This window comes from Serinus canaria, chromosome 1A (assembly GCF_022539315.1).
Source record: "Serinus canaria isolate serCan28SL12 chromosome 1A, serCan2020, whole genome shotgun sequence".
Taxonomy (NCBI): domain Eukaryota; kingdom Metazoa; phylum Chordata; class Aves; order Passeriformes; family Fringillidae; genus Serinus; species Serinus canaria.
In genome coordinates this window covers 41,401,617-41,545,795 of record NC_066314.1, presented here as the reverse complement: position 1 = coordinate 41,545,795, position 144,179 = coordinate 41,401,617, and the positions used below count along the sequence as shown (strand labels likewise).

General features: G+C 38.6%; 1 long non-coding RNA gene across 5 annotated transcripts; it reads right to left on the bottom strand.

Annotated features, from left to right (window-relative positions):
- Positions 1-26,919: 26,919 nt before the first annotated feature.
- Positions 26,920-122,268, bottom strand: LOC127060470 (uncharacterized). Of its 5 annotated transcripts, XR_007779631.1 has the most exons (8): positions 122,070-122,261; positions 121,009-121,122; positions 110,842-110,899; positions 78,234-78,319; positions 78,063-78,139; positions 34,058-34,156; positions 27,649-27,819; positions 26,920-27,370 (listed from the first exon to the last, which is right to left on the bottom strand). It is a non-coding gene; the product is annotated as an uncharacterized LOC127060470 (long non-coding RNA). The 5 variants fall into 5 exon arrangements; XR_007779627.1 differs by having other exon boundaries at positions 26,920-27,819; XR_007779629.1 differs by having other exon boundaries at positions 26,920-27,819; positions 122,152-122,261.
- Between the last annotated feature and the right edge of the window lie 21,911 nt (positions 122,269-144,179).

The window sequence follows — 144,179 nt, the reverse complement described above, 5'->3', positions numbered from 1 at the left end:
TTTTTAGCTTTCTGAATAAAAGTTGGATAGCTCAGCAGATATGCAATGCTTAATGGGCTAAAATGTGAGGGTAATCAGGGCCATAAAGAACCTGGTACCCGGAGTCTCAGCAGACCATGAAGCAGAAAGTAATCAGCTCAGCCTCCTCCAGTGACTGTCACTGCAACTTCTGCATGTGGCTTCAAGGTGCCTAAATAAATTTAAAGGGAAAAGTAGAGCAGAAATGTTATTCAACCCATAATATCCTGGTTCTTACAGGAGCTGTTATTTGGAAATGCCTTTATGAACAGCATGTTGATGACTGAGCTGTTTGTGCTTCTGTGGAGGTTAACATATGAAACATGCTCATTCTGTAGACTCAGAATGGTGATTATCCATTCTCTTCTGGTCAGGCTGCTGAAGAGGATGTGATGCCCTCTGCGCTGTCCTGAGGAATAATCCTAAACCAACATCTGTTCCACAAGACTTGCAACCTGAGATTTAGATAGTAGACAGTGAATTAATAAAGGCACACCTGCTGAGGTACAAAGACAAACTAATATGTTAGAGCTGTTTTAATAGCCAGTAGTTCTCACCAGCTCAATCCTTCAAAGAACGGTGCCTTGTAGACTTTGCCATTTCCAATACTCACCTTTATGCACTATATGGAAATCAGAAATTCTATTTTACATCACAGGTTGGTGTAGACTGTCTAATTTGCCCATGAAGAACAGGAGCATGTCCTTTGTGAGAAGAGAATTATTGTCTGTTTTTACATTTCAGCCATGTCTGGCTTCTGGCTTCTTCCCTCTTGTGTAAAAAACCAGTGGATTTGCATTCAGTTAACCTGGAGACAACTTCTCAGACATCCATATTAAAAAGAGCAGAGGGTCAGAACAGAGGGAGGGGTTCACTGATGAGGTTTCAGAAAAGTGAATGAAAGAAATAAAAATGAAACAGAAAAGACTGCACTGGCCCACAGTGAGACTGTCTGGCAGATCACTGCCTGCCAAACAGTGATTTAGTGAAATCACATGCTCTGGGTTCACTTCTTGGTGCTGATGCACACTTTAGGTTCTTTTGCCTTGTGTCCTGTTCTGAAAAATGAATACAATTAAAAAACTCCCGCTTCTTTGTAACTTATGGTTCTGAGGTGTATGATGAGGACTGAAATCCTGCCCAGTTGTTCCCATGCTGGAACGATCCAGCCTCACACTTACCCACAGAGCTGATTATCACTGCTTTACTCTAACAGTTAATAATTGCCTTAGTGTCAAGTAACACAATGAAAGACACTGAGAGCTGATTGTGGTTCCACTGTTCTGCCTCAGGCAAAGAGAGAACATTAGTCTCTTTGATCAGGTAGATATGTAAAACCAGTGTATCAACCCCTCAGGTAAATGTTTTTTTCACAAATGTTGTTTAATCAGGAAGAGGTTACATTCCATGCTCTAACTCTAGGTCAGTACCCAGCTGCATAGAAAAGTAGCCAGGCTGGGTAAAAAACATAGACCAGGAAAAGACCTACTGCCTTTACTGTGGAATTTGCCACTTTATACGAGATAATTCTGAATTAAACATATAAATTATGTGGAGCAAGCTTTTGCATTGTGTCCTGGACAAGTGGTAAAGTATAATGGATTTTAATGCTTGGAATGTGCAATCAGAGCCCAGAGAAGTTTATAGAAAGTGTGTAGGGTTATAAATCTTGAGTCCAAGTGAGACAAGTCAAATCCCATGGTCATGGGTGCACTACAAAGCATATCTTCCTCCTACCTCATCCCCATCTGCATCTGGTTTACTACGTCCCTCGATTTGCTTCATTGTGTATGAGTGTGAGATCTCTTTCAGAGAGGGAGGGTCATTTATTGACTTCAATGGAAGGCTGCTTTTCCAACACAACATCAGGATGAAACTCCCCTAAGTAAAAATGAAACAGTCACAGTTTTAGCATGCAACTTTCCTTTAATTACTTGGACAAAATCTGACTCGAAATTCTTAAGTACAGAGAAACCAAGTACCACTACCAAAGTATTTCAGATTTTGGGGTGTTTGATTCTTTTGAGAAGCAATCAATATTTTTCTGAGCCAGCCAACCACTCTACAGAAATTATGGCTCAGTGAAAAATTCACTTTTCCTTTAAAAATAATTCTCAGTCAGACATGTCAGTAAATCCATATCATGGCAATGCCTATATTGTCTGCAATGCAATTTCCTTTCTTATAAACTGTTAAGGTCAGCAATAGACTGCTACCTGGAACAATGGCCACAGAGAATAAATAAATAGTGAAAATAGTGAAAATAGTGAAAATTCTTATAATTAAAATGCTTCAGAGCTTAAAAGACGGCAGAAAAATGTAATCCAATTTTACTGCTTTTTTGTTAGTGCAATATGTTACATATATTGTAAAGTAAAGAAGAAGAAATTCAAAGAACACAATTCAGATTTCCTTAAAAATCTGCTAAAAAAGAAGTAAGGCAAATAATTTGAATAGGTATTTTTAAAGTCCTGCTGTTTCCAGGTACTTCAAAATATAGCAGAGAATTTCAAAACATTATTCTTTATTGTGAATATGTACTTTTTAATATGGTTGTCCTTTGATGAGCTAGAAAAGAGAACGATAATGGAAGATAAACCAAAGTTCCTTTTTTCAGAACAAAAATTAAAAAAACAAAACAGACAAAATAATCTGCTAACTTCAAAAGAATTTCAAAGCATGAAATTCCTTCAGCTTGAGACATTATTTAATGACTAATGTTTAAGTGTACAGTGTAGAGCTTTGAAATCTTGAGAAAATGGGCAAAAACGAGTTGTCTTTTTCTGTGACTAATGAAAATATGTCCACAAAGGATTTTTAATTGTGATACCCCAGATGTTTGGGAGGTATGAACATGTAACATCTAGAAAACTTCTTCTCTTTCATTTACTCTTTTTCCTCTGGATGTACATGAAAAAAAAAAAAAAACCAACATTTTCAAAGGCTAGCTTCCTCAACAGCTCAGAAGTCTATTTAGAAATGAGGAAAAAGAAGTCCCTTGTTCTCCCCAAAAGGGGAGGAGGCACCCCTGCTGCATAACCCTTCTGTTTCACCCAGTGTGTCTGCACTCTGAATTTTGGTAGTTGTGAGAGCTACCCTGAGCTGTGTATTTGTTGATATTTACTTGCATTGACCTTGTAATTTCACTATAAAGAGAAATTAGCTCGTGCCAGAAGACTAAGGAATCACACAGGCAGTGTCACATAGTGCTTTCATTCCATGTAAGCTTACTGTCACTCCCCTGTTGAAGTGGGGACAATATTACAATGATTAGCCTACACTATCACCTCTCTCCTATTTGCATAAAGTTGAGTGAGGTCAATTCCCTATGCTATGAATTTACAAGACTCAAGCACACATTACTGCCCATCTTCGGCTCTTACCAGACCTTCATTCTTTATAGCTCCTTAAAAATTGCATAAGTCAAAGGCTTTTCCTTGGTCTGTGATATTCTATGTTTTTGTTTCCCAATATCCTATGTTTTTTATTTCCTGTTAGGTGCTGAAATTAGCAAAAAAGTATTGATAACAGAAAATCTGCTGCAGAAAATCTATGGATGTTATTTGTCCTTGGATGTTATTTGTCCTCTTCTAGGAGTCCTGGTGAAGGTTTAAAAGGCTCTATTTTTATAGGCATACTTGTGGCAAGGCATGAGTATATAAAGAGCTGAAATCTTGTAAATGCAAGCCTCTTCTCATGGATGCCAAGAAAAGACAACATTTTGTCAGGGATGCTATGGATCGCAGCCATTTCTTACAGACATATGTGCTCACTTCCATGGGCAGCACCCTGTACAGATGAATTTAGGTAGCCCTGTTTCTTTAAAATAAGAACAAAGCTTGAAAAAGGAACTCTCTAGCTTAGTGTGTTTGCTGAACAAACACTGAAAGGCAGCAGGGAGGTAAATCATTCTTGCATGCTGAAGGGAAGTGTAGCATTACTTATGAATGACTGCATGCATGGCTGCCTGACTCAATGAATGAATCACCCAGAATAAGACTGTGCAGCTCGAATGAGCAAAGAAACTGCTCTGATTTTCATTTACAAAGCTTAATCATAAATATTGTATATTCTGCAAGGCAAGGAAGGAAGCACAGTCAGACCTAGTTAATGTGTTTTATTTCCAGGGGTGGGTACGTTGGGTCACGGTGGTAATCAGCCCTCTGAGATCACCTGTGGGCACACAGTCCCTGAAGTTCCAGCAGTGCAAACATTTCAAGCCAAGCTGGGATTCAGCAACCTGATGGGTTGCATCACATACACATTCATTAAAAACAGCAGTGCCACGGGAAAAAATTATACCATGAACTATCTCTTATGCTGCAGACCTTAAAAACCCAGGCATATTTTTAAAAATTTAAATATTTCCATGCTGGTTTCCATTACTAAATAAAAATAAACAGAGCCTTACAGGCCAACATTAATAAAATTAACAGTGCTGCAAATGCCTCATGTCAGGCTATCTAAAATGTCACCAGTGTATCACATTTTTGAGCTTTGAAAGATTTTGTAGGAAACAGATTTGAAATTATGAAATATTGTCTACACTGAGGGGCTGTGTCTGTGCTATGACTGTTTTAACTCAGTAAGCTACATAATGTAGAATCAAAAATCTCTATTTTTTTTTTATTTCAAAAAAGAAATAAAAAAGCAGCACATTTTGCCCTCTTTAACCACTGCTTCAAAAATAGTCTGCTGATTAACAAAGTTCACTATACTATCAGAAATCACTCTATTTCTCCAATAAAAATAAACTTTCATTAATGACAAATAATTTTATAATTCCACTCAAATGCTTTTAATATGATTTTAATATATTTTAGAAGCACCAAAATATTTTAGGACTTTGAGTTCCATTGCAAACTGTCTGATTAGAAATTGATTTGTAGTGATAGTGAGGTGCAGAACAGGGCAACTGTGCCCTGCCCTGCTTATGGAGCTGGGGGCTGAAGCAAGAGAGACAAGGTAGGAAATTAAGTATCCTGAAAAGCCTCAGGAAAATGGTTATGATATGTTAACCTACAGTGTTATCCACATCTAAAAACTACTCAAAGAATTTTCTTCCCTGGAATTAGAAATCTGTACAAACTGCAAATAATGCAGATACCCAGACCTGGAGTCTGTACATTGCCAGGTTTCTGCTTGACTCTTAGGTTCTGGGATTTAGATTTGATAGAGGCAAAAATCAGGGGAAGTACTGGGAAATGCAGGTCTGCACCAGGAGGCAAATTTTCCCTTTCCCCTCTGAGCCTGTGTGGTAGAATAAACAGCAGCTTCTTCACAGATACTTCCAATTTTAAGTTTAGAGATGTTTCTGACCTTGGCTATTTTAGAAACTGAGTTTCCAGGCCGGGTTTTGAATGGATTTTGAATGCACATTTTTGTATTTGCTTTCTTTCCCTTGACTTTCTCTGGCAGATCATATAGTGCAATACCAATGCCTACAAGTAATCACACAAGAATCAGTGTTTATACTTTCCTTTTTTTTTGTTTCACTCCCTCAGTTAAAAGCCTTGGATCTGTTTAGCAGCAACTGTACCTCAGCAAAGAGTCCTTTCAGTAAGGGAGCCAGTCCTTTTAAAAAATGATCACTTCTAAATAACTGAATGGGGTGAGTCATGTAGCAGGAAAAAGTTCAGAATCACAAACACTGACCCCAGCAATACATTGCTTCTACTAGCAGCCATTTCTTTATGACCTTAAGACTTCCGTAGCAGCATAAATATTTTAAATGGTTGAAGCAATTGGAATAATCTTAGTTAGCTCAGGCATTAAAAATGCAGCAGTGAAGGAAGGGAAGCTTGCTGACAGCATGCAGGTTTAGATTTATAGTCACATTCCTGACTGTGTCACTGCATGGTCATAAATTTCCAGGTGGATTTACAGCACAGCAATCACCTGGTAGGCAAAATGAAGAGAACCACAGCTGGGAGCTCCAGAACCAAAATCATAAGCCACAGTTTGAATTGTAATGCTGTAAATATTTGGAACGAATCTTGCCAGGAGTTACAGCAGCATTCAGATATTCCTCAAAAAGAGAGTTGCTAAGTTATTATAAATAATGCAGATTTAGTGCTTATGAGTGTGCTAGTCACTCTTTGGTAAGCACTCAATTTCCAAATAGAGGGTAGAGAAATTTGGACTGTATCTGTAATGCTGACTAAAATAGGGTTGTTCTGGTGGAGTTCCTGAGAGTAGGGAGGGGCAAATATCTGGAAAATAATATCAAAGAAAAATAATTGTTTTATTTGGGGGCTTTTTCAGTTGAAAAAGTAAAATAACATGGGGACTGGCCTGGAGGCTGTCAGAGGGGTGTTTTTGTGAGATGTAGTTGGAGCTATATGTGGCACAGATGCATAGGAATCAGAAAGAGTTGAGACTTTTATGTAATGAATTTTAAAATACAAAAATAAACATAGCCCTACTGAAGATCATGCAAGCTTTCTTCCAGATTGCTTTGCTTTTCTTTCTGTTTTGATATATTTATTTTCTATCTTATTTGAATTTGATGCTATGAGTGTAAGAGCACATAAGAGATGTCATTATTATGGACAATTGAGTAACAAACAGTGCTAAAGGTGAGTTTGTTTGCAGGCTGTGTGTGGAAAAAACACTTCATATGCAGATCAAATGTGGATTTGCTACATGAGCTAGACGTTGTTGGCCTGACTAGCCTTATGTCTTGGCTCAAGCACAGGCTTGGACATGGCCTCTCAGAGGAAGGTGGAAAGAAATGCTTTGACTATCATGGGTTCCACAGCTTTGTGATTTATATGCCAGGACTTAGTGAGAAATGCCCTTTTGTATCTGTTGTGATGGCCCTGACCCTCTGACTACATCATGGTCAATATCTGTTCAATGAAAGTAATTCATTGAAATATTATGGGTACAGTATTCCACAGAGATCTTGCTCAAGCAGTACTGGAAGATTAGAATGCACTTTTGTAAAGAAAATTACATTTTACTCTGTACATACTAGTCTGTTTCATTTCAATCTTTTCCCACACAGAAAAGACACTTGAGCAATGAAGAAGAGGCTGTAACTCACTCTTACTGCAGGCTGACAACAAAGTTTGTTTACTCTAGTTTTCTAAATATTTAGAAGACTATTTGTATAACCCATCCATCCTTTTCTTCAAGCTATTTCTATGTAGACTTTTGCTAGGGTCACTTTGAAACATTTTATTTTCAGAGGGAAAAACTACCATTGTCTCTAATCTTTCTCATATATTAGCATAATCAAATCTTTTTTTTTTTTTTTTCTCTTTTGGCTGATAATGCTTTATTTCCAATGTAAGAATGTTACTGTCTAGATTATTTCAGTTATACTCCCAGTCAGTGTCATTGCTAGACTCAGGGCTGCCCAGAATAGACCCTGAGACAGGGCTGTTCCTTCTTTTCCTTCACACACAGTCTGACCTGAACTTTATGTAGGCCTGTTCACATAAAAATATAGTTGACAAGGTGAATCAGGGTGGAAAAATCTGGCCTAAATCTTAACTGAGAGACATATCAGATTAATTCTCCAGAGATAAATGAACAATGTTATCATTTTATTAAGACAAATACTACTTTGGTCTGTAGAATAAACAAACTTCCTCTCAGTCATGTCATATGATATTCATGCTGGAATTCACTTGAAGAAGAGTGCATTCATTTCATAATAAATAACTGGTGGTTATACAACACCTTTGACCACAAAGCCTTCCAAAGGCTGTGCTGTGTTCCTTTCACAGTTACAAAAATACTCCCCCTGAAATCCAGAAAAGAGTGAGGCATAAGTTTAATAGTGTGAGCAAACTGAAAACAGATGATAGGTTTTTCATAAATGAAAGACCAACTTTATCAGAGATGCTATTTTTTTTTTACCTATTAATTGCTTGAAACAAACAAACATTCTTGGTGTGTCACTCCAACAGTCACAGAAAATAATTGGCCAACAGTCACAGAAAAATTTTTTATTGGAGCTGGTTTTAAAATTCAGGAGCTTCTGTCTTTCAGTTCTTTGTTCACAAACCTCCTTTCCTGTGAAACTTCATGAAAAAACCCAACAGTTTTGCCTAATTTTGCAAAATTTTTTTTACTCAGGGACAAAATCGAACCCCCCCCTCCAAAAAAAAACAAAAAACGCCAAAAACCAAATAGCAGACAAACAACAACAACAACAAAAAAACAAACCCAGGGAGAAATGCAGCACTTATATGTTTTGTAACTGTTGAAATTCACTTCTGCCTATTGAAAAGGGCTTGAAGCTTAGGAAACTCTTGACCTGAATCTGTTTCTCAGAATCTGCAGAACAAGTTTGTTCTTCTGGTTATTGAATTTATTGTTTGGAAGAGAAGAAGAATATTCATGGAAAACATAAGTAAATAATGAAATTCTTTTGGTAGCTACCATGAATAGTCGTTCATCTGAAACTTTTTTTGGTAAGTAGGTTCATCATTCATTAATTCAGCACTGCCATTGCACAACCAGATAGTACAAAGTAAACCATGAGCCCTAAATGACATGTTGCTTACCACTAACAGCACACAGTGATTAATGCTGAAGTGCTCTCCTGGCAGATCGTCTGCAAAATGGGATATATCCATCGAAATCATGCAGTGAACCTCCAGAACTACAGGCAGAGAGGGAAGGTCCTGAATGACTGGCAAACAGGAAAAAAACCTAATAATCACAGGGGGAATGATGCATGATATGTTATGTGACATCCTTTGCTCTTTCATCTGCATGTTTTTATCTAGATGTGAGCAAACAGCCCATATTCCTCATAAAATAGTTATATTTTTGGAGCATGAAAGTCATTAGGCTAATACAGGTCGAACAGCTCTGGAACAGTCTATGGGTAGAGCTGGATCAAACAGAATTTTTAAAGAGTTTGGATGTAGCATGGTTGAAGCTGAATCTTTCCAGGTGTGTTTAGAAAGCTGTAGACACCATTAAAATCTGTGTATTTGTGCACTCATGGAGGTTAGAGCTTGGACAATACTGCACTCTGCTCACTTACACTAAGCTCAGTATGAATTTCCTGTACAAGGTGGCTTCTTCATGAATCTGTTCAGGCTTATCATAACTCAGCCATGTTTTTTACCACTTTAGTCCTCTTACAATCACTTTGGCAATATATGATTGAAATATCTGCTCATCACATCCTAACAGTTCCATATATTTTCTCTGCTCACAAAAACTTGAAGGCCTAATCTCAGAGATGTGTTCCACATGTAGACCATGCATGGGTCTTGAGGAACTTGAAGTGCAGATGCATTTACAATCCTGACAGATTCAGCCTGTGCCTTAACATATGTAATCCAAAATTCTACCCTCTAATTGAAGAGACTTCTAAAAATGCGTGTTCCTTTTTCTGAAGCCAATATTTTGCAAACATCTATTTTCTTGCCTTTTCCAACAGTATCCTTTCCACTTTGGTTGGCAAATCTATAGTAGCAGTATTTCTGGAGGAAAAAATAAACTGTTTATTTTGCACTGTTTAAATCTGAGGGGAGCTGTAATGGTGCTAGTGTTGGTGCTTATTTCAGGCATATCTGCAGAGGCAAACCTCCCAGCTGGACCTGTGTATTCCTTTCCACAACAGATTTGTGCTGTAATGCTTTGAGATTAGTTCCTTCCTCTTTTTACCTCCTCAACTGCAGCTTTTGCATTTCCTTGTCCCTTAAATAATTATCAGGAAGAGGTTTGTCCTTTTAGGGTCCCTGTCACTGATACTTTCCTATGAGAAGATCTTAGAAATTGACCTTTTTTAGAACACACTGACATCATTTAAATTCATTATATTTTTGTGGCAGTGTTAACATAGCAACTGCAGAAGTCACAGACACCTGAGTAAATGGTATTCCTCCCAGGTGAACTTGTCTTCTGAAATAACCCTGTTTTGTTGGACTGCCATTGTTCTTGTGTCCATCTCAGGAAAAAAGAAAAATTAGTTTGTCTTCTCTTTCAGGTCTTGAGACTTTTTATATCTAGGGTCTCATTAAATAAGCCTTAGATTTTCTTTCCAAAAATTGAGCATATTCTGGACTCTGAAGGCTTGAATGTCTTTTAATTTATCGAAAATTTGCACTTTACTTCAACAACCTTTGATTTATTCTCTATATCCCTTCAACTCCTGCGTTGTTGGAGATGGCAAATTTTAGTCAGTTTTGTGATTTTTTTTTTTTATAAGGCTTTTTTGTATGCCAGTCACCTCAACCATAATGGATCTGCATCCCTCCCACTGGAAAAAAAAAGGCAGCCTAGATATGTGGCCAGCCATTCAAAATCAATACCAGATTTTACCTTACATGTGGACATTGGGGCATTGAGTTTGGGGGAGGAGGTGTGACAGTGTTTATAACCAGGTGGGTTTGTGTTTCACTGAGACACATGTTGTTATTCACCCAAGGAGTAAGGGAAAGGAGGGGAAGTTTGGCCCATATGAGAGGGTAAGGGGAAATGGGAGAACTGAAATAAATTTAGTCAGTAGCATTGTATGGCAGTTTATAACCTGAATCCAAAGAACAGAGCAAGCATTCAGTTACTTGATTTGGCTGAGAGTCAGTAAAAGGGATGTTACTTGGAGTTTTGAAGAACTTGGCAACAAAACAACTAACACGTGAATGATGTTGCAAGGGAGGATAAAGTACTAGGACAAAGATTTCATACAGATAATATTTGGCTCAAGACTTGCAAGATTGGGATAACTTCAATAGAAACATGAAGGCATTAACAGGAAAGATCAAACACACTCCATGAATTTTTATAACCTTATAAACGTTGAGAAAAGCTGTCTAACCAGCTGTGCTGGTCATGTCTTTCTTGGTACATAGGAAGTAAAAAACCAAAATCTGAATTTTTTCATCTTGAAAAATTCCACCTTAAAGCACTTCTCTGAAATCTAGTATCAACACTATTTTTTTCCAGTTTCCAGCTGCTGCAGATCATTTACCACATCCTTGAGCACTGCTGCAGACTCATTGCTGTCTGAGCCTGATTTCCCATTGAGCTGTGACTAAACTGCTCCCCTTGAGCCCTGCCTCCAGCAGCTCAAGGGAACACATGCACTCACTGGGACTCTATAATTTTAGTGAAATCAGTTTGCTATAGTATTAACCTAACCTAGTATTACTTAGGATTTTGGTGTAAGAGTTTCCCAAAGGACATTTATGTCTTCTACCTCCTCAGAACAAGGGGCACATGTACAAACTGATGAAGACTGGACGTGGCACTCAGTGCCATGGTTGAGTTGATAAGGTGGTGTTAGGTCATAGGTTGGACTTGATGATCTCAAAGGTCTCTTCCAATCTAGTTAATTCTGTGATTCTGTGATGCACTGTCCATGCATCTGTAAAGAAACAACTGCATTCTTCTTACTGTTTAAGGAAAATATGATCAGACTTCAACTTCACTTTGGCCAAATCAATTTTCTCACAGTTCAACTCCCCATCTGGAAAATGAGGCATATTTCCTTCCTCTTACACATTGGCAACCCTGTCAGTTTTTGTACTAAATGCTTAACTTTTACATGCTGCCCATGAACAACATGGGGATGTCCTGCTCTATGCAAATGAAGGCAGTGAGAACTTCCTCAAAGGCAAAGTGTAAGAGTCAATAATAATAATACAGATCTCATCTTCAAAGCAAAACACCATACTAACAACAGAAAAGACCTAAACACACTTGCAGAGTCTACCAAAAACAAGTATTATGTGTCTGGTTTTTTGCAAGCTGCTGGAGATAAAGGATAAGAAAAATCACTGTTTTTTGTAAGAAATTTTGAAATTTAGGCAAATTTCAGCATTTTCAGCATGTATTTGTTGTGATCCTGATGTGTTCAGTTATGGTAAATGTGGTGGAGGTGTTGCATGTGCCAGATTGGCAGTGATATCATGGAGAGGAATGATACAGAGGCTGCCACTATTGCCTCAGATTCTTCTTGTCTGAGCTGGACTTTGCAACAACTCCTGCTCATTTTTCTCCCACAGGTGGAGCAAGAGGAGGGGAGTAACTTCTTAAACAAAGTGTCCTGTGAACAATAATCACCTTCTTTCTAGAGTTGTGAAGCCTCTTTAAAAAGAGGCTTAGGATATCATGTTGCCCACGTTCTGAAAGGCAAAATAGAACTAAAATGTCTCAATAGTCTAAAGAACAGTTTGAAAACCAGAAAAATATGATCCAGAAAAATCCTTTTCAAGCATTGCCACCCCATTCCTCTACACTTGCATGTCAGGTACACTTTTTGCTTGTACATGAGCAGGGACCCCAGAGCAGTGCCATACTTTCACGGGTAATTTATTAAAGGTTTTCTAAGTTACACACTGGCATTTTTGGAGATGCTTTGTTCATGATTCCCTGTGTTTTGCATGAGTTGAAAGCAGGTGTACCACAGAGAGACTGGCCACATGGGGTGGATGCTCTTAAGTCTGCTTTCATTCAGGAGCAAAAGACAGGCTGAAGTTAGGAGGGAGGAAATATATATTGCATCTGTGCCAAATATCTAATGCATAACATTAACACTGGCAGAAGAGGAAAGGCAATTTAAATGTGGGGAGGCATCTCTAGGGAGAAGGGACATTAAAGAGAATAAGAGGAACCCCAGATGGGTCTGTTTTTGATTTGAAGGCCCACAGCACAGCAGCCTGCTGAGAGGAACTGAAAGAGTCTCTTTTGTAACAACAGGGGCTTTGAGTGTTGCACAACCAACTGAGAAGCATCCTGGGACATCCACGAGACTTCTGTGGATAAATATAGCAGAGGTGGAGGCAGCTGTTGAACCGCTCACAGCTTACAGACAGGACGAAAGGTTTTGGTGCTTAGGCTATTAGCCTGATGAAAAGAACTATTTTCTGGCACCTGGAAACTCATGACAGGGGTGGGGAGAGGGACTACATCTTTCTCTGATACTGGGTTTTATCCTAACAACACCTGCTCTTCATCTCATTACCTCACAGGGGAACAGAAGGGACTTGAGGTGGGATGTGCAGGTACAAGTCCTGTGTGAGGGTCCTGCATTGCATGTTCTGAATACTCCTGTCTGTTATGAAGGTAGAAGTGAAACTTTCCTCAAAATTTTTCTATTTTATTTCTGTAAAATATTTGCATTAGGAAAAATGAAATAAGAAAGAAAAAAATGCAGCCAATCTGGAAGGAAAAATCCATGTACACACATACACATGCACACACGGAGTTAAAAATATTTGCTTTGTCAAATAGTCATACAAAATTATCTACATTGCCTTAATGACCAATGGTAATCCCGATGCCCCTCAGTGGCTGGATGTCTTGAATAAGGCATTAATATTTCTGGTTTTATTCAGTTTAGGGAGTAGAATTACAAGGCCAAATTCTGCCCTCATTCAATTTCATAAAGCCTTACTGAAGCTGTTGAGAAGTACTGCAGTCTAACAGAGAAATTAGTGTCACTGATGTCTTGCAGTACTGATTCCATATATCATCATCTAAGATGGGCTGATTCTGCTATACTTCATAGGCAGCAAACATGTTGCAAGGATTCCTACTGGGATTACCTCCTGCATTCCCAAGAGTTTTCCAAGGTTCACAGCCCAGGGAGAATTTTGAGATGACTTTACTGAATGGATTTTCCAACTGTTCCCATGGAGATATGTAGGCTGGAGTCTATGCAGAGAGTGCAGTGAGCTGGCATTACAGCCTCTTACAATTAGGACTATCTTGGCAGTGAAATTTTCTATCCTAAGGCTTGAGAAGTGATACAAATGATTATTTTACTGTAAATTTCCTGGAATACTGTAAATTGAGCCTTGTGATAGGTAGCAGCAAGCTATTTATGCTCATTTGTGACAATGAGGGATTGTTGATGTCAGTGGCAGCAGAGCAAAATTCAGAAATGCTGGAAGTTGTTGGGCAGCACAACCTTGGAGTATTCAGCCCACAGAGCTCATTGATTAGATTTGGTTCATATAGAAACAGAACAAATTACTGCATATTTTCTATTTTGGGAAGAAAAGATGGCTCTATAACCTTTCAGGCTATGTCTAATTGGCCTCAGGGCTGATTACTGGTCCTGGGACTGTCACAAGGACTGGCTCATGTCCTGCCCCTTCTATAGCAGCATTGTCTTGAAGAAAACTGGCAGAAGAGGGCAAATAATGAAGCAGTCTGGACAATCAGAGCTCCAGTGTTCAAGCATCCTCCCAGGCTTTCTGTTACTTAGCACTGAAGACATATCCTCAAAGTTCATTGCAGAACTCTTTTCTGCAGTTTTATGAAAGTGATCATTTATTATCAAGAGTTGCTAAAAGAAATGGACAGGCTTATTAGAGTAAATCTCTTTCAATGAATATGTGGTAAGAGGGGTGAGGGAGGCCAAGCGTTTTCATATTTAGGCACTGACTGAGAGAAAAAAATATTCAAACTTTTGGTTAACAAGATTTTAAGGTCTTCCAGCTCCTTATTCTATTGACTCAGACCAACGGCATGCCACATTTGAAAGTTTCAACAGTCTACATAAAATAGCCTGTGTTGTTATGGACTGGTGCCCATCCCATAGGGCCCAGAGGGACAATCAAAAAAACTATAGCTTTGCTCACATGGAAAGATTCCAAAGCCCAAATGGCTTTGCAATCCAAGGACCCTAAAAAGTGTTTATTGAGGAATGATAATTCAGCAGCTTGTAATGCTGATGTCTATGTATATCCCTAGTGCCTGTCTCAAGAGGTCTGCTCTATATCTGACTGAGCATATGAAGACAGGTAGTTAAATTGGAAATTGTCACTCACGGGCTTTGTGATACTGTCATAGGAGCAGAGTGAAGAAGAAAAACAGAAATATGAACACTGTGCACATTTCCTTTTCACAGAGAGACTTTTGTATATGAATTACAAGCAGAGTGTAGTGAGTGAAACATAGAGATAAGAAACATGGTCTAGTTGCATAAACATCAGAGGTTTCCCTTGATTGAGCACTGTGAAACACTGGGGTCATTTAAAGGAAATTAACAACATGAAAGAGCTATCCTATACTTATATCAGGTCTATCCTGGTGAAAAGACAAATCATTAAAATAAATTATTTTCTAAAGCCTTTTCTCCTGCTCCAGAGGAAAAAAGTCAAGGGAGTTGCTGCTTGACTTTTAGAAGGCTTGTTTTTAAGAATACTACTTGTTGTAATTCTAAATATTTTTCATTTCTGCGCAGAGTTAAGATAAACTTTTGTAAAATGGAATGTTTGATCCTTCCTCATGGTAAAACCCCTTCACTTTGATATAAATTATCTTCTTGCTTATATAATGTACTAAAACCTTATTCCAGGCAGCTTTCTGAAGTAATTAGCTAGTACTTCATCACTTTGTCAACTCTATTCTTACCCCAGACAACCACAGAATTTAAACTCATGATCTAAAGGGGGCATACTGCTACTGAGATCTTTCTATCTTTACTTCCAGAGCAGTTTTATTTTCCTCTTCAGAAACATTCCTCACCCAACCTGGAAAAAACAACTGCATTGATTATGGACTATTATTACTCAGTGACTACTAATTAATGAGTAATTACTCATGACAAAACTGATTTGACTTAATCACATCTTATAATTTGATGAACTGAATACACAAACCTGTGATTTCCAAGAGGAGCAGCAGAAGAACTGGGTAACATTGCAGCACAATGTCTGGGCCACCTCAAACTCTTCATGTGCAGCACCAAGTCAAGCCCCTATTCTCAAGCCCCTTGCTTTGGAATTCCAGTGGCAGAAGATTATTGCTGTGACTATGGAGTTTATGACAAAATCAGTCCTTCAATTCCTTGCTTGGAAGTTTTTCTCCTCACTGCTCTTAGACAAAAAGTGGTGAAAAATGTAGTAAAGTTTTTTCAGCTCCGCATACACATAAAAGCATTATTTGAAAAGTTAAATTTGCCAATTATTTTAAGGGTTTTTTGCTCTTAGTCAGTAAATTATTTGACCGATTTGAAAGACATTAAAAAAAATAAAATGAAGATGCTGTACAGGAAGATCACTGAATCACAGAATACATTGAGTTGGATGAGACACTCAAGGATCCTGGAGTCCAGCTCATGGTCCTGCACAGGACAGCTCCAAGAGTCACACCATGTGCTCCCAGGCAATGTGCAAATACTTCTTGAACTCTGTCAGTCTTGGTGCTGTGACTGCTTCCCTGGGGAGCCTGTTCCAGTGTCCAACCACCCTCTGTGGGTGAAGAGCCTTTGCCTAATACCCGAACTAAACCTCCCCTGACACAACTTCAGGCCATTGCCTTCAGTCCTATCACTGATCACCACAGAGAAGAGATCAGTGTGTGCCCCTCCTTGGCCCCTCATGAGAAAGTTGTAAGCACAATGAGGTCTCCCCTCAGTCTCCTCTTCTCCAGGCTGAATAGACCGAGTGACTTCAGCTGCTTCTCATACAGCCTCCCCTCAAGGCCCTTCACTGGCTTCATTGACCTCCTTTGGATGCTCTCTAATAGTTTAATATCTTTCTGATGCAGTGGCATCCAAAACTACACACAAGATTCAAGATGAGTCTGCACCAGCGCAGAGCAGAGAGGGACAAGATCTTTTAAAACATGTGGGTGTTATTAATTTTGCTTCTGAATATTTTTTATCTCCTTTGAGACCAAAACATTTGGTATGCCTTTGACAATTGAAGAGATGGGGCTGTGAAGTAGCATTGGTAATGTGCTTTGAGAAAGTCAGTAGAATAACTTTTCAGGAGCAAAGGAGGAAAGGAAGAGAAGGCAGATCTGATAAGACTGCAGTGCATACCAGTGACAACCAGACCTGCTCTGCATCAAGATGAGAGAGAAATAGCTGCACTGATAAAAAGGAAATATTTGGTCACTGTCAGCTTCCCCAGAGCATCCACTAGCACAACAGACCTAATGAGTAAATCCACATTGGCACCGTGAGTCATTTCTCTCAGCTGCCTGAACAGAGCTTAAAAGACTATGCCTAGGCACCCCAGCCTCTCCTATTTCGAAGCAGCAGAGAATATTTTAAAGAAGCTGAATGGAATAATTATCTGACTGTGAAATAATACTCAAGAGGCTGGTATCTACTGGGGTAAATTATAAATCGACTCCAGATAACCCATGCAGAGAGGATGTTTGAATAAGAGCCATGCAGCCTTTGGAAAAGAAGCCAGGAGATCAGCTGGCCTCTATTCTGGCTGTGGCTCAGCTTCTGAGATGCCTTGTGCAGGCAGTTGCAACTGTCCTTGTGGTAGCGAGACTTTGGAACAGAACTTAAAGAACCCTGAATTGTAATAGCAAATGAAGGTTGGTCTGGTCATGGAAAACATGGCAGACCTCCAACTAAACACAAAAATTACATAAAAAAGAGAACTAGCCACACAGAATTAAGATACCTCTTAGATGTTTTACAAGGATGGCATTGCAAGGTAAAGACCATATTTTTCTTTTTTCCACTCTCTCATTTTATTTGTTTCTGAGAAAGTGTTTGACAGCTTAGTTGAATCTACTAGCAAAACCACCTACCCAACACTTGGGGGGATTGCAGGACCATATTTTGACATCTCTCAGAAAGATAGAAATGCTGAAAAAACGCTGGAGTAGGAATTGGCTTTATCTGACTTCATGGTATCTGGGGCCTGGCTTGGCCGAGTTTGAAAATGACACTAGAGCTACCATTTTTTTTTAGTTTTGTTTATGTGTTTGCTTGTTTAAGTAAAACAGTGTTTGGAATAGTTGGCAAGGAATGTGGAAAACTCTAGTATTAATCCACACAGGAGATGACTCAGAAAAGCATCTGCTATTGGGGAAAGCTACATGCAGGTGAAAGAAAAGAACTTGAGATTGCTCATGTTTTTTCAGGCATATGCTGGACCATGCTATACCTGAATCAGGATACCTAAAGTAAATGGATCTTGCTCATAATGTCTGAGACACTGTTTTCATGTCTTACATTAGTACTAACTTTAGCAAAACTGCTCCATGTACCAGGTTCTACCAACACAAACAGTTTTTTCCTGATGGAGGCTGATCTTTAGGCAACCATCTTTATGTGATCACATATTTTCACAAATATTTTCACAGACCTGCTCCTTATTGATGAAACTGTTTAAAAATGGAAGGGTCCTAGATTTAAGATGCTTAATTCTACCTACTAATAGAAAATCTTATGATATGAGACACAGAAAAACAGTTTTGGAGTCAGACTTAAAAAATGAAAGGTGTTTTTTGCAAGCTTAGTTCATGGTTTGAACATGTCCTTTTTTTCCTTAAATATGCAATTGGATCTATCCAGGTGAGACTCTTATGAATCTGGTGGGCTCCATTAATTTCACCAAAGCAGAAATTCAGCATGGGTTGAGCTTTAGCACAATATTTTAAAGGAGATTTTTATGGAAAGTACTTGATCCAGTTTAGTAACCCATAAGACAAGAAGAACCATAGCCTTCTCTCTAACAGATCCTTTACTACTGTATAATCTCATTCAGAAACCTAAATTATTTTGAGTGACAATGATTAGAGAACATTTCACATAAGCCCCATGTGGCACACGTTAGCGTGCTGTAAAATAATGCAAAAATAATTAGCAGGAAGCAACTAGATACTTAGGAGAATTGTAGGAAATAGATCAGAAAAAATTATGAGGCTAAATTCATCCCCAGTGTAATTTCACTGACTTAATTCTGTACAAAGACTCGAAATAAGCACCTCAACATATTGTGCACATACTGGGAAGTGCCACTTTTAAGATGACCTGTTATGCCATGACCCACTCCTGGGCTCTGTGCTGAGCTAGATCCTGCTGTCTTCTGTCAGGTTTATTCAGATTAGTGACATTTTGGATGTGTGTGGCCTTACCCATGAACAAAAAGATATTACTTTCTTATTATCAGAGAATGGAGGAAATTTTACCAGGGTGTTATGCAGCCTCTTTGGATTTCTGGGAGCCTTTAGTAAGCAATAGCAATGTGTGTGTGTATCTGTGTGTGCATCTCAAGGTATATTTAGACATTAAATCTGAGAGCATTTCCTCTCATTGAATTGATTAATTTATTGACTCAAGTGGTCTGCCTAGCAGTATTTATCTGGTTTATCTAAGGAAATGCACTTAATGAAAACATTTTCCTGGAAAAAAACCAAAAAACAAGGCCCTTAAAGCAAGTATCTCATATATCTAGTATTTAGTTAATGTTAGTTAATAATTTGTTTAAGCTGCCTCAAAGAATCACCAGCAATTTTCTTTTTTGCATCATTCTGTTAGGGCACAGTAGGACTGGATCCTAATGTGCACTATCAGCACATCATGGAGTCTGTGATCAAGTTCTGAAATACTCCATTGAAAAGCAGACACAGGAAATGTGTCTGTTGAGAGCCTGGGCAGGGGGGTTAGGGGTGGTCTGAGGAAAATGCTGGGCTCTGGGAAAAGCATAGATTGATAGAAAAGCACTAAATCATCCTTTTTTATATGCATGTACATTTCAGCCAATTTTTTTTTCTTCTCATTCAGTGAAATGAGCTTTTCTCTTATTTTCCAATACATGACAGTGAGCAGTAGTGATCAGTAAACCTGGATCAGAGGGGCTCATGCAGAAGAGGTGATCTGTAAGTTTCTCTCCCCTCTTTTCTACTTGACCTTCTACCACTCAATCCAAGCCAATTTTCCAGATTTCTAATGAGGTTATTAATATCACATCCTAATTGCTGCTGATAATAGAATAAAGAAAAAAAAATATTGGTTATGATGATGTTTTAACCTTCTACTTTGAGACTCCTTTCCCTGGCTTGTGCTGAGCCCTGAGCCCCTGCTCCTCCAGCCACCCCAGCCATTGTCCACGCTGGCCTTGCATGAACCATGGCCCAGCCTAGGCTGGGGCAGGCCATAGTGAATCATAAAGATGTCTCACTTTATTATGAGCACACATATATAGTGAACATGTGTATTATGTCCTAAAATGCATCCTAACTGGCTTATTCATTATACATATCAACATCACCCAAAACACTACCATGTTAGTTTAGGGATTTACTTGCCATCATTATGGTAATAGTTTATGGGGTTTTTTCCCCTCATATTTGAACATGGTACATACTGTGGATGTGAGATTACATTCCTGCAACTGGCTAGCTGTGCTCCAAGATTAGAAGCACCTTCAAATGACACACAGGTCCTTCTTTTAGTTTGCCCTATATGTCTTCTTTCTTGTCTCCCCCACAGAAAAACAACCCAAAAATTTTCATCCTGCTGCTTAGAAATAAAACCAATTTGTTTAGCTGCTAAAGACTTGAAAATAAAAGGGCATGTGTCCCATCTGAAGATCTCTGTATTATGTGTGAGCAGGAAAAAAGATATCTTTCACAAGCAGCCATAGCTGCGTCTCTGACATTTGATAAGGAAGAGAGAGATCTGTTTGTGTGCAGAATTCTAAAGCCATTTAATGATCAAAGAGCAATCCTGATTTTATCTTCCAGTACTTCCTCAGTGGTGATAAGATTAATTCTTTGAATGTTGCATTAGACGGCTCTACCCATAAATAGATGTGTAAAATTACAAACATGCAAGACTTGAAATGGAACGAGGAGAATTACTTCGGCAGGCAAAAGCAGAACCCATTCAAAATATGTATAAATTTTTTTCCTCTAATTTTGAATCCTCATTACGTTTTTAAAATAAAAACATGTAAAATGACAAAATTATTGTTTGCATACAAGCCAAGAGCTGCTTGATTTTTTTTCTTTCCGTATCTTCCTTCTCTTTCATCATGGAATGCCATGAGGATTTCAGGGTTTTCTGGTATATATTCTCTATCCTATTGCTAATTCTGTCTGCCTTCTGCATGATAGATGGGATGTTGGATGTGAGCCCTTCCCTGCAGGAACTCACTTGGCACTTAAAAGGTGGCTGTCCCCAGCAGACATTAATTCTGGAATTTTGCAGGGGATCCCCTTCCAGAAGTCAAGTGTGATTCTGGAAATGCTAGTAGCTATTAATACTGTCTGTATCTTTATGATGAAAAGTTGAGAGGTTCAAAACTTTAAGACCCATTCTGACCCAAAGTGTGATTGTGGATGTTGGCATGACACCAAGTTGGTGACTTGAATCTAGCAAAACTAACCCTGTTAGATTTAGTAGACATAGTGAGACATGAAACTGATGTTCTACTTAGACATAGTAAGACATACTAACTCAAGTCTGATGTATTAAACCCTTGAGGAATATTAACTTTGTTCATGGTGCATGGACTTCATAGTGCATGGACTGTGTAAAACACAAAATCTTTATTCTGTCTCATATAGGCAAAAGTTAAAATCTGTAACCCTTATGATCTCAGTAACCTTCCTGTAGGTTTACATGACTGAGTTATTTACAAGGTAGGTTTACGTGTCTTTTCTTGAAATAAATTTGGATTTTGCATGTATAATAATACAGCTGTAGAAGTGAAACATTATTTACAAATCATTGGTATGCACAGTGTAAGATCTGAAAATCTGAAAATTGGTATGCTGGTCTGCTTTTCAGCAGAGTTATTTTGGCAGCTGCATGAAGTGCCTGTTCTAGAAAGCACAACATTTAACTTGCACTCTAATGATTCTTACATTCCTGCCATTTTTGTCCCCACAGTATCATATCAAAGATGCTGGTGGCATTTTGGGTGTCAGGGTGAATACAATATTTACTAACTAGAGCTATTCCTAGAGACATGTAGCCAGGGGGTAGGCAATTATGGGCCTGTTCTATACTTGGATGGGAGAGCATGAGGAAAAGTGGATATAGGATGAATATTTATCCATAGGAATTAGGCAGACACATTGCACCTAATTTCATTGTCACTGCTGATCTGAGAGAATAGGAAAAAGACGAAAGTAATGCCTAGAGATTACAAGTGGGTTCAGGGCTCTTTATTGAAAGATATGATGACTTTCAAGTCCCGGTTTTACAGAGGTAGATAAATGTGGGAGAGAATGATATTGAGGAAACTGAAATGCACTATGATTACGTGACTTTTGGAAGGAGAAGAACAGCCAGAGCTGGGCTTATAGTCAAAATCTTCACACGTCTGGGTGAACAACAATTTCATTAGCTTGTTTTGCCACTTCACCAAGTACATCCAATGCACTTCATCAGCTAACTCCCTGTTAGCAGCCATAGGATGGGGGCTGATTGTGGCAATTCCACTTTGTAATACTACTTGTTCTTTAGCTTAAAACCAGAGAAATAAGGAGGCAGATCTGTGTCAGAAACCATTCAGTTCCACCAGCTTTAAAAATTATAATCAGCTCTAAGACATTGCTATTTTCTTGGTTTTGTTGCAAGTCCTTCTGGACTCCTGCCCCTCAGTGTCCACTACTACCAGCCCTTGTTGCTCCCTTCCTTAAGAGCCATGTGGATCACCCTCTAATTTTAGAGGGCTTCTTTTCCTTTTTTTTCTCCTCTCTTCTGTCCTAGGCACAGGACAGAAGAGAGGTGCTCTGAGTCTCCACTCCTGGGAAAGGACAAAGGTATCAGCGAGGCAAAGGAAAGCAACAAGTTATTCCAGATGAGCGACCTGTGCAACCCTTTGGCCAATGTTTGATGCATCAAAGACCTGTCATGGTCTAACCTTTTCATAAATCTCCTTGGTCAAAACAGAGGCCAGTGAGCTGACAGCAGTTTAAAAATGAGCCAGCCACTTTGGAAGAGGGTGCAGTAACCACTCAGAGCTAGAAGAGTTGAGTTGCAGTGAGGATGAGGAAGGACAAATCAAAGTTTACTAAAAAAGGAGATTAAGACATGTCTCAGTTACTGACTACCAGAACCACCATGGAAGAATTGTTTGGAATACTATTGTTGAACTTACTAGATAAAAATGTAACATGAATAGCTGTTCAGCTCAAGCTGAACAAATTCAACTCAGAAAAGAGAGCACTTGTTTTAAACCATGAGCATGAAGTCAACCTTCAAAAGAAGTTTCCAGGAGAAGCAATAAGTTAAACAAGTTACATACTCTGGATGTCTTTCTGGAAGATCAAATTTTAATCAAGCCCAAATCATTGACATAGGTACAGGTAAAATATAATGGCCTGTGCTATGTGACCCTGAAGTTCTGCCTAGCACCAGATCCATGATTAAAAACATTGTCTGAGTCTGTGATTATGTGATGTATTCCTGGGACCAACAAGTTAATCGGTGAGGCAGCATCTTGGCTGTATATCCTGATAGATGGCTTTGGGAGCTGGACCTGGCCTTGTTCCTCTCTGTGTCTTTTACATTAGCAGGTCCTGGGGACAGAGAAGTCCAGAAGACAGATCCTAACTACATGTAAACTGTGGCTGCTAGATCTCACAGACAAGATCCTCTTTATATGTTTTTCTAGTAATTCCCCATGTTGCACAGGGCTCTTCATCCTGAAGGGAGGGACATGTCATCCTTGTCCTCTGGGTAGTACGTAGCATAGTAGCCTTAAGATTCAGAGGCAAGTACAGATGTCTGAGTGCTGGGTTTAGGCAAAGCTTCACAGCAAGTCCCTGGTTCCCTGAATGACTATACTGGCCAATAAGTAATTATGTACAAATGGATATTGCCATTAGCATTTTTTCTTGTTAATTAAATGGTGAGTTCCAGATTGAGATTGAAGTACCTGCCTCTATGGTCTCTTTATGATCAGGGTACATCTAATCAGCACTGTCTCACTGGAGCTGAGAGTGATATTCAGCTTACCAGCCATTAGGGATGCAATTCAATTGCCCACACAAAGCCATTTAGGATGCTCAGAGCACCTGAATATCTGCAGAAGGTTGGTAGAAAGGACCTATGACTTATGGGACATACTCAACTCCTGGGCAACCCAGTCGATCCCAGGGTGTCCCTGTCCTGCCTGATGAGTGTGGTGGAAGTTTTGACACATAAGTAGGCACCCACATTTCGGGGTCTTAATGTGAAGCTGAGTGTTACTCAGGCTAACAATAGTCCTGGTGGTCCATGTTGTGGTCACTGCTTTAAGTCCATGCAGCATGTACCTCCTCAGGGGTCACAGGTTTTGCCTAGATGCTAGACTGAATGCCAGGCTTATCATGTATGTGTAACTGCACCCAGGGACCCCGTGGTCCTGAGAGCCCCAAAGATCCAACTGGAGTTCCCTATGAGTTGTAAACATGACTGATGTAAGCCAGTGCCATCAGGAGGACTTTCCAGAACTACTCTTTAGGGTCAATATGCCAAACTATTCTGCCATCTTAGCATGGATCATTTTAACCTTGTCCTAAACATCTTATTTATCACTTTGACATTATAGAAAAATATATGTATGGCGTGGCTTAACTGCAAATATACATATAATCGGCAACAAACCAGTATTAAGACCACCATCTATGATGAGGAGAAAACTATTTCTTCCACTTATGTAGAAGAGAGATTTTTAAAGCCTGTAAGGCAAAGGAAAGTTTTTTTAATCACTGTCCTACTCTTAAAAATGCCTAAGAGTATCTTTAATGAGAATTACTTTTGAATGTCTGTAGCAACTGTGGAGTCCTTTTCATCATGATACTAAGGTGAAAGAATAGAATTGAAAGTTTGTAACAAGAGTCTTTACTTTAGTCAAGGAAAGATCACTGAGGCAGCTAAACTGGGTAAGGAACAATTACTGACACTAACTTTCTCACAACAATAAAAACAGAAGAGTGTGCATCCTCCACTGCAGACAGTTTTATTGGATATAATATCTATGACACAGTGACTGATGAAGTTAACAGAGAAAGCAATTGTCACAAAGCCAACTGGGAAGAGAGCTAGCAGAAAACAAGAAGGAAAAACGGTAATAATTTTAAGCCAGAAAATTCACATTTCTTATATCCTACCTGCTAACTCCTTCCTTTTCTACCTTCGTTGGCACAGTTGATCCTACTCTCCTAAAATTCTTTGTGAAATACATATCCCAGCTCTATTTGTTCTATCCACATTGAGAGCCCCAATGAAGAAAAACACTGTTCAAAAAAATGTAACAAAAGTAGATTTATTTAGCCCATGCTACAATGAGGAAGAGGAGTCCTTGGTTTGTTGCCCTACCCCTCTTGCCATATTGCTGCAGTGCAGGTTGTCCCTGTGCAGGCATGGCCAGTGGAGCACAGGCAGAGCCCCATGTGCCTCCCACATTGCTGCAACCTTATCCTGCAGCAGCAGAGCTGCAGTGCTTGCATCACATGCAGCAGCACCACATGGCTTCGTCCACATTAACTCCTTCAGGGCAGCTTTGTTGAGGTTTTGTCCTGGATGTATTAGTGGAGGAACGAACACAGCAGGACCTGACTAAATGGTGTGATGTGGTTAGTGGATCCAAACCCATTTCCTGCTTTACTTACCTGCAGTGATTTCTTGTCTCTTGCCAGCAAAAAACCCTTGCCAAGGAAGCAAGGTCTCAGCCCCAGGCATAAACATATCTTGTGTCTCAAGGAGATTCTCCCCATTTTTTCTGGGCTGTTTAGAGGACAAATGCCTCCCAGATAGGATTCATTTTTATTTCCATGATGTGGCTTTGAGAAAGGTGTAGCGGGGCACTGCAGTAGGAGAGCTGGACAACACACTCTTTGTTTCTAAAACAATGCAGCCTTTTTCTGACTTGAGCAAACACTTTACCCAGCAATACTATCCTTGGCAGTACTACAGAGTTCCAGCTCCCATTGCCTAGGAAGGTAGATTAAGTTTCTCACCTGATTAATCACTCCAGTGGCCCTTGTCTAACCCAGGTGTCTCTGCAGAATAAAATACCATCACTGATGTTCTTTCCTGCTGCAAACTTTTTGAGAGTTTTGATAAAACCCTTTTTGTTTGATGCTCATTTCCCAGTCACTGCTATACCACTTAGCTGAATCTATTTGTTCTCCAGATCAGTCTCACTGCTGCAGATCTCTGTTGTTCCTACCAATCAACCCAATTTTGTCATGCTGAAGAACTGTGTGCTGTAGTTTTGTTTCATTTCTTGTCCTCCCACTGGCCTACCAACAAGTCCAGAATCACCTTGGCCGTTCCCATCCTGATTTTGGAGTGTTGTCTCCAACTGTTGTCTCAAATGATGTTCAAGTTGCTACAAACAAATTGGCTTTGTCCATCAGCATTTCATGCTTTCGACCTTCCCTGAGTGGAGATGGTCTGTTGGATATTTTCTTCAGACATGGCTCAGCTTGGTGGGAACTCTTCCTGTGCCAAGCCAGTGGCATGGGCTTCTGCTGAGCTGCATGAAAGGGATCTAACTCTGTTTTGAAGGCATAATTGGAGGAGAAAATAATGATTAAGATTCATAAAGCAGTGTGGGAAGGTGAATTTGAGAATTTTTAGAATTTGAGGCAGTAAACAGCCCATTGAAAAACAGGACTCACAAAAAGTGAAAGAGGAACACATTTTTAGTAATCTGCAAGGAGAGGCCATACAAAGTTTCCCACAAATTTCTATTCTCATATGTTTCAGTGAATTGTCCCTGGAGAGGAAGCATGTATTGTACGGGTAACTTTAAACCCTGTTTTCAAACTGAAAATCATTTGCACTTAAAAATCTTAGCCCCAGCTTGGCACACCCTGCTTCAGAGCAGTAAAGGGGTACCAGAGGAGCCCCAGATCCAAACCACCCCTCTCTAAGCATTTCTTCTTCCTACCACATCAGAGGAAATCTTTCTGGATTTTTGCTCCTGACTGTATTTTTTGATGGGTGTGGCCCATCTGTTCTTGTCCTCCCAGTGGTGGAGGCCACATCAGATGTCCTTTCTCTCAGGCATGGAGTTAGTTCTAGGGAAGGCATGTCCAGGGAGGAGTTAGTTACAGAGAAAGCTTGTCCAGCTTTTCTATTTCTTGGTTGGAGCTAACTGGAAAAGGTCAAAGCAGTACCATTAATCACCCTGCCATGTGATGGATGGTGATATCCACTCCTTTCAGTGATTTCTGTTGAAACTCCCTCCTTATAGCAAATCAAAAGCAACCAAAACATAATGTCAGACAGTAATTTATTGAGAACTGCAAGACAATTCACTCTGTTAATAAAGCACAGTGGTTGACATGATGAGGATGAGGCCATAATAAACAAATGAAGTTTACTGACAGTAGAATGGATGAGGTTGATTTCACTGGACATCTATCAGCAGCTCTCTTCCTGAACCTCACTTCCCTTCATCACAGAGTTCCTTACTCCTTCCCAGGAGTTTCCTTTCAGCTTCTGCCTGTTTGCTGCTGGAGCAAATCCTCCATTTCCAGCCTGCTGTTCTGGTGTATCTCACTGCCTTTGGCAGAGTGGGCAGCAGTACTTCTGTCAGTATGGAAAGGCTGTCAAGAGCCTTCCTGAGCTCTTGGAAACACAGAAATTGCAGGCGCCTGTTCTGTTGCTCCAGCATCTTCTTCTTCTCCCGTGGGATGAGGGAAAAGGGCTGGCTGTGACGTAGAGCTGCAGAGTGAAAGGAACAAGTGTGGGATCCCCCATTTGCTTCACAGCATATGACATTTAACCAAAGAGGGGAGCATTACTCCCCTCTTCAGCTAAAGAAGTCTATTGTAGAAGCAAACATTAAGGCTTTGAGAATGCCCACGACCAGCTGCACCGGGGGGCTCGGTGACACCCTCTGAAAGCACTGCTCTGGGTTTAGGAAGCAGTGTCTGCTGTGGGAGGGTTTATCTGAGGCGTAGCGTTTCTTAGCGTGACTACAAAGAGGAACTTGTGCGCACCGGATGGCTCGGGCTCTCTCCCCACCATCCATCGGCTCGCTGGAGAGGCTCTGTGAAAGTGATTCTTATCTGCAGCGTGGCAGCTCTGTCTGGGTCTTTGTGCAGCTCCACAACCCACTGGCCTGTAGACACTGTCGGAGTCCTTTCCTCTGGGTGATGTATCTGTTGGTCCTGAAAGAAGGTCTTCCTTAATGCTGCTTGGAATCAATTTTATTGCATAACAGCCTAACAACACATTTGTTTAAAAGTGTAAATTTTTAAGATTGGTGTAGTACTTCTGAAAGACCATCCTTTAGCACTTCTCTTTCTTTCCAGTTCATATTTCACCTTAAAATTATCATTAAAACTGGCAAGAGAATATGGGGCAGGAGGTCACTGGCAAACAGATAACAGCAAAGTTTGCTACTTTACCTACCTTGGGGTATATCTTGTAGCTGCACTGAAATATTATAGAATAAATTCTTTTTTAGTAGCCAAAACAAGGATTCTCCCCATCAAATTTCTTTGGCAGAAATACAGAAATAGTTGCAAGCTTCCCTGCCAAAATACTAATTACTTCCTAGGGAACCATCCAGTTATGAAGAAACATGGGTCTGTTTATGTCCTCTGTATAATACATATAACATAACTAAGGCACCTTTTCTGTTTCTTGCACATGAGATCTGTATATCTGAGTTAATATTATGGAAGCTGCACTTCCAGAAGTTGCAGAAAAAAGAAAGAAATTAACTCTCATTACAGGAATGCAGAGACATCACCATGGATTTCAAATTACAAAAATTTGCTTGCCTTCTCTGTATAGCAGTTACATACATATTTCTGTTTTTACCAGCTGTGAGATTCTTAAGGGATTGCTGTGTAAGTCCAACATGGGCTCACCACCTCCTCAGAAACAGGCAGAATGGATGATGGGGTGAAGAGATGCTCCTCTTTCCCTCCTCGTTAAAGGTAATTTGAGGGAATGGGAGTTTCTGTGTGGGAGAATATGTGATGCAAGAACAATCTAAAAATATTTCTTTTTGCTTCCATAGCAACTCCCATGCTGGCATGTCTTTGAATTCGTTAATTCATTCTTTCAGCTCTCTTTGTGGGCTTTGTCCAGTTTGCAGAGTTGAAAAATGATCTTTCCACCTGTGTTTACAGATGTGTGCCTGCAGTCTGTTCTGGCAGCAGGGTACATCCTGAATCTCCAGGGAGACCTCCCTGCAGCCTGCCAGTACTTCAAGGGGGTTTATGAAAAAGAGAGAGAGACTTCTTACATGGATAGATAGTGACAGGACAAGGGGGAATGGCTTTAAACTAAAATGGCTAGATGTTAAGTTTTGTTTTTTTTTTTTTTTTTTTTAACTCCCAGGGCAGTGAGACACCAGAACAGATTGCCCAGAGAAGCTGGAGATGCTTCATCCCTGGCAGTGTTCAAGGCCAGGCTGGACATGCATTCCACTTCTAGTGAAAGGCATCCCTGTCCATAGCAGGGGTATTGAACTAGGTGATCTTTAAGGTCGATTCCAACCAAAACCATTCTGTGGTTCTGTTATTCTCTGCTGGAAACAGCACTTGACAGGGGAAAGGCTGATGGCCCTTATCACACACAAGTCAAAGGACAGCAATTGTCCTCTGTAAACTGCTCTCTTTGCATTCTGACTCATGCTCTGGCTGACCCAAAAACATCAGAAGGAAGGCCCTGACAACCTCGTCTCATGGTACACTGTTGCAAAAGCTGTCTTGTCCACATTTTATCTCTATCTCTTCTGTGATATAAAGGTGAGATTATGAAATTTATGCTTGCAAATGCTTCTGCCTTGTGTCTGATGGCAGCAAGGATATAGTACATTTCCTTCTTTATAAGTTATAAGCAGAGACTTGAGTGAAAATTGATGTAGCAGGAAAGGTTTTGTTGCTTTCCATAATTTTTTCATATTTTCAGAGTAATGTTATTATTTTAGAGGAAGTGTGAGTGTTCATGGAAATTCATTGAGGATCAATAACAATTTCATCCCTACAAGAACACTTGTAATACTTCTCTATTGACAGGTGAAGCAATGCTGGGTGAGCAATTGGTCTTGTTAGCACATACTGTGCTTCTCTGGGAGATGGAGGGCTCAAACAGCCCCAGCATGCCCACCTTTCCAAAGGCTATGGAGAACAAATGATTTAGGCTTGATTTGGATTTGTGTGAGGAGCAGTTCTCCTGCCCAGTGACAACTACAAGGTGAAAACCAACCTCTGGCAGTTCTGGTGGTGGGACGGCACTGCCAGTGAAAGGTCCACAGTAGTCCATGTGAGGAGCTCTGAGACAAGGGTCCCATTGAGCTGGGGGGCCATGCCCCACTCAGGCCCTGGAAGCAGGAGGAATCATTCTCTATTTCTTGAAGCATCTTCTAATCCCAAACTTCTGACATCAAAGCTCTGAACGTTCCTTTTAGAGAATTGCCCAAAATCTTTTAGTTTCACAATTCTGTAACTTCTCTCAGACCCCAGGCTTTTATATCCTTCTTTAGCAAAACAGAGTTTTAGCTGATGTGGCCAAAGGGCTGATAGACTGTCCTTTCTGTTCCCCTTTCTCAATCTTTTGTCACCCTTAGGCTAGATGATAAAATTAATTTTGGTTCTCTTATTCTTTTGACTTCTGTCTTCAACCAAGAAACTCATTAAAATCCAAAGCCAGTGTGGATATCTAAGTCAACACAGTTCCAAACTGCGATATCATAAAGCAAAGTAACAACAAAGCTCTCAGGAAGATGCCATTTTAGCAAATTCAAAGCAGCTGCTCTGCCATCTAGTGTCATTAAATAATGTCTGCTAAGCCCCAACTTTCACCATAGCTGCTGAAACAGCTCTACCATGTGCTTTTCCTTCAGTAGGACTTTCTGGTCAGGAGCATGCCTCTCTCTGACACAGAGAGGGGTGAAAGTCAGCAGCTGTATCCATTAGAAGCTCTCTAATGGCATTAAGGTGAATTTGTCTCTCACATGAAAGGACTGTTCCTTACCTGGAAAGGTAAGCTACAAAGCCAGACACATCTGAAGAGCTGCTGACCTTCCCTCAATGATTTGTTAGCTCCATTTAGAGTGTTATCCACGTTCTTTATTTTAGGCAGGAAAATAGCAAGCCTGTGAGGAAAATGCAATCTTTTCAAGTCTACCAGATGTTCATTTTGCCCCAGGTATTTTCTGCTTCATAGTATGAAGTCATCCTCAGAAGTGAAAAATTGCCTAAATTAGGCCATAGAAGTCTGAATGCTAGGGGTCCTCTCTGGGTGAAAATGAATTTTGGTTTCTTTTTTTGTTTTGGGTTTTGGGTTGTTTGTTTGTTTGTTTGGGGTTTTTATTTCTTTGGTATTTTCATAGCCTCTTTGTATCAATGATATCTCCCCCAAATGAGCTTCTATTCATTAAGATCAGAGAAATGGGTGTTTTTTTTTAAAAAAGTTGAAACATGTAAATGATAAATATTTTTGTCTAGTTTAAGGCTGTAGGTATGCACTTAGAAATAATTTAGACATATCTTTCTTTTCCTTCAGGGCCAAATACAGTTCTTGTCTGTAGAATCAGATATGTGGCAATTAGGAATTATTCACATATTCTCTTTGTTTCTTACCTAGTTAAATGTTGTCATGATAAATCTTTGGAAACTGACTTAATTTGCCAGAATAACTCCAAATTAAGATCAGTGCTCACTACTTCAATTGATAACAGATGTTTGGCTCCAGTGAAAGCAGTATGACTTTACACATCTTTTGAAATGTCACAGCTCTTTGTATTCACAACTAGAAGCCATGCCAGAGCAAACCAATGCTGTCAATAGCAGAGCTGAAAGAAAACACACAAAACACAAGAGAGTGCATTCCAGAAACAGTACAAGTGTGGTTTGGAAAAGCTCAAATTTGAAGCCACTAAACCATGATATAAATCCTGCAGTGCAGTCATGGTCTACTTAATTTAGGAACTGATGAGAAATACTGCCTTAAATGTTTCTTTCTCAATTAATCACACAAGATTGCCACTTTGTGGGGACAGAAGTGTGATGTGGCTGATGTCAGCTACTTTTACCAAAAGGTTTATTTGAGTTTTTGAATTCCTATCCCAAATAGATGTTCACCCTAAAATAAGGAGAGAAAAAAATAAAAAAAAAAAAAAAAAAAAAGAAAAAGGAAATCCTTCAGGACTATAGGCACTGATTTTATCTTGCCATAACATGCCTAAAAGAAACATCCCTACAGACACCTGTTTTTCTGGCAGGGTCTCTAATTCCACATTTGTTCCAAAAGTACCCTAGTCTGAAGTGCTTTGCAGAAGACTCTGGAGCCTCATGGAGTGGCTTTGTGAACATCCAGAATTCTATCGTTCTGTAGATGAATGAAGAGATACAGATTTTCTTCATTACAGATTTCTAATCAAAGCTGACCAAAAGACAACTAGGTTTTCAGGTGTAAAATGACAGCCAGAGATCAGCAAGCTTAGTGCATGGGTGTTGTTTACTCTGATGTGCTCCAGTTCTCAAAACATATAAATTATCCCCCCTCACAGAAATAGAGTCACGTTTTGTTTTCATCACAATAGTCCCAGCTGTTTCAAATAGCTGGCACTAATAATCTGTGCTTTAGAACTGATTAGCATCCTATATCCCTTCATTTCTAAAATGGAATTTTAATCAGATTGTAATTCCTTGAAACCTCCACGTCAGTGAGTACTTCCCTAACCATTAATCAATTGAATTTTGCCCTCAATTAAGCTGCTTAAATCCCTTCATATTACTGATTGATAACTTTCATTGCCTCCAGCACATCACTGACACACTGTTAGAGTGTTTTTTTTAACATCAGGGCCATGACACTATTATAAAACTGAGAAAAAGAACAGACGTTTGCATTGCTGGTGTTGTGGCTTTTCAGCTTTCTCATTTTAAATCCCTGTTTTCTTCAGGGATTTGAAAGTGGGTCATAAATTCATTCCAAAGAGAAATCACTTTCATTGGTCTAATCATGCAAGTACTCAATGTCTCTTCTGGGAGGCCAGTTCTTAGTGTGGAAGTAGCTTAGCTCCTTCTGCTCAACCCCCCTGCATTCTTTTTTGTGGCCTTCATGCTTTTTTTTTGTTGTTTTTGTTTGGCTCGTTGCTTCTGGTGCTACTGTGCTGAAGCATAAATAATGTTTTCATAGGGAAGTTGGTAAGTTGTGACTCTGCAATACAGAAGGATAATAACTGAAATAAAATTAAGTTCTTTGGCTTGAGCTGAAATGCTTCCTATAATGCATTTCAAACTGGAAATGTCAAGAAACTAAGTTAATTCCTCAGATAATCAATAGCTTTAATGATTCTTTAGGAAAACAACATGCAACCTAAGGGAACAGTTCTGCAATCCTCATTCAAAGTATGGAGATTTAAGTCTCTGGGACTGGGTCATGTGTCAGCTGGCAATAAATAAAAACCAGAAAACATGCTGCTCAGAACAGAAGGTTTTTTGGGTTAACTAAGCATTCATGTTGGAGACACACATGCATATCCTTTTGTAGGTGCCACTTCTTAAACATTTTCTTTCCCTGAGCAAAATGTGTGCTTTGTACGTTACTTTAGGGCAGCACATGCCTTGTGTCTCAGTTTTAACCTGGTAGCATTTTCCAGATTTGATACAGCCATGCATTCAAGTAATTATCTGGAAGGCGGAGTCAGGGACAGTAACACAGTCTGGAATTTAACCACCAGAATACACCAGAGGAAGACAACTCCTCAGAGCCCCAAGGTAGCACAAAAATCACCTTGAAAGAATAAGCTGAGCTCTCCTCATGTCTTGCTATCGATGTAAAACAGAAAAAAAGAAAAAAAAAACCCAGACCCCAAAATCCAAGCCTTTCCATTATGATTACTACTGCTAAACCTAATTAACTCTCAGTATGTGCCAGACATAGCAGACCTGATTAAAGTCCTCTGTTCTGGTGATAAAAGATAATCCAAGGCCTTTAAGCTTTTATTCAGATGCCTATGATTTTGTAAGAAGACCTGCTGTACAGCATATGCTAATTAGAATTTTTGAATTAAAATGGTTTACATCAGGAAGGAAGTGGTGGAAGGAAGGAAGGAAGGAAGGAAGGAAGGAAGGAAGGAAGGAAGGAAGGAAGGAAGGAAGGAAGGAAGGAGAAGGAAGGAAGGAAGGAAGGAAGGAAGGAAGGAGGAAGGAAGGAAGGAAGGAAGGAAGGAAGGAAGGAAGGAAGGAGGAAGGAAGGAAGGAAGGAAGGAAGGAAGGAAGGAAGGAAGGAAGGAAGGAAGGAAGGAAGGAGCCAGTGACATCTCCTGGAGTGGCATTCCTCTACTCTCTGCAAGAACTTGGGATATTTCTTTCTTAGTCACCTCTGTTGGACATTAAGCTCATCTTTGTTTCACTTCTACCTTATTGAAGTTAGGTTTCTTACCTTTCTAGGTGTCATTCAGGCTGCTGGAAGTCTGAATTTTGAGGCTAAAGGTGTATTTTGGCTGCAGTTGGGAGCTGGTTTTGTTGCTGCAGTGGAGTTCTTCAAAGTTCAGAGGGAAAAAAAAAAAAAGTAATTTTTTTTTTTTCTGAGACGTGCCACATTGCACTAGAGCACACCCAGAACAACAGTCATGACCTTGGTGTATCACAGCCCGTGGTTTTGACAGGAGAATCAGTAGCACAAGATGTGTAGTAGGAAGTGATTCTATGCTGAGTTAATCAAAATATGACACATAAGCTGGGTTTGATTATAACTCATGTCTCAAAGACTTTATTGTTGGGATGAGGAAGGGCAGCTTGCTTGCTTGCTTTTATTTTAAAGTAGTTCTATAATTTATGATAGATTTGTAGGTTGGTTATTAGAAAAAGGCATTTAGTACTTTTTGGTATTGTCTTGTTTGCTAGAGCTCATCAAGCCTCCCAATGTTTGCCTAGAAAGATTTACCTAATGCAATCCTTTAATAAGTGGCATGTGTCTTCATCTGTTTCAGGGAAGTCTTTTCCACTCCTTCTGACACTAAAGTCTGCTGTGAGCACTGAATAAGGAGGTGGAGAATCAGGGGTCCCATTTATAACTTTCTAAGTCCATAGAAATAATCCCAGGGGAATGTTGAAAGAGATGTTTAACTACCTAACACTTCTCCTGGAAAGTAATCTTCTGTCAAAGCCAGCTGCTCAATGGCACAGCCAGTTACCTCGTGCTTTCTTCCACTTTTTAAAGATACAACAAAGCAACTGTATGTATTTGTTATTGCCAAGAGTATTTTTTGAGATACTGAGTTCTGATTTAGAAGTTTCCTGGGCCTATTCAGATGGCCATTTTTTCATCACAGAAAATTCTTACAGATATGTGTGGGAGGTCCTTCAGAAGTGCAACACGATTTTTCTTCAGGCACCGTGAATATTTCAGGTTGACACTGTGTTAGAAAAGTACAGAAACTGTTTTTCCTTGACATTTGGATTATTTTAATGGCAACAAGAAATATTGGCACAAACTGCAACCTTTTGTAAAGGGAAATCCTGCTGTATTAAATCTTGAATGTAACCCTGTAATCCTAAACTGAGAGAAGACTTCAAGGGGCTGCGTTTTACTCCTGCTCTCACATCAGGCTATCAGTAATGCACAAGTATTTGCGTATGTGAAAAGCTGGCACAACTGATATAGTGATAACAAAGAAAGGTTATAGAATTTTCACTGTTGTCGACACCCAAAGTTCCCTATAATGAAAAAAAAATCCTTTCCAGGTTTTTTCATTTGCTTGATAGATTTTGATGCCTTGTCATTTGCATTTTCAGATTTTTTTTGCAGCGGCAGCTGTGATAGACATCAATATAAGAAGAGAAGTCTATGATTTCCAACTATTAATTTTGTATAGCTGTTAGTCAAAGCAGGTCTCCATTTCCCTTCTGTAAAGATAATTGTTACAACTGAATTTCTTCTTCTGAGACTAAAAAAGAAAAACTGCAGAAAGATTTGTGGGATAATCTTTCTTTTAATCACTACTTTTACTTAGGTCTTTATCTTTCTCTCTGTCCCTTGCTTGTTCTGTGCATATTTGCCTTTACTTCTTTTTCTGCTTGTCATTCTTGGTCCTTACTATTTTCTCAGTATTTGCTTTTCTCATCCATGCTTTTAATGTACCTTTGCTTTTCTTAAATTTTTCTGTGTGCTTGTGTTCTCTGAAAGTGCGGGGTTATGTTTGGCAATCAGTAACTCAGGGATTGAGTGACGGATCACACTGAATTAATGCTGCATCTCCAGTATCCTCCCATCACCTTTCTCAGCCTGCTTCTTTCTGGCACTCCAAGGGTTTGTTGCACTACTGTGCCAGCAGAGAGAAAATAGCAGAAGCTTGTCCTGAGATAGTTGCTCTCTCTGCTGTGGTCTAATTTGCTCCTTCCCAACTTTGCATATTTCATTGCTTTGCCAGGAGCTGTAATATCCTCCCTGCTTTGTCTGCAAATGAGCCCATACATTTTTGGTGAAGCCCTGTCCTTATTCTCCACAGTGAGCCAAGGGGAATGTGCTGGTCGTGACTCTGCTGGAGGATTCATTTTGTGCTAATGCCATCGGCCTGGAGCAGACTATTACCCTAATATATGGTATGTGGCACCATACTTCTGCTGGGATCCAACATCTCAGCCTCCTTACTACAATTTTTCTTACCATTCTGTGGGACTCAGAACCTCATGTGGGTATTATTTACAAAGCTAAGATCTTTACCCTTGCTGTTATTAATTTTGTCTAGGAACATTTGGCTTATATTAGTAGGAAAGGCGTGCTGTGCTGCTGTGCCTGAGAGGCTATGGCATACAGTAAAATTTGCTGGACAGCCTTGTTCATTCCCATGGATACCTCAGTTCCCATTTACACATTGTTGACCAATATTGCCTCCATCACCTGCAGGAAATGGCTGGACAAGTAACCAAGCTGTCAGTTTGGATCAGAGAATGAAAATAGACATAACTGCACATCTTTGCATCTTGTAAAGGTCAGTGGTGCAATGTTCCCTTGGAAAGAGTAATTGCTTTTTTCCCCTGTTTCTAAAGCAAAACTTCAAGTCTTAAAAAGGAGCAACACAAAATATTTATGACTCTGGAAATCCTTTCATAAAATGAAGATTCCATTTAAAGGTTTTCCATGTAAAACTATAAATATTTTAGAAAGGTAATAGATACATGGTGATGGAATAAAAAATTATGATCAAGGACTGAATGGCCTTAAGTCAGTTTCCTGATTCTTTTCCTCGGGTTTAATAAGCTGTTGAATGCTCTGATCAGTTTGCAGTATCAAGTACAGCTCCAGTTCTCTCTCTTCCTAGCCAGTCTTCCTGGCTCCTGGAAGTCCTGGACAATTGGTCAGTGTTTGCATGGGAAATCCAGGTTTCTGCTGCTTGGTCAGGTAATGGTGAAGGTCATATGCAATAGCTACTGCAAAGCTCCAGTGTATCAGACACTGCACAGTCCACACTCATGGTTTCCCTTTACAGCACAAAGAATCCAAAGGATCCTTAGGACAGGAATGAGGACTTTTTATTCTGACCAACAGTCCAGTGAGCACTGAATTTTATTGGAGAATCTGGAAAGCACCAGCTGAGATCTATCTGCAGAAGAACTACCATGAATGAATAGGAAAGCAAGACAGTGGAAAATGCAGTATCCAGCACAGTAGGAAAGAAAGACCAGAAGTGTGACTGGGAGTTGTCTATTCTACAAGGCAGGAAACACTGGAACTTCCTAAAATTAAAAAGTTCAACAAAGAAGGTAGATAAGTAAGTTTTTCAACAGAAAAACTATCAACTATCACTTAGTTTAACAAAAATCTTAAAGCATATTTAATTTCAAAATCTGTCTACTTCAGATCCTGATAAACTCCATTTATACTTAGAATGTGTAAGCAGTCAAATAGGAAGTAGCTTCCGGGAATGAAGTAATTTTATTTGTATTTACAAATGCATGCACATAAACATCCTCACCCATTTATTTCTGTACACACAAGCCCACAATGTATGGATATTTATATTACTGTGATGTGGAGGATGTAACTCTGGAGTGCTTGGCTGAGCACCATGGTCCTGACCTGTCAGCAAAGAAGGTTTAAAGCAGGCCTGGGGTTTGGAGAGTTTCCATCTGCAGACTGTCTTGCATGGCTGGCTGTGCACAGGAGAGCTGAAGTGAGACTGAAGAGGCAGTTGTAGGGCTGGGGCAATGATTTTTAAAACCATCCACTTTGTCAAATGCAATATTTTAAGACTCTTCCTCCGAATGCCTTGTTTCCTCCAAAATGTCACCAAGGAAATTCTCCCTCTAATGAGGCTGACAGTTGTAGGAAGTCTCACTGCTCACAGAAGGGACTGGGTGATTCAGACAGGCAGTGATGATCAATGAAGAGAGCTGCATATAGCATGTCACAAATGGAGCAAAAAGGTTAGGGACATCTGAATGAGGGAGTTGAGCTGTCACCATCAGCCTTGCCTCCAGCTTTCATTCTGAAAATTGCAAGGAAGTTGCGCTCTTCCTCCCTCGAGATTTGCATAGGACATTTGCTGCATCAAGAATTCCTTCTGACATTTCTAGTGGAAGCAGCTAGAAGAAAGAGAGAAGTCAGATAGCAGAGCGTCTCTGTGCGCTGTGCTGTTGCCAAGCAGATTATGTGCTGTAATCTGTAAGCACTGAACTGTGTTTGAATTACGAGGAGCTTCTCCCTGGCTTTTGTTTTAGCCCCCTGGGAGAGGCGATATTTCCGGACTGCTAATGTCACGGCGTGACCTGTTCATAACCTGCGAGAGCCTTCCTCCGTCCCGCTGCCTCCCTCTCCCCCAGGAGCCGGCAGCTGCCGTCCCACGGATCGAATGCCTGCCTTCTATGCGCTTCATTGAGAAAAATTCAAGCATGTGGCCTGAGGTTCCCCTGATGACTGTCTGGGGATGATGATTTCTACCATCTGTTCTGGCTGCCTGCGGCTCCCGGAAACACCGAGGTGTATGTTGCTTCTGGCCATACGTGGGATTCCTGATGAAACCTCAGCTGCTGTCCAACTGTTTGTGAATATCAGATGGGTTTGAATTATCTTCCGCCAAGAGGGGAGGGAGAAGCACTTTGTTTAACTCTTTAATCTGAACCACTAGACGGCACATGCATAATCACAGGGTACAAAGCCGCTGAATTATTAGCATCTGCATCGCGGCGGCAGCTGTGGCGTGTGCACGTGTGCTGGCTCTGTCTGATTCAAGATGCCCGGGCTGGTTGTTTCCAGGCTAAATATAAAGCCTCGAGTGAAATTCATCTTACTTTAGCTCGCTTGGAAGCCTTGTAATTATACCAGAGATTTATTTGATCCCTTCACTTCTGATTTGTGTTAAAGGAGCATTTCAGACATATCAATTTTATATCGGTATATGAAAAAGGCTGCTTATCACATGTTTTATAGGCAGCTGAGGAATTACTGCATTTCCCAAAGTTATTTACTGAGATAGAAGAAATCAGGGCAAAATGATATTAATTTTGGTATACAAAAGAGATTTTTGTGCCAAAAAATCCTAGATAATGAATAAATACATATTTCTCTTTCAGGATTTGACATCCTGTCTGTTATTTTCCTTGTAATCTATCATCTAGAATCCTTTTCTTGATGTTTGCTGAATATCAGGTTTTAGTGGATGTTGAGGGTCACTATATCACCAGGACCACATCTAAATAGAAAGGATTTGATCCTCTTTCTCGTTAGAATTGTCTAGACTTCATCCTTTGATATTCACACTTTCTCCATTGATATAAATACTATTTTCTTTGAATGGATGCTCTCAGTAAAAAATACAAGGAGTTTTATGGGGTTGGAAAAATTGTTTACACAGTTAGCCTTGGAGCAGAGAAGTTATTACAGAGATGCTGAATGGATCAGCAGTAACTGCTTACAGTTCTTGCAGTCACTGTTCAGGAAGAGATATGCAGAATAGAAGGCTTGTAAGAGACCTCAGAGGGAAAAGGAAAAGGAAAAGGAAAAGGAAAAGGAAAAGGAAAGGAAAAGGAAAAGGAAAAGGAAAGGAAAAGGAAAAGGAAAAGGAAAAGGAAAAGGAAAAGGAAAAGGAAAAGGAAAAGGAAAAGGAAAAGGAAGGAGATACTTAGTAGTAAGCAGCAGTTACAGCCTTAGGTTATTAAACAGTAAGGGAAGAGTATCAGTGCAAGGTACTGGATGCTTCACATTTTCAGATTCAAGTGAAACTCCTCTGTAGCATGACCTCATGCAAGTATTTTTTAGAGGGCTTTTTTCTACTAATTTTGTGGATGCTAATGAAAGAATGTGAAAACACTTCTTAGCAATGGCTTACCAAAGGGTGTTTGATTGTTTTTTGCTTTTGGAGCTTTTTTGTTATGCCATGAGACATAACAGCAGTCTGCAAATGCATTCAGCAGCCAGTGCACAGGCATGGGGTGGGAGTCAGGGTTCCCACCACTGCTGGAATTCCTTTCTCTTGCTGACTGACTCATGCAGAGAAGTGCACATGTCTCTTGCATATGCACGCTGTCAGAAATCAGTATCAGGATAGAAGGTTTGAAAGCAGGCAGCACCAGAAATCAGTATCAGGATAGAAGGTTTGAAAGCAGGCAGCACCAGAAATCAGTATCAGGATAGAAGGTTTGAAAGCAGGCAGCACCAGAAAATTCAATAAAGCTTGGAAAATATTTCTATTTCTAATTTATTGATCCTTTAAAGAAAAAAACCCAAACAGTCAAATACACAGGAGCTATAGACAGAAACATTTAGTGTATTTTTTTTCTCCAACATGGTATGACCCAGTAGCTACCTCTGCCTTCATCTTTAAAGCAGATTTTCTTTTAGCAAGGGATGCAAGGCTGCTGGTTTTTAGCAAACATGAGTGAGCTAAGAAGGACACACAAATACAGGAGAGGTGATTTGCCTATAATGTAAAGCTTCTCTGGCAGCATTTCTCTTTTTGTGTCTGGATACAGGAAATTTATCTGTACTACCAGTGTCTGTTAAAAAAACAAACTAACAAAAGCCCACCAACAGAAAAAATCCCCAACCCCAAACCAAACCCCTTATAAGTCCCTTAGTTTGAAAAATAGTTAGCTTTCAGCCCAGAGCTTTTCAAGGGAAATCTGGTGTTTCTTTCTTCTCTCTGCAAAGACTTCTGCATCACTGAAGAGAGATTGACAGGTGGAGACAGCTTGTAACAATGTACTTGAAGCTCAGAAAGACTAAAATGAGTAATCAAAACCATACAAAAAAGGATTTTTTTCATGAATCTGTCTAAAAATATATGTCACAGAGAATTTCTTTCCCCCTTTTTCCACTCCTCTTTTTTTGTTTGAAGTAAGGTGAGTATTTATACTTAGCTGCATGACATTATGTGTGATTTCCCTTTTCTGTTAGTCACATCAGGTCTTGGCTTGCAGTCACAAGTGACGTAAGATATTTTAAAATGTCACTGATAAATATGTTAAGAGACAGCAAACTAGAAATAAAACATGGAGATTCCAGTGTGAATCTCAAGTTCTTCTACCATAGTCCACTTTTGTTGAAATTTAGATTATGATGAAACATTTGTAGGAACTATTCTGAAATGGAGAAATATACTCTGCAATTTCTAGGTCTCAGATGATGACTGTAAGGGGCAGAACATGAAAGCTTCCCTCCTTCTGTCTCTTGAAATATTTCCTTTAGGCTTAGAGGGCTATTAGAGGGATTTGAGTATGCATGCCTGTGGGAACACTTGGTCTGAAGGGATTCTTTTTGGGCTTCTCTTGAGAGCTGACTATGGCACTGAATGCCCAGTCATCTATGCCACAAACCCTAACTGGATTAGAGGGAATGTTGGAGAGAACTTCACAGATGATGGAGGGAGAAATGGCTGCCAGAGCAATTTGGTTGCCAGCACAAGGGAAGAAAGTCTGACATTTCCAAGCACACTTAGACATATTCCCTATTCCAGGTTATGTGCTTACAGCCTGATGTACTGCAAGAGTCTGGCTTACGCAGGTGCCGAGCATTTACCTTTATGGTTGTGGTGGTGATAGCTTGCAGCCCTGAAAAAGAAATCTATGATTGCTCAGCACAGGCATCCACTTATGCATGCAGGCAGCAAAAGTTTCTGAATGGCTAAAGCTTTAGTACACCTAATCAGGGTTTGTGTGTGATTAGTGCAATTAGTGTGATCAGGGTTTGTGTGTGATTAGTGTGCTTAGTCACTGAGTGTTAACTATCTATAAATGAAGGAAATTTCAGTGCTGAGGGACTCTTTTCTCAATAACCATAGAAGAATCTGGCCTTTCCATGTAATTCAGACCATAAAGAGAATCCTAAACTTTCAGAGCCCTCCTAGGCAGTCTTGTTATATAGAGAGGAGGATTAAATTTTATATGGAGTAAATAAACAGAAGTACCTTTCTAATAAAGGGACTATACCAGGCAGGGGAGTATTTTCCTCTGGAATATTAGCAGGTGCTGTCATTTAAGATGCTTATAAGACTGACTGAAACTCTAGAAATATGCAGGTAAGATTAATTCTATGCTAAAATAAAGTTCTAATGTGACTCCCCACTTCTAAAGGAATGGTGACATTCCTTTGCTGTGGCAAACTCAGAGCAAAGAATAGTAAGCACTGAGTAAGAGTGTCATTTGCCAAATAAATATCCCATTTTCAGAGTAACCTTTTGACTGCCTTAGGTTTTCCTGTCTGACTGCTGTTCCAAGGAATTGATACAGTACCTGGCAGCCAGCAAGGAGCAAGTGCATACACAAATAGTCAGAAGCTGCTGGGCTTCCTAGAAGGGTATTTTAAATTACCTCACAAGATCTTAGGAATCTTAAATCATGTGAACTGGTCATCAAACAGAGAAAGCCCAGACTTTTGCAAGTGTGTAAGTAACTTCATGGGGCTTTGTTTTCTGAAACACACAGGCAGACATCAAAAGATGCAGTAGATAATTACTGTAAAATAAATTTATATGATTAAGCCATTGTTTTGTCACTTTTTTGAGTTAAATCACATCCCAAATGCTTATAATAGACAACATGGATTTCAGCAAATGACAGACAAAGTCTGAACTGGTGTGATTGCTTGGTAGCCTTTGTTCCTGACAGGCAGCTGATGCAGAGCAGTGTTCCATCATCTTATTTTAATCAGAGATTAGGCCAAATTCTGTTATAGTCATAAGTTTTACCTCCTCGTTTATCTATGAGGTTAATGAGACTATTGTAGGAATATGACATTTAATTAAGGTCATTGAGTATGTGATTTTGTGTCTTTGCTGTATGCTGTTTCCTTATTTTTCTTTCATGTTTTAATTGTCTTTATCTTCTCATTCGAGAGTGTTTCTCAGTAAAACTGCTGCATTACAAAAAATACTGTCAATAACAAAAAGGATAATAAAGGATGTGATATCAGAAATGAGTGCAGGAATGACCTTATTATGAAAATTTTTGTGATAGAGACTTTTTTTTTGTCAGCAACTAAGAACAGAGAGTATTGTTTTGCATCTTATGTACCTTTTGTATTTCCAGGAACTAAAAAAAAAATAAATTAATTTTCACAGCTGAGGAGAGAGGAACAACATCCCAAAAGGCTGGATAACTTTCTCCTACCAGGTTCTCCTCAGAGACACTTGCCCATTAAGGGAGGACACAGTCTCAGTTTCAATGAATGCAGTTCTTATTTATTCTGGGTACAGTTGACAGGGTGAGTCACTGTTTTGCTAATGAAAATTTGGTGTTTTGCCTTTAAAAAATTACATTCAAGCAAAACAGATTTTACTTACTACTTTTGTTCTGCTATTTTAAGGACAGGATTAGAGGGCAATGCTAATAGGTAGAATTAAAGAGACAGGTTTGTCCTTGCATGAGCATGAAATGAAAGCACACAACTGAAATCCCAATGAGCTAGAAAGAAAGGTGTCCAGTGAGTCACAGTAGGTGTACAGGTCTTTATATTTTGCACAAGGTGTAATGTGATCACAATCTCTGCCTTCCTGTGCACTGGGAATAAGAACACGACACAAAGGAAGAAAATCAGGCCACATCCTCCCTTAGTGTAAAATGTCACAGCTCTGCTGAAGTAAATGGGACTCTCTTTAATCACCTTAGGTAAGGATTTCATCCTTTCAGCTGGAACCTTTCCAGACTTCCACGTAGGTGTCACTCCACCCCACCTGCCTGATCTGCAGCTTTCATTCACTTAGGTAGACAGCAGCAATGCTCTTCCCTGTAACCTGGATCCTGAGGCTATGCCTCATGGGAGGAAAGCTCTGATTGCACTCCTGCAAGCAGCAGTGTTGGCTGCCCTGGGTCTCAGGGACACCTTTCCTTGAGCCACTACTCCATAATCTCACTTCTCAAGGACGTGTGTGCAGGTGTACACACACACACACATTTTACATGAGATTAAACAATTAAAAATTTTTGTTTTACTAACATGGAAAATAAGCAGACCTAGGGGGGAAATAATGTGCTGAAACCCAGAAGTATTTTTTCTTCTATTTTCTCTTAGCAGAATTTTGCTTGGGTTTTGGATCTCTGTGTCCCTGTTCCTTATCTTTCTGCCAAGTCATGAAGCACCTCTTCCTCTCTGCTGCCTACTGACCTGTTCGTTCATTTCTCATAGCCAAATTGAACACAATCCTCCAGCTGCTGTAAAAATGTGCTCCCCTCTCCCCACCCTGCCTACTGAATAATTCTGTGACGTTTCTTGATCTATACCTCCTCTGTGTTCTTAAATGACACAATTACCTAGCATTTTCTACTTTCACATTAAGCAGTAAAGAAAGCCCAATTTTCTTCCAGCTTTATCCAATTGATTTCCCAGTACAGGTTCACCTGAAAAGACTGACTGTTAGGTTTGGCTACAGTTTGCTTTTCTTTGTCTTTGAGAGATATTACTTAGCTTTTGCCAGTAAATGTGTCTATAGTAATTATAGTCTAGAATACTGGTTCTTCTTTACTAAAAATTTTGTAAAATCTTTATTTTCATGAGCTTTATCTAGTTTTCATCACAGATAGATTGTCTTACTAAATCCCAAGAGAATTTTTATAGTTTAATAACTTCAAAGACAACTTTTAAAGACACAGATTATCACAGAATCACAGAATCTTTGGGGCTGGAAGTGAGCCCTGGAGATCATCTAGTCCAATCCTCTTTCCCCGTCAAAGCAGGTTTACCTAGAGCAGACTACACAGGAAAAAAAATCTGGTCAGGTTTTAAATATCTCCAGAGAAGGAGAGTCTACAGGCTCTCTGGGCAGACTGTCAGTGTTCTCCACAGTAAAGGAATTCTTCCTTAAGTGGAACTTCCAGTGCATTAATTTCTGCCTTGTCCTGTTGCTGGGAACCACTGAAAAGAGTCTGGTGTCATTCTTTTGACACCTGCTGCTGAGGTATTTGTGTGCATTGATGGTGTCCCCTCTCACTCATCTCTTCTTTAGACTAAAGAGGCTCAGCTCCCTTGGCCTATCCTCGTTAGAGAGATGCTCCAGTCCCCTCATCATAGCCTTCCCCTGGACCCTCTCCAGCAGTTCCTTATCTCTCTTGTCCTGAGAAGCCCAGAAGTGGACACAGCACCCCAGATCAGCCTCACTGGGGCTGAGTAGAGGGGCAGGATCACCTCCCATGGCCTGCTGGCAATGCTCTTCCTAATATACCCCAGGACTCTGTTGGCTTTCTTGGCCACCAGGGCACTGGTGGCTCATGGACAGCTTGTTGCCCACCAGGACCCCCAGGTCCTTCTCTGCAGAGCTGCTTTCCAGCAGATTGACTCTCAGCCTGTGCTGGTGCCTGGGGTTATTTCTCCCCAGGTGAAGGACCCTGCATCTGCCTCTGTTGAACTCCATTAAGTTCCTTTCCCCTCAAGTCCCCAATGTGTCCAGATCTCTCTGAATAGCAGCTTAGCCTTCTGGTGTATCAGCCACTGCTCCCAGTTTTGTATCATCAGCAAACCTACACTCTGGCCCTTCATCCACTTCATTGATGAATGAGTTAAACAAGACAGAAGCCACTATCCCTGGGGAGCATCACTAGACTACATCCAGCTCCCTGTAGAAGACCTCATTGATTTTTCCTACCTGTCCAGGTGGCCTCTACTGAACAACTGCATCACCATATTACCCAGCCCCTTATTTCTTACCCACAAACTCTCAGCACATTCTTCATCCAGCCCTAAGTAGAGCACCACACATTCCAGCTGCTCTCCCTCACATAAACAGCAGCTCTACCACCTTGATTTGCTGCCTGTCTTTCCTAAAGAGTACACAGCCATCCATGACAACATTCCAGTCATGTGGGCTATCCCACCGTGTCTCTGTAATCCCAGTGAGATCATGGTCCACACACAGATCTCTATTACTCCTGTTTATTCCCCATGCCATGTGTGCTGTACAGGCAGTTCAGGGGAACATTAAAGCATTCAGGATTTCCAGGAGGGGTGTAAGAGGATCCCCCAGAGCCATAGACACCCTTGAGGTGGTTGGCCTTCTGGTTTTGCTTCAACCAAAGAACATTCATCACTTATTGAAATTTTTCTGAGAGTTCTAAAGCAACTCAAACCCGGTGGCTTGAATCTACTGACTGCTTTGGAGAACTTATTTCCTAAATGCTTTACATCTTAGGCTGCAGCAAAATGAAGGAGACAGTTCTTATCATAATTTGGTTGAAAAGAGGAAAATAATGGATATTTTGTTCCTAATTCCTTTATAATAAAATAGAGAAGATTAGATAACTGCCAAAGCCAGACCTTTTAAGAAGAAATCCTGTCCCACTAAAGACAATGAAATTATTTCCTTGACTTGAATTGTGCTCATGTGCATTTTTACTGTTTCTTTGGAGTGTGTGATACCAAACAGGTCCTTTTTCATATGCAGAGGTTTTCTGGGTCAGGTGGCAAAACATAAAAGATATGGACAGGTGGCTTCAGCACTTGCTGTAAATCTTGGATATCCCTTATAATTTGAGGTAGAGAAGGCGTATCATGTGTCTATGAGAGGAGACAGAGGAAGGGTAAGTGATAATTTGGAGAGCAGACTTAAACCCTGTGCTACTGGAATAATATTAGAGAGTAATGACCTACCAAGATGTGGTGACATATTACCACTTGTAAAGTAAAATAAATTCTGATCTGCAATATATATATATATATATATATAAACTCCAGAAAGGTTAAGTTTTACATTTCTTGAGTGTCTTAAGAGCACTTTTATCTTCTACACAAGATGAAGAAGGGAAACAAAGTTTTTCCTTTTTCTAGTTGTTCAATCCATTCTGCAGATTGCACTGCAGCATTCCAGCCCTGGAGTTTGAAATTACCTACTAATGACACAGGAAGCACCAGGCAAGAAAGGTCTGTTCCAGCTGCCCAACAGCACCAGCTAATGTGCTCAGATACATTTTCAGGGGTGAGGAAGCAGGTTGTTTGCTCTATTCATTCTGTGCCAGGGTTGCCAGGATGTTGAACAAAGTTGTATTTACACAAGAAGCTCTTTGCTGATAGGAGAATACTGCTGTACTCCCTTGGCAAAAGGTTTTCCTGCAGTTGCAGACTACAATGGCAGAACTGTGGAACAGCACCCCTTACCAGTGAGGCAGTGAAAGTAGAACTTTTCTGGCTTAACCCTTGTTGAATTAGAGAGCTCTGAGAGTGCAGCTATGTTGGGGCAGAGGTAAAAGGAACTGAAAACTACAAAATACTTCAATATTACTGTGTGCAGAGTGTATTATAACTTGTATTACAAGTTCCTGAGTAAATACATGGGTGAGAAAAAGAAGTGGAAGGGTGGTAGCAATAAGAGAACAATTAAAGTTGTCCTTTAGGAGTTCTTGGAGATCTGAAATTTACTTCATGTGAATTATGGCCAATATATATTTTTGTATGGGGACAGAATTGTATCATCCCATGGAATAATCTAGGAGGGAAGAATCAGGAAGGAGTGAGTCAATGATACCCCATATATTAACAGAAACACAAGAACAACTAAGTAAAAATTTGGCACAAACAAATTTAGTATGAAAAACACAGAAACATTGCTAACCAGTAGAGGACTACCATTCTGTAATTGCTTCCCAGTAGAGAAATTGTAGAGGCAAGAACTGTCAGATATTGAGACACTGACAGTAGGGTACTGTTCACCAATGCACTTGATGACCCAGGAGGACCCTTCTAAGTTCCTAAAATCACTTTAGGAAGTTACAATAGAAGACAGCAAATATTTAGGAAGACAGAAGTACTCTTTCCTGGATATCAAATACAAAGGAGTTTCAGCTCCAAAAGATGTCTAGGTGAAAAATGCTACTTCATATTGTTATTGCTCGTTACAGGTTTTTGAGCCCTTGATGTTGTGTAAGGACAATGTAAGAAATTAGCTGGCAATTGCTTGGATAAAGTTATTTTTTAAGGGAAAGCCCGTGGCAGTTTGCAAAGACTAGAAGGAGCAGTGCCCAGCTGTTCTTTGTCAGCAGCACATCCCTTTGTGGATCACATCCACTGATGGACTTCTCAGGAAAAAGAAATAAAAGCAACTGCAGGTGTGCAGAGTTTCTTCCTTGTCCCCACTGCTGAGCTGTAGTTCTTGCATCCCAAGCAACTGGTCTTCCTAAGTTGCATGTAAACTTATTACTGATGGAGGGGAAGATATCTGCAGGAGTAGGAACGACCCAAGTTTTATCAGGTAACTCAGGAAAAAAATTTTCCCCTCTGCCTGTCATTGCTAGTTCTTACAGTCAGTTTTCTCTAATTCAAAATTTTGTCCCACTAGTGTTGCTGGATATTGTGGACATGGTGAATAAATGATTTGAGCCTGCCTTGAAAGACTGTTGTCCTCTGGTTTAGAGTTATAGATCCTTTTAAAACACTGCTGCCCTTACACAGAAAGTTACACACGTACTGCTAATCAGATTAATTACATGACAACTCAAGTGTCACCACAGTGCCTTATACAGTGGAAATGCCACCATCTGGTGGTTGCATCTCTGCTGGCAGACTTTCGTGGTGGTATTGGGGATTGAGATGCCTCTGCTCAGTGAGGAAACCCTGTTTTAGATTTAGAAATTAAGGCTCCTTGGAAGTCATTTGTGCTGGACAGCTTTTCACTTTACAGGCATACCAGAGAGGCCCAGCAATGTGCAGTAGGAGACACCAGAATAAATGCTGTTTCCATCTGTTTCCCTTTTTTTTTTCTTTTTTTCTTTTTTGTGATGGGATTTTATTACTGAGAAGCTTGTGATGTTAAGACACTTCTAACACAAGCTTTGATTGTAATTCCTTTTTTTGGGAGGGCTTGCTAGGAGAGAATCACAAGATGACTCTATGAGAAACTCATACAGAGTCCATCTGCACACTTGAACATGCAGCTTCTCCTTCTTTCTGTTGAAATGATTCCTATGGTCTTGAAACCAGCAGGAGCTTATTGTCTCCCTATAAGATACTCTTTAGAAAATCTTACCTTTCTCTTGGAATTTTTATCTTGTTATCAATGTCACCTTGTTCTGGAGAGATTTTAGTTAGGCTGTAATTTTATATGCATCCTTCTGAGGTAGCTTAATGAGTTTTGTTATGATTGTCACCATGCTCTAGGCTAAGTAAAAATATTCTTGAAATGAAAAAAAAAAATCTATTCCTCATTCCAGGAAGGCATAAGACTTTCTGCTTGTGTTTACAAAGTAAGAAATGAGTGATAAACTTTGAGCAAGCCAGAAGCTTTGATGTCATTTGACAGATAAATTATGACTGTACCTCATTTTTGGAAATCAGATTTGTGATTAGATTTCTGACCTATTCTGCGCTGTTGTTAAGACCTGAAGTTCACAGCAAAATGAATTCGTGCTCTCAAGCAAAACTCTCTTCAGGATGGCTCAACAGAGCTGCAGAGTGAGATACTCTGTATAATTTGTGAAAAATTTAAAATGAGGTTTTGATGCATTTCAGCAATATGTTATGTGAAGCAGCTCACCTATGTGACCTGCAGAATGTCAGGCTTTTCTGTCCTCTTCCAACCACCTTGTATTATTTTGAATTACATTTATAAGTCTTGAATACAGGGCCCTCTTCTCCTCACAGGCTGTTATGGTGCCTAATCCATGGGACATCAGTCTCTGCTGGGATCCCTTGGCAGCATAACTATGGGAGACAGATTCTCTTATCTTGCAAAAATTACTTTGACACTACAGCAACCTTCCTTGGTTCTCCCTCGGTTCTGCATCCAAGAAGTACTCTTTCCTGAGTACTTCTTGGATGCAGACAGGGGAATGTGGGTAGGAAATACATCTACTCACAATAAATGAGGTAAAATAGCTAACATGCATGGACGGTAGGGTCTGTTGCTTCAGGAAGAACTGGGGACACAGCAGGGTGCATGCAGGACACCCTGCTCCATCATGTTACACATCCAGCCAGGAAAGTTTGTTATCAAGGTCTAAAAAATCATTGAAAATGGAGCAATTAATAGATATATTTTTTTAAGTCCTCCTGCTTTTAATAGATTTTTTTTAAATCCTCCTGCTTTACTCACCCTGTGAAGCACTGTTGTTAATGCGTGTCATAGTTTTTCAACTGGCCACTCAGCTGCTTCCTGCACCTCAGATCTCCCCGTTCCTCTGTCTGATGTGTGTGACATAGCCAGTGAGAAAGGCAGGAGCTATGTGACTGAAACACAACAAAGAGCTTTGCAATTGATTTTTCCTCTGTGTTGTTAGAAAACATCAGATTGCTTAAAAGATCTCACTGGGAATTGCAACCGTCTTCCCCACTGGCTTTTTATTACTTGTTGATTAAACATCCTAGCCTGGGTTTTTGTAGTGGCTTAAAACAAGGACTGACATGGAAATATTTTCTCAAGGGATAACTTTCTCATTCCAGGCATTTTTAACCTCACACTGACAGTGATTTCAGCTGCAGTGGGTTCTTGGAATCCCTGAGCTTCCCGCTGGTGACATTCATTGCCAATGATGCCAATGGCAAGCCCTGTCTGTCCATGTCTGCTCCTCCCAACAAACCCAGGGTTCAGTGACACATGCTAATGGATAAATGGAGAAAAAAGGCCCAGAGAGCAGGTATTTCCACTTGCTAGGTGTAGAGCCATCTGTCTGCTACCTGGCAGCTAAATGTTTACTGGCTAGCATGTGTGCCTGGTTGAAGACTTAATTGTCTGCCACTATTATTAGCTACCTGTTATTGAGTGCCAACAATGTGTTCTCCTGCCCTACAGTAGGAGACACAGCTTTCTCATCTTCAAACAGCCCTCAGGAAAGAAGACAAGTAATAAACACTCCTAAGTTACGTGGCTGGGCTTAATTCTTACAGATGGATTTACTCCCCTGCTTTTCCAACAGATGTTTGTCTTTCAGTAGATTCCCCAAAAATGCATTTATTCCACTTTATTCCCTGAAAAAAATTGATTCATACAGGTTTTTATAATGTGCTATCCTGTTTTATTTGCTTCTAAGCAGTGTCTGGGATTACTGCATTGTCTAAATATGCATAAGTTGAGTTTTAAAGCCACAGAGAATTTCAGGCTCTCTTGTACCTAATTCTTCTATTTACACTATCCAATTAGTGCTGATCCTATCAAGACTTTCAGACACCTCAGAGAAAAAAAAATTACTCCAGGGCCACAGGGAGCGAAACAATCTAAGTCCTCTAAACACAGGAGATAAACTCCCCTGATTGCTCCTCACACCTGAAGCTTCTGGAAAAAAGATAACTACAAAAAAGGATTTCTGAAGTGATTTTTAGATGCATGACAAGCTTCATATTGCATTGGTTCTAAGTGTCAGATTAGCCTTAATAGAAGTATGTTATTAAATAATTCAATAATCACATGAATTTCAGATTCTGTTTGACTGAAGATTATATGAAAGAGAATAGATAGCATAAGCATCAAGAAAAACACTTTTATATACACTAAATAACTTAGTCACTACTTTGGCAAAGTAAGCTTTATTCCTAGACTACCTAAAAACATCAGTAAGCAAAAAGAAAATTTAAAAATTCCTATGTGTTGGGAACCTTCCATCATTTTCTAGCTGAATCTCTAGGGCTTTATATGTTTATATCAATTAACTTAATGCCCGAATGAGGTGATAAAAATAGGTAAGCTGCATGTGGCCTAAAGTCCTTTGGAAAAACAGGACTTATGCCCTTCATACATTTTGGAAAATTACAATCCAGTTTTAATATTCTGAAGCATAATAGGATGGTTGGCCTGAAATGGGTCATTAAACAAAAACTGCTGTCAGGTTGCTCCAACAGCTACAGTTTCAGTCTTTAATTTTCCACTGGCCTGAACTTCTTTGTCAGGCATCCACTTCATGTACAAATGTAAGAAATACAGTTGTTAGGTCTGATTCCTACACCACCTTCCGAGGCAGCAGTCTGGCAAAGGACACCTCAGATGGTGGGCAGCCTGGGCTCCTACTTGTAGGTTACAATGAGAACTAGACTGAAAAATAGTCCAAGCAGTGGTCTTCTTCCAGGTATTTAGTGTGAGCACTGGGGAGCAAGACCTCTCCATCTTTTCCCCTTCACTGTGCATGGCCCTGGATCAGATTAAACACTCAGCTGAGGAGTTTTTAAGACTGCATCTTAAAAATGGGGGATTGATGAAGTTTGTCAGTCATCTTGATACAAATTTGAAGAATGGTATTTAATTTAAAAAGTAATTTTTGAAGGTAAATTGATTAAAAAGCTGGGGAAGAGGAGGCTTCAAAGCATCTCAACAGCAATCACCCAAAAGGTGTGAGGAGGTTGCTGAGCAGATATAGTCAGGCTTTTCTGAAAATGGTCTTAACATTAGGCCACTAAGGTACAACCCAAGTTGCTCATCAGCCAGATTTAGTGGCCCTCTGGGTGGGCAGAACCCATTAGATGGAGGCATGTGATATTTTAAATTTTTTCTCTGGATTCAGGGAGTGAGTTAAACTGTTCAGCTGGGCAGGCAACGATTGACTCAAGAAAATGTCCACCCCTTTTAAGGACCCTAAATGTGACCAAGACAAGTGTTTCATTCATATCCTCTCTGTGACAATTTAAAGAATCCAGGCAAAGTGAAACAGCTAAAATGATAAATGCTTTAAGTTTCCAGCCATCAAAGGCAGCTGTTCATGCAGATGTTCTGAGGGAATTGAATTGCCTTCTGGAAGAAGAAGGGAATGAGTTGGTATGCACTGCTTTCTGGGCAGTCTACTCAGCAGTTCAACCAGTACAGAAAAATTGCACCAGGTCTCTGAAGCTTCTGTAAAACTTACTCCATGCCTCTCACTACCTCAGCCCAAGAGATCTTGCTGATTTTCAGACACTTTGCAGAAATAAAATTGCATTTTCTTTTCAACTGTTGACATGCAGGCCCCATCTTCAGTGCATTGCTCCTCCTCTGTGTTGCCTTTCCCCTCTTCTCCCTCCAGAGGGAAATGCACTCTTACAAGGGTGCTTCTCACATGGAATTGTGAATAAAGCTGGGAGCATGGAGTTGCTGTTCTATTGCCTGTGAGACATAACAACCTGGACATGTTTTGTCATGTTTTCCCTTCATCCCAAGATTATTATTTCTTATTACTCCTCACCCATCTACAGGAGACTATAAAGGTGTCATTCTGATCCAACCACTAAACCTGTCAACGAATGAACACTAATGTACCTGGCCAGCAGATGACTCCTGCCTCAGTCATGCATTTCTGGCATGCTTACACCTATTGTTCAGGCAGTCAGCCAAACCATTGCCCTGTAAACATTAAAAGATTTTCTGAGGTTCAGCAAGCTTAAGGATCCACATGGTGGCAACCTTAGATGCTCTTGTTCTTGCTTTTCCCATATAATACACATTTCCTGAGCCTTAGTTATTTCAGACATCTTGCAAAAAATTATTACCAAGGCATTAAAAAGAGCCCACTTTGGAGGTGAGATAATACAAAAAGATTAGATTATGGAAAAGATCAAAGTTATTTCTCTTTAAGACGGCTGAAACCAGAAATTTGAAACTTTTCACTAAATTTTTTAAATGCTGGACATAGACATCTTTTTTTATTTTTAATAAAAGCTCAAATACTCTTATTGAGAACGTTCGTTATCCTGTTACAGAAAAAAATATTCACTTAATTATTTTTTTATTATTCATGTAGTTATTTCATTTATTTATTAATATTTGAAGATCGCTTTGGTTGGCAAGTTTAGTTTTCAAACTAAACTTAGTTTCTGCCACCGGAATGGGTCAGAAAAGCCCTCTTGGACTGCTCCTGCTGTGAATAGTTAGAGTCTGTGTATCTGCCTGTCCAATTGGTCTTTAAATCTGAAACCGAAAGAATTTGCAACATAATGACACAAATGAAATTATTTCTGTTACTTTGCCCGTATTTATTTGAATTCTTTGCAAGTATGAAGAGAGACTAGGCAATTAATTGGAAAAAAACCCTAAAACCTTGGCCAAGTGAAATGAAAATAGCCATACAAAACTAAGCAAAAGTGCCCAGGTAAGACATGCTAGTATTTAATTTTATTTGCCTTCTTTCTGGTTTTATTCACAGGCTTATCTAGACTGCCCCTATCACTTTGGACAAGAAGTTCCCTGAAAGCCTTATCACTACATAAATGCTGTGCTTGGTAGAAGAATAATTTACTTGTCTTATGAACTAGTGCTAGTGTGAACACAGTTCTGTACCATTATGGCATTGTCCAGACTAATTTGCTAAGGAGAAAAGTTGCCAGTGTAGCAGTGGATAAGTGATCCCATTCATCATTATTTCTTTTGCATTATCTGTGTTGAAAAATGATGAAATTTATTTGGATTACATCACAGAGAAACCAATCTGTTTTTCAGCTCCTGTAGGGCTTTTCCTGGAGGTACCCAGAGACAGCTTGCATTTGCATATTCCTCAAAACACCTGACAGTTTTGTGCCCACACTCACTGCTGTTCACATTGCATAGATTCAGGGCTCTTAGGTCCCAGGTCCTGGTGTGACATCCAGCTTCCATAACTTGACAGACAGCTGCCAGGGCACAGAATGTCTGAGCAAACATGGCAAGCCCAGCCTGCCAAAAGTGCTGTGCATGCACATGGAGTACAGATATGTGCACGTTGTGTTTAAGGTCTGGGAAAACTGGCACACCCAGCAGCATAATTGCAGTCTTTGCTGGTGTTATATTTGTGCAAAAAATAACTATTTGGTGAATACAATTTGTGTTTGCACCTAGGGAAACTTCTGTGCTGAAATTATTAATGTCTTTCCCTTGGCTGAGATAATTCTGTTCACAGTTCTTTTACCAGGAAATATGTCTGTCTTAAGAATCTGATAGAAACACTCCAGAAGGCTGAAGATGAATGATTGCTGCATCTTTCTGATGGAGGCTGTTCTCCTTGAAGAGGATAAGATTTAATTTCTTCATAAGCAGCTCCTGAACTGCTGGAATATTTCACAGAATGACAAACCAATGCCAATTCCTACTGACTGTAGGACACAAAGACCAAAACTACAGTAGTTTAGGTGCTGTTAAGAGGCAATCATAGTCAAAGAGAGGCTGGGCATAAAACTAAATCAGAATGCATGATGCAGCCATCATTTTTCATTTATTTCCCTATGGAAATCAGAGGCCATAGATGCCTCTAGAAGTTTATCTGTGGAAATCTACAACCCTACTGTTTCTCTCCCTTTCCTCTCAAGTCTATTTGTTTATGCTATAGGTTCTTCAGCTTTCTTTTTCTGTTATCTTTTAAAAGATTTTTTTCCCCTTTTTCATTTAATTTTCTGTCTGAAGTGTAGCATCACATGATGTCCTGAGGGAAATACTGCAAGGAGGAGAAACGGATGATTAGGTGATGTTGTGGCTTGATCATTATAGGCTTTTCTTTTTTTCTCAAGAATGCTATGTTCAAGTGCTGGAAGATGTTAATGGCTGCCATAAAGTTTGTCTTTGATCTGCAGAAAATTCCAAGCCTCATTAATCCCCTGGTTATGGGGGCACTCTCCATTCAGTCTAAACAAGAAGCAGCAGCTAAGCTCCTGTACGAAGTAAATTTGCTAAGAACAGTAGAAGCAACCACCAAGGCAGTTATCCTACAAAGACAAGCTGAAGTATGAAGTAATTTGTGAAGAACAAAGAACCTTCTGGGAAATTATTAAATATTCACTGGCTGAGACTTTAGCTGATAGGAGCTATGTGTTTAGAAATAATCAGAAAACTGGGATAAAACAAGTAGACAATGTGGGTGGCCCAGGGAGAAAGCCAAGACAAAAAGCTTCTGTTGAGTGGAGTACTTACTGAAAATGGAAAGGTAGATTTCTGAGCAAGGAAATAACCTTCTGCTGTTTGTTCCTACCACATTCAGGAAAATGGAGCTTTGTGTACATTCTTTGCATATACACAGGCTTTCATCAGAGACACTTCAGCTGCCCCAAATCACAGTTTCTCCTATGACAACAAACATGTCAAGGTGGTAAGTGGTAGCTAAATGTTGGGACAGGAAGACAGTTGATTGAAAATGTAAGATATTTTAAAAGTTTGCTTGTTTACTGAGATAGTAGATTTTTCCACCTTCAGAATCTCTGTTCATGTCTGTGACTGCCTCAGTGAGGCTCTGGGAATTGAGGCATCATGCAGGTCAGACTGCCTTTCCTTTTTCACCATAAGTAACTGCAGAATAAATCTGTCAGATGAATGATCTCCATCATTGTACAGGTCAATAACCAGATTCTAGTGGTTTTGGTGAATTTCTCCTTAGCTCTCAATCCTTACAAAGATACTTCCCACTTTTACTGCTGTATATGGTTAAGGAAGATTAGAAGACCATAAATCTGCACTGAGTTGAGCCTAAGACTACATAGAGGTGTTTCAGGCTGCTGATCCAGTTTGGTCTCTGTCAGAGCTCTTTTGAATGCATACCATTGATCTAAAGAAGCTTTTTGTGTCAATAAGAAATGGGTCATTGGTCTGGTTTTATTAGGCTATAGTTTAAGGATAGAGCTTATTTCTCCTCTGACGCTTCTACCAACGCAAGGCTTTTTCCTAACTTGTGTGATAATTTTGTGAACTACAGGACTTTTCAAGCTAAGAATTGTGAGGAAACTTCCCTAGAATTTCTTTCAAAGGCAGTCAAAATTTGTCACTCAAATTTTAAAAAAACAATTGATATTATTTTACTTTATCAGAAATGGCTTTGGGACTAATTTATTTTCTATATGTATCTTTATTTTCTGTAGAGTCATACATCTATGTTGCCATTTATCACTTTGTCTTTAGACTGATAAGTTTTGAAAGACTCTTTGAAGTCCTTGTTAGCTAATATCATCTGTCCTTCCTTTCCTTTGGGACTGCTTACACATATTTAACCTCCTAAGCCTAAAAAAAAAAGTCACTGTAAGAAACTACTGCTGTCCCATTCATACTGTTCTTTGACCCATTTCCATCAGAAAGGGAAATTGCTAATCTAGGCCAGATATCTTAAAATGTATCTGGATCCAACAACACAGTCAGACTTGAGCCTTTTTGGATTTAAATAGGTATCTTGAAACAGTTTTGTATTTCTCAGCTGCAAGATAACCTTGGAGAATTTTGCTGCTATGAAGTCAGAATCTGAATAATGTCTTTTGATCACAGTATACAAAACAAACATTCAGGAGAAAACATGTTGGTTGCTAGTTATCAATTGTTACAGCTATTTGATTTTGAACTGGTCTATGTGATCTCTTTCAAATTCCTACCGAAAAGAAAGCATACTAAAAAATAGAATTGCAAAGACCATCTCTAATTTTTCTTGGCAGGGGACTAAAGGCCTGGAAGGAAAAATTGTCTGTGCTACATCTCTCCCTGTGTGCCTGTGAGCACAAAGGCTCCTTTGGGGAGTTTGCTCAACAGCAACCTTCTCAATACCTGCTCTGCTCAGGGAAAGCCTACCTAACTTGGCACTATTTAACCTCCCAGAAGTGCAAACTTTGCCTTGGAAATTCCTAACAGGCAGGATTTTATTTTGGCTAGTTTTGTTCCAATTAATTTTTATTTGTAAGACAAAGAAAATGACAGACACATTATGCCAATGCATTGAGTAAATATAGCCCAGCTCTCTCAGCTGACCTGCTGTTGGAAAATCTAAGTAACTCCAATCCTTCCCTTCATCATTCTCTCATCCCCAAAGTAATAAAAGCAGAGCTAGAGCAGCGAACACCTGGCATGCTGGTCACGCAGCATGACTTTACATTGTAATCATCTTGTCAAGGAGCTGAAAATAGCATTGTGCTGCAGTGCTCACCAGTGCTTCAGGAAGGAAGACAATAACCAGCATTTGGCAGCAGCCTACACGCTAACTGTGAGCGATACAGAAGTGTTCCTCAAATTGTTTCCCTCCTCTCATCCTGAAAACATTCACCCTGCATCCCCTGGTAATGTATCACAGAGGGCCTCACTTCCAGCCTCCAACTAAAGAAGATGTGGGCAGTCACTGTGCTGCACACAACAAGTAATCTCATTTAGCAACTCTCCAGTTTTCAACAAAATAGAGCATTAAATTAAATTAATTCGAACATGTTTAGTGTGCCATACAAATTCCTGGAAAAAAATGGCAATAAAAGGCTTTGTTTGTATGAATTGAGGTGAATTATGTGCAGATAGGAGTCATGATGCACAGTTATTGAACTATACAGCAAGCCAGGAATACAAGATTTAAAATAGAAATTTGGACAAGAGATAAGAGACCTTGCCCGAAGAGAAATTTTGAAGGAGATGAAGAGGGTGGAGAGCGTTGCAGATAACCTGGCACCAGGGAAATTCCATACAGGGTTAGAGGGATCACAGGGATTAAATAGAAGTCAGGGAATAGGCACCATTTTCCAAGAGTGGATGCTATTGTGGCAGAAAAATTTTGCATTAAATTCTTGGGGGAAAAAAAGCACATTAGGAAGATGTAAAACTGAGTATTTTCATGTTCAGTCACTCATTCATATGCACAGCTAAGGCAATAATCAGTAGACTAACAGCACTTGTACATTTTTTGGGTTTGGGGGACTGAGTATTTAATTATGAATATTGTTGTATCACTTCATTACTTGAGCACAGCTCTCTAGGTTTCTTTCTGCAGAAATACATTGGAAGGAACAAGCACACCAAAGGCAAGAGGCACAGAAACGTGGTGTATTAGCAATGTTTGTTCAAATTTGATGCTAGGTTAGCAATTCAACTGTACAGGGCCAGTCGACTTGCATTCACTAGCCTGAGGTGGAGGCAATCCCTGATCTGATTACTGAACTTAAAATTTCAGCATACTAGAATTAAGCTAGAATTCTGAGTGCTTATAATGCATCAGTTTTTCAAAAGTCGAGTAGGAAGACCCCTAGATGTAGATTATTATGCATGTCCTCATTCCCAGGCACTATGATAAGAAAGCTGGTATTCCCCTGATTGAAAAGTATAAATTTAATCAGTACAATTCCATGTTATTTCATAGAAAATGGTCAAACAACTATGCTTTTCTTCACTGAGGAGATTAATTCCATGAAAATTCATTTATTTACCGAACTCATAGTCTGCTTGGAGATGTTCTGGACACTCAGGTCAGTAATACCTGGCTTTCTCTTTAAAAAAATAATGCTATACAGGGTGAATCAAGCATACTGCATCACATAGGTTAAGAACTAACTAACTGCAGCCCACCAAAACAATCACCAGAGGGAATTGCTCTCACTACATCTCACTGGAGATGCTTTTCCTGAAGCTTTGTAGAAACTCTGCAGAAAACACCACGCAATGCATACAAAATAACCTGGACTGTGTAGTAAAATAAATCACTTTTAAGAAAAATATTAGTGCAGTAGGGGGAAACTTTTCCTCCTCTGTGTTGTATGGGTTGTTCTGCACAGGGCAGGGCACGATGAAGAGCCTCAGAAATAATTCAAACACTGAAGAAAATGGAAAGACCATAATGATGCAGAGTTTAGCTTATTAAAACAAGATGACAGAGTATTTAATTACAGAGTGTAAGTACAGCAAGTAGGAAGAAAATGGTGGTTACTGGAGGGGTTTTTATTCTAGAATAATGAGAAAGCAGGAATGCAAGACAAACCCAAGAAATGTTAAATTGGATTTTTTGGCAAACGATGAAACAGATTACTTTCAGGAAAATTTTCCAAAGGGAAGAACTAATTAATCTATTTTTCATAAATTTCTAATAATATTTGAATTGCCCCTGACGCTGAAATGATCAGAAAAATGTCAACCTTTTCTCAATGACTCTCTTCAGGTCAGAGCCCTTTTTATTCATCACAGATGATGTCTTAACATCCTATTTCTATGCAAGCATTTATTAAGAATGTACTTTTAATGCAGTTTGCTTGTCTGAGTTGCCCTTTCTGAGCAGCCTATTAGGTGATAATCATAGGAGTAAAGACTGATCTGCACTTTTATTTTCTCAGGCAAAATTTATTCTGATCTGTGTTTTCTTTCACCTAGAATAACAAGCTCTGGTGGTTTTTTTTGTGATTTTATCTTTTGTTTTTGCTTGTGTTTTTTGTTTTGTTGCAACAGGGAACTAACAGAGGTAAAACATGGTGGAAATTCTTGTAAAATTAAATTTTCAGCAATGGTTTTGTTAATGCATTAGTTTTTAGCAAGGGTCTTCTCAGACAAAAAGACTGAGAAGAAGAAATTAAAACCTGATTACTCTTTTGCTGTGAGATTTGCTGATGTGCCTCATATGCTATAATATTTTGGTGTTTGGTAAAAGGGCAAATTTAGACAGAGGCATGGAAAACATGTAAAATTAAGTCTTTTAGAAAGTGATGAAAGAGAGAGTAACCTATGATGAGTTTGCCATGTCTGTATTCTACAGGATGCTCAGACTCATTGTTTTTTCCTCACTGAAAGTCAGGAAGTTTTCAAATAATTATGTTTTAGCACATTGTATAAGCTGGAACAAGAGAAAGGGAGAGATTGCCTATAACTCATATGCACATGACTATATTTTTTTTTTTGCAAATTTTAGCCTCTTTAATTGCCACACTAACCAATCCATCACTTCTATTGATTTTATTTGCTAAAATAATAGAAATTAAAGAGAATCAGCTCTGCACAGACACTCTAGAATATAAAGATATAAACACACTGGAAAGCAGCTACTTGAATCAAAGCAGCTAAGCAGCCAAGGCTAAAACTTGTCATTTAAGATTGATGATCACTGCTTGTGCTACTGGAAAATGAGCTGAGTATACATTTACAGCTGCTTGCATTGACTCTTTCTGGGGGCTGGAACCATAAATGCAGAGGTTTCTAAATGGCTGGTACAGTAGAAATGGTAGTGTTGTGCCTTGTGCCCCTTCCAGGTTTTGGTTTATTGATCCTAGATTACACAGTGCATGGTTGCTGAGCTGCAGACAAATGGGACTTGACAGTTCTCTCTGTGGGATATTGCTCCATGATTCACTTAATGGTAGAGGAAACTTCTACCTAATTGACTTTTAGCATATTGAAATTCCTTCCTGGATTGCTGTCACAAACCCCACCAGTGTGACTCGTGTCATCCTCAGTAATTCTGTGAGAGAGAAAGGCTGAAAAGCCAGGAAGAGTGATTTATCATGTCATTCCTGAGAGGGATCTCTTCTGCTTCGAGAGACAACTCTCAGTAACAAAGCTCATGCTGCCACTTGGCACTCATAACCCTAATCTGTCAACAATAGTACTTAGCATTTATATAATGCTGTACTGGCATTAGCTAATTAATTCTTACAACACCACTGGGAGATGAGTCACCAAACACCTTTAGAAAGACTTTCCTTTTAATGCCTCTGGTGATGTTATGTGCTGAAATGAACAGATTACTGGCACTCATCTCAAAGAAAAGCTAGAAGGTGATCTTAATACTTCATGATTGTTTCTTTAATTAAAAAAAGTTAAAAAAACTCTCAGAAGTTTAGCAGAGTTTAGTAAATCTTGATTCAATTCCACCTTTTGTTAGAATGAAAGGGAATTCCACTGTATAACATTATTTCAAATGAAATCTCAAGGAATAGTGATTGGTGTCAGTTGAAAACCCAACAATATACTTGCTGCAAAACAGCAACTTCAGATTGTTAATACAGAGGGGAAAACATTGAAAATAGAAAAAACTCCAATATTTTCTCACTTTGACAGCTGGGCCTACCAGATAATACTGAAAGATGTCATTATTTGGCCAGAACAGAGCTACACTGCATGCCAGAGCAAACCCTGCTGCAGCAGTGGAAACTTATTTTTCCTCACTTAGAAAGCACTGTTTTAGGGTGGGGCTGGTTTGTGTTGGTAAGCCTCATGCCATTCTTCCTCAGTGGTGGGCACAGCCAGTTCTCAGCAGGTTAAAGTTTATCCTTCCACTTTTAGCTGCCCGGCAGCAGACTGCTGGAAGCAGGCTTTTTCAGGAACAATTTCAGAAGCTTTTTCAGGAGCAATTTCTCTGCTTCCATGCTGGTCCCTACTCCTCCCAGGGCACCCCAGCTCCAGGCCTGCAGGGCAGCCTCATGTCTTGCAGGCAGCAGAGAGAAGGGCAGAGCACTTATCCCAGTGTTATTTCTACCAGAGGCAGGTGTAGCATTGTCCTGATTTCAGCTAGGATATGGTGGGCTCCTCTCAGGAACTGTTACAGAGCTGTGTTTTGGATTCAGAATGAGAATGATGTTGATAACACGCTGCTGTTTTGGTTTTTTGCTAAGCCATGTTTATCTTAGTCAAGGACTTTTTTCCTTGTCTTTTGCTCTGCCAGTGAGGAGGTACACAAAAGAAACTGGGAGGAATTATCAGGGAATGCGGTGGATCTGGGTTTGGGAAAGGGATTCTGACATCAGTCAGTGCTTGATGAGCAAGTGCATTGTACACTACTTGATTTTCTCTTTTTTATTACAATTATTATTATTGTTATTATTTACCATTATTATTTTGAATTTATTTTCATTTATTAAACTCTTGTCTCAACATACATGTTTGGCTTTGAGTGTCCTCCCCATTCCACCAGGGTGGGGGGAAAGAGGGAGGTTGGCTGAGCTCAAGCATGTGTGGCACAAGGCTGAAAAGACAAATGTACTGTTGAGCTACAAATGAATAGATCCTAGTTTTAGTCTCACCCAGAACATCTCACTTCCTAGCTGAGTGCTGGCAATTTGAACTCAAAAGTTTCAGTGCTTGTCATTAGGAGTCACATATTCACACAGCTTTTCATTGATTTACTGTAGCCATGATCTTTTCTGAAAAATCCTTTCCTTAGGATTTTTTCTCCTCAGAAGCTGAGAGGCCTCAGGAACAAAATGTAAACAATGATTATCTGCTGCTGTGGAATGCAACAGGTGGATCTGGGATTGGTCTCATCTGGTTGTTTCTAATTAATGGCCAAAGTCTAGCTGTCTCACACAGTTTTGGTCAGTCTGAGCCTTTGTTATTGATTATTTTTCTATTCTTAGCTAAGCCTTCTGATTAAATCCTTTCTTCTATTCTTTTAGTATAGTTTTAATATAATATAGATCATAAAATAATAAACCAAGCCTTCTGAAACATGGAGTCAACATTCTTGTCTCTTCCCTCATCCATGGACCCCTGTGAACACCGTCACACTTTACTTGTTTGCAGGGACTATTCAACTCAAAATACATCTCAAGTCCCTATCCCCCCCTAAAGAAACACCAAACGGTTACAATACATAAGATACTGAAATATTTAATGTATAGAAAGTCTAATTATATAGAGCCTTACAGTCTCTATATAATTAGAGCAAACATGTAAAAATGAACCCTGGCAGTTCCTAAAGTATTCAAGTTTTTTATACATCATAGATATGGATATATGTATGCAACATCAATTTAGAAATTCTCTTAATGTGAGGGCTATTGATTATATATTTGTATAACCATAGGTATGCTCATAATAAAGTCATATTTCAACTGTTATTTTGGGTAACATACAGTGAGAACACACATCAGTTGTTTGTTGATTTAATATGAGTAAAACAGTAAGAAAACAAAGTATACAAGTAATCTGTAACTGATTTTTTTTTTAACCTCAGAACTTGTATGTCAAAATACTCATATCATTGATACACACCCTTGTATTCTGTGGCAAAGATTTAATTGTTTTTATGTGATTAATGTGTGGGATATTGGATTTTTTGAAAAAAAGTCTTTGAAGATAAGATTTTAAAAAGTAGCCTGTGAGAATTCAGTAATTTTCTTTAATTGAAATCAGAATTGATTTCTTCTTTTCATTAGCTTTAAAATAAATTCCAGAAATTATTAAATAAAATATCTCCAGAAACTTCTTTTCATACAAACACCTCTGATTTTACTTGCATACATTTAGAGGAAGAGAGGAATGCTATACTCTCATGAAAAGGACATTGATTAGCAAGCATGAATTAAGTCTGAAGGTTTCAGCAGTTTATAAAACAGTAAATGAAATATTAATATGGAAAATGTTTCCATAGACCATTTGCAAACACTCTTCAGATTTTTTTGAGAGATGATCTTACTCTAATAAAGCATGCCTATGGCAAGAGGCAAACAATTAGCACTACTTATATAGACTCTTTTTTTCAATGTTTTTCAGTGTTGTGTTACTGTGTGTTTGACACACTGGTCTCTGTGATTTATCTTTATGATTTATAAAAGGTTTCAAAGATAACTCCACTGTGTTATTTAATGAAATATTTTCCACTTTCAGTTAGAAACAGTAAATTATAGATACCTATTGCTTTTTTTTTCCTTAAGGAATGCCAATTTGTCCCTGGTGCAGCCAGCAGTGCCTGCCAGCTCCCTGCTCAGCAGAGGAAAAGCCAGAAGGCTGGGATGGATGTGCTGGTAATGCAACACGTGGACTGTTTGTTTGAAGAACTCAAACGAAAGCAGGCAGTGTGATCAAGATAAAGCTTTTAATGATGTTTGCCTTGTTATAGTTATGAATACTCTCTATTGATTCTCCTCCTCATTTACCCAAATTGCTAAGTTGTTTTCAACTTCTTCCTACAATAACATGAATGAAGCTGACTGGTGGCTGGCTAGAAATCTTTGCTACTCAATCTTCCTTCATTAACAGCTGTCATAAACAGTGGTCAGGCACAGAAGAGGTGCCTAAAATTTATACCATACATAGAAAGTAAAGGAATGACTAAATGATTTAGAAAAGACTAGTTTATTTTAGAGTTTAATTGGTGCAAAACCTAATGACAGCAGAACAGGGTTTTGAGGTAATTTTAACAACAAATTGGAGTGCAGAATTGTTCTACTGTGCCAGCCTGAGTTCCTGCCATGTTGTTTTCTAAATATTGCTGTTGTCTCATTTCTTCAGCACAGATATTCCTAGAGAGCATATGAGGAAGAATATACAGGAATTCCAGCTTTCTTCCATTTACATTTTTCTTATTGACTTGGAAAAATAATCACAAAAATTTTCCGCTATGCAAAAAATTCTGAGGCGGTATGTAATGGAGATGTTGGACTAGTGGTCACTGAGTAATTTAAATAACTTGTTGACTGGTAAGCAGACAAAAAGTAGGTGTACTGAGGCCAACAAGAAGCCATGACTTTCCAATTACACACCACTGGCTACATTTTCATCTGGTGTACAAAAACAGCAGCTGTTTTCTTGCAGCCTTTCGTGTGCCTACATGATTGACTTTCTCATTAGTATTGATCATTAACATCTCTAGCCAAATTTAGTTCTGTCGAGGCCATGAGGATGAGTGGACTCTTGCTGCTCAGCTTGTTAACAGCTTGCATCAGTTAACTCTATCAAACACACTTCAAGTTTTAGAAACTTCACCTTTCTGAAGTTGGGAAAGAATTGGTGTCGTACCAGGAAATACCAGAGAAAGCTCAGCTCATAATGAAAAAACGTGATCTGGAGCACATTTCTGGTGAATGATATGCACAGACCTAAGGATAAAGGAAAATCAAAATACATACAAGGCCAGCATCTTCTTTTCTCCTTCCCTCTCCCTCGATGGCACTCCTACAATTGCTCTTATTCCATTAGATGCGTTCTGGATGAAAAAACTTTTTAAAGAGCCATAAGAATGATAAAGAATTAGAAAACATTTGCATAATATAAAGCCTAAGAAGCTCAGTTCATTTAACTTATTTGAAGAATGGAAGAAGGTACAGGAATATAGTGTATAAATTCCTGTAACAGTCAGATTAGAAGACACAGCTCTTCAATCTATTCCAGAAATATGCAACAGTCTCTAATAGAAATAGTAATAATATTAAATAAACCTAGCTTAGAAGGGAGATGCAATTTTAAAAGTGCATGTAGTTTAGCAGAGTGACCAATTTTTCAGCTTTAGAATAGATACCGATTTCTCACAATCTTACAACACAAATCAGCCTATTTATAAAATGTATTTCTCTATTTTAACTACAGCTATTGAAATCATTTAGTGAAGTGACAGATTTCCCAAATTTTATATTGCAGGTCTGACCACAAAAATCCCTTATAATCTTAATGTTAGTATGTTTTCTGCTGTTACTTCCAGAATTACTGACACCAGATAAGTGCAAGTGTATGTGGTCCCAATTGCAAAGGATTTTCTTTTTAAAAATTACTCCCATCAGCAGCCTCTTTGTTAGCACTCCTGCATGGAGATGAGTTTGATCTTACTGAAGTACTTCTTATTGAATGCTGTTAAAAATTGTCAGCTCTTATATGAAACAAAACACTTTAAATGATAATGTGTGCACTTTAAAATATATAGCATTCATGTTTTCACAAGTTCTTTTGTACCAGAATATTAATAAACCCCATGTACAGAGAGAGAGAGGGAAAACAGAAAAGTTATGGAAACAATGCTAGCAGGAATGAATACATTCACTCCACTCCTGCAACAGTTTCAGTCCCTGCCTTGGAAAACCAGATGTTGCTTGTTTGCCTTCTAGTGGCTTGAGTTTAGAATAGCTTCAGCCAAGAATAGGCTTTGCAAAAGAGTTAAGTGAAACTGAGAAGTTATTAGCTCACAATCACTATTATTATAGCAAGCTCTGAAATGTCAATATGCTTCTGGTGGGAAACATCTGTGAAATGCCACATATTCTATTAAGAATGTGTAAGAGATCAGTGGTACATGTGTACAAAGCAACTCCAGAGAATCCTGATTTTGCAAGGAAAAATGTTTTCCAAGTAGATATGGCTTCTCTGATAATGGCTTCTTTTTACTCAAGTAACTACATCAATAATTTTGGAATTCTTTGACACAGCTATGTCTCTGAAACAGTGGTCTCTGTGGAGCTGCTCTACTTAGTGTGGGATGGGTCTCCCCTAGCACAACTGGGCCTCCTGAATATAGCAAAAAAGGCAGAGTGTGCTTTACACATCAGAACATAATTTGCAATGACCTTCACGCACTCCTGTCATTCCGTCATGGAATATTTGTGACCAAGGCTATAGGCAAGGACTCTCATCTAACTTGGTGCAATATAAAGAGGCTACAACAGACAATCCTGCTCCTGATGCTTCTGAGCATGTAAATACATGTGCCTCTCTTTCCTCTAATGAAGCTGCATTGATTTACATTCCTGCCAAGAGTACAGCAACATGTGAAGCAATGATATGTGAATTTACATCTGAACTAACCTTTTATGATGCAATATTTTAACATGTACAAAACTGTTCCTCTTAGTGAGTGGAAACTGCTCTATTAGTGTGAATGTATTTTTTTCTGAAATATATTTTTAGTTTGTAGTAAATTTTTACTCCTTAACCATCTAAACTATGTTTAAATTTACAGGATGAGCTTTCATATTAATAATATACTCTGTTCCTTGTTGAGAGGCATAAACTCATTCAGAGATGACCCTTGTCTGCTTGGATATCAAGGCTGCTGTCAAATTTTGCTGGTCTTTTTCCTCTCCACTCTGGAAGACTAATAACTATCTCTGTGCTAGCTGGACTAAATTAGTCTGCACTACTCTGATCCATTCTGCTGAGCACTGAAGGCTTACCAGAAATCTCTGTTGCTTATATGCTGTTCTGCTAAATTTAAGTGGGTCAGAAACTATCACCATGCTGTCACAAAAGCTATTTTTAAACTTAATACAGCTCAGAGCTGGATTAATGAGTGCACATCCCTCTCTCTGTGCACAAGCTCAGTATGGTCCAGCAGGAAATTGTGCCCTTGGTAAGCACACGTGAGGAGCATCTTTCTGTGTCAGTGCTCGTGGCCACCTGTTCAGATGGCCTAGTGCCCTCTTGCAATGTGGTCAGACAGCTGACTTTGGGTGTTCATAAAAGCAAGGACAGGTTTAGAGCCATACAAGGAATACCACTGCAAATGCCAGCTCTTCAACAAGGCTGCCTGTGGCAACACACATAGCAAATGCCCATTTCTTGTTTGTTTCTTGTATGTGTCAGAGTGGTCAAGAATATCAAATTTCTGGCACATAATTCTGGCTGCCAAAAATATATACATTCTGCATTGAGAGAAGATGGGAGAAGAACACAGAGTTGGATTCCTCCTATATCAATTTGTATTAATAATCAGGTAGTCTAATTTCACAGATCACAAGAGTACTTTTTTATTTTCAATATGGAAAAACTTTCCAAACTCATATAAGCTTTTTTACATGAGCTAAAACCCCATGTATTCATTTTCTACACAGAAGCATTCCACAGCTGCACTAAGACAGCAACTCTCAAGTGATCAGTAGCTGTCTCTATGTGAGATGTGGCTGCAGCACTATGCAAGAGGGACACAGGAATACTTCTAGCTGTTAACAAGACTGTGTAAGGATGTTCAATCACTCAATGTATTTTACTTATGTCAGGTTATGAATGAGCCACTATTCCATTAGACACCTATATAAGAATATCTAAATATTATTCAGTGTACTCTTTGTTTTATTCTTGAAAAGTACCTGGTAGCAAATTTACTGTGAAAGGCACAGAAAAGCTTTAACTTCTAATTCCATTTGCACCTCAGATAACTCTGAAAAAGAAACATTTTTCAGCATGTCCAGAAACCCAAATAAGTTTGGATAGTAAAGGTCAGAAAAAAAATTAAACTGCAGAGGAGGAAAAGCGACTCTTTAAATTTGTCTTCAAAAAGTAAGTCTTGCCTATTTTCTAGTGATTCCTTATGACCTACTAACTTATAGGTGTAACTGATAACCTCTATAGTAATTTCCAAACATGGATCCAGATATCTTTCTGGCTTCTGGCTAGATATCAGACTAGTGAAAAATCAAGTTTCTTGGAAAAGCTGCCGTCTTAATGCAATAAGCCCAAGATTTTAATGTAGGAAAAGGTAAGTAAATGAAGCAAATGACAAGTTAAGATGGCATAAGCCACCTTAAAAATTATTACGAAATTGAAAATAACAGTTTGACTCAGCTGCATCAATGATTGGATTGTAATTTCATATTAGTTTACATGTTAAGTTCAAGTAGCAACATTAATATAGTACAATTTTTTCATTGTTTCCATGTGGAAGTGTTCTGTTCAAAAATGGAACCACTTGTTTATAGTTAATTAGTAAAATTAATAAAATATAAGCTTTCCCTTGGTGTAATTCCAAGTTACATTATTTTATGTACATAGACATTGTCAAATCAAAATCTCAAAATACCTCGGAATGGAGTCTCTGTACTCATAAATGAATTAATATGAAGAGAAATATCTCAACCATACAATAACTCAAATGTTTCAGGTTGTCTTCTACAAATCCTATTCTTAGTTTGCATATGTCTGGTGCTTTTTCAGACTCTCTTGGCCTGCCCTCTGCTCACTGGAGCCATATATGTGTCCATAGCTGAACTCATGGGGAGGGCAAGGCCATTTCCTTACTAAGCCCAGAATACCATGACAGCAATGAAATAGAGTGAACCAGTCATTCACCACATATGAACAACAGACTCTGGAGGTATTCAGATACTCAACAATAAGGGTATTTTCTTATTTTGGAAATTTATTCACAGATACATCACAAGGAAAGGCACTGAAAATCTGGCATTGTCACATAGCATTACCAAAAGGCCTTTACATCCTAGAATAAGACTGTTTTGTCAAAAGCATACTTACTCTTGTGTGAGTGTTCTAGAAATATCAGAGAAAGTAATGGGACATGAAAAGTCTGCAAATGGTCTCCCTGGGCTGCTCATTAGACCTCTACAGTGACCTGAGAGATGACTCCATTGTAATAAGCTTAAGCTGAATCTAGTACATGCCTGCATCTAAAAATCACTAAGTACTTTGAGGAAAGACTGATTTGATGTAAGTGATATTTTGTTTAAATAACAAGGCTAGTGTCTGTGTGCACAGCCTCTCTGTAAACATGGTTTTAGTGCTAAACTGGGCAAGAACATCCCTCCAGTTCCACTTCCATCCTGATCAGAGAGAGGAACATTAAGGTTTTATGATCAGAAGCATTTTCTGGCAGACAGAAAGATCACAGTAAGAATCTTTAACAAAGGGGGTTACAGTTCTGTAGTGATTGTGAAGAAGGGACTATCTAATACATGACCATCAAATTCATGGGAAACTATCATGCTTTAGAGAGAATAAATAGGCCAGTATATTAAGAGGCAACTGGGATCAATGAGCTACCACTGACTACCAGCTGGTAAATCTCCCATCCAGTGAGCTGGCCAGCAAGGGTCTTTTCTAATGTGTGTTAAGATAATCAGTACTTTTTGAGATTCATGAACCTTCTCAACTTGGCTTACACCCAGAGGCCAAGTCATAATGTTGAAGGCTGCTTCACATAATGAAGAAGGCTGCTTTTGGCTTTCCAGTAGATATTTTGTACCAAGTTATGTGCTGTTGGCTGTAAAGCAAGATGTATTGGAGGATAAACTAAAGACAAGGCAAACTCTGAACACTGGAACTAACAAAATATTCATGACACTAATAAATTTTATCTGATCTGACAGGGTATCCAGGGAATCGGGAAGGCTAGAAGACAAATATGTTCAAAATGCCACAGGCCCCACTGTTAAAAAAGAGAAGCTGGAATGGATCTCAGACATCTTTTGTTCTGGATCAAAAAGCAAAGCGTTTCTTATTCTCAGTTTTTACAGTCCTATCTATCACTGGCTGATAGCATCTTTGGGATAGATACACTGTGAGTCAGTGCATCTTTTAACTCCTTCTCATGGTTTGACAAGAAATGCCCGCTGAGTTTTGCCAATAAACCAGAAATTACATCAAATCCCTGGTTTCTTCTCACAAAAACTAATCCCTGTCCCAGCTCTCCCCTAGTGCACAAACAAGGACAAAAGGAGTCCTTGGAACACGATCAAGAAACATAACATTATAGGAACCAATTTTTAACATAGTTTTAAAAGTAAGATTTACCACTACTTCTCCCCAAATCATAATCAAGTTTCCTAAAAGGTACTGAGAAATACTAGTGGCAGGCTAACCTGAAGCTTTACAGTTGTTCTTAAGAGCTCTGGTCCTGAAGAGCTCCCAAAAAATGTTTCAGAACTGGAAAAAAATGTAGGAGAAAATTTGTATTCAGATTTGATACCACTCTTAAAGCAATGTTTTTTAAAAAATTGTGAACAAATCTCTGTTGTTTTTTTAATGAGTTCCCAGTGAATAAGGAGGATGACCACTACAATTTCCCACCTGTAGACAAGACTGATGCTTTTCTATGCAAGTATAACATAAAATCGTCATTCTCCTGTATCAATGCTCCTGATTTCTTTATGATTCTTTTTATCTTTTTTGTTTGTGATTTTGATTTTTGGTTGTTTTGTTGGTTTTGGTTTTTTTTTTTTTTCAACTAGAAAACTCCTTAACAGAAGAGTAGGAGAGATTAGTACAGGTCAGAGAGCTACAACTTTTGGAAAAACTTGAAGGGAAAAGCCATTCACTCTTGGGATATATTTGCACTGTCACAGTGATTTTTCAATTCAAGTTTGGAAGAAAAAGAAAGGCCAGATTTCACGGTCCAGAAAGAATTGAAAAACTTGAAACAAGGGAGGAGAATCTTGAAATCAGTTTCTCTTCTTTGGATTCCAGAAAAAGATTGAAAGCAAGTTGCTGTCCATGTAACTCCACCCAAATACTGGGAATATATTTCTTACTTGACTGTGGACTGCCATCTGATGGTTGTAGTTAATAATGCTGAAGGACAGGCTGAAATTTTTTCTTAAAAAACCAAACAAGCCTAGCTTAAAGAAAACCCAAGAAGATCCTCATATAACACTTCTGGATGGATTTCATTTGACTGGTGATTTATAGTTGATTAAAATTTTTACAGTATTTCAAATTTACCATAGCGTCCCTCTGAGAGGTTTTTCATTGCAGTGAAGAACGTCTAGGAAATTCCAGTGTTCTACAGAACAGCTGTGCCTTTAAGTTGAATTTTCCAGGATTCATGTAACTCAGACATGTCTGGCTGGCTGAGAATTTTTCTGGAATGGAACACAATCACCTCTTGCAAACAGGCTTTAATGACCTTCCTCTGGAATATCAAAAAAAGGTCTCTCACAATGGGCAGAGCCCAGTTAATGGTGGCAGACCTGCTAATATAGATTAGGGCTCTTTGAGAAGTAGACAAGTGTCTTCTTCAAAAGATGAAGTGTAAAGTTGTTCAGTGCATAAAAAGCTGATACAAGCTGTTGATGACCTTGCTGGTTACTGCTAAAATCTAATGCTCTTTTTTTAAGAGCTTAGTTGAGAATCTTGAAGAAACACCAATGCCAATTTCTTCATGCTTCAGGGCACAGTGCAAACCAGACTGAAAACTAGCAAGAACATATTTTTTCATTCAACTGCATCCCCAGCATTGTCAGTGCTTGCTATATGTTGGAAGGCATTTTCACTATCAATGGACTCAAAAAATTCCCCTTTCTCTAGGTGTCAGCTGGCAATATTTATTCTAAGCGAAGCATTGAAGAAATCTCTTGCCACAATGTAATCTCTGAATTTAGGGAGAAAATAAGTATTCTAGGACTAAACACTTTTTGGGTTGAATACCATAAAATCTCTTAATTTAAAATAAAACATACCAAAATAGATATCATGATGGGTATCTGGGTGTACTTCATGAAGGGGAATTTTTCAGGCTGAGGGAAAAAAAAGAGCCCAGGAGTCTTAAAAATATGGAAAGAGACTGTTCAGATAATCAACATTCAAGTTAAAAAAGTTATTAAGAGATAGTTTATTGAAAAATATTTTATTGCAATTCTTTTAAATTTTAATTGTTCAAATAAAATGTAGGGGCTGGATGGTTTATAACAGCATGTGAGACCATTGCAGTCTCACTTAAGCAAAGTTTTGGCACTACATACTCAAGCTAAGTGCCATATTTCCCCATACACTGACTGAAAAAGGACAAAATTGATGCAGTAGCTGCAAAAGGTCAAGGCATAAACAATCACTGCTTAAATCCTTAAAACAGCCTTCTATGCAATGGATTAATTTTAATTTCTATGTTAATAAATTTGAAGGTCACATACATTTGGATGAGTAATGCTCTCTAAAAGAAATATTCACTGTTCTGACCACCAGAAGGCCTCCTTACACTGGGAAAGATGCTGTAGCAAAGTCATTGAGCTTCCCTCTCCTCAGGTTGCAATCATTTGCTTACAGAAAAAGGAAAAATTATATATTTTTAATTTTTTTTCTTTCTAACCACTTCCAATTTGGGTTTTAGATTTATAATGCTTTATTAAGGACAATGTTTAAGAAATATTTCTAGTATTACATTTGTTTTCTCATAGTCCTGTCCTGTCCACAGAACTTTTATTATTCTTTTTTTTTTGTTTGTATGCTCAGTGCCAGAATTTTTCTACACAAACCCATCTCTTTTTAACTTCTAGTCTTTGCTAACTGATGAGTCACTTGTGCCATATTTAAGATAGAAAAAGGCTGAGAGTCCTCTCATATTGTGGTGTCTTTTCTAACATAAATGAGTTCAAAATTTCAGATAATTCACTGCAGCAGTATATTGGAGATTATTTGTAACTTATTTTCTCCTCGTCAGATTAGTTAATGCTGAATTTAGAGTGAAATGCTCTTTTCTTTTTTGGTGTTTTGTTTTCCTACTTCTGTGGAATAGGGTTTTAAATGGAAAAGGTGGTAAGGGTTAGCATTTGTGTCCTGCACAGTTCATCGGACAAAAAAGTCAGCTTTGCAGAACTAGGGAACTGTTACCAATGACATAGAAAGAAAATTTGAAAAGCATACACTGGTTTGGATTGTCCTCATTTTCAGGTTCTCTAAACCAAGACTCATTTTTGATACTTTAAAAGAAAGGTGTTTGAAACTGGTGAATGCTATAAAACTTGAACCTGTATTACTCTACTTCTTTTAGACCCACTGTAGTGTAAAAGTAATTGACTTAAGATTTGGAGGAGAGAGTGGCAATATTTAACATTTTCAAGGATGCTCTCATCTGATTTACTTGTACTGGAAAAAAAGGACAGATAAGTGAGAGTTTATTATATTCCATGGTATTTGTTTCATTAAAATGCTGTATTATGATAGGAGATACAAGATATAGAAATAGAATCAGACAATCAACTAGGTTGGAAAACCTGCTGAGATCATCGAGCCCAACCTTGTCAACTAGACCATGGCATTGATGCCATGTCCACTCTTTCTTTAACACCTCCAGGGACAGTGACTCCATCACCTCCCTGGGCAGCCCATTCCAATGACCAATGACTCTGTCTGGGAAGAACTTTTTCCTCATGTTCAAAATAAACCTCCCCTGGTGCAGTTTAAGATTGTGTCCTTTCATCCTGCCCCTGGTTGTCTGGGAAAAGACACCAACCCCCCTGGCTACAACCTCCTTTTGGGGAGTTGTAGAGAGCAGTAAGGTGTCTCCCAAGCCTCCTCTCCTCCAGGCTAAACCACCCCAGCTCCCTCAACACCTCCTCATAGGTCTTGTGTTCCACACCCTTCACCAGCCTTATTGTTCTTCTCTGGACATGCTCCAGCATCTCAACATCCTTCCTCAACTCAGGGGCCCAGAACTGGTCACAGCACTCAAGGTGTGGCCTCACCAGTGCCAAGTACAGGGGATAAACCACTTTCCTGATCCTGCTGGCCACGCTATTCCTGATACAGGCCAGAATGCTACTGGCTTTCTGGGCCATGTGGGCGCACTGCTAGGTCATGTCCAGCTGCTCTCAGTCAGCACTCCCAGGTCACTTTCTGCCTGGCTGCTGTCCAGCCACTCTGTCCCCAGCCTGTAGTGCTGCACAACATAGGCTATTGTGGCAGTAGGTTACAATATTAGTTATTTTTCCTTCCTATGACTTGTTTCCAAACAAAATAAAAAAACCTATTAGCTCAATCTTTGGCTTATTAGGATTGCTGAAAATAATTCTAGTGTCAGCAATAGATGCCCAGAGTTTTCAGAGGAATTGCATGCCTTCTGCAAGAGAGCATCTGAGGAGAAGCACAGAGGACTTCCTTCCACTTTAGCCAGAAAGTCAGCCTCATTGGGGACCCAAATTAAATGCCTCTATGCAAATGCACATAGCGTGGGGAGTAAACATGAGCACTTAGGGGCGTGCCCACACCTACAGGACTATGATCATATTGGCACCATGTAGATGTGGCCCTTTTGACTGGATTATTGGAAGAGAAGGGTACAGACATTTTAGGAAGAACAGGCAGGGGAGACAAGGAGAGGATGTTGCCTCTATGTCAGTGGAACTCTGGAGCGAATGAAGCTCCCTCTGCCTGATGGTGGATGAGAAGCTGATTGAGAGCTTATGGGTCAGGATTAAAGAGAGGGCAGGCAAAGATGACATTATACTGAGGGTCTGCTACAGGCTGACTGACCAAGAAGACCGAGCAGGTGAGGCCCTCTCTAAGCAGACAGAAGCAGCCACACATTCACAAGCCCTGGTCCTCATGGGGCACTTCAACCATCCCCATATTAGTTGGAGGGACTGCACAGCAGGTCATGGGTAACCCAGAAGATTCTTGGAAGGTACTGATAAGAACTTCCTTCTCCAAGTGATAGAGGAGCCAATGATGTGAGGTACTGTGCTGGACTTTTTCCCACCAACGAGGAGGGGCTGGTGGGGAATGTAAAATTTAAGAACATCCTGGGCTGCAGTGACCATGCAATGGTGGAGTCCAAGCTCCTTAGGGGACAAGGAGGGTGCACAGAAAGCTCACTGTCCTGGACTTCAGGAGATCAGACTTTGGCCTCTTCAGGGCCCTGCTTGGGAGAGTGCCATGGGATAAAACCCTGTAGCGAAGAGGGGCCCAAGAAAGCTGGTTAATATTCGAGGATCATCTCCAAACTCAGGAGCTATGCCACACTGCCCAAGTCACATAACACAAAGTCAGGGACTGGTAGAATGAACACCTGCCTGCTGTAGAAGATCAGGTTTGAGAACATCCTGGAAGTCGCACAAGTCCATGGGACCTGATGAGATGCATCCACAGGTCCTGAGGGAACTGGCAGAGGAGGTGGTGAAGCCATTATCCACCGTGTTTGAGACATCATGGCTCATGTGCACGGAAGCTTTCACTGACTGAAAAAGGGGAAATATAATGCAAATTTTTAAAAAGGGAAATAATAATAACTACAGACAGGTCAAACTCATCTTTGTACCCAGCAAGACCATGGAGCAGATCCTCCTGGAAACTATGCCAAGGTACATGGAAAATAAGGAGGTGATTGATGACAGCCAACGTGACTTTACTAAATGCAAATTGTGTTTGCCCAATTTGGTGACTTTCTGTGACTGGGTAACAGTGGTGGTGGGTGAGGAAAGAGCAACTGATCTAAGAGCAACTAATCTGTCTGGACCTGTGTGAAGCATTTGATGTCCTGCTTGACATTCTTCTCTCTAAACTGGAGAGACATGGATTTTCTGGATGGACCACTCAGTGGATAAAGATTTTGCTGGATGGTCATGCTCACAGGTTTTCAGTCAACCACTCTGCATCCAAGTGAGGATCCTCAGGCAAATGGGGTTCCTCAGGGGTTGGTATTGGGACTGGCACTGCTTAGCATCTCTGCTGGGGCCATGGAGAGTGGAATCAAGTCCACCCTCAGCAAGTTTTCAGATGACAACAGGCTGTATGATGTGGTCAACATGCAGAAAAGAAAGGATGCTATCCAGAGGGACCTGGACAGACTTGAGAGATAGGGCTGTGCAAACTTCATGAAGTTTTCCATGGCCAAATGCCAGGCCCTGCATGTGGGTTGGGGAAATCCCAAGCACAAGAACAGGCTGGGTGACAAACTGGATGAGAGCAGCCCTGCAGAGAAGAACTTGGGGATTCTGTTTGATTGAAAAATTTGGACACGACCTGCCTCAGAACTCACAGCCCAGGAAGCCAACCATTTGTTGGGCTGATTCCAAAGCAGCATGGTCAGCAGGGTGAGGAACGGGATTCTGCCCTTCTCCTCTGCTCTTGTGAGACCCCACCTGCATGCAGATCTGAGGACCTCAACATGAGAAAGACATGGATCTGCTGTAGCCAGTCCACAGGAGGGCCACCAAGATGATTAGAGAGCTGGAGCACCTCTTCTATGACAAGAGACTGAGACATCTGTGGTTGTTCAGGCTGAAAAAGAAAAGGCTCTGAGGAGACCTTATAGTACCTTCCAGTACCTAAAAGCAGCCTATGAGAGAACTAGGGAGAGACTTTGGACAAAGGTGTGTAGCAACAGGACAAGTAGTAATGGATTTAAACTGAAAGAGGGTAAGTTTACATTAAGTATTAGGAAGAAATTATTCACCATGAGGATGGTGAGACACTGACACAGGTTTTCCAGAGAAGCTGTAGATGCCCCATTCCTGAAAGTGTTCAAGGCCAAGTTGGATGGGACATTGATCTACCTGGTCTAGTGTAAGTTGATAGCCCCCATGGCAGTAGTATTGTAGCAAGGTGATCTTAAAGGTTCATTCTGACCCAAACCATTCTAGAATTTTGTGATAACTGGGAGTTTTACTTGTTTGCAGCACATTCACTCACACATTATTTTTCTCTCGTTCAAATATTTGAAGTGTACAAAATAAGTTTTTTTTAATGAACAAACACTTGAGAATGTAGGCTGTGAAATTTGAGTTTTAAGGCCCATTGAAGTTAAGCCAGATAACTATGTGAAAGTAATTTACATGAGTTTGATTTTGCTGTTTCAACATAGTCAGTGATAAAAGAACTGCCCAATTCCTTCTCATGTATATGAAAGCAAATAGCACCAGTGATTCAACCAACTGAGTGAATGTGTAAATTAAAATGGTTTTCTCCCACATAGAAATCTACATAAACCAAACATTCCATATTCATTCATCACCTATTTTACAGTGTAAGTACTCCTTAGATATCTCACATGTAAAGGACAACACTAAAATTCAAAGAGCAAAAGAGTGAAAAGCCAATATTTTTCTTTTAGAATACTTCAAATACTAAGCATAGCCTTTATTTTTCCTGAAACTCTTGTGATGAAGCATGATGGATGCATTTTAGATACCAAAGCTTTATTTAACCAAAAGTACGTCCAGTACTTCCACAGCTGGAGGCCATATTTCAAACAATTCTTACCCGAGCTGGATACTTAAAGTGTGGACACCACACTCTACGTATGGTGTGGTGAGCAGGTTCTCGAGCCGATCTGAGCCCTGTGATTCAAGGAAACTCCAAATCAGTGTCAGTGTTAGGCAGGTATTTCCAGCACTCCTGAATTTTTAGGTCTTTGAAAACTTACTCTCTTACCTCACACAGCCTGCTGGTCCCATCTTGCCTCGGTGAGCTCCATCTTCTTCCAGATCTTGCTGGGTTTCAGCTGTCACACTGAAGAGCTAATTTGAGAAGGAAAACTATGATCTGGCTCATCACTCTTGAAAGATTACCAACCCCCTCTCTTCAGTAATTACGAGCTCCATATCCCAGGGAACACATCACAAAGAACAAAATTCCCATCACATCAGCACCAGACATCTCTATTCGCTGGGGACGCATTTTGATGGCAAGAGATGTTTTAAGAGCAGACTATGCAACAGATACTTGTACTACCTGCATGGTATGGGAACAAGTGATCTCACTGGGCTGTATTCAACTTAGTTGTAGGTTGTATTTGTGAACCTAAGTATCTCCTGCAATTTCTCATCATCTCAGTTTCCCTAGGGTAGAATGGGTAGAATTCATTAGCATTTGAAAAGCCATCTAAGATCTTGAGATGGAAGGTGATGCATAAGTGCAGATCAAAGAGAGCTGTGCCCATATACTGATAAAAAGGAGAACACCACAACTCAAGCTATAGCCTTAAGTACACCATTAACTTAACCTCAGTAAAATTTATCCAGATGAGTGGAGGTTGCGAAGGATGCCCAAGGACATGGGTAAGCTCTTGAGGATCTGAAGGGTGTCTTCAAAGTCTCCTCAGGTATCCTCTCACTTTAGTGGGAATTATCAGTCTTCATGACCTGACAGGACTGGTTCGTAGACATACAATATTCTTGTAATTTTATTTAACATCTGTTTAAACAAAGCACTAACACAAAAAGATCCCTGATACAGAAGGAATGGATCAGAAGTCCTTTTATCTGTAAGAAACTTGTTGAAAGGAAGAGTGGCTGATGAAACCACTTTTTTTGAGGTAGTTGATAATTTATGAAATGAGAGATATACTAACATGAGAATGTCACAAACATGCCTAGACTAAATACAGTTATAATAATATAATCTTCTCTTTTAAGCTCTTATGCAAACTGACATATAAGGAAACATTCTTTTAAAAAATCACCAGAAAAATCTGCCTTTCCATTACTCTTTTCAGGCATATAGCCCATGATTTCTTCCCTTGCAAGGGAGAAGACAGGAAGAAAAGGTCAAAATGGTTAACAGAATAAAGTCCTTTTCTGAACTGAGTCTTAAAAAGCTGTTATTTTTAGGTTTCCCACAGCAAATGACAGATCCTTTTTCCTGTGACACTGGACATTGTTTAAAAGGAAATATAGTCAGTTTAGACTATGACTCTGCTCTTCTCAAGTAGTAGCATTTGTCTAAGAACCTCAGGTATTTAAAGGTGTTATTTCATTATTCTTTAAAGTTGTAAGAAAATTGCATCAATGTACCCTCACGCCTTCTTTATCCACAGACTGAATTTATGAAAAGCAGCTGTGATTAAAGTAACTGATTAATGTGGCTTCTAAGGCAATGCTGTGACTTATCCTGAATGTATCCAACCACAATGATTTTAATCTCAATTTTGCCATCAAACACCTTCATTTCTGCATGCAGCAGAATTACCCTAATTACATGGGGCTCCTTTCTTTCTTTTCTTTTTCTCTTTTTTTCAGTTGGTGCAAGACCCCCAAAGTGCTTTGACAGCTATAAATCTGCAAATAGAAATGCTGCAGACTAGCCCTCGGAACTCACAGATATTCTTGTACACAAACCTACCCACAACGACCTTGTCTCCCTGCCTGCCCTCACTCTGCATTTTGCCTTCTGCAGCTGCCTGGGCAGTATACACAGCCCTGGAAATCTGGCCAAACAGAGGCCATTTGAATGGATCTTGTTTGAGAGCAGATGGTCTATAAAATGAGAATGCTTCAGCTCAGATGTTCCAGGATTGCCCATTAATACTTGTCACTGAGAGACAGACAAGATGTTGTTTTTTGCAAAGTAAATCAGAGATTTTCCTTGTGACATCATAAAGTTAAGCTTGGGATGTTTCAAGCAGTGCTAAGGAAAGTGAAAAATGCTCAGATGACTTGGAAACACCCTCCAAGCAGTTGGAGGCACTCTTCCGAAAGGGCAGGAAAGATCCCCAAGCTTCAAGGTCCCTATTCCATGAGCAGTTACTTCTCTTTTCATTTCCCTAGAACTATTGGTCTCCCTTATTTTTCTCCTGCTTGTATCAGTTACAGTTCCATTGAGTCACCCATATCTCCACTGAATATATATACACTTTCCCTGCCCACTTCTCTCTTGTTAATCTCTGCTTCTCACTCTCCTAAATACCTTTTAACCAGTGCTTGCTTTTCTTCTGTATCCTGCATGTATTAATGTTTATATTCTCTCCTGTTTGCTATAATACAATTGTTTCCTGTCTCTAGCTAAAAACTGTACCTTCTTTCCCATTCCCACAACATTTTTTCTGCTAGTGCCACCAGGAAAAGAATTTTCTTTATACATCTCCTGGTAGGTACTGCCTTTGCCTTCTCTTACATGTCCCATTGCCTTTTTGCCTGGATGCTGGCAGCTGGGGAGGTTGCTGATGGCTCTTTGGCAAGCATTTTAGGTGAACTGAAAGTCCCAGATATGTATGTCAGCACATCCCTGACATCAGGACTGAATAAGTAGACAGAATTTTATACACCAGACAACATGTAATGGAGTTACATTTAGGTGCCTGTGTCCAGTATCGTGTTGTTGAAAACTTCTCAGCTGCCATATAATTCCAAGGACCTCTAAACTGTTTGTTCTTTCAGGTGTTCCTGACTGGAAGCTCTGCAGATACAGGCTTCACTATTATTTAAATCTGGTTTCGAGTTCTGAGCAATTCAATATACCTATAAACACAAGCTTCAGATCTCACAAAATATGGAGGCATGCGTGTCTTTCTTTTGAATTGCTCAAGGTGTTTTCAGAATTAATCCACAAAATAAGACTAACCACAATGTGGGAGGTCTGGGTTTAACCTTGTCTTCTGAGGAATTCATGTCAATGTTTCCTGTATTTTAGAAATTAGTCCAAAAACCAGAGGATACACCAGAGATGTTGGCTAGAGACAGAGGAAGGTGATGATATGTGAGACTTAGTGATAGAATTCTGGGAGTTTCAGAAAGAGTCAAGGACATGCACCCTTTCATACTTATATCTGCATACCGAGTAACTTAATGACTACAAAATTCAAGTACCAGTGAGGTTTCCCAGAAATGGGGATTCCAAGTAGTTTTGCTTGTTGTTTGTGCCTCTCTGCAATAATACTTTGATCTACATAGTTTAAATCTACATAGTAAAAAATATATTTAGTGCTAACGAAAGTGCCTTCCAGGGGATGTCTTTGCTTGTCATTCTCCTCAAGTCCAGAAGGTGAGTAAACCTTATAGATATGCTGAAAAATTGATGAGGACTGATGGTTTGCGTACAAGGATCCCCATGCAGTCCTTTGCTCACTATTGTATTTATGCAGTATTTACACAGCATTTACTGTATTCACGGTGTATGAAATGAAAAAATGGTACCTCTGTTTCGGCAGTATTTTATAGTGAGCCAGTTCATCTGTAGCTTTCCCCTCTGCTTTCCCCCTCATTGTTCCAATTTTGGCCTTGTAACACCATTCCCCAGACTGACATTGGTAGGGGCTGGGGTATCTCAATCACAAATTGGTGAAGGACAGAGATTCTGTGCCTGGGTAAACAATCCTTATAACCACTAGTAGGTAATTTTCTTGTGCTTAAAAACCATTCAATTTTGACTTTTAGCCATACCAATAATCATGCAATAGAGAAAATAAACAGATAGTAAAAGAGAGAGGTTGGGATATTTTTTTCATTATATGGCTTTTGTGCTGCATATTTTGTGCCCAGTATGATGACTAAACTTGCAAACACACCAAGGTCAAGTCTGAAATTCAGAATAGAGATGGAGTTGGTTTTGTCAGGATCAATTTGTAGCAACAGCAGTTTTATCAGCAGGGTGTAGCAACTACAGCAGAGGACTGTCAAACTGCCAGCTGAGGCCCTGGGAAGCCTATTATCAGATAGGGTGGTGATTATTACTACTGTCCCATTGTCTTGGCTTGGCTGAAATATTCTCATAGAAATGTGAGAACAGAATTGATAGACACAATATAGAGAATGAAAGGACTTGTCTTTAAGAGTGTACATTTGCAATAGACCCTCAGTCTGCTTCCTCAGCTTACTGAGTAAAAATGACTGAATAGAGTTGGGCAAAAAGGTGAAGGCAATGAAGGAAACCTAGAACCCTTCTTTCAATATTAAAAACTAAAAACTGAGTAGTAAAATCTTGTACGTACTGCCCAGATCCCAAAACAAACAGCAGAAAAGGAATCTTCTATAATGCTGATGAAGTTGAATCAGTTATAATATAGTTGCCAAAGACACTAAGGAGAACTTATAAAAGTGTAAAGAAAAATATCTGAGAGGAAAGTAGAGGGAAAAGTGTGTAAGCCATGGAAATTGAGGGGAAAATGGTGCCCAAAGACATAATAGTCAAAAACCAAAAGATACTAGACAAGAGAGAAAAGGAGATATAGAAATGAAATAACAGAAGGGCTGGTCCAGCAGATAAGGCATAAGTTCTGTATTTACAATGGCTTGCTGTGACCACACACGTGCTGCCCAGAGGAAATTCATTCCAAGGTCCTGCCCAAGGTCACTTTCTTGTGATTGCACAATGGGCAGAAATATTTTGCTCTCTGGTATTCGTTTGGCAAGCAGCTTTCTTCATAGCAGCTTTGAAAATATGGTACAGCAGGAATGTACATACCAGATGCCTTAGGAAGAGTACTGAGCACCGTGTACTTAATGCATCATTCTTTTCCTCTAGGTTTCAGTATTGCATACAATCTAGGGGAAAGAGGAACAGGGGGGGATAGAAAAATTTTACTTTTTTCCTATCTCTCTGTCTATGTTTTCTATACGTCTCCAAATGTCTGAAATATATGTGCCAATCTGCAAATAACATGTCAATAATTGTATGTTGAAGTCACCAATTATCTTATCTTGCATGATGCCACAGATGCAGATGGAAAAGAATCTCAGTGATTAGTATGAATTTTTACTCCATCGATTGTGAAGATTTCCTGGTTCAAATTTTTAACAGAGGCTTCTGAAATAGTCTCTTCCTTCTCTTTATTTTTTTAAGTTTTTTTTTTTTTTGCTTTGAACCACATTATTTGTCATTAACCGAGACTTCATTCAATAAAAGCAAGAAAATTTATTCTCTCTGAGTCCTCACTTGTCTCATGACCATATAATTTTCGAATATTAGACCAAGATTTCAGGTCAATATAAACAAAAAGGGTGAGGCTTAAAGTAGCCTCCGTTCTTCCTTCTCTCTTTCTTCACAATCTATTTCTCTAATTATTTCTAATGGTTTTAGGGTGACCATTTTGTTTTGATTATCTACCCTTTGATGTAACTTGTCTCTATCTCCCTCAGACACTTCCTGTGCTGCAAAGATATATAGCTCTTTCTGGATAGTCAATTTACTGCCATTACAGTAAACACATCAATCTTCCAGTATTAAATCCTGCAGCTAAATTGCAGGTCTTGTCAGAGATTTTGAAATTTTGTTACTGATGCAACAAAAGGGAGGATCAGGCTTTACTTGATGATTTCTCCCTCTTCCTTTCTTTAGTTCAAAGTCCCTGTGTTTGCCAGGTAGGTTAAAGTTCATTGGAAACAATGGAAAAGACTTGCGGTTCCAGCCTTCCCATGCAGCATTTCTCGTATGTGGGCATGGAAGGGCATGTATGCCAGTGTTCTCATTTCTCCTTCTGTTGTAAAGATTAAGAAGCATAAGCAATCTCCTTCTGACTGTTAAATCTGTCTGATTCCCCACCTTGACAGAAGTACTTCCATTGAAATCAGTTGTACTAGTCATACAGAAACAGAGCTATCACAGAAAAGGCAAATTTTTTTGTGTGTGTTTCTCAAATGGTCCATTATTTAAATTCTAAAAGTGAGTTTGGAAAATTCATTTCTAATCAAGTCTGTTTTTCAGTTAGAGGGTTATTTTGCTCTCTTAAAATAATTTATCTGGCTTTGTAACACAATTGAAGGTATAGGGTTTGAAGGAGTATAACTGAGGAAAAGTGCTCCAGGATGTATTAACCATTTTAACCACTCCCTCTGCTCCAAACCAGGACAAAATGTTAGGTAATGAGAGGATCAGAAACTGATAATCACAGAAAAATAAAGAAGGATCATGTGAATTCAACTGTCAGAGTTTTTAAAATTAATTTTAGTTAGACAGCAATGCCAAAAATATGGGCAGAAAGAGGAAGAAAAGCCCGATTTGACCCAGGTAGGCAGAAATGCATCCATACTAGCCCTCAGTGTATATTCAGCTTTTAAACATCAGCTGAGGTCAGAATACTTCCATGATCTTGCACTCAGTTACCCCTCAGGACAGAGATAGTGGAAAAGGACAGAAAAAGACCACACAGAGTGCAGAAGTACCGTGTTCACAATGCAGAAGTTCACGTGTTGAACAGCTGAAAAGAAACCACATCCATTATTTCTCAGGGTACACCATGGGCAAGACCTGGCAAAGTGGCAGATCACAGCTCTTTGTTCCACAGTTGCCATGCTCTGAGTCATACTAGCCTTCATAAACAAGCATATATATGGCAGCAAGCCAAGATCTTCTCTTTTTTTGACTTCTTCCAGTCTAAAAAAGAACTTTTCCATTTGTAAGAAGTAACAAAACCAGCAGTACAGCTTCACCAAAGACAGGCTGGCTTCTGAACTGAGAGAATGAGAGAGAAGATATGGACTTGCTTGAGAGTAGCAAAGCATCTTTCTGAGCAAAGGAGCGACAAGAAGTCTCTTCAGACTTCACCAAAACCCTGGGTATTGATGGCTACAATGTGCCTCTCGAGTGCTTCATTTTAACCCACCCTCACATGTGAAGACTGACCTCTTGATTTAGTGACAAACAATATTGCATAGTAGCATTAAAGCAATGTGATGTCAAGTGTCCCAGCGAATTAAACCCAATGTTTCCAGTTCCCCAGGCAACCTAGAATGTGTGGATATTTCAGCTCTTTCCATACTGCTAAATAAAACAAGGACAAGGAACAAGCTTGAGCACTGGCCTGGTGATCATCTGCACTTTTTAATTGCTACCATGCTTCCAGGCTGTTTTGGTCTATGCCAATTCTTTGGGAAGCAGTGCCTAAGCCTGGCTAGAGGGATAGTCCATGCAGGGATCAATTCCAGTAGGCAGTATTAGACACCATGGCACCAGGTTTTGTTCCCTCCAGCCTCAACAGTCTTCCAACATTATTCTGGTTTTGCATATCCAAAAATTCTTCATGCTTTACCCTAGAGCAAGCAATGTACACAAGCCTGTATGAAAACATAGATCTCATGTATGAAAACATAATTCTGATGAGATCCCAGAAAAATGCCCAGCTTTTTTTCATGTGCTTTGTAGTGAAAAATAAAAAGAAAATCACAGAAAATAGTCATGTTTTAGTCCTAGAAGGGTACCTTTCAAGGTTCATAGGCAGCCAAACATTACATATCATAACTGTGGTTAGGCTGGGCTACCCACTCTGAGGGTCAGAAAATTACTCCTTTCTCATTTAGCAATAGTGATGTAGGGATTGTGTCTCAGTGTTTCTAGAGAGCATTGTGGCAACAAACAGGCTAAACCGCAGCCAAATTTTGACATAAAGAAAACCAGGAGAAAGGGTTCCTTTTCTTTTCCATTATGCCACAGAAACAGCAGCATGATCTTATCTACAAAACACTGAGGAGCTCAAGGGAAGGAAAAATGCAGTGCTGTCTGTCATTGCTCCACAGGCACCTGCAGGGCGTGTATGCAGGTCAGTGCACTGACAGCTCACCAACTCCTGCTTGAACAGATGGAGTAAGCAACAAGGATGAGAGTGCTCCTCTAGTAATCCTCCCAGCACTATGACCTGTCATTCCAGGCTGAAACAGAGATGGCCTGAACTTATACTGAGATGTGACTTTAAGGAAAAGAAAAATGAATGCTCACCACCCTTATATGGAAAATATAAATCCCCCAAGATGCCCCTACATCCCCATATCTCAAAGCCAGCACATCCCCAGACTTCTCCTTGGTACAGCCCTGTATTTCATTTACCCTAAAATCTCTGTCAGACACACGCAAATTTTAATAATTTTTTAAAAAATTTACCTTGTATATGGAGTGGTACCAAAATTTATTCAAGTAAATTCCAGCAAGAGTTAATTTTCCCTAGAAGTCTGATTTGGCTGAAACTCAGAGTATGTGGACAGAAATCATAGCTCTCGGCACCCAGGCTGCATTATCACAACACAGATCTAACTAAACCCATGCAGCCTTCTTGTGTGTTCTTTGCCACACAGTGCTGAGTCCTCACACAGCTATTATTATCAGTGATCTTGTTATTCTGACTTTTAGCTGCATCTCAGTATGAATGAGCTTAAAGGTCACAATCAGACTTGGGGACCAGTACACTGGGGCATACGTTAAACTCCCCTCCCATAGATACATCCCTTGGCTCCTGTCCAAAAAGCTTATTATTATAATTAAGATTTATATTATAAAGGCATCTAGAGGTGCCAAAAGAAATAGAGACCCATTATGTCATAAGTACATCTGCTGCATAAATACATAATAAAAAGCAATTCTTGCCTTGAAGAACCTGCTGTCACGACCTTCAAGCAACTGCCAAACCTGCAACTGCAAGTTTAGTAACAAAGTTTGGGACGCACCCAGTTTGGGCAGGAGATTAGTGTTTTTCCTATCAGCTGCATTACTTACTCTTGCCTCCACACAGGGCTGAATCATGCCAAATTAAAAAAAAAAAAGCATTCTCTTTGACAGAGGGCAAAATGGCAGAAATAAGAAGGATCTGAGGATACCTGTTCCTGTCAGATATTCTGTAAAGGATGGCCAAGGGCACAGTGCAATGGTTTCATCATTGACTCTCTTTCAGCTCTTCTCAGTGGAAAATTTTCACCCTCTGTGATCTGTAAAAATGTTTTAGTACCTATTTCTTTCATAGTAACCATTACACTCTTGTCCCTGTAAAATCACCTGAGGAATTTCCTCACTCTTTTGTTGTTATGTAGGGATTGTGCTGAAGTGGCAGGAAGGTGGGAATTTTATTTGTTACATAGGAATCATGGGATCTATTGTAATATCTTTAAGGCTTTTGAGATACCACCAAGAGCTGCCCATTGTTTGAGCTTTGATTTTGTCTCTTTCTCATCCCTCCTCAAGTCAATAGTTTCTAACAAATAGCAAGCCATCAGAATCTAGGTATCAGGGCATTCAAAGAATGTATGAGTCTGTATGTAGAGGAAAAGTGGTTTTCTGACTTCATGTCTCCTGGTTAGGACAAAAGTTGATGATCCTGTTTCACGCAGAGGTGATAATAGAGAATTGCTCTTAAAGCTCATTTCCTTAGAGGATCTGTGGAGGTACTCAGCCACAAAGGGTGTGAAAGGAAAGGTAAATGGACTCTGTCAAGAGGGTTGTGAATTTATTCTTTCTGGAGGATAAATAAACTTTATTAGTCTTTTAAAAGTTATTTTTGGAGGACTTTTGCTTATGTATGCTCATGTACTTATGATATAGAAGCATCCATGGCAGCACTGTACGTACTGCTTCCCTTCCGTGTGCTTACCTGATTTTGCAGTTGCAGCAGTTACCTGTATTGGGCCCAATATCTTTGATGAGCCCATGCCTAAAAACCTTGAAGCTGAACACCGCCTTCCATGAGCAGTATAAATGTAGGAATGTAAACACCAGCACAGCAGCAAGATAACCTGCTCCCTGCACTAACATCCTTGAAGTATTAAGCCAAGTTGAAGTTCAATATTTAGACTCTCTACAAAAAACAGCCTCACTCCTCATTACAACACCTACTTTCTTGACTTTCTCTCTGCTACAGTATGAGCAACTCTGGACCATGCAGCCTCACTCATTTTCCCATGGGATGAAGGTCAGAAAAACCAGCATATTTCAAGGAGTTGACTAAAAGGAGCTGATGGCAAAAGCAAAAGAGAGAGTCCTATACTCACCTTCAATAAGGCACAAGAAGAATAGAAATTATTTTCCTTCTAAAATTTGTAGTATGACTGTATGGTTAAACCTCTCTCCAGCACACTGCTGAAACTATTTCTGTCTACATTCATGTGCATGAACAGGGATCCCAACCCTGCTCTTCTGACCCATTAATGAGGTTTTTTTTTCCTGCAGGTTACAGAGTATTTTTGACCAATGCTGTATGTTCAACTTGGTATATTTTTTCATTCAACTTACTCAATTTTGTATAGAATCTTTGATTATTCTTTGAGTTATAGGAAAGCACATCCTTTTGCATGGTAAAAAGGGTACTTGCAAAGAAAGTGCAGTAAAGACAGGCTATTGATAGGGAAAAAAGCAAACTGGGAATCCGAGTTTTAAGGAAAGGCTCACCCAGTGTACTGCTAATGGCTGAGGCTGGTTATATTGTTCATTTTTACCTAGACAATTCAGGAATGGTGATTTTAATTCAGATGATATTTGGCAATAATTCACAGAAATACAACAGAAAATACCTGAATGTAGAGAAGGAAACTTAAATATTGTGCCCTTTCAACACATTTGTAATTTCTCACCATGACAATGTATTTCCATCTCCTATATCAGCTGACAGCAGAGTAGAAAATTCAGATTTCATCTTTAGATATCTCAATCCTTTCCTTCACCTAGCCTTAAGTCCCTCCATGCAAAGCACTGAGACATTTGGTGCTAGTACTGTTAAAAGATTTTGTAGGCATCTGGGTTAAGGGCTGTTGTCTACAATTTCAGCTGACCTGCTCAACGGGATTCATGACAGTGGGTCATACTCACTGAGGCGCTTCAGAACATCCTGGATTTTTAAAAACAGAACAAGTAATCTAAGCACTCTGCTGAGAACAGAGCTTCTTCCCCAGTCATGAGAGATAAAGCAAACTGTATTTGTGTCACAGTATTTACAATCCTACTAAGGTCCTAAGTTTCCTGATGGTATGGAAAGTGTTCGTAATGGAACAAAATACAATGAAATAGGACATTTGATCTTTCTTCCAGAAACCTGAGATTCACCAATACAGTTTTAAAAGGGAAAATCAAAAGTGTATTAATTACAAAGAAACATGTGAGATATTACAATTTTAGTCTGCTGCCAGCACCTCAATTATATTCAGTCTCTAATGTGCCTGCAGCCACAGGCATGTCAATACTACACACTGAAGGAAAAACCAAATTCATGTCTTATTAAATTTGCAACTGTAGCCGCACCCATTTCACACCTGAATTTCTCATCCTCGAGGCAGATTTCACTTATGCACATTCAAATAAAATGCACTATGTAAGAATCTGTTTCATCATTTAGGCTCTTGAGCATGGTCTTTCCTTCTTCTTAAAAAAATTGTGTTTGGGTGGGTCAATGGAGGATCATCAGAGCATAAAACAGTCTCTCTTTCTTTCAGAGTTAAAATTATAAGGATCTGCCGTATGATATAAAGCTCAGGTTGCATACCTGTTTTTTCCTAAAATGAGAATCCAGGAGTTATCATTCAACAGCTTCACATATTTTCTTATCATGTACATGTAAAAGTGAAAGAAACTGATTTGTGTTCTTAATTACTTAACTTTTTGCCATATTCTATAGTTAGACAAGTTCACACAACTGACCTTCCTTGTCTTTCGATGCATACAGGTGAGACCTGATATTACAATTATTTATATGATGAGGCATTTTGATTCGTCGAAGAAAAGCAAAGGTGGGAGAAAAGACAGAAACTGTTTGGGTAAGAATAGATGTAGTTGACAATTACATATTTTATTGATGGGATACAGGACTTTCTACCTCTTCTTCAGTTACTCACTATGAAATAAGAGAATATTAACAAGGGACACTGCAGAAGTTGCCTGCTTTCTAGAACATCCTGGCCAGCTGGCTGGAACACTAGTCTTACTGATTGAACCAGTACATTTACATCCCCTTAGGCAGAAGCTGGTTCTGAATTCAAGTCTCTCACAACCCACCTGAATTTGCTAATCACCTGGCTACTGGATGGGAATGCAAGGAGAATAACTGCCCCTTCCACTGCTTGTGCAGGGCCTGACTAGAGAGAGCTCTTCAGAAAAAGCCCGCATGACCTGGCCATGAAGGTGCACAAATTGAAAAGCAAGCAGTCTGTGAGTCTCAACAAAGCTCAGGTCCCTACTGTCTGTGCATTGCCAAAAAGATCATTTTCACAGAAGCTCTTGTATGTGTAGGGGTATTACTGAGGAAGCTTTAAATGCTTTATGCTTTGGGCATCTTTAGTGCCAGATGGCATTTTAGTAGAGATTTTGGAAATGACTAAGTTCTTAAGCTTAACGACTAATCACTAAGCTTAAGAACTTGCACACGCAGCAAGTCACTTCCATGTGAGTACAATCCACTCTCTAATTAATAGGGGATGTGGACCTGCTGGAAGGCAGGCTGGTTTTTCCCCCTTTGTGAGGAACACTAGTCATCCTCAGGTAAGGAGACTAGTCAGCACATGCAAAATAGTCAGGAATCTTGGACACGGAGATTGAATAGGACTGTAGCTCGTGGGACCCCCACATATCACAGGAAAGCCACTGTGCCTGTTGGTAGCTCTCTCCCATTGAATGAATAATTTCTTTTTGATGGGCTGTACACTGAGGCAACGTAACCCTCTTAGATATTTTTCAAATATACTGATGTTTAGAAGAGTCATCACTTTTCCAAGATAATGGAATATTCTTATGATCTATATCATTGGCCCGGGAGGACCAGTTCCTTATACAAAATACAATGTATTTCTGCAAACCTGTAAAATCCTCAAGAAAGAGGACAGAATGAAGATCAAAAAGTAAGTTGGAGTCTGCAGAATTTTTTCTCTAGATGCTTTGTATGGCTTTAATCAAATACTTCTAGCTTTTGAATCAAATTTGCTACTCTTATGATGATTAGAACTAAGAATACTACATCACTTATGAGGAGATTTTGATCTCATGCTACCTTCATGGTATAATCAAAATGATACTCTGCTGTCACTGTGAGAGCTGGCAGGAAAGTTTTGAGAGTTAGTTAGATCTTATTTGCAAAATGCTGCCTAAACACTAAGTGATAATGGAAGTTACCTCAGTCTGACTAGTGCCTTTATTTTTTACATCACTATCTTATTTTTAGTTACTCATCAGTGTTCTCATGCTTCCTTTTCCTTTTCCTGAGACGTCATCATAAAGCCAGCAGACTGCTCACAGATCCTGATCAAGCATAACAAATGTAAGTATAGTTCAGGTGTCTGTTTTTCCCATTTGCTTGTAAGATTATCTGCATTCGATATGTGCTGGTCTCTTCTTTTAGTCTGTGTGGTGTGTCCAAGTATTTTAAAGCATAAACCAGAAGGACATTGCCTGAGCTGGTAGGAGGGGATAGAGGAAATCCTATACTGGAGGGACAATTACAGGAAGCTGACAGAATCATTAAGAAGTTTAGAAGAATCAACAGAGATGAAAGTGCTTTTGGCATGGTGCCAAGTTGGAGAAGGAAATCACTTGTACACAGGGCTAGATTTCAAAAAATAAACATTAAAAAGACCCCCTTAGAAATGGTTATGGTAGCATTTAGCTGAGAACAATCTTGTGACTTTGAGACGGTCTGTTATCTATTCACCTGATTCAAAAGAGACAAAGAAATGTCAGAAGCCACATCTTTTCAAGGAGGGATTCCATGAAAATGGGATACTCGCAGGAAAAAACCTGTCAAAACCCTGTACCTATCCTCATACGTCCTGATTATGAAAATGGATGTAACTGAACTTGCATTGTACTTGGAATCTATCCAAATGGCACATTAGGAGCTTTTCATGTCTGGCACAATTTCATGGTGCCAGAAAATCTTACCCAATATCTGCAGTGGCCTTAGAAAAGGAGAGGAACATGTGGCTTTGTTCCTCACCTTCAAAACTTTTGTAAGCAACGGTTCTTCTTCCTAGTCTCCTAAATTTTGTTCAGTAAAATCACCTAGAATTTGCGTAATCTCAGTAAAGACCTCCGCTTTAAAACTTAAAATCTTCATGCTCATGAGGCATATTCACTTCCCCTGGCTGATGGCAATACTGCTCAAAAAGTTCAGGTTCCATCATCAAAGAAGAATTTCTTATATTCTGCCACCTTAAGACTTGCAGATGAGACAATCCTGCATTTGCTATTTCTACAGAGCGACTGAGTGTACAGAGAACAGGATGGGCAAGTGCACAACTGGACATCAGAAAGCACAAGGCTGTGTACTCTGGCAAGTAGACTACCCTTATGAACTACCCTTATGAGGACTGGAAAACCTTTTTCACAGGAAAAAGAAACAGTTAACAAAAAGTGTTGAGACTGAGGACTACATCTAGTCTTTTAAGGCAGTAAGAGAAATTAAAGGGAGTGATGGGATGACTGGCTGATCAGAAGAGGAGATAGGAGTAGCAGTACCTGTATTTTTTATTAACATAAAATTTGAAAGCAGTGTATGGAAAACTGGTGGGTTAATACATGGAAAGGCTGGGATTCCATCAAGAGCTGGGATGTGGTACAACCATTGGGATGAGCTGGTCTAGAAACCTGAAAGCTTCCTCCTGAGGAGGAAGAAAGCAAAAAAGTAGGACAAATTCTGGGCAATGAGATGAAGCAAGCTGAAAAATATTGCTGTGACAGAAGTGAAACTGCTGAAGACACTAAGCCAAAACATGGTGTAAGAAAAAGAGATGGATTGAGAAGGGAAAAATAAGCAAAGTGTGAAAATAGGCAAAAGAGTCAGTCTTAGTTAAAAATCATTCTGTTCCATAATCTTCAGTAGAGCCTTACTGCTATCAGCCCTGCTGTCAGAAAACATCTGAGATCCACAAGTGAAATGTTAGCCTCGTGCTGTCATTAGTGATGTCTGCTTTGGAGGACTCATGTATTAATTCATAGGAATTAAGGCTTAAAATACTATTGATTCCCAAATATTCACAAATATTTTTGGCTTGATGACAGGAGAAAACCGAAAATGCCTAATCACTATTAAAACTAAAGTCACTTCATGGTTTCTATTGCAAATTCACCATCTTTTAACTTCCTGGCATAAGCACGTGTAATCTATATTTTAAGACAGAAATCTTTCCCACTCTGTTGTTTCTCATGGCTAGAGTATTTAAATTACAAAAAAAAAATCATTATTTGATTAGTTTGATTTGTTTGGTAGTATTTAAAGGCCAAACAGATTGAGCCATTTAGGTTTCTCACAGTTTTCAGATGGCAAATTATTTTTGTTGCTATCATTTTCACAAAGCCTTTCTCTCTTTGGTGATAGCAGTTGGAATTGCCTGTCATGCTTTATTGAACTAAGCCAGCTGATAACTTAAGAAACTGACATCCTAGATAAATTCACACCATTATTAAGCAATTACTTAAAACATTTAGGAGATCATTCAGCTAACACCAGTGGGCTTCACTGGTAGGTCTCTTGTAATTTGCCAATGTAAATTGAAACCAAGGGTTCATTAAGAAATACCAGCAGTGCATATGAGTTTCTGAGTGCATGACTCTATTCTTCTGTGAATGCCAATGAGCATGGCATTGATCCTTTCATTTGATCCCAAAATAAGCATTAGACTTTTAGTGTATACCCTAAAAGTGTCACACAGCTTCAATAATACCCCCTATGTTTACATACCCAAATATTTAGCAGCATTTTGGTTCATTTTGTTTGAAAGTAGTAAGAAAAATTCTTAGGAGAGCTTTATCAGGAGTTACTTCTGTTTTCAATTTTATAGTATATGTGTGTGCCATTGTATTATAGTACTCTTGATGGTTACATAATAATGTGATTAATCTCTAGTTATAGCATGCACTTTATAGATAAATTGTCATTAATGAGTAAGATCATTATATGGGCCCAGTTCCTCAGTTATATGAAAAAATTCTCCTCAAGGTGACCTTATCTTCTTCCTCACAAGAAAGCCACTTTGTCTGTCATTTCTCAGGGGCAGGTGAGGGAGCTAACCATGCATACATCATTCATTCTGAAAACTGTACATTTTTTACATTTGATGCATGAAAAGGTCATGTCAGTCATTGACAATTTTCTGCTTCTTCTCTATGAATGTATTTTGCTAGTCATAGATCTGTCCAAAAGAACTATCTATCTCATCATTAAACTTAGTGCTATGTGTTTATGTGCTTTCTCCCCATTTTAGGATTTGTGGTATAATCATGAGTAAATGGCATATTGTCTGCTTAGCCCACACAGCAGAGTTTTTATGTAGAAGTTAAGGTCTCCTGCTTAACCATAGTGGTGTCAATTCAGCAATGTTTGTGTCTTTTTCAGTTTTACCCTTTTTTAAAAATAAGAAAATTCACAGCTTTCATGTTTTTCACACTATAATAATAATTTTATTGAGTTTTGAATACAAAGTTCCAGACATGTGTGTATCATGCTGCTGAGCCGCAGTCCTCACCCAGTGAGTTTATTTTAAAAGGGCTTGGGATACTACTTTTCTCCAAGGTGGATATGTGGGAGAAACACTACAATGGTCTCAGGAGGTTAAAAACCAAACTTTCCTGGCAAACTTTAGTAAATAAGTTATTTGGCAAAATTTAAAACAAGTATTCAATCAAAATGAAACATTTCACAGAGCATTGACTTCACAAACTCTACCCATCCAACCTTATATTATGTGTATTTGAAGAAAAGGACATTATGAGTAGAAAAGAGACAAAGAGGGACAAAGAAAGAGAGAAAAGCAAGATACAGCTACAGCCTTAGATCCTAACATGGACTCAGCTGCCATAAAATCCAAGGACAATTGGGACTCGACCACGTGCGTATCAGGGCAATGGGTTTTATCTGCTCCGGCCTCCTTTGGCCACCCAGGTGGGCCATCCGGCCATCTGGCCACTCTGGGGCTGGGCTGTGGTACCAGAGCTGGGGTGCAGGGCATGGCTTCAGGCGTGCCAGATGTGACAGTGACTGGGCTGGACTAGAGGCACCCAGGGAGTGGGGTGTGGGACAGTGCCTGTCCCTGCCCCCCAACACACTTCAGGAGTATTTAGCCAGTAATCATTTTCTCCAATCTGTCACACTTGCTGGTTTAGCAACCAAGATTATACACTCTGTGATGCAAAGTATTACTTTTTGAAGGAAAGCTGGAGTTTCTGTGTGTGATAATATACAAGGCACAATTATTTGATTTCAATCATTAAGATGCATAAATAAGGTTTATTACTGCTTCTTTCTAACAAGATCTTTCCATTGATACCCATTGTGTGTTCATTACTTTTGCATTCTTTCTCTGTCTAGTTTTGGCTGTTGGGACTGCAAAGTTTCACTGGTTGGCCTCTTGAGATTTGTAGAGATTTGTGCATTTCCCTGTAAAGCACTGCTGTTTGGAAAGAGAAAGCCTTTTCTAAGTGCCAGCATCTTGCTTGTAATTAATGTGGTCTGTCATGAATGGTAGTGGATATAATTTAGTAAACACAGGGGGGTTATCAGTGACTGTCATGTGAACAATAAGGCTAGGCCATTTTAATATCCTTCTCTGTGAAACCAGCACACATAATGTCAAGGAATACGTCATTCACCCAAAAGATTCATTCAAGCACAGGCCAGTAGGGCAACAAAGACTGGTACTATTGAGGAGGCAAAAGAGAAAGCCTTAGGCATACCCCAATCATGACACAGTTCAGGAGGCTATGCCTGGGTCAGAGAGCTCTGTGGAGAGAACTCTGCCCCCCTTGCTCATAAGAAAGTGGCAGGAGTATAAGACATTTGTGAACTCAGGAAAGGCCTGTTGCAAGAAATGTTATTTGGAGCTGGTTAAAGGAAGTAGCAGCTGGTGGGGGTTGGGTGGATGGCTTGCTGCTGAGTTTTGTTATTTTCAGTTGTATCTCCTCACACAGTCCTAGTCTTTCCTTCTGAGAGGAGTAAAATGTGGAGTAAACACAGGAGAAAGCTGCAAATCATCAGGAGTGTCTGCAGGGAAAGCACTGCACACCACCCCTTGGTGCACCCACATCTTTTGCATCCCACTAGCTCCCACAGTGTGGTCTGCTGCCCCTGCAAGAAACAGAAGGTGCTAATTGTCTGAGCATGATATCTGAGGTGGCAACAGAGCAAGGGGTGGGTTACCCCAGCTGTCCAATAGCCAACACAAAGAACAGTAATAAAACTTCAGGTTTGTCTGTCTCTATGGCTTTCTGAAGGAATGAGTCCCACTCTAGTCAGGACTGATAGCCCTACATCTTCTGTCAGTTTTCTCAAGGAATGCCTTTAACTGTAGAAACCCCTCTTTCTTTCAGTCACCCGCTTGCTAATGATCATATCTTCCCTCAGGGAAGAGTCAGTTCAAACATATCTTGCAGTGATTTAAACATTTTTTACCTAATGAGATAGTCCAAACACAGTCCAAGCAGTGTCATGGAGCGCATTCTTTGCACGGATGCCTTCTTTAGATGGTATCTTATTGTGGCTGAAATGATGAAGTTTTCATCAAATGTAAGAACAAAGGCAAGCTCCTGTGGGCTTAGACACTAACTGAGCAGAAAGAAAAAGATAATTTCTTCATCTGTCCTGGGTAATAATTATTGTAAAACTCCAAAATCATACCTGAATTCTACATGTCTGAATTAATTATTGACAAATGTTGTTTAACCACTAAGTCTTAATTACATGACACTTAAATCCCATAGGTGAGCAAAGCATCTTATGTCTGTGGGTAATTTAGATATCTTCTGCTTTGCAATGTGAGTAATGTGCCATGCAAAGGAAAAAGGTGCCTGACTGTGAAGGGGTAAGTCTATCAGTCAATATATTATTAAAGCATGGAAGCAGTCCATGCTGTGATATCTGAGGCTCCTCCATGAGCCTAAGCCCTCTAGGCAGGCAGTGGTAGAAACACGAGAGCCTGCAGAATGCAACTGCTCCTGTGGTTCAGTCAGCAGCCAGGCTGGGGTTTCTGGATGGATAACCTGTACCTAAAAGTGCAGGAAGATATTGTAATGCCCATGTCCTTTTACAGAGATGGCTCTGTCTCTAATTAGATAGTGCAGGGTTAACACACAGTGATATTTTGCAGTGATCACCCACTTAATTCTTTATTCTCCTTGGAAATTAGAACTTCCTCATTTTCAAAGTCCTACATAGCTGAAAGAGTATTTAGACTCTTGGAATCAGTGGTTACATATTCTTAAGAAGGAAATTGATTCTACAGATGTAGAGATTGTGTTCAAGAGACAACACACAAAATAGCTTTAAATATTACAGATACTACAATTTATAAATTTGCAGAAAAACTGATTAGAAGAAAGAATCCAAACTGTCTCAAATGCACATGTATTTTTTCAGTGGAAGACTAAAATGATTTTTACTTTAGTTCTCACTAGTTTATTGAGAAAAGTGCAGTAAATTACTTAGAAGAGATGCAGAATTTGGTTATCCACATGATCGAATCCACATTTCTAAAACCTTTGTTCAAAAAATCAATCATCAGAATAAAAGATGGCTTTAAGCTTTTACCATAACTATATTTTAAGCTTTTATTCCATTTATAACTCTTAAGTAGGAACTTGTTTGTTATCTATACCATTAACCAAGGATTCTGCAAACAAACATTTTTTTCTTTTTGGATAAACTATGAAATAGTTTGTTCCAGCCAGTGTCAGACACAATAGAACTGTTAATGTGATCACTGAAGAATCTGCCCCACCAGAAATGAGGACAAAAAAGACTTCCAATTCACAGAAGTCTACTACAGTGAGCTTTGAAGTGCCAGCTAGCAGCTCAGTTCCTCAGATATACAAAATAGTCCTAACAACATGGTAGATAGCTGGAACTCCAGTTCTTTTTACATTTGTATAAATATAAATTCTAATTATAAGCCAAGGAGTTTTCAATAAAGGATGACCAGTACCATGCTTCAAGAATGTTCATATAGATACTGAAGATAGAATTTTTTTACATTACCACTGATGAAGTAACTGCTTTTCATTCTTATTGGCAACAACTGTATCTTTAATTCAACAGTAGAACTTAAGGGAAAGACTTATGGGCACAGCTCTTGCACTCTATTTAAAACACTCCATTCAAAACAGAAAATGTAAAGTTACCAGAACTGTAAAAAAGCTGATATTGCAGAATTTCTTCTCTTCTCTCCACAGTTTAAAAGCTAATATTGTCCTTAAAGAGCAAGGCATGAGACTCAAAAGTTCATTATTTTCCTCCCTCTGATCTAAACCTTTGACTGGGATTGTGCAAAGAGTTTAAATCTCTATAAGAGGAAAGATGTTCCATTGAGTCCTTCAGTCTTTTTGACTGAGTTTCCCCACCTATAATGTAGGGTCTCCATCACTATTTTGTCTAAATTCTTAGCCACTGAAATATTAAATATCCAACATAACTTAGGAAAGATTCTTCAGTCCAAAATACTCATATAAACTAATCTAGGCTACTTGATCTAAGTTGAGATCAGTTCAGGCACCCAAAATCAGGGGCCTAAGGCAAGATTTGTCCTACCTAACCCAGATGCCTGGATCAGGAGTTCAGGCTCCTTAGAAACCTCAGAGAGAGACAGAGAGACATCTACTGAGACATTTATGATGCTGTACTGGGAAATGTGCCTTGCAGGGCTCTCCATTCTCCATTGACTCCAGGAAGCATAGAGCAATTTCGCTCGTAGGAGTGAGGCTAAATGAGCTAAATATTAGTTCTTAGTACCTTAGTACTTAACCTTAGTTCTGCACTGGGCACCTGGAGAGTATTGTTGAGATCACATAAGCACCCTGTAGAATATGAACTAGATATGGCTAAAAAATGTGTAGGAGGAGACATATAATCACTGCAATGCATTAGAATAAGCCCACCAAATTTCAGACTTGGAAATTAGTTTATGTACACTTATTTCCCTTGCCAAATCTGATGTATTCATTTAAGGAGTTAAACATGAGACTTTGCTCTGCTTTACTAGTAAGGAAGGAAAGAATGTCTCTTTGAAAAAGTTTTTCATGCCCTTCTCTCATTCTCTGTTGTACATTTCAGTTGCTGTTGTCATATTTTCCAGTCTTAACATCCCCTTGAGTAATTATTGCCACGCAATTAAGAAAACATTTAGAATGGAAAAGCCATTTGTTAGAGTTGCACTCTAAACCAATGGTGTACTCCTGTGCTTTGACTGATAACCTTTCCCCTGACAACTTGCTGGGATCTGATGACTGTTTAGGTTCACTCGTTACTGGTTCTTGAGTTGAATTTTCTGTGACCTGACCTTTCCAGTAGTATATTTTCTTGCTGAAACAAACACATTTTGACAGGTCAGTAGGGGCCAGCTTGACACTCCTTAAAGCACAGAAGACAAATCTACTTTGTTTAGAGCACAGAGACTTTTTCAGTATTTGTCTTCACAGTTTGATGGGTTAACCCATAGGATTTTCTATACTAGGGCTGAATTCTGTACTGTTCCTGATATGTTCTCTGTATATTTATGTTATGTGTTAAGAAAACTAATGTTACTGTAAAAGCAATCAGTCAAAATTACTAATAGCAAAAATTTTGGATTAAACTAGAAAAAGAGTGAAATATGTCACTTTTTTTGCCCAGAAATCATATTATTGAAGTAAAAAATTCCGTGGGCTGTGCACTGATGTTTAGAAGACTATATTGAACATATTGCATGCAAGATAAACACTTTTAGAGTAACACTATTGGATATTTTAAGGGGTATACATTAAGGTGGATGATCCTGATGATGCAAATAAAAGGTTACAAGCCCAACTCCACCCCTTTCTGCTGCTGCAAATTTGACAATGATAATGGGGCTGTGCAGCAACAAAAATAAAGTCATAGAAAGGTTGGAATTTTTTAAGCGCTACACAATTAAAGAGTTAAAAACCCCATTTGATTATATATGTGTGTGAAATTATAAACACAAAAGAACTTAATTGAAATTGCAACATAATTCTTTAAAAGAAGTTGGAAAATGCCAGTATTAATTTTGTTGGTACGACATTAATTCAGGCTTTCATCCATGTGATTATAATAGAAGCTCAAGTTAAATGATCACATCCTTTTTCCCACAGGACTTCTGCCTAATTTCAGCCATGCTGCAAGGTCATGTCCTGGCAGAGTCAAGTTTATCTCACTACACACTCAGAAAATCAGGTGTGAAAACCCCAAACCTAACAACAATAAAAAACCTCTAGTCCAGAATCTGTACAGTCCTGTTAGCAAAGTACTGCTTTTGATTTAAAATGCCTCCTGCAAGAAATATGCATGGCTTCCCTACCACAGCTGGCTTGCTTCTGGCCTGGGGAATGCAAGTGAAGTATGCAGGGCTCTGTGCAGCTGTCCACGTAGCTTTGCCAGCAGTTATACCTTGCCAGAGCATTCATACATCTTCATTAGCAGATACAGATTTCTAATTTCAAGAATATTAAACTCAGCAGTGCTCTTAAGCAACTGATAGTTTCCACTCTTTAAATTCATTCAAGACAAGATGCAGCTCTGTGTTACAGACTGTTTCACTGAGTGACTGATTACCCCAGGGAAGGTTACACAGAGTGTTTTGCATCTCTGAACACTTTCCTTCCAACTCCCAACCTTTTCTGGTTTTAAAACTGTCCTAAGACAATTATACCTATGAACAAGTGGCTTTCAAAATGCTGGTTGTTACCACAGGGAGGACAGAAACCTGGCTGTCCATATTGTGAGGAGTAAAATTCAGAAAAAATGGTCTCCACTGTTCTTCCTTCTTACCCTCAGATTTTTGTTGCAGAAAAAATTTGAATGGGAAGTGACAGGGATGGGAAAGTGCTCTGTACTGTCACCTATGTCTGTGAGTATTCCTATATCACACAATATAAAATATCCAACTGACATATCACATATGATAAATAATGTGTGCCAATTTTTAATACTAAAAAAATTAGTTTAATACTGTTTGACATTAGTCTTATTGAAACTGCCTGTTGAAAGCACTTGAAAAAAAACAGTCATTTAACCATTTCACTTATTAGCATAACACATAGTCCATCTTAAATATGAACTATAACAACAACAACAACAACAACAACAAAACATTTTCAAATGATTCCATAAAGTTTAGTAGCACAAGAACGGCCTGTTTCAAACATCATCTCCAAAAATGCCTTTTTATTAGTCTATTTTTTGGAGTCTGAATAAATCCACAGAAGGGCAAAATTTAAAGGTAAGTAATTGCCAGTACACTTTCAATTCTGTCTAAAATCTACCTACAAACAGAACTAAAATCTTACAAGAGAATGGATTAAATTATATCCTGATACCAGGAAAAATATGTAATTCATCCAATCCATTTGTAAATAGTGTTTTAATTTCAAGTGGTGCAAATCCAAAATAAATCTCCTGACTCAAATTAAGTTCTTCAGAGTAAATAAAGTAAGAATCTGGCAGGAGAGATCATAAAAATCTTTTTAAGGACAGGGAATTTAACAGTTTAACATAGTGGCTTATTCTGATCATTTTTATTCTCATAAAGGCTAGAGGGATAAGCTGATTAATTGTTGGAGAATGGTTCTTGCTCTTTCAGGTTGTTCAGCGTGCTTGTAGTCCACTTAAAGCAAGCTTATATTTTTAAGGTCCTCTTAAGTACATATTAATGCTTCAAACCTCTAAAACACCTAAAAACTGTTTTTTTCAGACCACTTCCTAGGAAAAAAATTGGACTTATAATACATTACATCATTAAGTACAGAGTGACTGACTGGACCTGCCAGCTCTTAAAGGCCACCTTTCCTAGAGCACAAGAGCTCTCTTTATCTCTGTGTAAGAAGTACAGCAAGACAGGCTGGAAACTGGCTTGACTAAGCAAGGATCTGTTCCTCCAGCTGAGGAGTAAGAAGCAAATGCACAGCTACTGGAAGCAGGGACAGGTGACCTGGGGATAGTACAGGCATATGGTTCATGTGTAGGGATGGGGTCAGGAAAGAGAAAGCAAAGCTCTCAGTGACTTCTTTGCCTCAGTCTTCACTGCTTCTCTCAACACCATTTGGTGGTGGCCAAATGAATCCAAGTGAAGAGGAGGTTCAGAACCACTGATGAAGTCTGTGGGACCTGATGACATGCAACCCAGGGTCTTGTAGGAACTGGCTGACATTGTTTTCAAGTCACTAACCACCATATTTTAAAAGACATGTCAGTCAGGTGAAGTCCTCATTGACTGGAAAAAGGGAAACATCACTCCATTTCTTAAAAAAGGGAGAGAGGATGAACCATGAAACTACAGATGGGTGTGCCTCACCTCTGTGTCCAGGATGATCATGGAGCAGATCCGTCTGGAAGATGTGCTAGGGCACATAAAAGACAAAGGAGGTGATCCGGGGCAGCCTCCATGGCTTCACTAAGGGCAAATTGTGCCTGGGAAACCTGGGGGCCTTCCATGATGGAGTGATGGCAATGATTGACAAAGACCCAATCTTCTGTTATGCCATCAGTACAGTCCCACATGGCATCTCCAGACTGGAGACATATGGATTTGATGAATGGCTCATTCAGTGGATAAAGAACTGGCTGTAGGGAGGCAGCCATTGAGTTGTGGTGAATGGCTTTATGTCCAGGTGGAGGCCTGTGATCCTCATGGTTCTCTCTTGGGATCATTCCACTTCAGTGCCTTCATTGATGACAGACAGTGAGACAGAGTGCAGCCTCAGCAGGGTTGATGACAGGAAACTGAGCTCTGCAGTTGACACAACAGAAGGAAGGGACCTGGAGGGACCTGGACAAGCTTGAGAAGTGGGTCCGTGAGAATTTTATGTATTCATAAGATACATTATATATTTGTTCATCAAGTGCAAGCGCAAGGTGCTGCATCTGGGTAGGGAAAATCTCAAACATGAGTTCATATTGGTAGAAGAAGTCACTGAGAGCAGCCCTGTGGAAAAGGAAGGACTCAGGAGTTCATGTGGATGAAAGGCTGGTCATGAACCAGCAGTGAGAACTTGCAGCCCAGAAGGCCAACCACATCCTGGGCTGCAGCAGAAGCAGAGGGGCCAGCAGGGTGAGGGAGGGGATTCTGCCCTTCTACTCTGCCTTCGTGAGACCCCACCTGCAGTGCTGCATCCAGATTTGGTGTCCTCAGCACAGGAAGGACATGCACCTGCTAGACATGGTCCAGAGGAGGGTCACAAAGATGGTAAGAGGAATGGACTACTTCTTCTGCGAAGGCAGGCTGAGAAAGATGGGGCTCAGCTTGGAAAAGAGAAGTCTTCAGGGAGACTTCATTGCCACTTTCTAGTACCTTAAGAGGACTTATAAAAATGAAAGAATGAAATATTATATAAATCATAGCGAGGTATTTATCAACACGGAACAATTTTTCTATATAGATATTACAGCAGCACTAATGTGAGATTTCACGTTAATTGTTCTGGGGAATTCAACTTATTCAACAATCAATACAGCAATTGTACAAGGTAGAAGTACCCTGAGCTGGCCCACTTAACCTAGTGTCTGTGAGCAAAAGGGAAGCTAATGTTTTAAGTCAATGCCTAAGCAGTAAGAAGGAAATGGTGCAGCGATAAGGGCACTTGGAATATGCTGAGTCAAGGCAATTCACCTCGTATGGGAAAACTCTGACTGTGGGAAAAAGCTGTGGGAAAAAGTAATAGGCAGTGAGTTCAGATGAGTAGACACAGAGATGTGTAGAACCACAGCTAAAAAGGGATGTATGTGAACTATGTGTTGGGAAGTTATAGCCCCTGAAGGGTTTATAAGGTGGTGTATCATGGACTGAATAAAAAATTGGCATAAACCCAGGGGTTTGATATATAAAGGCATGCCTGTGGCATTCGCATATTTACATGAGGAAGTCAACTCCCAATCTAATTAATTTATGCAATGAGTAAGCAATAAATAGGATGCTTACTGTTGTAGTATCTAGCCACAAAAAACTGACCAGTTCAAACATTTTCTGAAACTTTCCCAGAAAGTGGTGAAATTTAACAATTCTGCCACTACTATAAAATTAGTAATGGCTAACTTTCTGAAAACTGTCTCACTGTAGCACTCTAGCTCTCAGTAAATTGCCCATTAGGCAGTATTGAATTAGGTTTTTGTGTTAGAATCTGCATCTCCACAGACAAATTCATATTGAATATGTCTCACTGTAATGCCATTACTTAAATAAGGATGCTTTCATGGAAATAAAAGTTTGGAGAAATGTTATGCAAAGATATTGCCAGTAAATATATTTCTCCAGAACTGCTTTCTTTCTTTTGCAGATATTCTTGGCTTAATTATGCCATGGTTTGTTCCCTCTCTTTGTATAGTTTTAAACAAGGGTACACAACATAGATGCCTGTAGATCATCTTAAAGCAAGGGTAAATTAATCAGTCAGACTCTTCTGGTACTGATAACTCATGGACACCCATGAAAGCTTTCTTTGGACTACCAATTTCCATAAAGTTTCCAGTCATATGCTGCTTATGCAGACTCTGACAGGAAGACTATGTTCCTCACCTTAGGTAGTTCTTGTTCTGGGTAACACAGAATCTCAAAGAGATTGGAACATACATTCAATTTCAAAAGATAAGCTCAAACACAGCTTGATTATAACAAAAATGGTGTAGTGTAATCAAATAGTAGCTGTAACACATGATGTTTACCAAAATTGCTGACAGAACACCTGTCTGTGCACAGCACAGTAACACTCTCTGTGTGGTATACAGAGTGCAGAATTAATAAATGACTAATACTAATCTTCAGTTAAATAGTCTGCTTATTAAATTGGATTAGTTGCTTTTTCATGGAGCTATACTTAAAAAAAATAATTAGATTAGCTCCATTAAGTGGTTCCAGAGAAAGTGGTGTCATTTTAAATTATACTTTACAAAATGTCCTAGGCATGTATTGTTCTAATGTTCTAAACACCCTTGGTTTTCCTTTCAAATACAAACTTCTTTTTACTTCATAGAAAAGTTAAGAAGATGAAGAAAGAATTTGAGGTCTCTAGTGAGAGAGCCACATAATAAAATAGAGTGAAATCAAGCAGTGCTACTGTGACCCATTGCCTCCATATTGAGGAGACTTGAAGAGATCTTCCTGTGAGCTAGCTATCCCCTTTGCATTCCTAGTGGATGTCAAAGTCTGCATGAAATCAGTGAGAGCTAGGATAGACAAACAATGCTTAATTGATGACACTGACATAAGGATTCCCTTACAGCTTTTCTATCAGGCATCAGTGTTTGACAATACTTCTGCAGAATGGATCATACTTAAACGGGAATGTGACTTGCAGATCACATATGTCTCCAGTTAGACAACAACCTTATGGCAATGGCAGCATGTGTTTAAATGGAAAAATAATATTGGAAAAGTATTTTCTCTATTCCTTAGTGTCATTCAATGTGATTTATTATTTAGAAGGAAAGGAAGTCACACCATGTGTCTGGTGTGAACTTTGCTGATCACTGACTGCAAACTGGGAAAAACTCTTCTAGATCATGTGAGATTTGCAAGAACTAAAGATCCAAATCTAGCTGACTTCTGAGTACTTACACAGTTTTTTTACATGCTTTTAGCTCATCAGAGAAAGCCAAGGTCAGTAGCATATCATACACTAGAGCAAGGAAATTAATCTTACTCTATACTAGACTATTTCTGGAGTAAGGAGACCAGACTTAACTTAATTTAAAAATGTACCTTTAGTGATGGGTATTAAATATACTAAAACAAATGGTACAACTGAGTAATTGCCTTGGCTTTGCAAAATACTGGTACCGCAGAGATCACAGTTTGAGAGCTGCTACTACATTACATTTATTTTAGAAGGTGCTAACATGTACCTTGAATTCAAAGTACGAAGGGAATGAACTAATAGAATGAATAAGATCCCTTGATTCATAACCAAGTTTTTCATACTTCCAGTTTTAAAATTTTTCTTTTTGTTTGAATTTATAACTTGTTATTTAAAACTCATGATTGAAACGACTGTGTGACTGTGTTCTTTTCTTCCTAAATGAAAACTTCCACTTTCTTTTCAGATGCAAAAAGGAAATCAATTTATATTTACACTCACAAAAATTTGTAACAGCTTTCAGAGACACAGTCTTTTTTATCCTTTCCAATACTTGCAGCAACATGTGGAGCGCCTCCATTCCTAAGAGTCAGAAATTTGATCTTACCCTCCTTGTGCAACATAACAGCAAAAGTCAATCAGATAGCTGAATCACAGCTATGTGGAAATGCACAATTCCCACTAGAACAGCATCTAGAATTTTACTGAGTCATCAGATGCCAGTATGAAAAGTGGATTTTAAAACTCTTTTGATATCCATCCCTTCATTTAGCATGGTTGATTTAAAGCTAATTTATCCCTGGCTGCTCATATAATGCACCAGCCCACTCACACCAAAATATTCACATCTGCCTAGGTGTGAGAACTTTGCAACTTCTGCTAGTTATTAAACATATATAATTTTTATATGTCCCCATTCTGGGTAAAATATAAGTAGCCCATACAACTTTGTAAAATTGGTAGAATTTTTTCCCAAATTCATGGTATGTGACATGTCATGATAAGATTCCTTTAGTTATAAGACTCCAATCTCATCAATACCATTTTATCTTCCCATAGTTTACCATGGACTGTGGTTGACTGTATGACCCGGGCGCCACTTCAGTCTCAAGGACTGGACTGTGTGGCCACCAACATGTACAGAAACTGCATTGATTGGCCTTTTTTGTCAGATTTGGTTAGATTAGTCAATAACCCTCAGCAACTGTCAAACTGTGCCCAACTAACACCCATGGGCCAAGCTCTGGGTAACAAATACATTGAATTTGTTACCATGCATTTGTTTCACCATATTTAGTACTACAGCAGGTGGGTGAGTCCAAGTGATAGGAGAGAGTAATTATCACTATGTATCATTGGGGAAGAGGAGTTGCCTTGACCAAAGATGGAATGTCAGTGCTTTCTGAAATGTAAAATTCTTTAAGTTATCTTAAATTGGGTAGCCATCAGTCTTAAGCCTTCAAATTCTGGTGTTTAATGATTAAAACTTAAACACTTACTAAAAGTAATAGCTAGGTTAAATCACAAAGGAAAGCCTTCATTCATAGACTGGTTAAATCTTCTCGAAAAGGTGAAGGAGGGAGAGGAAGGTTGCAAGGCAGACACAGAGTCACATTTCAGAGGTTTTCTGGAGAAGATGAACTTCTTGATAGACTGTTGTGGTGGAGAGGTGAGGAGAATGAGGTCATCTGCTACAGGGAGTTCTTGTGGCCAGAAAGGCAGAACCTTCAGAGAGCATTTGGTGGAGACTGGGAAATACAGGTCAATGGAATGAGTAAATGAGACAGTAAGAGCTTATAATGACAGAATGTATCTTGCAACAGTTAACACTAGAGTGTTAGACTTGTTCTCCCTTTCCAGATTAAAGCAGCTCAATTCACAGCAGATGATTTATGTCAAGACAAACTATGTCTTGAAAATACTTTTACCAAAAGGAAGCATATGATCAATTGAGAGGAACCAAAAAATTTAGTTTACCTCTCATGATTTACTGGGTTTTTTTTCTGTCTGGAGAAAGCAAATATAGGACTACAGCCTAGTGAGTTGTGTTGAGTATTCCTGAGCAATAATTAAACAGCCTAATAAAATTTTGGCCGATAAGTGAGGAGAAAAAAATTCTCCAGTAATTTTTATTACAGTTTCCTAAGATTTCTTTTGGCTGCTTCCTACTTTTTTCAAATTTCTTCTGTCTACGTTAACAATAGGCTTTTAGCTTCAAACTTGCTGCCAAAATAGGCATGAAAAATCACGAGTTATTTATCTGCTCCAATGTACAGTCACTTTCCACAGATGCTCTGCAAACACCTAGACAGATAGCCCAGAGAGTATATGTTGGCATATTTTTTTTCATCCCTTTGGAGAGGTGACTATCCCTTAACTGTGCAGCCTAGTAACAGGACTCCAGTGACATTTTCAGGATGCTTCAGTTACCATGATCAGCAGGTGGCAACCATGCTCCCTGCTCTTTAAACTCCCCCCAAGATCCTGCCTTCCTCATCCTCTGGAGGTACAAAATTTTTTCAACAGTGTAGGCAAAATTGAATGGTGGGGAAGTTTGAAGGAAAGGACTTGAACCAACCCTGTGATGGAAAAGTAAGCATTAGAGTGGTTGTTGATTCATATTTCTGTTTCTGCTCTCCTTCTGCCTTCTTAGGCTCACCAAAAGAGTTCTAGCCAAACCCATGGATGCACTCTGCAGATCACTGTGCAGATCCCACCCTTCCTTGTTGCATTCTACAAGTATATAAAGGTGCCTTATTAGAGAGATGGAGAGATACTTTTACCAAGGTATGTAGTGACAGGACAAGAGACAATTGTTTTAAACTAAAATGGGTTAGATTTAAATTGGATATAAGGAAGAATATTTAACTATGAGATTGTTGACATGCTGGAACAGATTGCCAGATTGAAGAGCTATGGATTCCCTGTGGTTGCAAGCGTTTAAAGCCAGGTTGGCTGGGATTTTGAGTAACCTGGGCTGGTGTCCTTGCCCGTGGCAGAAGGGTTGAAACTAGATGATCTTTAAAAGTCTCTTCTAACCCAAAGAATTCTGTATATCTATGATGTTCTAGCCTTATGCAGTACCTCATGCATAGAGATAAACTGTAAAGTCATTGTCACAGCTGCAGCTTTTCTTTAGCTTGTTTAATACCGGCAAAATATTGTCTTTAGCAAATGCAAAGCAAAGTATCCGTGTAACAGAATCCAGTGTGGTTTATCAAGCAGTTTCACAGAAATACAGAACCTCAGACTCATAGAACTCTTAGGTTTTTAAGGGAGCTCTGGAGATCATCCAGTCCAAAACCCTGGGAAGGCAAGGTCACACAGAGCAGGTGACACAGGGACATGTCCATCTGTGTTTGATTGTCCCCAGAGAGGGAAACTCCACAACCTCACTGGGCAGCCTATTCCAATGCTCTGCCACCCTTAATGTAAAGAAGTCCTTCCTCATGTTGAGGTGAAACTTCTGGTGGTGGAGTTTAAGGCCATTGCTCCTCACCCTATCGCTGGGCACCACCAAAAAGAGCCTGGCTCATGGTTAACTTTTGATCCACCAATAAGACAGCCACATCTGTGGTTCTCCTGGTGGTAAAGAAAAAATCCTAAAATAGTCCTTGAAGTACAGCAGCCTAATATTATTACCAGTGTATTATTAACTTTTCCTGTATATCATTTAATAAAGCTCTTTGGCCTACAGTTTTCTGATGCTTTGAAAGAACTTGATGAAACTAGCAATGTTTCTGAGAATACTAGTAACAGTGGAAATGCTTATGAAGTAGCTAGAAGGGCAACTAGGTGTTCTCTAGTTATTCCTTGGTAAAGGGTACAGTTAAAGTGTTGTGCTGTACATTATCTTAGGTCTTAGGCAAACATAATTTTTTTATTAAGTTCAGAGGCCAATGACACTGGATTTATGATCTTAAGGTCATAGCCTAGGAATAGACAAAGAAGTGAAGAAATGCCTATTTAACAGATATGCAGAATATCATAAGATGTAATGTCTCTTGTAAGACAGAAAACCCAGAAGCTTTTGTTTCATCCACCATGCACTCTCAACCTTGCCTGATTTTAAGTTATATCATCCAGTGCAATAAAATGTGTCACTTTTTTTTTTTTCAAAAGTATTGTGCAATGTCTTGCAAAAGAAGTTACTGTAGGAATTTGCCCCAAAGGCAACCAGCAACCACCACTTTAGACCAGCAAAAAATTGCTGTTGATCCCTGTTGGGCTTATACCGATGGACATCAGAGGGGACACCACTGTTAAGCTACTGTATTTTCATGTGGTCTACAGTTTTTCCTTATTTATTTTTACCCATTTGACATTGGTTAGAAGATCAGAATTCTTAACTGTTTTAAACTGAATTAGGTCAATTATTATCTGAAATGTTTAATGACCCTTGAAGAAAAAGGCAGTAAGTGCAGACTGTGTTGTGGCAACAGATATTTTTCAGTTCTTTACCAAGACAAGGGATACAAAACTAGTTTTTCAGCTCATTTACCTAGTGAATAAGCATTTTTGTGATCTTGTGCATTTTTCCACAGCTCTATTCTGCAATACTTTGTCACAATTTTTATTTTAAGAACAAACACCAAAGCCTCTCATAAGGACAAAGTAGAGTTCTACTGCAAAAATGTTTGGCTACATAAAGCAATGCCTTTCCATTTCAACATTTAATTCTTACACAAATTACACCATAAAAAATATTTACATTAAAAATGGTAGGCATTAGCTAAATATATAAAAAATTATACAGTTTAGGATCACATTTCCTTCTTGAATGGGAAGGCAATTAAACATAATATAACATATTGGGATCAGAGTTATTATTTTATTGGTTCTTTCAGCGTTAATGTATGGTCTGATGTGAAATACTTACACAGCAGCAGACAAAATAGAGACATTTCTCACTCCACTCTAGTTAAATTATTGCCAAATATATTGCTTTTATTTAGTTTGCAATAACTACTGGAGACATCAACCAGCTCAGGACTCCACTGTATAGGGAATTATTCAAGCCATGCAGATGAATTAGAATTAGCTTTACCTAGTTTCCACTGTCTGAAAGATGGACAAGAGGTTCGCAGTCCTTATGCACACACCCTCTGCAGTGAAGAGAGACAGCAAGAGAAAAAATAGGTTTAATTAATTCCATCTGTCTAATACATATGTTATGAAGGGGTTGAGTCATTATTTGAAGGTGTCTCTTTATATCTGCCAGCTACAGGGAAAGCCTGCACAACTGCCTAAGTCTAATTTTATATTAACTTTTAGATATCTAGATTATGAAAGATAAATCACTTGCTAAATTACAATTTTTATTCAGTTTTTATTAAAACAAATAGATGGAGAAAATAGATGATGAGAAAAGTGGAAACCAACAGTAACAGCAGTCAAACAAAATATTTATAGGCCTGAAGCTAAAGCATAAAGTATATTATTAATACACTAGCAGTATTGTCTACTGAAGGCACTTTTTTCTTCATTAAAATGCATTACTTGATTTCCTGCATCTGATGGAAAATACTCAACTGCTTTGAATAGTCAAATAAACTTATCTAACCTTTCTTTTTTTTTAACCTACCTTCCTCATAACTTCTTTCCTTCTCACAGAAGTTCCTGGTATGTGTGGGTCTCCTTTCCTTTCCAATTTGGATTCTTGGCGAAACTTATTCAGCCTTTTGGAGCTAAGTTTGTTGGGACACCACAGAGAAGTGCTGGAGTGGGTCCTTATGGTCCATGTGCTCCTAACTTGCCACAATAGTCAAAAGAAGGCTGACCCTGCCACAGGTGCAGGCTGCTTCTCAACTGTCACTAGTATTGAGGGGTGCCCTGGTCTTCAATAATGTAAATTAAAATCAGCTCCATGCTTTCAGTGGAAAACTTGAAAAATTTAACTAATTTGTTCCTTACTCCAGGCACTTAATGTGCACTCTCTTGTTAACTGAACAACTCTGAATCAGAGTTTTAAAATTTGGGGGTTGACTTTTTTAAGGATTGTATTGAAGAGCCTAACCTCGCACTTAATTTGCAATCTACATTAATTTGTAGAGGAAAAAGAAAAAAAAGACCACACCCCAATGTCAAACTGTTATCCTCCAACATTTTATTTTTAAAAATAGAAAGAAGAGCAAATACATGTGAAAGAAAATGAAGTTTAATATGGAATGCTTTGTTGGTACAAAGCACTGTCTGCCTGACTCTATTTGTCTTCAAAGCTGCCAAGAATTTCAGTTACAGTTAATTCATCTCGAAGCACATGGGGGTTTGTTTTGTTTTGTTTTTTCTTCTTTTTCTCCTCCTCAGTAAGAACAACACAGGTTAAGGAAAAGGTACATGTTAATCATTGGAATAACCCCAGATCTCAAAATTCTTGATTTGATAATATTTGATCATAAATGCAAAGTTCAATGGACAGATTCTATCCTTCACTACAAGTGCTTCCATTTGGTGTGACCTCTTCATGGTGGACTCCTCTCTAATGCTATTCATATAGAAGGGTTATTCACTGGCTGTTGCTACACCCCAGTAGCAGGACAGGGCAGTGGCCATAACAGAGGAAGGAAAAAAGAAAAAAGGTAGAAGAAACAAAAAATATAACAATTACTGCTTAAACAAAGAAGGAGCTGTAGTGTTGAAAGGTGTAGTTTTCATGCCTACATTGTGTTTCTAGTCACATTTTCTGTGTGTTTTCAAATATCTAAGACATTAATGTAATTGAAACATCCAGCTGTTGACCTATCAATATGCAAGTGCACATCATGCAGGAGAATAGTATTTTAGAAGAATAGTATTTTTACTAACTCTTGGTATCTTTTCAGCAGACACCAGTTGCCAAGATAAAGATATTGTCCCAAAAGGGCTGTTTCAAAACTGGTATTTATAACATTATCCGGTGGTTTTGTGATGGGATTAAATATCCACTGAGTACAAGGTCAAGTCTACAAAATAAATTGACTTGTGACCTACTTTGGATTTCAAATTGCTCCCTCAAGGCTAGGTAGCTCATTGCACATTGCATTTTACTTCCTAATCATACCTCTGTCAGAGGTTTATGGACTTTCTATACCAGTAAACTTTGAAATACAGTAGAAAAGAGAAAAGCAAACTGTAGGCATCTGTTCCTTTCTACATATCACAGTATCCTCTTCTGATCAACTGGTCTCCAGTGCTGCAGTATTCAGAAAGGACTGAAGTCCTGAAAGTTTGCAGAGCCCAGCTGATTTCACACTTTTAATTTTAAATCTATTTTCTTAAAATAATCCGTTGTGACGTTACCTCAGTCCTTTGATACCTGGCTGTAGAACCTAAATAAAACAATTTATGCATGCTCTCTGTTTTGAACATGGCTTGGGAGAAACTGTCCACAGATTTAAGCAGGGCTTTTGCAGGAACATACTGTACTAGATCTCCCACATATTGTGAAACTAACAAGAGGCTTAAATGTCAAGCTTTTTAGATGACTGCCCCTTAGCCAGAAACAATGTGCAGTTAAACCTTTTCCTCTAGGCATTCAGGGAATACAGGAATTGTCATTACACTGACAAATGACAGCTTCGGGTCTATTACCACATGCAGAGATGGATAAAGTGTGTTATCTGCTGCCAAAACTTTTGTTGGGGTGTAATAGTAGAATATGCCACTGTTGAGTATAATAGTAGAATATGCCACTGTTTGGTCTACATTTCAGAATAATTGTCTCAGATACGCAAATAGAATATGTTTAGATGGACATAAATCTATTTGAAAGTTATATTGGTTAATGGTGTTTTTTGTTTTCATGGTTATTGTTTTTGTGGTATTGCACATCTTCCCATCTCTCCCTAGAGAGACGTGTAGTGACAATATGCATTCCAAAACTGTTGGAAGGTTTTGTGCTAACAATTATGTTTCATTTAAGAAAATAACTGTGCAGAGCAGCATGCTCCTTCCCTAGGTTCAGGAATGCCTTTCAGTTCCATGTAGATGCCTTTCAGACATCTACATGGAAGTCCATTATTAGATTCACTCATTGAAAAAGGAGGAAAGTTGAACTCTTCCAGCATCATTGTACAAGATGGAACAGTGGGTCTAAAGGGAGAAAATACTGTTTTTTTCTTTACATAGCTGTTGGGGGAAGAGTTTGACATTACTGAACATGTTCTTGTGCCTAGAAATATTTTTGGTTCTATCACTTTTTGAGGATAATGTCTTCCTGAGGTACTGTTCAGACATTATGTTCTCATTCACATCCGAGATACGGACACCAGAAGTTATTACTTACACCTGAAAATTATTTTTCCAGCTAGATAGTATAAGATAAACTGCTGTACAAAAAAAAACAAACCCAGACAAATACATCCCTTACGGGTGAACCAAACCCTTTTCCATCCACATACTTCCCTTGATCCCCTAGGGAGAACTGGCCTCAGAGGTTCCTCATATATTAATTTTTGCATTACTTTTTAATACCAGTCAATCTGTGAAGCTGCAGAAATGCACTAAGTCTACCAGAGACAATGACTGAAGAAAACAAAAAAGCTGAATATAACTCTGCGGTAAATGACTGCTCTTGATAAGAAGAAATATTCCATTTTTAGCAAGGTATTTTACCATACTGGTTTGTATCTGAGGTAATAGGGAGAAAATTATAGACAAGGAAAAAGTAGGAGAGAGAAAGTGAAGCAGGAATTACTGGCTGTGATTAAGGTAAATTTAAGAGTGGTGAATGCTCTAAAGGTTTTGTTGTGTTATTTGTATAAAATATGAAGAGGAAAATCTCTGCATTGTATAATGGTGTGAAAATACAGATTAACTTCCCAATACTGTCTCAATCACCTGTAATTTGACTTTGTTTTTTAATGAACATGAATTAGTCTTTCCACAAAGCTTTCATTCACTCCATGGAACGGTTGTGTTGTCACCCAGTGCATTGAATACACACAATTCCCATTTTTATGGACTGCTTTTCTTTCTGCAGTCAGGTACCTTACTTCAGTTGATATTTAAAGCCAAACCTTACTCAAATACTGGTAACACAAAACATTCCTAGGAGAATAGAGAAGAAAAGTTTGTTTAACTGGTGATGGTGTTTAGTTGCTTTTTCCTCCTGTGGGAATGTCTGTCTCAGACTTAAACCACACAGCTGGGGAAGACAACCTCAGCCTCCAGCCCAGGCTGCCTGCATACAGAGGCTGTAATTGCCAACCAATGTAATACTTGCTAAAGAAGCCAGAGATTTCATGACTTTTTGCTCAAGAGAGCCTGGGGCAGCCTCAGTAAGACTGTACAGCATATGCAGAAGAGATCAGACAGTTCAGCCAAAGGCAAACATTAGTATACTGGTTATATAAATGCACAGTACAGACTTAGAAGTTTTGTCTTATCCCTTCAGAGCAACACCCTTTTGTGCTGATGAATATTAGCTAATTAGGCATATGAGCCCAGAGCTGGTACAGAGTGGCACCAGAGTACTCTGCTCACTAGTAGTAGCTTACAGCCAATTTGTTCTCACAGACAAGCAACTGAACGCAGCGTGAAAGAAGGAAACTGAGAACACGTATTATCAGTGCAGATTATCTGGGACTAATCTAACACACAGAGTCTAAGGCTTTCTGTGCTCACATTTAAGCCATGAGCATCTGGTCTTGGCCATATTTGGTCTACTACCGATGAATGGAGAAATCTGTCATCTGTGGATACCCTAACAGAACTAATATCTTCCAAATAAATGTCTGAGCAAAATAAACGACTAAGGCGAATCTCTGTTCATTGCACTGCTCCAAAAATAGGTGTATATTAAAATAGAGTCAAGTGTTATACAAAGTGCCCTGGCAACAAGAACTAATATTGCAGTGAGTTGTAAGTCCCAGGAATGCAAAGAGAGTTGGGCAAACAAACTGAACTGCTCAGTTATAAACACGGGCTGCTGCTGCTGCGATGAAAGGCAACAACCATACTGAAACATGAGAGAAACCTCAGCATGCTGCAAAACTTTCATGCAAAATACTGCAGAGGAAATAAAAGCTTTGAAACTTTTAGACAAAGAGGATGGGTAATGTTAACTGGACCAGAGAGACACAGCTAATAAGTTGGGACAACTTATGAATGTGACAGCACATCAGGATTTTCTGGTGACAGGGAGAAAGAGCTGTGAGCATTTGAGAGAAGGAGGAAGTCTAAAAGCTGTGAGCATTTTTGTCTTTACATTTGTTCTTGTCAGACCCTTGCTAGCTGTGCACTATAAAATATCACCTCTGATGTGCTGTGGTTGCATATTAAACCCCTGCCTATTTCCCCAGCTGCATCTCTTCAGCATGTGCTCCAGTCATAAAAATAACTTAATACACTGATCTGATGAAAATATTTAGATAAGTAATAATTCTGTCTAACAAATATTTCAGATGCTTCTTAAGAAGATTATTTTTATTAGATGGAAAACAATTCCAATGGGGTTCACCCACAGTGTGCTTTCCATATGGATGCTGAGGCTGAAGCACAGCTACACTAATTTATTTTATGAGACATGGTTTGTGGTAATGCACAGCCTCCTTTCTGGAGATATTAGGTTGGGTATTCTGAGTCCAGGAACACGTAGTTACACAAACATACTTTAAATCTCTTTTTTGTGGATGCTAGTTATGAATACCAGAACTTCTGGGAACCACGTAGTTATAGCTCTCCCCAATAAACTTGGGTTATCTGAACTGTTAGTTAGGAAAGACCAGTCTAAGACTCAGACTTAGGATAAAATGATTCTCATGAAGATCCCTGTGACTATTGACCCTGCAGATTTAAATTCAGGTTTGTCTTTAAAGTGTCAGTCTTTTGACATGTCTGATTTTTCATAGTTTTACTATTCATATTTACCAATAAAGAAAATAAATGGAAATGTGGCACAGTAGGTGAATGATAAAAAAAAAAAATATTGGTTTATGTCTTGACTTAGAAAAAATAGGAAGAGATAGAAGTTACAAGAATTGCCAGATATGTACACACCCTTCATTTTAGCAAAAATACACAGGTATTTTCATAAAAATGAGAATAATATAAGAAGAGTTACCTATTTTCCCACTAAAGACATAAAAATCATTAGTGGGAGTATAGAGCAATCCAAACATTACATTACAGACTTGTATTTTTTTCCTTTAAACACATAAAAAAAAAGTTAGTCAATCATCAAGATGATGATTTCACTAGTTTCTGGAAACTATTACCTGCTCCACAGAAGAACAGTGAACTAAACAATAGTCCTGTTACTAATATGTTTACACTTGCTACAATTTTCCCTCAGAAATTATTTCTCCTTTTCATTCATTTCAATAGTTTCATTCTCCTCATTGTAAGTACTCAAGAGCTACCCATCATTCTTTGGCATCTGAAGTTCATTAGATCTATCTTCAAGCAAAGCATGATCTTTTTCTTCTCAGTTTTCAAGTTAGCTTCTCTCATGACATGACCAGTACAACTGAAAAAAAAAAAAGCTTATCTCAATTATCTCTATTACCTCTGTTCATACTCAAGACTGTTTTACCTGCTCCTGAGCAGAAATGCTTTGAATACCTTTGCAATAAAGTCATACAGTCTTATATCATTGTCTCCACAAAGATAAAACCAGGAAGCAGATAACAATTAACACTTTCATTGTGATATGGTGCTGAATACTTTATTTCCATGCCTCAGAGGACCCTAATATTTACCACTATTTTTGTAACCTATGTAAGCTACAGAATTCTCAGGAAGAGCAGGGCAAGGTTTCTGCCACCCTTGTAAATAAATGCTTATTACCTCTGATAAAACAAATGTTTCATAGCACATTTTCTAATTTATAATTATTTCTGCCTGATAATAAAAATACTCTTTCTGTGACCAAATTTCAGTTCCCATTATTATCAGCTTTGTCTATTTAAGAGAAAAAGTTATCTACAAATACTGAGCTAGCTGCACAATCCTGTGTCCACAAAGTACAGGATCACCTGATTATCTGAAGAATCTTGTTTGAAATGACATTACTTCTAAGGTGGCCTTTATAGCTCTATTGACTGTGAAATCAGAAAAAATGCTTCCTGGTCGTACTTGTGTGACAAGAGCCATACAATATTTCAGAGTAATTTAGGGCTGAACTGGATCACATGAATTTAGAAAAAGATTTTTTTCAGTTTTATATAAAATGACAGTATAATTAAAGATATTAGTGATGAAGAAGCTTGACTGCAGTGGTGGCAAAAACTACACATGACATTTCTACAATCTCTCTTCCTGGTGTTAACCTATGGTCAGTGTTCTAACTTTGCTTAATAAATTAAAAAGCTCTCCTGTTGAATTTGTGATCAAGTCTTTCCCTCATTTGTAGCTAAGCAACACTACACAGGCTGGATTTCCATATACTAAATATTTACTCATCCTTTGATTATTTTGTGTGAATGTTCTTGGAAACTTCTAATTTATGTACACCCTTTAGTCTCAAAAACACTGACAGCTTCAAATAATTTGATTTCTTTATTGTTTGGAACAGTTGGGGACTCCACTTATATATAAGCCTAAGCCATTTTTGGTATAATATGTTCCTTCTCCTCAGAAAGTTTTGAACGTTTGCACTCATATGTGTAAACTGAAACCAACTCTAATTTCAGGGAATTGTTTCCAATTTCTGCTGAGAAGTCATATAGCAGTTGCAGTGATATTTTACATTTCTTTATTAATTTCTGTGCCAATTAAATAGTTTGTACACCTCTACAGCAAAAACTGCCAGTCCTGAATTTCTTCAGATAAGAAGAGGAAAAGCAGACAGTGCCTACTTTGGCCCTGTAGTATACCCTTCAGCACCTTACCAAGAACTCAAATTGGCTCAAAAGCCAACTACCAAAAAAAAGAGAAAATAGATTTAAAACATTTAATAAATAAATAAATCAATAGTTGTTCTGAAAAGTCTTCTAATGAGAAAGGTAAATAAGGAGAATTATTTTATGATGCATTGTGTATAAGCACAGCCAGGCAGCTATTTTTTCCCCAAAAACTAAGATCTGAAAATACTACAAAAAACCCCTAGCTCCTGTGCACTACATATCCCTCTAAGAGGCAATGACAACAAACCACACTTTTTCATGCAGCTATTACTCTGATCAGAGAGAAAAAAAATTAATTTAAATTAGACATGTGCATACAAACAAAAATGGAGAGGGTTACTCTGGATATGAATACAGAAATTATTTGTAAGGTGAAATGGCAAATATTTTTTCCATTCTGTCCTCCATTTCTTTGTCTTAAAAGGGAAAAATAGACTCTTGTTACTGAGGTCATGGTGTCTACAGGGATTAACAGAAATTTCCCAAGGTCATTTCTGTACTTTGCAAAAATATTGGTAACATTTAATTAATAGTCTCGGTGAAAACAGATTAAGTCGACCTTATTGAGTTTCTAGTCATCACTTCTTGCATTGCTTCTGGCACCTTTGGGATTCTGTGTGAAGTTATCACAGACACATTTAACTGAGACAATTTAATATTTCCCATAGAGAACACAAATCCATTTGCATTATTATCACCAAATGAAACCTTATTTCAATAACGTTTAACATAATTAAAATCTATGAATATATAGTGCAGATTTTATTATGAGAGAAATAAAAGATTAAATGTTAGAGTGATAATTCTGATTTAATATATTCATTTTTTTTAAAGTTGCCAAGTGACCCTATTCATTATTTGTGCTCATTAGCTATTTTTGGTGTACTGTTTGCATTGGATGTAGGTGTGAAGGTGTTGGCAATGAGGGAGATGCAGCAGGTGACCTGAAAAACTGGGGGCTGTCCCATGTCACCCATGGCTGGGTCCAGCCAGGTCCAAAATGGGCCCTCCCCAGGGCACAGCTGATCCTGCCAGCTAAGCTGGTGGCACTTCTGAGAAAAAACATTTAAGAAAGAAAAAAATACCTCACAGGCAGGGAGCACTGAGGAAGCAGATGTGTGAGAAGCAATCCTGCAAATCCCAAGGTCTGAGAAGATGGAGTGGGAGGAGGTGCCCCAGGTGCTGGAGCAGGTTTGCCTGCTGGCACTTGAGTGGGCCATGGTGGAACAGGTATTTCCCTGCAGCCTGTTGAGGACCCCACATGGGAGCAGGTGAATATGCCCTGCAGGAATACTGGCCTGCAGAGAGGAGCCCACTCTGCAGAAGGTTTATCCTGAAGGACTGCAGCCTGTGGAGGATTCATGCTGCAGAAGGGAAGAAGCTTGAGGAGGAAGGAGCTGCAGAGAGGAAGGAGCTGTTACAGGCTGACTGCAATCCCCAATCCCCATCCCTTTGCACTGCTCAGAGTGAATAAAGCAGAAAAAAGCAGGGTGGTCTAGTTTTGGTCTGTATATCACACCTTCTTACTGCAATTTTAATTGCTAAAAAATTAATATTTCCTGAGTCTTTTAAGCCCAGGATGATAATTGGCAAGTGATCTTCCTATCTTTACCTTCACCTTTACCTTCACCTATTCTATCTTATTTTCCCCTCATCCTGTTGAGTATGGTGAGTGATATAGAAATTAGGTGGGTGTAAGGAAGCCAGCAAAGCTCAACCTAGCCCCCATTGTATATTATTTTCTGGGTACAATGGTTTTGATTAGTAGGGCTCAAGCTAGAGTTGCTAAAGGAAATTGCACTGTGAATATCCCATTGAAAGAAATACTCCTGGCATGGGTATATGAAATCAGAATGCAGAAAGTCAAGGAGTAAGAAAATGGGGAAGAAGCCACATTAACCCTTTTTAGGGTCTAGGTTTCAGACAGTGAAATGTAGTGCTGTGGTTTTAATTTTTCCCATTTCTTTTGGAAATTAAGGCTTAACTAGTAAAACCAAAGTTTCACAGAAGAGCAACATTTGTTGTAATTAAATAGGTACAGTAGCAATTCCAAAACTAGGCAATTTCTAGTCACTACTACATATGCATTGCAGTGATTCACATACATATCAATACAAAATTGAATTTAAAACCTCATGAAAATTCATACCTATAAGAGGATGGGTACTTATATTCCAATTTTGTATGCAAATACTTAAATTAATAGCTTGTCACTGTTTAATGAATTTTCAAAATTGGTATGATGAAACAAAATTTCTCTGCATGCAAACACAGTACAAACAGACAGCTTGCAAAAGACCACAACTGATAAGTTCTAAACAACTGAGTGAAGATATTAATTTAGATAAACCAAGCTTGTTGAGTCAAAAATATACTACATGGTAACTTACCTTATACACTTAGCTCTTCAGATAGTCATTTTAGCAACTGTGACATATTGCTTCAGTTGGAAAAAAAAGTATGGTTTAACAAGAATATATATCAGATGCAGCCATGATGCTCCCCTAAAAAGAACAGCACACTTTACTTCCAACACACTTTATTAAGCTGAATTACTGGTAAGGTTCTTAATTTTGCTTGTAGTTGACTAGAAGATTTCCAGCTGTTTGGATTACTATTATTTTTGAAGTGCATGGGAATTCAGAAAGAAGATTATGAAAAGCTAATCTAAACAGGCATATAAATGATTCTTTTGGGAAACTGTGTAGTAAATTTGCTGAATTGGATCGCACACATCAGAAGTTTCCTGAGCTGGGAATTTCTGAAGAACTGAAAAGTGGAGGAAGTGATTGATAATATAATGACAATGATTTCCTTCATTTTTGATAAGGAGTAAGAAAATGCCTTGGCAAAATCCAATATGTCTAATATATGCTACACTGAGTATTGTTCTGATGAGAGTAATTATAAAGAAAATGTCTGCTGCAAAATCATATGTGCAGGTAGCAGTTCACATAATAATAATTTTTAACTGGGCACAGGCACATTCACCCACTCAGCTTCAGTAAATTATACCACCTTAAAAAAACACCTTGTATTTGATAGTCATTTTTTTTTTAAACTAATTTGGTAGGGAGGAAGTTAGCCTAGAAAATAAACATTTACAATCTTGGAGAAACTTATCTTTAAGAGAAGTGTTTGTACACTGTCTACAAAAGAACTGCTGTCATTTTAGAAAACAAAGACAGAAACACTTGCCCAACACCAGAGTGGAAAGAGTATGACACATAAAAGGAATATCTGGAGTGAGTTTAAGCTCATCAGCTTGAAGTGCATTGAATCCTTTGTGTTGAAATGGAGTAAGTTTTATACCATTTCAAAATCATCATATGCAATCCATAAACATTCACACAATTCAGGCTAACATTGGATGTGTTTTGGGCAACTAGGCCAACAACACCTTTCAAAATACTCTTTTGATAAAGTACATTCATGAGAATGGAAGACTTACCTGTTGAGAAGTCCCAGAAATGGGCAGGTACAAAAGTATGCAAGTACAATGCTGCATTTATATGTAGCAGGTATACACTCACCAATCTGAGCACTCAGGCAACTCCACTGTCAGCCAGGCATCACAAAAGACTGTGAGTAATTGACCTCCAACGAGTCTGCTCATAACTGTGCTTCAGAGTCTAATACTTCCTAAGGCTTGCCTTGTGATCAGACTGAGGTTCATAAATACAGGGTACCAGAGGCAGCAAGCATAACATTGGTGTTGGTTATCAAAGCCCCAAATAAGGTGACTGGAATGCAAAGAGTAAAACGTTCTGTTTCCTCAGGCAAAAACATTTTTAGCCCCATCATACAGTCTTCCAGTAGTTACTGCCTTCTTTCACAGTTTTAGCAAGCCCTTCTTAACTGGCTCTTATCCATACATTAAGCATACAGTCAAATGCCAGCAATTCTTATCATCATACATTCAGTTCACGTGCTAACCACAAAGCAGCAAGTAACAAATTATTGAATTTCTTTGTATATATATATCATCGTGCAACATCCTTTTCAAGGGTCATGTTTCAGGTCACAAATTTTGATTGCTATTCCCTGAATTAGCAGGACATTCACCTAGGAGCACTTAGTCATATAGACATATTTTCAAGATAACATGTATTCATTTAGTGATATTTAATACAAATCCTTATGCTCTAAAATGCTTTTTAACATCTCAGTTCTCTTCTTACCCTCGATTTTATTTCTGTTTTCTATAATCAAATTCTGTCATACTCCAGCTTACTGATAATAGTACAAAATCATGCATGATTCCTCAGCATGACTGTGTTGGGTTGACCCCAGCTGGACACCAGATGCCTACCCCCCCAAAACCTCTCTACCCCTGCCCTCCTCAGTGGGGTGGTGGAGAGAAATCTCAGCCACAGGCTCCGGGCTCAACATAAGAACAGGGAGAGATCACTCACCCATTGCTGTCATGGGCAAAACAGCCTCGACTTGTGGAAATTAGCTTAATTTTTACATTAACAATTCAGAATAGAGTAATGAGAAATAAACCCAAATCTTATAGCACTGTCTTCTCACCCCTCCCCTTCTCCTGGGCTTAGCCTTATTCCAAGTTTGCAATACTCTCCTCCAAGCAGTGCAGGAGGACCTACCCCTCCTTCTTCCCTGCCTTTGGTATCTGCAGGGTGCTCTCTCTCAAATAGTCTGACTCTTCTCTCCAGGTGCTGTTTCCCAGAAGTTTTACCCCTTTGCAAACCTGCTATCCCAGAGGTGCTACCTCTATTGCTGTCCTTGGCTGGGGGGGAGCTCTATGGCATTGGCTCTGTTGGACATGGTGGGGAGCTTCTACCAGATTCTCACAGAAGCCACCCCTGTATTCTCCCGGTACCAAAAGCTGGTCATGCAAACCCAATACACAGGAGCTTATTTTTTACAAAGTGGGCAAAAACATACACTAAGAAACTCTACAAAAAAAGCAAAACTGTTTAAGTCTATAAAGCAAATTTGTTAGCTGTTCTCCAATATTGCTGGTATACCATATTTAATGCAATACAAGTTGTCCTAGGAAATTTAAGCACAACTCTGACCTTATTCATTAAGAACCAAAATATGTTCATAGCACAACAAGAGTTTATTTAATTATAACCAAAATTATTATTTAGGACTCCTTAAACAAATTAATATTGAACAACTATATTCTACATGGATTTTTTGGTTGTTATTTTAGAGATTCCACACTGTAACAGTCATTTTAGTCTATGGAGTGCACTGGTGATTAATTTGATCTAAAGCAGTGTTCCCTCTTTCCTTTTTAGTTTATTTAAATTTGCTGGAAAAATTAACTAGTAAAATTCCACCTTACCTCTCTGAGAAGTATTTTTTGCACTCTCACACTTATCTGCTATTACTCTCTGTCATATTTAATTCATAATTCATACCTCTTTACAAAACAATGGGAAGCAACAGCCACCTTTAAAGCAAATACTTAAAGGAGCTTACTTCAAAAAATAAAATTAATTATCCCTTAGTGAATAGGAAATTTCAGTTGCAAGGAATTATTTTAAGATAAGATGATATAATCTTTCAAAATCAAACAAGTTAGAAAACACAAACATTCTCATACTTCATTAAAAAAAATCCTAGAGGAAGCACCAAAATCTTTATTATTTGTTTTTTCAGTCATTCAGAAAAATTATAGTTCTTCACTTGTCCACAAGGCAACATTTTGTGCAATCAAGTCAGTATGTGCCAAATCTAACTTCCAGAAAACCCTGTCAGTTACTCACACATCAGCCTGCTTGATAAAGCAAGTTACTATCAGTAACAGAGAAGGCACACCCTGAATATCTTGACAGGCAACAGGCACAGCATTTACAGCTTTGCTATTTGGTAACTTATTCTAGCATTTAGCAATCAGTATCAAAACATTATAGAAAGCTACTTTAATTGGCAGTGGAACAGTAAAGTGCACTCCTTCTACAAACAACACAGATCAACATCTTCATCCTAATGAATGCACCACATGAACCTGTTACCTTGAATCATATTGAACTGATTTTGAGGCCATGAAAGACTTTTTTGCTCATCTTTAACCTGTCCCATGCCACAGGATTACCTGAGTTAGTTACTGCATCCTGTTGAAAAGCTATAGATGAGCTACAGCATCTCTCTTTCTATCATGTGCAAACTCAGTTTAAAAGGTTCAAGTGAAGAAAAGATCCACAAAATATCTTGGTAAACTTTTCCATTGAAAAACTATTGTCAGTACTGATACTTGCTTATTATTTTATTTCATTCTTGATTTTAAATATTGGTTTGGCTGTTGAAATGAAGAGCATGATCAGATTTATTATTTATCATTAAGAGATTATCTTCAGGAAAAACTGTACTGTCACGTCATCTTTCTGTCATCTCTAATAGGAGATAAAACCTGCATTAGCTTTGAATTTTCATGGCTTTTTCTAAAATTTTGACCTTCAACTTCCTCTTTGAACTAGTAATTCCCTAATTTGCTGCAGTATTCCAATGACACAATGCCAAAGGGAGTGATTTAAAATAGTCTTTCTTTTTGCAACAAATTTCATGATTTTTGTATCTAGCAGCTGCCTGAGCTCTACTCATGAGTATTTGCTTTCATTGTGACAGAGAATCAGTTTAAGCCTCTGCACTGGGGGACTATGTTCTCCTCATACCTCTAGGACACGGCCTTTTTCATCCAGAAGCACAATCTCATACTTGGTTGTACTTCCCACAAATGTTTTGACGGCATCCAGGTTGTTAAATAATTAAATTCTTATATAGCATTGATTTGTCTTCAAGTGTTTGATTTGTAAGTGTTCACCATTGTCATGCTTACAGCTCGGTCAGTGGTAATGTCACACCAAATAATTGATAAAATATGTTGAAAGTGTTGAACTAAGAATAGGTTCATGTGAGATCTCATTAGAAATGCCAGCAGTTCAGGTCTGTCATTTTTAAGCCACTGAGCTCTCGGTATTGGTCTCGCATCAATCCACCTTATGAAAATATAGTGCCACAGTTAATCATAAGTCTCCACTGACAATGCATCAATATCTTTGCAAACCATGTTTTTAGCTCATAGGGAGAAGTATCAGTACATATATACATGAGTGTCATTATTTATAAATCCATTCTGACTGGTATTTATTAGATTACCCCATTCAAGTACTTTGTTAATAATGTCTAGTTTTAGGTTCTTTCTATTTTGCCTTTAATAGAAGTTGGATGGGTGTGCAGTAAATTATAATTAATAAGTTAATGAATTAATATATTTAAATATATAATTAATAAATTAATAAATCAATAAATTAATAAATTAATAAATCTGTGTCAGTACAGATCGTTTTGTTTAGTTATTCAACAGTTATTGAACAGACAGCTCCCTTGAACATTTTATCAGCATTTTTTTTCCTGTGTAGATGTATTAAGAAAATTAGTGATAACTTAATATGAATCCCTTATTTCTTGTTGTACATTAGATAATTACTTACCTTTATACTTTCTACCAAAACCTCCTTTTTGTATCTTTTATCTTTGTCAATAGTTTCCCCTCCCTCTTAGTTTATGTTTGATGCTCAGTAGCATTCGCTTCTCCCCTTCCACTTATAACTATTTTCGTTAATTTCTTCATTTTCACTCTAAATGCTGAGACCTTTTGTTTAGTTCCCTTTCTTTGGTTTTGATAAGAATCACTTTCCTAATGGACTGATAGCAAGCTTGACAGCACCTAGTAAAATGCTTTAAAGTAATATCCAAATGTCAGTCGTGCTAAGTTCTTACTACTATCTGATTTAGCAATGGTTTTTTGCCTTTATGATAGGATCTTTTTTAATCATGACATATATATTTTACTTTTTTACTTCTATTCTCTATGCACATTGTAAATGTGATTTACTGGAGCATAATGACAGATGAGGGAGGAGGCTGAGAGAAGAGCTTGCCTGGCATGAAGACAAGAAGGCGTTGTGGAGACTTAATAGCATCTTTCCAGTACCTAAGGGCAGGTTATCAACAAGATGAACCCAGAGTCTCTACTGATGGGCATGGCAGTTAAAAAAAAGAAAACTGAGATGCTACCTTTGAGATGCCACCTTTACATATGGAAAAAAATCACTGTGGCACTAACCAAGGATAACTAACAGAATGCCTGGAAACCTCAGGTAATCTCTGTCCTTTGAGGCTTGTCTGACTAGATGAAGATGTGAGCAGCCCAGTCTGATCACAGAGCTGATCCTGCTTTAAGCAGGAGGGCGGATCTCCAGCAGTCCCATGCAGCCTGAATGGTTCCAGTTCTGCAATAAGATCACTTACAACTGTGCCAGTATTTATTTTTAATTTTGTTTGCAATTCCCTCTACCTGTCAGAAGAGGATAATGTTAGCATTCCATTGGGTTGGTTATGACCATGCTTTAGGTTTCAGTTTTTAGAAAGAAATATACTTAGAAATTCTGTGACATTTTAGAATTTGCCACATGGGACCAGTTTTTGTCATTCTGAGTAGATTACCTACAATAACACAAGTTCATTAAACATGTGAATGCCTCTACCAACCTTTCCCTTCTTCTTTGTTTTGTATAGTAGATAGACTATTCTGTATAGCAGAAATTCACCATTGCATGTGCAGCTGTCAAACAATCATTTAAGAACTCAAATTTGTGTACATTGCCAATAGCAAGCTGTGATAGAGTCACAAATTAGCATTCAACAGCTGTAGCACTACCTTGTCAGAGGAGTTCAGGTAACACAGGTTGAGCAGTAATCTGTCAACACAAATTACTTGGTTTTCAAGTCCTAGGAGAGTTCTTTAGCCTTTATGTAATTTGGCTGAAGTCTGTTTCCTATGTCCTGTATGCCACAGGCTGGCTGATACTGAACATACAGTATTCCCTTGCACTGAATATTATACACACAAATGTTTTCTGCTGACTTGATGAGGGCCCAGATGGTACAGACTCAGTTCTCTGTGCTACTAAAGAATTTTGGTTTCAGGATTTAATGATTTAAAAAGAAAATCTCCAACTGTCTCTTCTCCAAATACTCACTTTTGCTTGGCTTTCTAATCAGTCTTTTTTCATTGATCAGAAAAATGTCTGAACATGCATGCCTTTTGATAACATTTATAGCTAACACCTTAAAGATAATTATTGCCACAATACTGACCTTTTCAATGCAGTGTGTTAATGCTGACATCCTAAAGTGACTTCTTAAAATATTCATGCTAATGAGAATTCCTTTGCTTTCATGTCTGAATTCGTAACTCCTTGCCATAAACAACATCAGTAATATGCCTGTAGGCTTATGACTCTCCCATAAAACCAATCACGCTAGTAATCTTATTTTGAAGCTGGTATTAAGAGTGGGATAGGCAAGTGTTTCTCTATTAGCATAATCCAGACAGAACTTGCTGCACACAGCTGAAGCATAAAACTTTTCCTGTTACATGGTCTGACAGCTGAGATGAAGATATTTGGCAGGACTTGGCCCACAGTTTTGCAGGATTTTGTCTGTAATACATTGCTATAGTGGTCATTAATTCTACAGGCTTTGGCTTTACTATTCAAAACCCACAGTCGCTATGTATTTTCTCTATGTACACTGGGAGTAAACTGAAGGGGATCATGGTATAACTTATAGCTGAATTTTTACAATGTGACATAAGAAAAACACAAGAAAATACGTTTTTTCATAGCCTTCAAAGCCTTCAAAACCAAGGAATTGATTATTTAATTCTGAATCTCTTCAAACAGTACTAGGTAAAATGACTTGTAATGCATGGAAAATAATTTTTGCCTCATCAGAACTGAGAAAAATTAAAATCCCTGGCATTTTTACCAGTAGATGCATTGGGAAGGGAGGAGAGGGAGACAGGGAGAAAGAATTTGCATCCAACTACTCCATTTTTCTCTAAGTATCTTCTGCCCATTTTCAGAAACAGGAAATGTTGAAAGTTTTGCATTTTACTGGTGTCTTGCAGATTTAAAAAGGGGATAACCTCTGAAGTTTAAAGACTTGAAAAAATCAAAAAAACAAAATAATAATTTGGGGAAATGACCATGTGTCAGAAGAAATTTTAATTCTTCTCCAGTGAAGAGTTCAGGCTAATACAGGAAAAGAGGCATCTCTATTAACCTGTGGTGCTTGCTAGCTGGCCAAACAATTATTGTAGACAAGATGTATGTTTTCAAATCATATTGCAGCAATGCCAGTCTTAAGTAACTTCAGCCACCTAAAAGCCAGGCATTTGAATAATTTGTCTTACACTTAGTTCTTTCCTTTAAATACTTGGTAGTAAGGAGAAGTTGCTGCATCTCATACTCCAGGTTAGGTACTCACAGAGTGGATTTATGAATGAGAGTACATTTAGAGACAAACTAGAAATTAAAAAACAATGAAATATGGTTATTAGAAAATCAAATAAGTTGAAGATGGCTACAATAGCTACTATTAATTGAGGAATCAAAATTACAGGCCTTAAAATTTTAGATAAACAAATTTTGGTTCCTAAATCTCTTCTCTACTTGAATTCTCTTCTGAGGACTCTAGTCTAGCAGGAGTGGTTAGCCATATTAGGCTCTCTTCTGTGTTTTTATTTGTGTTTTCAATTAAAGAACATTTCTTCGTGGATAGACAACACATTTTATACTAGAAACCTGCTGAAAGTAGCAAGTCCACACTTAGAGATCAATTGTAAATTCTTTTAATTTTTCTGACGTGGAAAAATGTGTTATTTTCACCACAGATTTTATTTAGTCCAAATCAAATGTCATACGTAAGCTCTGAGCGGAAATGCCCAAACAATTTGTGAGAATATGGTTACTTCATGTGATGTGAAGAAGCCTCTACCTGCTATTATTTTGTTTAGCCATCATAGGTGTTTAATTAGCTTCTTTTGATGTCAGTAAAATAATTTAACATTCCCTGAAGACATTGAAAGGCATCTGCTATATTGAAAAAAACTTTCCCATGCCACAATTTGAGTTTTACGCATAATTACTTACAAAACACATAACTGTATCTTTCCCAGTTCAAAATAGGTTTTATGCTTTAATGAGAATTCAGCCATTATATTTTGCTTTTAAAGTATAGTCATCAACACACATAGCAAAATATATGTTTTCATAACAAAGGACTCAATAGCTGGGGATATATTTGGCAGGTGTTCTAATGGTGTAATTTCAAATGATAATATTTCATTCAAGAAGAATTTTTCTATGTATCCAAACAGTAGAAACCAGAGCACAGCTGCATTATTTATAATCATATTTGGAATTTAGGAGCTGGGTCAGCATATTTGATGGTGTATAAAATTAAGAACTCAGTCCAGGTCCATGATTTTCTAGTGCTCATTTTGGAATCAAATTCCTTCTATTCTATAAATATCAGTATAGAAACTTAAAAAATAATGCTTTGGTGAGTGTGCTCATCCCTTTCCATTAACTCTAGAGGAAGCCTAGAAATTTTACATAGAGTAGATTTAAAGACTAACAGGTGAGATATATTCCACGGTAAATATTGCTATCTCTATTCTATCAAAAACCTTGGCATAGCAAGTAAATTAAGTAAATTTAGATGCAAGAATCGACCTTAATTTTTTTTTATTTGTGACCTTCATTGCTCATTTAATCCAATATTGTTATAAAATATGCAATGATAATATATGCTGTTAATATGTGCTATAAAACAACAGTAGAGGAACATTAACATGTGGAAGGAATGAGAATTAAAATCCTGTCTGGTGCCATTGTCATCCTCTTGGGTATGTGTCTTACCTTATTGTCATCACAATAGTTATCTGGGCTTTGAATGTAACATCTCCACTATTAAATATTTTCATGGTCAGTGAAAATATATTTTAGTAAAGCCAACCAGTCAATGATCTTCATTTCATACTCCATTTGTTTCACATGCAATGAAACTCACCTAACTCTTGTGCCTAATCAATTCAACCATGGAAATGCAAATACAAAATGCTCCATTTATTTCTTCCCCATGAAGAAATTTTAATGTAGTACAAGCTATGAAACTTATATATAACTTTATTTATTCTTCAACTATTAGAATTCATCTAGAGATCAATGTGAATACTTAAGAATGAATGGCATTATGAATTGCTCTTACAACTAGAATTTAAGATAGATCTACTTAACATAAATAAAAATAAACACTTATTCAAAGCTTTAAGTAGCCTAACTGTTAGAATCACAGTACATCACCATTAATTTCATTGGAAACTCAGCAAGCAGGAAAGATTCAGACCCTACTTTCCAACCTCTTGGTGGGATGTACCGTTTCCAGCACCTTTTTTCTGGCCTTTCAAAATTATGTCTTTTGGAATCTGAAAAATAAGATTATTGTCCTCAGGCAGTTACAGACTAAGGTGATGCTAGAAGCAATATTTATAGTCCTAGAGCAGCTACAGAGATCACACCTGATTGCATGTATGTGCACAGGGAGAAGGGAAAAGAAAATGAGAAAGTGAAGGGACAATGACGAGAAATCGGCATTGAGTTCTCTCCTAACAGCAGCTGTGGTAACATGAAATTGGATAATACAATATTTTGTAGGCTTATGTGATTTACATCATCCTAAATAGCTTCTGAAAACAATTAAGCCACCCTTGCAGACCTTAGAAGATGTGATGCTGCCTGCATCTCACAATTTGATAGCTCAGTAATTTGAGTGCTCTATTCCTTATCAGTTTCAGTCCCTGACTGCTTATATCAGCTTGATCAATAGTTGCATTTCAAAGCAGTAAAAGAATAGAAAGCAGTAGCAAAAAGCTGCTTTCAAAAGATGGTGGATTACTGACCAAACACATTTCATAATATTCTTACTGTCTAACTCATACAACAGGATCACCAAACAGTCATCAGGAAGCCTAAAATTGCCTTAAATTCCCATTTTTGTGAATCTTAGCAAGAAGTGGCAGACACTCTCAGTCACCCTCTTTTTCCTTTTTCTGTATCTGTTTCCATAACTCATTATTTGATATCTGAGTTCTGACAATATCAGTCATGGTCTATGTTTCAGACAAGTTGCTCCCTTTCATGCTGCCAGTATACCCAGATAATGTCTGCAGTCCTGTGCTGTAATGTCCAATCCTCAGACATACAAGGAGTTCACTGGTACTATCACTTCTTCTGACTCCTAACAGCTCCCCTAACAATGGGAATACACACTTACAACAAAAAAAGGAATTTATGATTGAAAAATCTCTTAGGATGGACTACTAGCTGAGATTTCATCTAAGGACAAGAATGAAGAATTATTCTCTTTGCTTCTGTCAAGGTCCTTAGGTACATCTGAAAGCTAGTTAGCAGAAAAAATCAGCAGATTTAATGAAAGATCAGTGTGGATATCTGATCATTATCTGTTTCCCAGAGGAAAACCTCCACTGTTTTTCCTAAGTCTATCTGACATAAATGTTTTGCATGGAAACCGGTTTCATAATTTCTGAGCAAGGAAGTTGCTCCTCTAAATAACAACCAAACCATAGTTATATTTGATTGATGTTGAGTCAGTGTGAGCTTGAGAGCTATGGCCGTACACTAAGCAGCCACAATTTATAGCTGACAAGCTAATAAGAGGAGCTGAGACAGTCTTAGCAAAGATCAAGGCTCTTTTAAAAATAATTTGTACTGTTACAATACTGCCACAGGTAAAATAATAAATTGTTCATGATTGAAGTTATGATGAAGGATTGCTTGGCAGTCTGGCTGGATATCAAAATAGTATTTTACAGAGTAGGATTAGCTGAATAAAAGGTGAAGTGTCCACACATTTAATTTCTAAAGTATCATGAAAAAAACATAAGGCTATTAATACAATGAAGTATCAGTGGACTCTTTACTATTCTTGACATAATCCTTGAGGACATGTAATAATTGCCTTTCAAGTTTTAGTATTCATTTGCTCATTCATTTTCACAAGTGTATAACTGTGCTTTTGTGGTCAGGCTCTGATGGTGGTAACAAGGCTGGGTTTAGATATCTAGGATTAAACTAAATTTAACAGAACCAGTAGCTAAACTGTAACCAGAAATTTGGGGAAAATACCTCTTTTTTATATGGCTAAGAAGACCAGAATTCTCTCTTGAAAGCATTGCATCTGGGGATAAATATAAACATCTCTAACAAAAGAATATGAGAATGTTAATGTTGCAAGACACAAGAACAGATTTACGTGTCTGTAACAAAATAATCACTTTGGTGATACCTTCCTCCACTGTAACTAGTATCCAACCTTCCAGACACCATGCCCACTTGTTCCTCACTTTTCTAATATAATACATTCAGAGTAAATTAATCACCCAATATCTCAGAGATGCAGTTTATGAGCGGCTGTGTTCATTCTCTTAGGAAAATGTTGACTACCAGCCACACCATCCTAGCAGCACCCTCTCATCTCATGCAACTGCTGCACCTAGTCATGATGGTGCAATGACAGACAGACCAGAGCTTTGCACTAAACTTTTGTCTGCATCTGAGCAACCCACACATGTCCCACCCAGTGGAACCATGGGTGTTGGAAAAATAGCCTTGGTCACAAGTCATTGTGGTTTAGCACTGTGCTCAGTAGATAAAAGGAAAGATCAGTGGGGTTTGAAACAGAAAGAAGCTTGGGAAAATAAAGGGACTGAGCAGGCAGTGCATAAAAAGTAGGTGATCAGTGGACTTGCCTGTTCATGTTTTGCACAAAGGGCTCGTGTGCCTGAGTACAACATCTGTAAAAACCCAAATGAAAGCAAGCACCAACCCTGGGAAGGGATCAGGGCTCAGAAGCCCATGTGCCCATGGTGTGAGTGAGGGTGTGCACATGGGTGTGTGAGGACTGGCGGGGCCTTGGCCTGGGAGCAAGGCAGGTGTGTGTGTTTCCAAGGGTGAGACCACAAGAGGACCTGGCTATGGAAGGGACTAGAGAAGCCCCTGCTGTCAGGGGGACTATGGGGTCTGGGACCATAGGGTCTGGGGGGCTCTGAGGGTGAGATCAGCTGGACAGTAGATATGTACAGCAGCAGCAGCTGGAGCGGGTCTGCAGGCTCAGGGGCTCCTGTGTCCCACTGGCAGCAGCTGGGGCTACTGGGAGCCAGGGGCCTCTGCTGGCTTGGTTGAATATCTGAGCTCAGCTGCTAGGTGGATCCACCCTGTATGTATTCCCACTAGAAGACCTCCACCCTCTCAGCCAGAGAGGGGAGCTGGATGAGGCTGTTGGTCCTGTTGGTGTGACTGCTGAGCATGCCTGTCTCTTATGTGCATGGCTGGCTGTGTGCACATGAGTATTTGTGATGGGTGGTGTGCATGTGTGCCTGCTGGGAATGCATGCTCAGGTAATATTGCACCATAAGCCAAATTTATGGATTAATTTATTGAAGTTATAGATCTATTATTTCCCAAATAATTACAATGCATATTATGGAATAAATGAAAAACAATACCAGGTTAGCTTTAAGCTAACATTTTGCTAAATATTTAGTTACTGATTTTCTTTCAAACTTTCTGTCTTTTGAGCAATAAAAAGTAAGGAAAATTCCACTTTTGAAAGGTTTACTTAGAAAATATTAGAAGAATTCTTTTCACACTCTCCTGGAGAGGTGTACCAGAAGTTAAATGAAACAAAGCTCTGCTAAAAGATCTGTCTGGTGAGATATAGATATCTTATGCCATTAGTTTCCAGGGATGATGAAAAATAGAATAGCTAAAGAACTAATATAAGGACATCAGTATTGTCTAAACACATATTTAGAATTGTCATACAATAGATAAATAACATATTAAAAACAGTAGAAAAGATATTAGAATTATTCCTGGGACCGTTTTTTAAAAACTTAACCCCCTCAAAAATATCACAATAGCAATGCTGATGCTGTAATTTACCCTTCAGTAAAGGTGGTGATGGTAATCCTGTAATTATAAAAGATTTCTAGACAAAAATAAAATCATTAATGAACTCTTAATTTTTCTTCATCTCTCACCATCTCCGCACCAACTATTAATTGATTGCAGAAAGTGCTGTATGACTGTTGTACTAATAGAATTGTGATAAATTTCTTATTTTCTGTTTCAAAGAACCAACTTAATTTTATTTCTAGGTTGCTTTTCACAAGACAAATGAAGGTATTATGAATTCAGGAACATTCAGAAGATGAGCAAGAGACTATATTTAAGAAATTAAAGCATCTGCTGACTGAAATTAATTAGCAGAAGGCAGAAGAGATTTTTATTCAGTTCAGTGAAACTGTTTGATTCAGAAAATCAGCTATGCCATGCTTGCCCTCAGTTTTGCTAAGAAAATATAGAGAAATGTCAGTTAACAAGATAATATTTCTGTTCCACTGAAACACTGCTGCCCAAAGGTACAACAGCTCAGTTCCTACAGTAAAGCAACCTAGGAATTGCAGTTAATTGAATTGATTAATTCCATCCACATTACTTTGGCCATTGCAGATTGCTTTTAGACTAATCTTAAGGAATGGGTTTCTTCATCTTCCAACATGACTGTCATCAAAATAATCTTCTCATCCTTTTAGGCATTTTTGTATGTGTTTGTGAAGCTTCATATGTTCAAAGCAAAGGGAGACGAGTCTATAAATGAAGCCTTTCATTTTTGTTTTGCTTATAGCCTATTTAAACAACAGTCTCAGAAACAAAGTTACCCATGTGAAAGTTTTCTGTGCTTCTGCTCCTTTAGTTAAAGCTCACAAAACTCCCAGTTGCCTTCTCTGAGACAGACAAATAGGTAATAAAAACTAGGGGATTTGACTTGAATATAGATAGTTGTACAGGAAGAAGACTGACTCTGTTCATCTAGAATCTTTCTGACATGTATGCCTAACCATAAAAATAAAAATAATATCACGCCTTCATTTAAATGTAATAAAGACCACAAAATTTTATACCTAAAATTAATAATTGTTTATAGAACATTGGGTGACTCTGAAGTTGGCTTGATTCATCGCTAATTTGTTTCTTAAAAATCTGTTGTTTATTTTTTAAAGCCATGGGTTTTCTCCTGGGCTTTTGAAATCTGGAACTATGTCACACTAAGAATATCATATACATACATATGATAAATTAGTTAAATTAGAAAAGAATTCTGAGAAGCCAAAGGCCATTTCTCATCACCTCTACTTACAGAGCTTTAAGAATCCAGCTTTTGTGCTGCTCCAAAGTTTCACTTTCCTCAGAGATAAAATTTTTTCCCCAAACAAGAACGAGATTTTTTCTCACTGTTTATGCCCATCATTTTTGATTCCATCCACCATGGGTACAGAGAGCAGATTGTGCTCTTTTTCTGCAGGGACTTTGTTTTTCAGAGAAACTCAGCAACTCACAAAAGCCCTGCTCTTGGCAAAACTGCACATTGCACGAGTTACATTTTTTTGAGCACAAAATGTTCAAGTTACTGTCGCTATATATCTACTACTACTATACTGCTACTATACTATGGCAACTTCTGAGACCTACAATGGCATAGGAATACATTTCATTTCAGTCACTAGGGACTGGGTAGACTATAGAAGTGGGCAGTCACTGGGATGGACGTAATCCTGGGCAACCTGCTCCAGACAAACCTGTTTTGGCATCAGGGATTGGACTAAATGATGTCCAGAGAACCTTTCCAACCCCAACAATTCTGTGATTCTATTACCAGCATCTCACAGTGGAATTCCCCAAGGCTAGTTGCAAGATCTTGTGGATCAAACCTACATTTTTTGGATTTGGCATAGCAAATCCAAATCACCAGCAAAAGTACCAAAAAAAACCCCAGTTGTTTTTCCTTTTTGTGTTGCTGTGTTTTTTCTTCCTATTTTGCAACATCCAGCACCCCGGAAAATTTTCATGTACAAAAATGTGAAAAAAGAAGATCTAGAGCTGTCATTCTGTCTCTTCCATTTATTTGTGACTCACAGGCGAGTAATAAGTTTTGTTAAACAGAAGAATAAGTGGTAATATTTTCCCATGGAGCAGTTACCTGAGCATTAGCAGAATCCCTTCTTACCACCAGATGCATATCTCCCAAACTGGAAGGATATGCTCATCCGGCTCTTTGATTCAAAGTAATTAGCATCAGACTTCCTGAATGAGAACATGTCCTGTGGAAACAGAAGGTGGTTCACAGCATTACTTAACATGTTTGACCTTTTTCCATTCTGAAAGGTCATCTTGCAGAGAGAAGCTTTCTGAGAGGATTTCTATGCTTTTCGTTTTAAAATTCTATAAAATATACCTTAAGAGTAATTTCTGACATGACAATCTTGTGTTCAGCTCCAAAAGCTGAGGACAACCTTTTCCAGCAAAATGATGTTATCTTACTCTCCATATTTCCCCCAAATCAATAAGATCTTTCTTCTCCTAGGTACCATGTTAATATTTGGATTTCATAATGCAATTGCCCAGTGTTTTCCATAGAGTATGAAGCCATGATAGACTAAAATATTTTAATTTAAAAAATGTGCAAAACATGTTAGACCTATTTTCATTAGAAGTGAAATCATCAAGTGTTTATTTGACTGGGTCAAAAATTATTATTTTGTTTCTTTTGCAGTACATGGATGAGTTTCAGAAAGTTATTGGCTAGAGATATCAGAAAAATATCAGAAATAGCTGAACAGGCCAAGCAACATAGTTTATTTGAGTATTTTTAGGAGGGGGTTTTAGAAGTATACATGTTTCACTGCAAACCCCTGCTCACTGTGTGTGATGTTTTGCTTGCAGCTTCTGTGAGACAATTCAATTTGTATTTAGTATCCTCAAAAAACACACAGGGAGAATTAGATGTTTTAGACTGCTGTGTGTAAAAGCAGTGCATTCAGCAAGGACAAGACTTCAGAACCCTGAAACTAAAGTGTCTACTACAAATCTTTCCCCTTCTCCAGAATTAGTATTTATAGAAGGTAAAGGATGTTAGCATAATTTGTGATGGAAGGAATCCCATCTGCCTCTTCAGTCAGAGGGGGAAAAAGGGTTATATTTTAAAGAAGAAGGAACTGAGCACCTGGACACCAAACCAAGCCAGTTAGAATTGCTGAACCCATAGCAGAGTCAGCTCTCAGAGTTAATACTAGCGCAGTATAATGCTGGCATGTAAAAGCTATCTGGTTACTCAGCACATGCAAACTCAAGATGAACTTCCTTGAGCCATCCAAGAGTCATGTGACCTTGGGAAAAAGGCAGACTGCTTGGAAGGATCACAAAATCACAGATCAGCCCAGGGAGGAGGGGACCTTGAAAGGATCACCCTGTCCAGCCCTTCAAGGGGAAGGGAGCTTGGATGAGATTATCTGGCACAGATGAGATTATCAATCACATCTTGACAATTTCAGTGAAGGTTTCAGTGAAAATCTTCAGTCTTTCCTCATAAGTGGGGTTGTCTGCCTTGCAGCAGGGCTGATCAGGCTTGGTGGCACAGTTTGTTGTGCAGTCTCCTGGTCTTGCTTCCTTTGGAACAGAAGCAGGATGAGCTTGTGTCTGTTGAAGTGGCTATAGGTAACATGCCCTACAGAATAAAAGCAAAGGATTTGTTTCTTCAGGAGCCCTCAAAACCACAATAATGTGCAGAGAGTTCCCTGAGGTAGGTTTCTTGTGCTTCAGAATTTTTTTAGCACCTGAGGGAGATTTCTAGAATGTCAGGCTTAGGCACATACCTAAATGAAATTATGGAACCTTCAGTTCTCTTGTAGAAATGAGCCTTAATGTAGTCCCATTTACTGTAATGGAGTAAAATACTAGCTGGCCACTTTCAAAGATATCAGCCATCCTACACACAGAAATAATATGGGAAAATATGGAAAAAAGCTATTTGATCATCTAATTAAAGACTACATCACCGAATATATATTCATGGATGAGGAGGGAGGAGAAGTTATGTTTGTCCTAGGTATCTTGATATGATGCTGCCTGATTTCTCAGTATAATGAAGAACAAGCAAGATTTAAAAAGACATTGTTGGAATAGCAAAAGATTTAGCAGCTGGGAAGCTGAGCTGTGCAAGGGAAGACACTAGAAAAAATACAAGGAAAGTTCAACACAGAAGGTATAAAGAAAAGAAGTTTAAGGCAGAAAATGTTAAAAGAGTTAAAGTGTTAAATGTTAAAGTGCCAACAGCTGAATAAAGGAGAAAGTCTTGTTCTCCATTTCAGTTGTTATTTAATTACTGCAACCACATCTTATATAAGTAAAATTATGCTATATTTTGGTTTGACATATTTTATTATTTCAATATCTATCTGAAGAAAATAATAATAGTCTCAACACTCTTTGGAAAAAATTTTCACAGCAAGAGGATATCAAAAGGTAAGTCTATGGTTTTAAGCAGATATATAGCATATAAATCTGATGGTGCCATGTAAAAATACTAATAAAAGTTAGAATTAAAAAGGAATTTAATTGTGAACTTTACATGTAGCTTCTCAGCATTTTTACTGACCCAAATTTAGATGCCCAAATAACTACGCAGTTCCCTCTTTTAACACACGATGTATTTCTGCAGACATCAAACTGAACACTCAATAATCAACAGTGTTCCTCTATATATTTCATGCTATCTATTAAAGGAAGAGATACAGATTGATGCACTAACAATATCTTTTTGGTAATACATTAATGGCATCTCATTCTGAGCAACCACCCATTCACACATCAAAAAGATTTTGCAAGACCTCCTTGTCAAATAAAAGGATTTAATCATTAAAGAGTTGATTTTTATTGCTTACTCTTTTTGTAGAATGAGGCAAAGGTATTTAAGGGAGGCCCAAGTCTGCAGGGTGCTTCTGTACCAATACATTCCCTTGAACAAGGAGTGGTAATAATGGTTAAACTTCCAGGCAATTTAGACAATCAATAATTCAGATATTGTCATGTTCAACAACTATTTGACTTTCCTGCAATATTATCAAGACTTTCAAATTCATGTAACACTTTAAAAATGGGAATAACATACTTGTAGAGAATTCTTCACAGAATGCTATGAGCGATCTAAATCTATTGCTACAATAATTATCTTAACAGAATTAGAATGTGGAAACCTCTGATCTTCTTTATTTGACTTCTGATCTTGTTCCAAAAACTTGTAAAGGTGTGTAAAGGGGCTCATTTTCCTGGAATATCTTTGAAACTTTATACCATTGTCTATTCAATGTAATTTTGAAAAAGTGATGCACTCAGCATTCAATATATTTAATGATGATCATTTAATAATTTGATAATTACAGCAAACACTTTAATATATTTTTATTATTATTACTTCCAAATATTTTTGCATTCTTTCAGACATGTAGCTTTAGTTTCTGATTACTGGGAATATTTCTGGCTGCAGTGAAATAACTGTTTTGGAAATAGTTCCACTACTGGGGTTTTTAATGTTGATATAATAAACCTCAATATTAGGAATGTACAATTCTGTTAGTTTGGATTTTTTAGTAACTTTGCTTCACATACTTGCAGTGCAATGTGGGTTATAAAGAAACAGAAAGCAGTCATTATAGAAAGGAATTATAACTCCTATAACAAATTTTCATATTATTGCAAGCTTATCAAGGAACCAAAAAGAAGATAAAAGTTTTATAAAAATGTGCAAGCTTATCTGCATGGTGAGAAGTTTAGTAGTATACAAAACATTTTCAAAGCATTATGATATATCTTTCTTAAATGATGATTTTCCCTCCTTTTCTCAAATGCTGCTAAAAGAGTTCCCTTAAAAGTGCACTCTTCAACACTGCATAGTGTCAGTGGTTCAATACAAAATAATAAACTGGAACATACATGTTTCTTAACTATTTGGACTGATGTAAGTGGATTATTAGATGTATGTGCTTTTTTTCTATTCCAATAAATACCTCTCACTTACAAAAGGCTATCTTAATTATTAGTAAACGATGCAGAATACTGTTGGGTTTTTTAGATAATTTTTGAAGGCAGAAATGTGTTGTCAATTAGATCAATAGTGAAGAAAATTCATTTCTTTCCCAAAAAATCATGCTGTTATTTAACTGAAAAAGGGACTTTTTTTCCGTTATATGTTCCAAAATTTACAAAATATTTGTGAAAATTTTCTTTAAGCTGGTCCTGCTAGCTGGCATGTACCATAAGGCACAGAGTTTATACACATGCCCCTCTGCAGCTTTAGGATACAGTTTGCAAACACACATAACACTGTGTCTTACAATATTCCATAGATATATGTGACTTGATTTCTGAAAAAAATACATAAAGTCTTTTAAACAGGACTTAACACCAAGCCAGTTTTACTGGGTAGAACCAAGAGAACGTGGGTCAGGTTTTTGGGTCAGGACTCAAACTACTACAAACTATAACCTATCTCTAAATCTCAGAGAGATTACTATCAAGCAAAAAGTGACTCCACAGGCTAAAACAGATTTAGAGAATTTCATCCTCATGTCACCTGTTCTGACAAGTTTCTTTCTCTTTCATACATACCAAATGCTAATAGGAATGTTGGAATTCCTGGGGGCTCCTCCTGCAAAGAAATAGAATGGCTACAAACTATATGTTTTCTTTGGGTGTTTTATATTTTTAATATGTGCTTTCAAATAAAATGGGGACATGCTGAATGAACAATTTCATTCAATTCTGTTTGAAAAGACAAAACTACAACAGTGCATTATCCCTGGAACCTTTTAGGATATTGCTTCAGTAACATATCAGTGAAATAAGGCTGTGCATCAGAAATGCCCAGGTTTGGTGGTTTGGGATTTTCTTAGCTTTTCAGTTTTTACCTCCCCCATGAGAAATATAGCAGTAATACTTGGGGTAGCATTCACCTAGATGGGAACCTGTTCAGAAAGGACTACCACAATCATACCGAGTCAAATCAGCTTTGGTACTGCTTATGAATCCTGGTTTCCTTCTGCCACCATTGGGTTTAATGAAACACAGTCTTCATCATTACTCTTCGCAGAGCAAAGACCACACAGTCTTAGAACACTGCAACTATTAGACTAGTATTGACTACATGCAGAAAAAAAAAAAAGAATAGAAAGAAAAGAGAAGCCAAGAGGGCTAATTCATTTCTCCAGGGCAAATGATAGCTACAGCAAACAGCAAACATCTTTACAGACTCTCTAAGGATACCAAATCTCTACACCTCCGACATTAGGGTAAGTATACAAATCTAGATAAAACACCTACATGCTTTCCCTTGTCTCAGTTTCCTCAGCAGCTTGAAGCACTTTGATCTCAGATTAGAATTCCCTAGGGTTTTTTTGATCTCTGCCCCTGTAGCTCATGATTCCTGATGTTATCCCGTCTCACTTGTGTATCCAGTTCTCTGCTTCTGGTACTTTCCCCTTCTTTGCTCTTAAGCATACCTTGGTCACTTGACTACTTCACACTGTCCTAATAAACTCCCAAAACTGACAGCTGTTTCTTAGTAATCTTCCTCTGCAACTTGATGTTAAAAATTGGCATCTAACTGTCAAAAGGATTATGCAGAGACCTTCTTCTGAAGACAGTGGCCCACCATCCAACACTGAAGAAGGAAAGAAAGCACAAGCAGGTCCCAGTCAAAGCAACTTCATTTTGTGTCCAAGCTGCAAGCCTTCTGTATTTTACTCAGTGTATATAAGTGATTACTGAAACAGTCATGGGCAGATATTCGAATTATGAAATGCCTTAAATTTGGGTGATTTTGAAGAGTTCACTTTTGTCCTAGGGTGACATTAGGATTTATGCTGGATATTATGGTCTGTGCCATCAAGACTGCCTCTGCAGAGTGAAAGTTTTGTTTTGGGCCTCTTATCAGCCACTCCCCCACAGCCAGCAGGACACAGAGACGGGACAGTACATAGAGCTGCTTTTGCTTTTTGCCCTGCTTTTTTTTTCTCTTTGCTCTTCCTTCTGCTTTCCTTCTGCTTGCTCTTGCTTTCTGCTTCTTCTTATTAGTTAATTTAGCTAAACAGTCCAAATTCCTTCCTGGACTGTTTCCCCTTTCCTTTTTGGACCTACTTGAACCTGCTCCGTTCTGGGACCTGGAAACACCGAGAGAGAGTTTGCACCTTGAGGTTGCAGCAGCTGCCCCAGCGCCGGAGGGACTGATAACAGAGCAACCACCCCAGGAGAGACTTTCTGAATTTGTCATCTTTTTCAGAGCAGTGACAGAGTGGTGTCATCCAGTATTGTTCATTTTGTGTGCTGGGGGTGCTGTGCCTGTTAAATAAACAGGTTCTTTCCACTTGTCTCCGAGGAATTCTTCCCAAACTGGTTGAGGCGAGGGGCCGTGTGGGTTTGCTTTCTGGAGGGGCCCCTTTTTTAGGGATTCTCTCCCAATTTTGTCCTAAACCAGGACAATTTTCTTGATGAAAAGTTGGATATTTCGAGGAATATCAAAGTATGTTTTGCCTTTTTTTGGACAAAACTGACATTTAGACATTTCTACCAAAACCAAGTTCCAATGAAATGCCCTAAAATTTGGAGGATTAGTTACATACACTTTGACAAAGTTGTAAATATTTTTAAAGATATACCCAAGCATATAATGTTAACAAACTGGATAATCTTTGATGTGAAGCACAGAAAACTTTCTGAGAAACTTTGAGGAGCAATTATAAAGAAACTGAGGGAAAATGAGTTAAAAAGAGCTACAGTTATAACTTGCAGAGTAGTGGATCTGGGAAACCTGTAGTAAGATTCATTATTTAATAATTAGGAGCAAAATTTTGAAAGGTATTCAAAACAGGTACGGTAAGCTTATTCCTGATGCTGTAAAACATGATAATGCTACTCATTCATGGGAGAATTCTAATGGCAAAAATAGTAAGTTTTGAGAATAACAGAAATACTATTTCAAACAGATTTATGTAAGGCCAAGAGGCAACTGCAGTGACAACAGCCGGGTAAGAGTCAGGCAGTTAGGTACATTTAGATATTGGAAACAAATAATTTTTAAAAAGCACTAAATTTTCTATAAAGTTTGTATATCTAGTTGTGTAGGAGAGAAAAGTACCTTAACTAAAAATATTTCTCCATCTAAAAGTACTAGTATTGCCAGCAGGTACAGAGAACATTTAATGAAAAGGGGCTTAGAAAGAACATAAACATTCTGCCTTTGGTTATCTTACTATAAATTTAAGCAAGCACACTAAAAAAGAGAAGACATAAGCAGTATCAATGATAGAAGAGAGATCAAAGAACAATAGAGAGGAATTTGGGGATGTGATTGAACTGGAAAGGAAAAAATGGGAAGAGGAAATTTGGCAAATTAATAATACTTGAAAGTATTTAATTTCTGGTTGGAAAGTATTTAATTTCTGGTTGATATGAGTTTTTTTCTTCCCCCTCTCCCCAAATCCTTAAAACACTTTAATGATGCTTTAAGTGACTCTTCCTTAAATGAGGTCAATTTTGAAATGAAAAATCACTATTTAGCATAGATATATGGAATTTTCATCTGTAGATTTCATATAAGACTTGCATTTTCTCTTCCTACACATTAGATTAGATGCCATTAGGTTTTCCTTATGAGGTCAAAATAGGTATAATACACAATTTCTTTGCTGAGTGAGATTGAGCTAACATGAAAACTGATATAATTGCTCCAATAATTGAGAACTTTTCAAATGAAGTTCCTATAC